At 56.7% G+C, this 135,892-nt stretch overlaps 28 protein-coding genes and 2 pseudogenes across 30 annotated transcripts in view; all 30 read right to left on the bottom strand.

Moving 5' to 3' along the window:
* The window catches only part of LINJ_35_1080 (conserved hypothetical protein), a gene marked incomplete at both ends in the record, with an annotated part of 1,743 nt that extends 837 nt beyond the window's left edge, over positions 1-906 (bottom strand). The window contains one exon of the mRNA XM_001468885.1: positions 1-906. This exon is cut by the window's left edge and continues 837 nt beyond it. Coding sequence (XP_001468922.1) covers positions 1-906 — 906 coding nt within the window.
* Positions 907-3,390: 2,484 nt separating this feature from the next.
* LINJ_35_1070 (putative protein kinase) lies at positions 3,391-4,860 on the bottom strand (the record flags this gene model as incomplete). Its single annotated transcript, XM_001468884.1, has 1 exon — positions 3,391-4,860. The coding sequence occupies one exon, from the start codon at positions 4,858-4,860 to the stop codon at positions 3,391-3,393; it is 1,470 nt and encodes a 489-aa protein (XP_001468921.1).
* Positions 4,861-18,585: 13,725 nt separating this feature from the next.
* Positions 18,586-19,527, bottom strand: LINJ_35_1060 (conserved hypothetical protein; the record flags this gene model as incomplete). Its single annotated transcript, XM_001468883.1, has 1 exon — positions 18,586-19,527. One exon carries the CDS (start codon positions 19,525-19,527, stop codon positions 18,586-18,588), a length of 942 nt encoding a protein of 313 aa, XP_001468920.1.
* A 799-nt stretch (positions 19,528-20,326) lies between these two features.
* LINJ_35_1050 (hypothetical protein, unknown function) lies at positions 20,327-20,980 on the bottom strand (the record flags this gene model as incomplete). The annotated part of the gene is made up of 1 exon (XM_001468882.1): positions 20,327-20,980. The coding sequence occupies one exon, from the start codon at positions 20,978-20,980 to the stop codon at positions 20,327-20,329; it is 654 nt and encodes a 217-aa protein (XP_001468919.1).
* Positions 20,981-35,574: 14,594 nt separating this feature from the next.
* Positions 35,575-36,882, bottom strand: LINJ_35_1040 (hypothetical protein, unknown function; the record flags this gene model as incomplete). The annotated part of the gene is made up of 1 exon (XM_001468881.1): positions 35,575-36,882. The coding sequence occupies one exon, from the start codon at positions 36,880-36,882 to the stop codon at positions 35,575-35,577; it is 1,308 nt and encodes a 435-aa protein (XP_001468918.1).
* Positions 36,883-44,994: 8,112 nt separating this feature from the next.
* On the bottom strand, positions 44,995-46,056 carry LINJ_35_1030 (putative casein kinase; the record flags this gene model as incomplete). The annotated part of the gene is made up of 1 exon (XM_001468880.1): positions 44,995-46,056. One exon carries the CDS (start codon positions 46,054-46,056, stop codon positions 44,995-44,997), a length of 1,062 nt encoding a protein of 353 aa, XP_001468917.1.
* A 2,508-nt stretch (positions 46,057-48,564) lies between these two features.
* On the bottom strand, positions 48,565-49,539 carry LINJ_35_1020 (putative casein kinase I; the record flags this gene model as incomplete). The annotated part of the gene is made up of 1 exon (XM_001468879.1): positions 48,565-49,539. One exon carries the CDS (start codon positions 49,537-49,539, stop codon positions 48,565-48,567), a length of 975 nt encoding a protein of 324 aa, XP_001468916.1.
* Positions 49,540-50,682: 1,143 nt separating this feature from the next.
* On the bottom strand, positions 50,683-53,193 carry LINJ_35_1010 (conserved hypothetical protein; the record flags this gene model as incomplete). Its single annotated transcript, XM_001468878.2, has 1 exon — positions 50,683-53,193. The coding sequence occupies one exon, from the start codon at positions 53,191-53,193 to the stop codon at positions 50,683-50,685; it is 2,511 nt and encodes an 836-aa protein (XP_001468915.1).
* Positions 53,194-55,593: 2,400 nt separating this feature from the next.
* On the bottom strand, positions 55,594-56,728 carry LINJ_35_1000 (annotated as a pseudogene; the record flags this gene model as incomplete). The annotated part of the gene is given in 2 exon segments: positions 55,594-56,291; positions 56,293-56,728. Coding segments are annotated over 2 exon segments (1,134 nt in total), but the record flags the coding sequence as incomplete, so codon positions are not given.
* A 3,270-nt stretch (positions 56,729-59,998) lies between these two features.
* Positions 59,999-61,114, bottom strand: LINJ_35_0990 (putative aldose 1-epimerase; the record flags this gene model as incomplete). The annotated part of the gene is made up of 1 exon (XM_001468876.1): positions 59,999-61,114. The coding sequence occupies one exon, from the start codon at positions 61,112-61,114 to the stop codon at positions 59,999-60,001; it is 1,116 nt and encodes a 371-aa protein (XP_001468913.1).
* A 1,244-nt stretch (positions 61,115-62,358) lies between these two features.
* Positions 62,359-64,737, bottom strand: LINJ_35_0980 (conserved hypothetical protein; the record flags this gene model as incomplete). The annotated part of the gene is made up of 1 exon (XM_001468875.1): positions 62,359-64,737. One exon carries the CDS (start codon positions 64,735-64,737, stop codon positions 62,359-62,361), a length of 2,379 nt encoding a protein of 792 aa, XP_001468912.1.
* A 3,568-nt stretch (positions 64,738-68,305) lies between these two features.
* LINJ_35_0970 (conserved hypothetical protein) lies at positions 68,306-69,547 on the bottom strand (the record flags this gene model as incomplete). The annotated part of the gene is made up of 1 exon (XM_001468874.1): positions 68,306-69,547. The coding sequence occupies one exon, from the start codon at positions 69,545-69,547 to the stop codon at positions 68,306-68,308; it is 1,242 nt and encodes a 413-aa protein (XP_001468911.1).
* Positions 69,548-70,934: 1,387 nt separating this feature from the next.
* LINJ_35_0960 (conserved hypothetical protein) lies at positions 70,935-71,684 on the bottom strand (the record flags this gene model as incomplete). Its single annotated transcript, XM_001468873.1, has 1 exon — positions 70,935-71,684. One exon carries the CDS (start codon positions 71,682-71,684, stop codon positions 70,935-70,937), a length of 750 nt encoding a protein of 249 aa, XP_001468910.1.
* Positions 71,685-72,734: 1,050 nt separating this feature from the next.
* LINJ_35_0950 (conserved hypothetical protein) lies at positions 72,735-73,244 on the bottom strand (the record flags this gene model as incomplete). Its single annotated transcript, XM_001468872.1, has 1 exon — positions 72,735-73,244. The coding sequence occupies one exon, from the start codon at positions 73,242-73,244 to the stop codon at positions 72,735-72,737; it is 510 nt and encodes a 169-aa protein (XP_001468909.1).
* Positions 73,245-76,536: 3,292 nt separating this feature from the next.
* On the bottom strand, positions 76,537-80,586 carry LINJ_35_0940 (conserved hypothetical protein; the record flags this gene model as incomplete). Its single annotated transcript, XM_001468871.2, has 1 exon — positions 76,537-80,586. One exon carries the CDS (start codon positions 80,584-80,586, stop codon positions 76,537-76,539), a length of 4,050 nt encoding a protein of 1,349 aa, XP_001468908.1.
* Positions 80,587-82,091: 1,505 nt separating this feature from the next.
* Positions 82,092-87,728, bottom strand: LINJ_35_0930 (conserved hypothetical protein; the record flags this gene model as incomplete). The annotated part of the gene is made up of 1 exon (XM_001468870.1): positions 82,092-87,728. One exon carries the CDS (start codon positions 87,726-87,728, stop codon positions 82,092-82,094), a length of 5,637 nt encoding a protein of 1,878 aa, XP_001468907.1.
* Positions 87,729-90,014: 2,286 nt separating this feature from the next.
* Positions 90,015-90,722, bottom strand: LINJ_35_0920 (conserved hypothetical protein; the record flags this gene model as incomplete). The annotated part of the gene is made up of 1 exon (XM_001468869.1): positions 90,015-90,722. One exon carries the CDS (start codon positions 90,720-90,722, stop codon positions 90,015-90,017), a length of 708 nt encoding a protein of 235 aa, XP_001468906.1.
* A 1,306-nt stretch (positions 90,723-92,028) lies between these two features.
* LINJ_35_0910 (conserved hypothetical protein) lies at positions 92,029-92,526 on the bottom strand (the record flags this gene model as incomplete). The annotated part of the gene is made up of 1 exon (XM_001468868.1): positions 92,029-92,526. One exon carries the CDS (start codon positions 92,524-92,526, stop codon positions 92,029-92,031), a length of 498 nt encoding a protein of 165 aa, XP_001468905.1.
* A 511-nt stretch (positions 92,527-93,037) lies between these two features.
* On the bottom strand, positions 93,038-94,600 carry LINJ_35_0900 (conserved hypothetical protein; the record flags this gene model as incomplete). The annotated part of the gene is made up of 1 exon (XM_001468867.1): positions 93,038-94,600. One exon carries the CDS (start codon positions 94,598-94,600, stop codon positions 93,038-93,040), a length of 1,563 nt encoding a protein of 520 aa, XP_001468904.1.
* A 695-nt stretch (positions 94,601-95,295) lies between these two features.
* LINJ_35_0890 (conserved hypothetical protein) lies at positions 95,296-98,067 on the bottom strand (the record flags this gene model as incomplete). Its single annotated transcript, XM_001468866.1, has 1 exon — positions 95,296-98,067. One exon carries the CDS (start codon positions 98,065-98,067, stop codon positions 95,296-95,298), a length of 2,772 nt encoding a protein of 923 aa, XP_001468903.1.
* A 743-nt stretch (positions 98,068-98,810) lies between these two features.
* On the bottom strand, positions 98,811-100,097 carry LINJ_35_0880 (conserved hypothetical protein; the record flags this gene model as incomplete). Its single annotated transcript, XM_001468865.1, has 1 exon — positions 98,811-100,097. One exon carries the CDS (start codon positions 100,095-100,097, stop codon positions 98,811-98,813), a length of 1,287 nt encoding a protein of 428 aa, XP_001468902.1.
* Positions 100,098-100,656: 559 nt separating this feature from the next.
* On the bottom strand, positions 100,657-102,249 carry LINJ_35_0870 (conserved hypothetical protein; the record flags this gene model as incomplete). Its single annotated transcript, XM_001468864.1, has 1 exon — positions 100,657-102,249. One exon carries the CDS (start codon positions 102,247-102,249, stop codon positions 100,657-100,659), a length of 1,593 nt encoding a protein of 530 aa, XP_001468901.1.
* A 1,008-nt stretch (positions 102,250-103,257) lies between these two features.
* Positions 103,258-104,535, bottom strand: LINJ_35_0860 (conserved hypothetical protein; the record flags this gene model as incomplete). The annotated part of the gene is made up of 1 exon (XM_001468863.1): positions 103,258-104,535. One exon carries the CDS (start codon positions 104,533-104,535, stop codon positions 103,258-103,260), a length of 1,278 nt encoding a protein of 425 aa, XP_001468900.1.
* Positions 104,536-105,327: 792 nt separating this feature from the next.
* On the bottom strand, positions 105,328-108,912 carry LINJ_35_0850 (NADH-dependent fumarate reductase-like protein; the record flags this gene model as incomplete). Its single annotated transcript, XM_001468862.1, has 1 exon — positions 105,328-108,912. One exon carries the CDS (start codon positions 108,910-108,912, stop codon positions 105,328-105,330), a length of 3,585 nt encoding a protein of 1,194 aa, XP_001468899.1.
* A 4,829-nt stretch (positions 108,913-113,741) lies between these two features.
* Positions 113,742-114,980, bottom strand: LINJ_35_0840 (putative aspartate aminotransferase; the record flags this gene model as incomplete). Its single annotated transcript, XM_001468861.1, has 1 exon — positions 113,742-114,980. The coding sequence occupies one exon, from the start codon at positions 114,978-114,980 to the stop codon at positions 113,742-113,744; it is 1,239 nt and encodes a 412-aa protein (XP_001468898.1).
* A 631-nt stretch (positions 114,981-115,611) lies between these two features.
* LINJ_35_0830 (hypothetical protein, unknown function) lies at positions 115,612-120,594 on the bottom strand (the record flags this gene model as incomplete). The annotated part of the gene is made up of 1 exon (XM_001468860.1): positions 115,612-120,594. One exon carries the CDS (start codon positions 120,592-120,594, stop codon positions 115,612-115,614), a length of 4,983 nt encoding a protein of 1,660 aa, XP_001468897.1.
* A 2,708-nt stretch (positions 120,595-123,302) lies between these two features.
* Positions 123,303-126,299, bottom strand: LINJ_35_0820 (hypothetical protein, unknown function; the record flags this gene model as incomplete). The annotated part of the gene is made up of 1 exon (XM_001468859.1): positions 123,303-126,299. One exon carries the CDS (start codon positions 126,297-126,299, stop codon positions 123,303-123,305), a length of 2,997 nt encoding a protein of 998 aa, XP_001468896.1.
* Positions 126,300-129,092: 2,793 nt separating this feature from the next.
* Positions 129,093-130,652, bottom strand: LINJ_35_0810 (putative actin-like protein; the record flags this gene model as incomplete). The annotated part of the gene is made up of 1 exon (XM_001468858.1): positions 129,093-130,652. One exon carries the CDS (start codon positions 130,650-130,652, stop codon positions 129,093-129,095), a length of 1,560 nt encoding a protein of 519 aa, XP_001468895.1.
* Positions 130,653-131,481: 829 nt separating this feature from the next.
* LINJ_35_0800 lies at positions 131,482-133,065 on the bottom strand (annotated as a pseudogene). Its single transcript has one exon. A coding segment is annotated over exon 1 (1,584 nt).
* Positions 133,066-135,643: 2,578 nt separating this feature from the next.
* Positions 135,644-135,892, bottom strand: part of LINJ_35_0790 (putative rRNA dimethyltransferase) — a gene marked incomplete at both ends in the record, with an annotated part of 1,392 nt that continues 1,143 nt past the window's right edge. The window contains one exon of the mRNA XM_001468857.1: positions 135,644-135,892. This exon is cut by the window's right edge and continues 1,143 nt beyond it. Coding sequence (XP_001468894.1) covers positions 135,644-135,892 — 249 coding nt within the window.

Genomic DNA, 135,892 nt, shown 5'->3' with positions numbered 1-135,892 from the left:
CGGCTGCTGGCAAACACCGCTGCCGTTTCCATCGTTGTTGTCGGTGGCGCCAAACCGGCTGCGATTCTGGCGGCGCACGAGCGTGGGCGGTGGAGGCATCTGCACAAGGCCGTCAGGACCGATTCCGAACTCCATCGCCGCTGCCGCCGCACGGCCGCCTGATGCATCGCGGCGGTCCAGAAAGCCCAGAAAACGCTTCCGCTGGTCCACGTCGTACGCAAGACCCCGCATGCGCTGACGACCGCGACGGGAGCTCCAGTCCACTGTGCTGCTCGCCGTGTAAGTCGAGCTGGCCGCACTGTTGCCCGCCTGGAAGCGATCCCCGTAGGCGCGGCGATCGCTCAAGTTTGCTGCAGCGTTGCCACCCACGCTGCGACTCGCCTCGTCGACGCTCTGTCGACCGTCACGACGACACTTGCGACCTTGCTGACGACCGTCGTCGTCGTCGTCTGCCGCCGCAGTGTCGCGATACCGCTTCCCTTTCTCTCGTCTTCCACGCCGGTCGTCTATGTCATCTTCTTCACTTCGACTGCGCTCCCGACGCTGCTGACCGTCGCGCCGCCGACGCGAGAGACGATTATCGTTGAAGTTGCCGTACTCGTCGTCACTGTCGCTGAGCTCCGGTCTCGGGCGGTGATGAGACCGTAAGACACGCTCCGATCGCGTGACATCACTGCTGTCTTCCCTTCCCTCCGCGCTGTCTCGGCGATGGTGGTGCGAGCTGCGATGTCGGTGGTGATGGTGATGCTGGCGGTCAGCGAGCGAGTCGCTGTCACGGCGCCGACGACGATGCCGGTCGCCGTAGTCGCCTACGTCGTCATCGTCGTCACGCCGGTCGGACCGACGGCTGCGGTGGCGGCGCAACGACGATACATCGCCGCCACCGCTTTCGTTTCGCTTACCCATTACTTGGCACCTGTTTCGACTCCTTGTTGCCTACTAAGATTCCCGCCGTGGCTGGTGCTGGTGCTACTCTGCTGCTGCTGTGCCCCAGCCAGGTTCTGCACCTCCTTTTGAGCACCCACGAGGGCTGCCCCGCGTGTGCTCTGGAAAGTCGACCTCCTCGCACGTGAGGGAGGCTGCTTGTGGACGCGGGGACAGCTGGGTGGATGGGTTAGATAGAAGGGAAAAGGGGGGAGAACACCCAATGTTCGTTTCTTAAAGCAATGTGGAGGTTGCGATTGACAACGACAGGCACACATGTTTGTAGCCGATAGAAAGCACACAGTAAAGCAAGAGAGAGGGAGGGAGAGAGCTCGAGCTGGAGACGGTGGCTTTGGTGTAGAGGCGGCAGAAGGTCCGACCGAGAAGAGACGTGCGAGGGGGTGGGGGCCAGAGAAGAAGCTCGCGTAAAGCGAAGAAAGCGCAAATCCAAGCTCTGTGCTCTCACACGGAGAGGCTCACGTGCGGGTGTGTGTGCAGCACTTGGACTACCCAGTGCCCCTTCTTTTCCCCGGCATTTGTTGAGCTCTGATGACGAGGAACACCTCAGCGTGGCATCACAGGGTCCAGCGCCTGCGACGTAAAGGGGGGGAAGAGGGCAGTGCGATTTATTGCTGCTGTTGCTGCGGCTGGCCAGGTCCTGGACGGCGTTGGGTCGGGGCGACCTGCAGAGCGGTGGGTGGGGGTGTATTTTGATGGTGAGGTCGTGCTCAGGTGACTGGGTCGGCATTTTGCTGCAAGGCGTGTTTACCACTGCTTTGCGCCAAGCGATGGACCCTGTCGCAGGGCTGGGGATAGAATGACGTTGGACTCCTGTAGCACGGGCAGAGGTGACCGTTCGCAAAAAAGAAAAAAAGCGCTTGCTGCGTGCCATAAGTGTTGCAAGCAAAGCCCTTGGCGGTTGCAGCGATGAATGCATCTTTTCCCTTTTTCCTTTCTTTTGCTGCAGGGGAGAGGGAGTCGAAGCACACAGGCCACAGCGCAGAGATACCGACACACGCGCTTCTTTTCCGGTTTACTGGCGTTTGCGCGGCGTGCGTCTGTCTCTGTCTCTTTGCGAATTTCATCTGGTTTTGCGCGAGAGTCACTGACTGACGGACCGGAGTAAATAGTGATGACAACAGTAAAAGGGAGCGTGGAGGGGGTGGTGGCGGTTGAAGGATGCGAGAACACGAGCGAGCGAAACAAAAGAACAAAAAAGACGGCGACGGCGAAAATAAACAAAAGGAAGCAAACAAAGATATGACAACTCCACACAACGAGGAAATCATCGAGACACGGGAAGATGCGCGTGATGAGCTACGCATAGTTTGTACGTGGAAAGTCAGAAACGCAGAGCAAAGGAAGCACGAACCGAAATAATACTTCTATATATATATATATATAGAAGGCAAAGCGCACAGAGAGGATTACCGCTACCGGAGCGGAGCAGGCAGGCAGCGACTTGCACAACGAGCACTCCTACGTAACCGCCCCCCCTCTCCCCAACCACCACCACAGCCACACGCATACGGATATATGGAGGAGGGAAAACGCTGATTGGAAACAGGAGCAGCGCGTCGCTCCCTTGCTGCAGAGCGTTTCATTGATGCGGTGCCACATGGGAGGTTGAGGGGGATGGGAGCCGTAGGAGATGCGAGAAGGATAGAAATATGCGAGACAGGGACCAGGGCGATTCAGCGAAAGGTGTGGACGTGCTGCCCAGCGCACATGCACATCGATGCAACGCAAGCACGTTTGCGTCTGTCGCCACTTTTCACTTCTGTTGCACCGACCCTCTGCCCTCGGCGCCATCGACGATTTGTGTGTAAGGGAAAGATGGTGAGGGCCTTCACGCGTCACCACTCTCACTTCTCGGCACTACAGCACATGTGCGTGCTTTTCCGCGTGTGAGCATACGACAGAAAAACACAGGGAGAGTGAGCGAGGATTCAGGGAGACACGAGAGCCAGTGCAAAACGAAAAAAAAAAGGTGTACAGCGGCATAATGATGGAGGACCGAACACGCACAGGATCCAAAGTACAACAAAGACACACAAAAGACCGGAGGGAGGAAGTGTGGTGGTGGTGGTGGGGTTACGGGTGATGTTGATAACAACAACATGATGTGTGATTTAAATCGCCGCAATTCTACCTTTTTTTCTTCATCGGTGAGTAGCACAGACAAGCCCACGCGCACCGCGACCCCTGCAAGCATCTGTCTGCCTTTTCAAGCTGCGCTGTGTGCGTGCGTGCGTGTGTGTGCGCCAGTTGTGACGGGGTGTAAGGCGGTATAAGTTGATCATTGGGTCTACAACCCTTCTCCTCTGCACAAGCGACAGCATGTAAGCACAGCCGGAGTACTGCGATCCGCTTGCTGAATGGCGGTGAGGGAAAGAGGTCCGAGAGAAACCCGAACAGCGTGACGACGAAAAAGGGACGCAGAGACGGGAAAAAGGGGTCCGGCTATCACTTGCGCAAAGCGTCGGGACCCACCTTTGCCTTCATGTTCATCACGGCTGTGCGCGCGGGCTTCGCCTCCTTCACCGGCATCGAGGGCTTGTAGGAGGTTACATCCCCCTCCTGGTCTTCCTCGGCGATCACGGTTGCCTGCAGCTCTGCCAACTCGGCATGCATGCGCTGCCGCTCCTCTTTCGAGATGTCCGACGTGTGCTTTGAGCGGTGGCCGAAGAAGTCCTTGATGCTCGAAAGGAAGCTCCCCGTGCTGTTGCTGCTGCCCTTGCTGGAGGACCCCCCACCAGACGAGGAGACCTTGATCTGCTGCCCATCCGGGCCGGATAAGGGTGACATGGTCTTGACTTGGGCCTCGGCCGACTGCGCAGCGGGGACTTTGGTCCTCAGAGAGAGCTGCTGCATCTGCATAAAGCGACGGCGTGCGTCTGACGCCGGTACGGGCCTCGAATAGCCGTGGGCAGTGAAGAAGGGATGCCGCAGAACCTCATCAGAGGTGATCCGCTTTGAGGACTCTTGGTCAAGCATCTTCAGAATCAGGTTCTTCGCCTCTGCGGAGATGGAATCCCAGCCGTGATTTGGGTTGAAGAGGACACCGTGGTCAATCCTGCGGAGGAGGTCGCGGCGGTCCTGCCCGGTGCGCACCTGACCATGGAACGGCGGCCGGCCGCAGAGAAGCACGTAGAAGACTACGCCGGCAGACCACACATCCACGCTCTTGACAAGTCGCTGGTTGGTGCAGAGCGGCTTGGCACCTTGCTCTTCAATGCCGCGGATCACCTCAGGCGCAATGTAAAAGGATGTGCCACACGGCGTACTGCAGACGTCCCACTCCATGACAACTTTGGCAAGACCAAAGTCCGCGATTTTCACCTCCACATTCAGCTTCTCCAGCGGGATGCTGTTGATGTCGGACATCACCTGGAGCCCCTCCACCCGCGTCGCCGACTCGGAGTCGTCGTTGGCTGCGTTGTTGGCCTCACTCTTGACGACGACGTTGATGAGGATGTTCTCTGGCTTAATGTCACGGTGCACAATGCTCTGCTCATGCAGGTAGGCAATACCAGACATTAGCTGGTGCATTATGGCGCGCGAGAGGTCCTCGTTGACGGTTTTGTTGCGCACAATAAATTCAAACAAATCTTCGTTCATGAGGTCGAGGGCGAAGTACACCTTGTCAGGGGTCTGCACCGCCTCATGCAGCGTGATGATGGCGGGGTGGCAAGTGCGGCGCAGAATCTCCTTCTCGTGCGCCACCATTTCAGCCTTCTTTCCAACCAGCGACGAGCGCATCATCACCTTCAAGGCGCGTATCTCGCCGCTAGGAATGTGGCGCACCGCCAGCACCTCGGAGAAGCCACCTTTGCCAAGGAGCTTGCCGTGATTGACGTCGTAGAGAGAGTTAATGTCGACTCCGTCCAGCGCCGGCGTCGCCGGGACGTTTATCTTGGGTGGCAGAACGGTCATGGTGCCTCAATCGTGCGCCTGTTAGAGGTTGCGTGGCGATGAGCAAATAAAAAAAAGCCGAGCAAATGTGGTTGAGCACACAAACACACACACACACACACACACCAAGAAAAAAGCGTATGCGTTCGGTGCGGTGGTGGATGGGCGGGATGGCGGCGGAGGAGGGGCGGGAGCGGACCTGAAACAGTACCAAGTGTGCGGAGAAGGTGCAGAGAGCGACAGATAGAGAAAGAGAGAGAAAAAAGATGCTATTGCGCGGTAAGGGCACGTGAGCGTGTGTCTATCCCTGCGTGAACACTCGCTCTCCTTCGATGGCGTGAGAGTGAGATACATAAAGTGCAGAGGAGCGAGAATGGGCCTTGCCACCAGCAGCACACGTATGACCAGATATTCCAAAATACGGAGAGGCATGTGCGACCGTGCCGCTCGACACCGAGCCTCACGACTCAAGGTGCTGCTTCGGTACGGTATGCATACTTTTCCGGTTTGGTGCTATAGAGAGCGCTGCCCCCCTCCCCTTCCCATTCTTTCGGCTTTCCTGTCTCACCTATCCCGTGTCGCTCGTCTAACGCCGGCCGTTGGATAAGCGGGGGCCGCAACTAGGTCCCGTCGGCTGGATTATCAGCGGACTTGATAGAGCTGGCCGATATCACGTAAGGGAGGTTTTCCATGCTGCGTTCCGCCTCGGTGTTGGTAGAACGACACCGAGCACGACCCTTACAAAGTGCGGAGTAGCCAACCACACGTTGGTGGGCCACTGCTCCCGCAAAAAGAGAGAGAGGATAAGGATTCGAAAGCTCATGCGACGGCGCGCAGCTCTGCCGCGTTGATGCTGTCGATAGGGGTAGACGCCCTCCTCCAGCGCGATCCAATCACAGCAGTTTTGTTTGATGCGTTGATTAGCATACGCACTCACACACGGCTTCTCAGTCCTCCAGCCTGGCAGAAGTGTTAGAGGTCGAGCATAGCAACCGAGCTGGGTAACGACTAAATCTTTTGCGGCTTGTTATTTGGGCAGACGAGCGTGCACTCTTCATCCGGGTTCTTTTTTTTTTGCGCACTTGCCGGTCGGTCTGCTTGTGCGTCACCCTCGAGGAGGCCTCGTGAACATTTGGAGAAGAGCCGTCGTACTGCCTTGAGCGACCACCAACACGCATGAGCTGGAATCATCCAGACACGCACAGCAAGCCATAAACCTCTGACGAGGCGTTCGAGCCGCACCATCGTCGTGCTCTGTGACGGGCCGCTTCGCAGTTTTGTAGCCGATACTTCTCCCCGACAAACGGATTTCGCCTTGCGGCCAAAACTGACTGCAGCAGACGTGCATGTGCGTGAGACGTGATCTCCCTCCCCCGCCCCATCGAGGGGTGACGGAGAGCTCTCTGGTGGCATTCGCTACGCTCTTTACCGCTTGAGATGGCCCCGCTGCCTCGATCTGGACGATCCGCACGTCGACCTTTCACCTTCGGGTTGGGGCAAAGACGCGTAGAATGGGGTGCCCAGCAGCCGAGCCTGTAGCCACCTGCCTAATTCCAGACCTCACACTCGAACCCGTCGGTAGGGCACTGGAGCTGCAAGATCCGACCGGTGTCGGCCTGCAAAGAGAAAAGCGGTCTCAACTCCACTGGGATAGGCACCTGGAAAGGAGAAGCCTGTAAGGTTCGTGACCCCCCGTCCTGATCCCATGCGGGGCACGTTCCCATGAGATGGCGTTTAGATCGAGTCCGGCGCCGCCGACCCTCAGACGCCATCCACTTCTTCGTCGGGCCAGAGAAGGAGCTGCCTCGGTAGACACCCATGTTTCTCATCGAGCACCGTGAAGGCGGAGCCCGCCACTCTGAGTTCTGTTGCGGAGGGCTCCGAGACGTCCGCAGGCGTTAACGTGGCGGCGTCTGCAGCGGAAAGGGGCGCGGAGGCATTCGTCGGCGAGGCTCAGAAGCTCCTGCACGCTTTTTTTTTTGTTGTTGGCTTTGCCGGTTCCACTGCTGCAGTTGCACGCAACAGGTTTGGTGCACTCTTCTTGTGTCCCCGGCGACCGTAGGGGCTCACGCCTCGTCCATGAAAGGGGGCGGGCCAACGACTCGATCCCGAGGTGACGCGCCACCAGCAGCTGCTCCCCGGCGTATCGCTCTGCCCGATCCCTCACGCAGCGTAACGTTAGGAGGGTGCGTTTCGAGTAGTGACACGATCGAAAGAAGGGGTTGGGACTTCTGGAGGATTTGCAGCGCATGCATGAGCGCCCGCTTCACTTGATCCTGTGCGCTGAGCCGTCGCATGGGAGAAGGAGCTCCCAGATCCTTGCTGTTGGGGACGGAAAGATGGACTCACCCCGCCTCTTTTCCCGTATCGTCTCTGCGATCCACGCCGGCCAGCGTTGCCGTGCAGGCAACATGGCTGATATCGAAAGAATACCAAAGTCGGGTGATGTGAGGAAAGAAGCCGAACCGGAAGGATATACACCCCAGTTCTAGCTGTGTATGCACCTCCATGAGTACGGAAGCGTTCAGAAGAGAAAAAGGAATGAGGAGAGAGGGAGACAAGAGACCAAAGAGACAACGCACCGACACGCACGCGCACACGCACACGCACAAAACGAGGATGTTCTGCAAGAATCCAGAAGTGAAGGTACGCTGTCGCATAGAGCGTGCGCGTACGTGTGTGTGTGTGTTTGCTCGCTACATCTTTGTTGTGTGCCGCTTGACTCTCTTCTTTTTCTCTTGCTGGCATCTGTGCGAACGCCGCTTACGGCACCGCCATCATCGGAAACCCGCAGGGGAAACAAAGGAAGAACGAAAAAATAGATTGAGGCAAAATGAGAGAGAAAAAAAAAGGATGATGAGAGAGATACAGCAGCATGTATACTACCCGCTCCTCTGCAGGGGGTGGTGGTGTGTGGGGGCAGCGCAGCAAGTGCAACGGGCTGACTCACGCTCTACTGATCGCATCTCTACCACCTGCTTGCTTTGTCTACTTCAGTTCTTCCTCGGTCATCCGCATTCTTCGTCTCTTGTTTCGCACGTCTTCTTGCGCTCCTGCTCCCCGCCGTGGGGTTGTGCAAGAGACACGCCGTTTTGAATTTTTATTTATATCTTGTTCTCTGCGGGAGTTACGACTCAATCACACACAGACAGACGAAGGCATACGCGACTCGCACTTCGCACGCAAGAGGCGCGAGGGAGAAAGAAACGAAAACAAAAAAGAAACTCAAGAAAGGCAGGGCAGCACACACAAGAGCGAAACAAACATGCAAAGCAGCTTAGCTGCCGAAGAAGACAAGTGAGTCCAGAGAGAGGGAGAGTGGGAGCGCGTACGGTGACGCTGCGCACCACCTGCAGAGTTGCTCTACTGACCCCCTCTAACAAGTACGACTGGCGTGGATAATGCAGAGGAGAAACGTGCGACGGGGGCTGGGGGTAGTGACAAGGGCTCTTCCTCACCAGTAACGCAGAAAATACACACGCATACACCGAAGAAAGAAACAGGAAAATACAGCCGTGTGCGTTTGTGTATGTGCGCTTCGAGAGGCGACGGGCGCGGCGGCAAGAAGGGGTTGAGGCACTTCGTTTCGTGAACTCAGGACCAAGCAAAGGAAGCAGTAAAATACGCATGCGAACGGCAGCATGTGCGAAGCCGACTTTTTTGTTCTTTGGTGACCACGGCTCTTTTTTTAATTGCTGTTGTGTTTCGCTTATTCTTGCGTGCTTGTTCAATCCTTCCCAACCGTTTTTATGCCTTTTTTTCCCTCATCCTACTCACTTCTCCTTCTTTTGCATGTTGCCTTTAAAAGTCAAATTTTGCTGTTTTTTTTTTCTGATTCGCTCCTCTCTCCACCAGTTCGAGCCTGCAGTTCAAAACTCAGAAAAGACGTCAACAGACCACTTTACCCACGCACGTACACACAATCGTACGTTGCACACACACACACACACACAGATAAACACAAAGCACGAAGGCAAGGTAGAAGGGGATGGGGCATGTCTCTGGGCATGTGAAGCGGTGTATGTATGTGCACCGCCGCCTGTGTGAGCACATTAAAGTGAGCGAGCAAGAGAAAGTGTATGCGTATGGGGATGTGCTCTGGAACGCTCACGTCAAAAAAAAAAGAAAGCGAAGAGAGAAGCAAAGAAACCAAGGAAGAGGCCCCGTTGACGTCCGTGTACGTCCTGCTGAGAAATCACACCCACACAAAAAGAAAAACACACACCCGCACGCGCATACACTAGAAACAGTCGCAGAACACAACGGAGTTTCTGTTTTCCTTGTTATGTCGTGTGTGCGTGTGTAGCGCATAGCTGACCGCCACCCGACAAAAGGAGAGAACGAAACCCGCAAGCCAATAGATTGATCATGGCCTGTCCCTCACGAAAAGTGTGTTTGAACGTGTTGCGCGATGAAAGGGTGGAGGACTGGAGGCGGGGGAGCAAAGCAAGAAAACAGCACCAACAGAACCGAAAACAACAATAAAACAGAGAGAGAGAGAGGCAATCATAGCATGCGCAGGTAAAACAAAGTCGAGACGCAAATTACAGGGGGAAAAAGCGCTCAAGAGAGAGAGGGTGCAGATGAAGATGATGGCATGTAGGAGATGGTGAGAGAAGGAGGGGTTCAGCCCGGGACGAAGGCAACAAAGACAGGTGTAAAGGCGGTAATGGTTTGAGAGGAGGGGGAGGGGGAGGGAGGAAAATGGACACAGCGTGACTGAGCAGCACGCGCGCACCAACAAAAACGGAAACAAACCCCCAAAATAAAACAGAAATAAAAAGAACAGACGCAAACATACAAACAAACCCCAAAAGATGAACGCTAAAATGGAGAGGAAGAATGTGAAGAGAGAAAGAGAGTGGCACACACACACACACACATGGAGAAGGGAGGATAAGATCGTGGAAGGAAAACAAAGGACGAGAAAGAGAGAGGTGGGTGGGTAGAAGGGCCCTCGAGTGAATGAGGAAAGAAGCGAGGAGGAAGGGCGTATCTGTTCGAACAAGAGAGAAGACAGAGAGAAGGGGTGGTGGTGTGGTTGAGCCACATGAAGGTAGGAAGGACGTGAAAACCCACCAAAGCACACTCGAAAAGGAAAAAAAAAGAAAAAGAAGCGAAAACACAGCAAGGGATAGAAGAAGCAGGGCATCAATATGCTGTCATGCGCGTGCTTGTGCCTGTGCGCGCGCGTGACGGCGATACGTAGGTGGGAGGGAGATAGAAAGCTGTTTCTCGTTTCTTCTTCGTCCTTTCCGTGCTCGAAAACTATATATAAAAAAAAGAAAACGCACACGGTATGCTATCGAGACAGGCAGCCAGAGGGAGAAGAGGGGGGGGAGGAGGTGAGGGTGAAAGGAAGCGAGTGCTGAAAGAAAGAGCAAGCGAAGCGAGAAGAAATTGAAAGAGATCGAGAGATCGAGAGAGAGAAAAGGAGAACAGGTAGCAAAGTGTCAAAAGCAAGCAAACAACGCAAGAGGCGAGAGATGGGGCGAAAAAAAAATGTGGCACAGGACAGAGAAATCAGAAAACACACACACACACACAAACACACAAAAAGCAAACATACAATAAAAAGCGCACAAACACATGAGTGATAGGAGAATAAAACAGCACACACACACACACACACAAACATCGTGCAGAGGGAGGGAGGAGGCATGGAGAACTTATACCGGCGAGAGCACAAGCGCAAAACAAACCAAGACACAAACAAACACGCATACACACAAAAACAAAAACAAAGCAGCAATAACAAACGAAAGGCGAGCTCTGCTGAGCCAGCGCGCAGATGTGAGATGCATAGAAGAGAGAGAGAGAGGTGAAAGTGTGGGGCAGAGGTAAAAAAGAAAGGACGCAAAAAGAAAAGGATCTAGTGAAAACAGCAATAGCAACAAGCGGAGAAGAAGTGCGGAACATCCACTTGCAGAAAGAGAGCAGGCCAGACGGCCAAAGTGGGCTACAGGGAGAAAAGAAGACTTTTTATAAGAAAAGGGATGGAGAAGAAGAGAGCATTTTAAGCAAAGGGCCTTGAGGCAAGAGAAAGACAGGGCGGCACACACACACGCTAAAAAAGAACATTACATGAAGAGCACCTCGACGACGTGTACAATGGAGTGAGAGAAAAAGGGGAGCCAACACACATAAAAGCATCTCTGCCAAGAAACACACGCGCGAAAGCGAAGCTCTGCACAGTGACCTGAGTAACATTCTCTTTCTTTACATTCTTGCTTTCTCCACCTTCTCTCCTTCTCCCCTTTTCTTATTTCTTTTTTTTTGATTTCTTTTCGCTCTTCTCCGCACTCACGCTCCTCTTTGTTCTCGTGTGTGGATTGCCCGACAAGCATTCCCCGCTGTTTCGTTTTTCTTTATTATTATTTTTTTTGTGTGTATTTCTTTTTGCAGCCTCGATGAAAGCAAAATCGTCATCTCTTTCCTGCTGTCGTTGTGCATGTGTGTATGTGTGCTTTTTTTGTCATTGTCGCTGCTGAGCTTATGCCGCGATCCGTCGTGCTGATGTCAATCACTCACAAAAAAAAGTGCCTAACATCTTCCGTTCTCTTGTTGCTTACCCCATGCGTCTCCTATCTCTGCGTGCGCGTGCCTAGTGTGCGCGATGGGTTTCCTTTTCTTTTTTTTTTTGCTGTTTCGCTCTTCTTTTTTTTCCGTGTTTTGTATTCCTGTGTGCGCGTTCATGTGAAGATATCGAGATGAAGGTATAGAAGAGGTGCGCGAAACACCAAAAAAAAACGAAAAAGGGAAAGGAAGGCCCCCTTTTTTCCCCTTCCTCCGGAAACAAAAAAGAAAACATAAAAGACAAAGGGGAGTATACGAAAAGATGCACGGCAGAGCGAGCAGAGGAGAGGAGGAGAGGGACAAGAGAGAGAGAGAACGAGGGAGAGAGGGGGACACACACATACACACATACAAGTAAAACTCCCCCAAAAGTATACGAGATCGGCTAGCAAAAAGAAAAAAAAACAGAGTGCAGGGAGATACCTTGAAACAGAACAAAAACGTCTCCGCGAGGCACACAAACACGTACACACATGCGCAAAGAAAAAGACCCACAGGGGTGGCTCGCGTTATGTATGGGTGAACCGGATTGAAGGGGAAAAGCATGAGGAGGGGCTGCTGACCTTTCAAAGAGAGGGAGAGGAGCGGGTGCAAAGGCCAGAGAGAAAGAGACAACAAAAAAAAACAAACAAACATGCAAACTCACAGCAACAAGAGATGAGAAAGGACAAGGCCATCTTCAGCAAACACAAGCAGTCCACAAGAGGACACTCCAGAGTAGGGAAGCCCACTGAAGCAAGACACATGAGAGTGTGAGCAGCTGCGTAGAATAAGAGCGGGGAGTTGCATGGACGCGCGGCCATTCCATTAATGGGTGGAGATGGCGCTAAATAGAGGTCATGACGGGCGAGAGAGAGGCGGGGGCAGCAGTGGCCTTCACGAAAGAAGAACAACACGCAGCCACAGCACACCCCGCCAACCACACACACACACATACACATACACTCAATCTCCTCCGCTATTCTGTGTAACTCGTGCATCCTACTACTCTTCTCCCCGACTCCCATTGATCTCGCATCGCGCTCTCTCTTAACTCTCGTGCATGCGTCGATGGTGCACCACTGCATTTCTACACGTTTCTTTGGTCACCTAGAGAGCAAGAGACTGCTCTCTGCCAGCCGGTTCAAGTGTCTTTCCTCTTCCCTGCTGACGCTTTACTCTATGGATTCCTCTCTCTCTCTCGCTACTTTCCCTTCTCGCGCTAACAGCCCCCATCCCTCTTCCCAGCGAGACCAGCCTTTTCGTATGACTAGTACCGCACATTGTGTGCACGTGGATGCTTCAGCACGCGACAACAATACCAAGTAAAAAACACCGAAAAGGAGATAGCGCTCATTCACCTTCTCGCGCCGTCAGTCTTCTCCACAGCATGCAGCGTCGAGGGAGAGAAGGAGGGGTGAAGGCAAAAGACACACACACACACACACACACACAGAGGAAGTGGGGGGGGGGGGCAGAAAAAGAAGCGCTTAAGTTGCCTCTTGTCTTCATTTTGGGTCCTCCGTTGCTGCTCGCAGCGTGCGTGTGCTGTGCGGCGTGGTGCTTGACGTCTAAAAAGGAAGAGGTGTAAAAGGCTGAGTGCGGAGAGAGGGTGAGAGGGCAGATTGATAGACTCGCACACACAAACTCAAGGGAACTGATGACAATGGATAAGAGAGAGCAAGGAATGCGAGAGTAGCCGCTGCATCAAGAGCAGCGCGTAGGGGGTCATGAGGACCGCAAACAGTGCTTTCGCTGCCTTCTTCACAGTCTTCTTTTGCTTCTCGACCGCTACGTATCCATGCGCACCCTTCCGTGTGCTGTATGCTGCGCATGCACCCAGTCACCATCGGCTACGTTCACCGTTCCTCCCCCTCTTCCTCCACATCTTACTCTTTTCTTTTTTCGTGCTATCGACTCTACTGTCAGCCACACCGATCATCCGATCTTTCAGAGTCGAATTCTGAGCCACGAGAGAGTGATTGAGAGAGCGCTGAGTAGGAGAAAGACAGATATACGAAGCGTGCTGGGAGAAGGATGAGTTGCCCACAGAATGCATGCCACATACACACATAAACATACACATATACACTTCTTCGTAAAACACAGAGCACGTGTGGAGAAGCCAAGAAGCACCCATCAGCGTGAAGACATGCCGCCACAAGAAAGACGAAAGAAAAAAAAAGATAGGCAGCGCAAAAGAGAACGAAAAAGCAAAACAAAACAGGCAGGACTTCGGTAAGAGATAGAGAGCAACATGTGATCGACAAGCGACGGCAACATGCACTCGCGTACACGGGTGTGTGTCTGCAAATCCAGCGTGTACACGAAGAAGAAAGGAGGGTGAGGAAAAGGAAACAAAAGACACGAGAAGGCGTAGAAATGAGTGAAAGAAAAGGAAACGCCTGATGCGCCTTCCACCTCCACCTCCGCAGACACACACGCACACACACACACTTTCTTTTGCAAGCCCATTGCACGCATACACACATACGCACGCAGAGGGCGAAACAGGAAGCCAGAAAAAAAAAGACACCAACGTCAGAAAGAAACAAGACGAAAACAAAAACAGAAAGCAGGAAGGTGACCCTCCAACGCAAGCAAACAAGAAAAGAAGGTGATATCAGCAACGGCGATAATGGCAAGTGTCATGCATCCGAGTCGAGCATCTGTATGCGGAAAAGAAGGGGTTCAGGAGGGAGAAAGACGACAAACAAGGAGAAGGAAGGGGCTTTGAGAAGCCTGATGGCCACACGACGCTCCGATGTGAAAGCGCAAAGCCGGCGCATGTGCAGGCAAAGGCTGCGCACGACGACAACGGGGAAAATAGGAGCCACACAGCAGCGACGGGGGCGGGGCGGGGGGGGGGCGCGGGAGAAACAACCGCACCAAACAGCACGGGAGGACAAGTGCAGATAGCAAAGACAAAGAGACAGTGAGAAGCGAGGGTGAGAGAGGCCCCGGAAGGAAAGTGTCCCGTTGCGTTTTTGCTTGCGTCTGTGTGCTTATGTCGAGGTATGAGTAATCACCAATCTCATCCGCCCCACACAGACACACAGACGAAGCAAGGCAAGGGGTGATAGCGAGCCTCCTTCTCTGCCCCCCTTCCTCCGTAACCGATGCCTGGGTAGAGGAAAGGAGCGAGCGAGGAGAAGCGCCTCTTCACGAGTTTGGTGTGCGACTCCTACGTACATACCCACGGTAGAACTACTGCTTCCATTCTTTTTGCCATTTCGTGGACGCATACGTTGTTGCTTGCGAGTGTTTCACCAACAACTGCAAGAGAATGATAACACACACACACACATATACACACCGCCATTTGAGAACGTGTGCGTCTGCCAAACCCCCAAATACGCTTCCACCGCCCATGACTTCGTCATTTTACCGTATGCTCCTCTTTTTTTTGTGTTTTCAACAATGTTTTCGCTGTCTTTTCGCTCGCTATGCTCCCCATTCTTTTTTCACGTTCGCTTTTGTGTCTCCCTTTTTCGTGGGCGCCTAATCGCGTGGACCACCCCCAAATCCCACGCCTAAAGCGTACAGCTAACAAGCACAAGTGAAGCAAACAACAACAAACAACAACACAACACAACACAAGGCGTGCGCGAAACAAACAAACAAAAACGGAGAAGCGGCAGCGAACGAGAGCTCAAACAGCAATCATCAAAAAGGGGGAAAGGAGCTTCTTCTTGCAAGCTACGATGACACACGCCCACGGACCATACATGTAAATCTACATCCACGAAGGGCCGCACACGTTCGAATGAGTTCAGACATCCCGAGAGAGAGAGAGGGGGGGGAGCAATGTCTGGTCTCTTGCGCTCTTTGATCTTATCGGTTCGTTTCCGTACAGGGTGCGTTTGTGTCTGAGTGTATACGTTGTATGCGGTGGGGAAGCAGTAGAGAGGGGGAACATCGGCGATGTGGCAGCGTCTGGGCGCTGCAGGCAGGTGATGAGCAAGAAAGGGGAAGATAAACAGCACCAGAAATGGTGAGGAAAGAGAGAACCGAAAAACCCACACGCGCACATGCACACGCACACACCCGAAAACAAAAGGGCAGCAACAGTCAACAGGGTCAAAGCATAACAGGGGGAAAAAGGAAGCAGACCAGCATTAAAAAACCGTTTCACGTGTATCCAAGGGGGTGAAGAGGACGAAGAGGAAAAAAAGGCAGTCGAGCCTACAAGCACACCCACTCACACATACGCATACAAATCCATGACAAATCGAAAGAGCAGTGTATGCGCGATACAGCAAAGAAGGGAACATGCAACGAGTGTTGCTTCCTCGTCATCCCGGTGTATGTGTGTACTCTTTTTTGTGTGTGTGTGTGTGTGCGTGCGTGAGGCTTCGTCTACTGGGGAGGTGTGAAAGAGAGAGAACAGAGTGAGCGGATGCACACCCACATAACTCCTCTACCCTCACATATGCGCGGACCCACACTGGCGCCAAACCCCCTCCCCCAAAAGCGAACAACAGCAACAGAACAGAACACACGAGAAAAACACCATAAAAATGGGAGAGGCACATCATGCAACTCTACCACTGCCGTGTCTCCCTCCCCCCAAAAAAAAACAAAAAAACAAAAACTGAACACACACAAAGACATGAGAATAAAAAAAAACTTTTTGGATCTCGTTATTCTCTGCTTTGAATTTCTTTTTTTTTGTTCTTGCTTATTTAGCTGTATATGTATATATATACATATATGAAATCTTAAGTGTGTGTTCGTGCGCGCGTGAGTGTCTCTGAGTGCCACCAACACGGCGACCATCACTACCACCGCAAAAAAAAGGGGGGGGAGATAGTGAAGCAGCATGCGAGAAACAAAGAGAAACACGAAAAACAGCAACACCGACCATGGGAGACAGGAAGGGACGCGACAAGTTCGAGTGAGTTTGTGTGTGTGTGGGATGTGGGGCGGGAGAGGCTACACATCGAAGCTGAACAAGGGGGCAAAAGCGAAAGGGAATCAAAAAGAAAAAAGCAAGCAATCGCTTGTCAAGAGCTTTATATTCTCTTGCGTGGCAGCTCTAGCTTTTCTCCCCCCGCTTTTTTTAGCCGCATACAAGGACAAGGTGGGAAGGGGGAGGGGCGCACTCCTCTTTCACACACACACACACAAACACACATTGCGCACTGTGTATGTTTGTAACGAAAAGCACAGAGGGGGCCGGACACGACGAGATGAAGACGAGGAAGAGAGAGAGGGTGGTTGTGCCTGTGCGTGTGTGTGTGTGTGTGTGTGTGCAGGTGTGGTGGTGGTGGTTGCGAGTTCTTGATGTTCTTCCACTCACGTATACATGCACACATGCGCATACGGGCGCTTCTCTCTTCTCCCTCTGTCTTTATCCCGCTCGTATCTCCCAAGCCTCTTCGCCCAGCTCCTCACCCCCCAACCTCGCCTAGCCCCCCATTCAAAAAAAAAAGGTTTTCTCTTGTCGTGGCCGGCGACCAGCAGCTCCGTTAGGGTATCATCTGTTTTACCTTTTTTTCGTTGTTGCTTCATCTCCCGTTTTTTCTTTGGTTTCCTTTTATTACTATTGGACTTTGCTTCATATCTCCGTGTGTTGCGCGCACTTCTTTTTTGCCTTTTTATCAAAACAACTCTCTTTTCAAGTCGTTGTCGGTCAGCGTCTGCAAGTTTGAGAGTGCGTTTCTCTCTCGGTATCCATTGGAGAGAAAGAAAAAACACAGTACACCGCACGACATGCGCTTCGTCCTCGCCTTCTACTTTCCTGTCGTCTCTTCCCTGCCGTTAGTCAGTGCACGACCAGATGTAGGCCTTCAGACCGGCAGGAAGGAGAGCAAGGCGCATAAAGGTGGGCGAGAGAGAGTGGTGGTGGTGGAAGGGGACGACACTGTTCTGCGTGGGCGCCTTGTTCATCCGTTGCTGTGCTATGCTGAGGTGCCTCTCGCATATGCATAAATGTATACACCTTGCGGGCACTCGTGCAGCAACACCAACGTACACATGCACACCACACTTACAAGAGCAGTAGACCTTCTCATTGATGAGCGTTGCCGGCTTCTCCGCCATCTGAGCAGTCTCCTTGCCCGCCTGCCTCACTTTGCGTGCATCCCATGGAGGAAGGACGGGGAGGCGGGTGATGGGATGGGCGGAAATATGTACGTCGTCATTCAAATCCGTGCACACACGCACCCCCACCCCTCCCTTCCACTCGTATGCGCACACGCTCGCGATGCAGCGAGAAGACAGAGGTCTGCAGTGAGAAGAGGCGAAACCCACGCCGCGGGTGAGAAGATGGAAGGGATGACAAACCCAACACAAAACAAAAAAGAAAACAAAAGCAAAATACAGGGAAAGAGGAAGGGCAGATAAAAACGCATAGACGCAGACACGCGTTGCGCGGCAGAGAGTGAGAGCAGAACGCAGCCTACGAAAAAGACGAAGGGAAGGAGCAAGAAAAGAGACAACAACAACAACAAAAAAAAAACAGCGGGAGAGCAACGGAAAGAGAGACAGAGAGAAAGAACGAAACAGAAAAGAGCAAATAAATAAAGATACGGACACAAAACACGAGCGAAAACAAAACGAACATACACACGATTCGATCAAGCAACACACACACAAACACAGACACACAGACACACATACACACACTAGTCTTCTTGGTTGTTCTTTGCTTCCCCTCTTATGCTTGATTTGCTTTGGTTCCCATATGCACCCCTCCCTCTCTTGCGTGTGTTTCGCAACTCGTCTTTTTCCACCTTCCCCTGTGGATCGGTTGAACGGAGACGGTGGTGGTATAAGGGAGTGGGAGGGGGCGTTGGCCTGAAGGGAGAGGTGGAGATGGGGGTGTACGATGGTCATGGACATATCTGAATGTCTTTGTGTAGAAGAAGGGGTGTGCCACATACCCACCCACCCACCCACCCACACACACACACACACACACACACACACACACAACACCAATCAACAAAACAAAAGCAAAAAAAAAACAACGAAAAATAAACACACGCACACAAAGACACACGTTCACCTCCCTAGAAGGGAGCGTGGGTGTAACGAGCGACAAATCAATCACGACAGGGGAGAGAGTGAGAGTGAGGGGGAGGGAAGGGATGGGGAAAAATGCGATGCAAACATCGTCTGCTTTCTTTCGCTCTGTTTGTCCTTTGCTTTTTGATGTTCTGCCCTTCTCGTCCAAACAGTGGCGTCTTAGGGCTCCATCACCATCGCCGGAATGTCGGAGTTGCTGGGGAGCTCAGCAGCCGTACAACGCGCCACCGAGCGGTACGCCGAGCTAGCCGAGGACTCACTGTGGCCGTACATGGCCTCCTCACCGCTGTAGGTGCTGGCGGAGGCGACCGTCTCGAACTGCTTGCCGCACTGCTGGTGCGGGTACGGCAGGTATTGCTGCGTCACCAAGCTCGGCACAAGCGGCATCATCATATCCGAAGACGGGAAGTAGTAGTCCTCCTGAGCAGGTACCGGCTCCTCCTCGTACCAGCAGCCCTCCTCGACAACTTCTTGGTAGACTGGGAACAGACGCGCCGCGGCGGGGATCAGGTCGAAGACGTACGGGTTGTGTGTGTAGTACTGCGCCACCGCGCTCTGCAGCTGGAACTGCTGCTCTTGCTGCTGCTGCTGCTGTGGCTGAGGTATAGACACGGGCTCTTGCTGGGGATGCAGACGCAGATTGTGGTGGCGGTGGCGGTTGCGGTACACCTCGTTGCTCTCCACATTCTCCTCCATCTCGTAAACGTTGCGGTGGGGCACGGGGCGTACGTTGTGGCTGTGGCTGTGACTGCGACTGTGGTCATGGTTGTTGTGCTCGCGGGCGGCGGCAAACGCTGCGCGGCGCTTTGCTTGGTTCTGCTGACGCTGGAAGTCCTTAATTGCTTCCTCAGTGACGAGACCGTCGCGGATGTTGTCGTCGCTGGTGCGTAGCTCGTCCTCACCATGTGCGAACATGCAGCGCACATCGTACGGGCACTCGCCCTTCGCCACGTAGTTCTTGCACAGCTTCGTCTTGTAGCGACCAGCAAGAATGTGTTTCTCCTCCTCGTTGTTGTCGCCAGTGGTATGTGAGATGCGCTTGTGTTGCTCCGTGACGGAGCCGGTGTTCTTGAACATGGTCACGTGCGACTGGCTCGTCATCTTGAGTCTGCTCAGCTTTCCCGTCCTTGAAAGAGCAGGCAAAGAGGGAGAGGGGTGGGGTGGGGTGCAGAGCGGGGATGGAGAGGAGGGTGTGTGTGCCTGCTTAATGTCGGAGAGTTGAGCGATGACACGGGTCTGGGAGTGAGGTAGCGAGGGCGGGCGGTGGGGTGACAGTTGGGTTGAAGAGAAGAAGGCTTAAAAGAAAGAAGACTAGTAGTAGTGAGGATGCTTGCGGTGATTCTTTCAACCTGCAGATGTGTGCGTGTGCGTGTGCATTGAGAGGCAAAGATCAGCGTTGGAGTGCGAAGAGGCGATAGCATGTGCTGTGAGAGTGGTCATTTTTGGTCGCTTAGGCGCCATCCCGCGCGCGCAAACGCTTGGCTGCTTCACAAAAAGGGAGGCGCAGGAGGACATACACATCGAGCATAAATCGCTCGTCAGTGGGGCTGCCTTGCCCCATTTCGCGTGTCTTGTCGTCGGCTCGACTTTCCAAGGTTGCTCAAGTCAACGGAGAGCAAGCAAAAAGAAAGATAGCGAAGAGGGCAGAGAGCGAGGGAGAAGGAAGGAGGGAGAGATGCACATGCACACTCATACACACACGTGTACATACAAGAAGAATACAGGTGCACTTGTTTATCACAGGAAAGAACGCAAAGTAGAAGCAGCAGGTGGGGCACCATCGCTGCGTGTTCGCGTGCGTCTGTGTGTGCCATCCACAGCTGTAGACTACATCTCTTACATCTCTCTCGTTACGCCCTTCTCGGTCCACTTTCACGTCTCTGCTGCCTCGCGCGCTGTTCTAGATTCCTGTTGTCTGTAAGCGCGCATGATTCGGTAGCGTCTCGTAGGCCATCTGCTTGATGACCGCCTCGTGCTGCGGGTACAGCTCCATCAGCTGCGCCTGCGTGAAGATCTCGAAATCGCGGTAATCGAATCCGGGACTCACGATGCAGCTCACAAGAGAGTAGCCGGCCTGCCCATCCGTACCGTCTGCGGCCACGGAGCTGCCAAAAATGGCCCCGCCAGGAACGGTGTACTGCAGCAGCTCGCCCCTCTCCACGCGCGCGCCAACCAGGACACGACGGTACACCTGATACTTCGGTCGCGTATCGGCGCCGTCCGTCTCCGCTTGTGGTGCTGCGGGAGGCTGTGCGGCAATGCGGTCCTCGTCCTGCGGATCCTTCAGAATGACGTGCAGCTGCAGCGGGTCGCCGGCGTGGTACATCCACGTCTCGTCCGAGCAGAGGCGGTGCAGGTGGGAGGGACTCTCCGGGGTGCAGAGAAAGTAAATGGTCGTGTAGGCGTGGCGGCGGTTGCCCTCCTCGTTGTCCACCTTGTGCGCGCTGCGCACCACCTCGGAATAGTAGCCGCCCTCCGGGTGCGGCACCAGTTGCAGGCGCTTAATCCAAAACTCCGCCGTATTCTGCGGTGGCGCGGCTGCGGGGGAGGTCATTGATACAGTCAGGGTGTGAGGTGTGAGGGGAAAGTGGTGATGCTGGTGGCCAGGGAGATCTGCAGGCTGCACCGGGCTCCGTGTTTCCTACCATTCAAGTGGCCTGGATTCTACATGAGAAAAAAGTGCGTCGATGAAGCCGATGTAGGTGAGAAGGGCTAGCCATGAGTCGTTCAGTCCAGTGGAAAGATAACGAGGATAGTGACTCGATCATCCGGTGCACGTTTTATAGATGATGAGGAAAGGCATAGCACATGTCGAGCACAGCAATCATGAGAGAGACAGGGGAGGGAGGAAGCGAGGGCGATGGCGACGACGAGTGCAAGAGCCATCGTTGCACGCGCTGCCGACCTCCGTTCTCATGCCGCAATCTCGCTTCATCTCCAACTTCAACTTGGTCTCACGATGATGCTTCTTCACGAGGTGCGCTCGTGCGCTCGCACGTGTGCCACTACTGATGATAAGAAAGCAGAGAAAGCAGAACGGCCACTGCACTCTGCAGTTCTTTCTAAAGTTCTTCTACGGCACGGCTGCGCTCGCGACAACAAAAAAAGTGCCCCGTTTCCACACAGCATAGCTATCGCCTGCACTTCAGTTTTGTTGCGCACTGTATAATCCTTCCCTACTCGCCGCATACTCGGCATCTCCGTGTCGCATCTCTAACCACGCGCCCTTGTGCGACAAATGTTCGCCATCTCCACACAGGGGCGTGTGATTCAACAAGCAGCCGTGGGAAGGAGAGAGAGAAACGCTCAGTCCTTGCACACGTTGAGGTGCTTACAGGTTTTTCCTTCCTCTCCAACGTGTGCCCATTCTCTGCCGTGGAGCAGGAGTCCGACGCCACTCTACTCTGCTGCCCCCGGCCCTGCCACAGGGTCCATTTCACCTGGTGCGAAGCAGCCGGAGACACAAGCCCGTACAGCAGTGCGCCGGCCCAGCCATCGGAGAACGGCCTCTGGCCCAAATGCTGCCCCCTCAGGGTGCCGCTCAGGGCTCCCCGCACCAGCAGGCAGTGTGACGGCCGGGGGTGGGATACGCTCGAGCCACGCTGACGCTTCGCCCATCATGTGGATGGCACAGGCGTGTTCGCTGTGGCAGGTCGCTCCGACGCCACGCCGTCCAGGACCTGACCAGCCGACATCAGCAGCAATGAATCGCACTGGCCTCCCCTCCCCCCCTTTGGGTCGTAGGTGCTTGACCCTGTCACCGCCAGAGGTGCTTCGGCATTGGCAGGGATAAGGGGGAGGGGCCGCTTGGCGTCCCCACACACAGAGTGAGGGCGCTGGACCCTGTGATGTCACGCTGGGGTAGTCCTCGTCATCAGAGTAGTAGCAAAAAAAGAAGGAAAGAAAGTAAGCCAAAAGGAAAAGGTGATGTGAGGCACTGTGCGACGTGGGTGAAAGATGAGCCCCCATGCACAGGCACCGAGATACGAAAACACGCTGGTAGATGGGCGCAAGAGGCGTGGAGGCACCAACGGCTTCGGTGCACACAATGTGCTAGCTGTGACTTGCGAATGTGAGATAGGAGGGGGAAAGAAGGAGTGCGAGCGCCAGTGATGCGAAGACAAGCAGCCTCAAAGCGAGTTGCGCGTCATTTTCGGGTTTGCTGCTGCATTTTTTTTTTTGACTTGCCGGTGCGCTGCATGGAGGACGGCCTCATCACGCAAAACAACGTGCAGGCACAGCAGGAAGAGAAGTGCAAAGTGGAATAGGGGAGGGGGGGGGGCGTGTAAGTGGCAGTGTTGAATGGGATAGAGTTGACGGAGAAGAAGTGACGGCCGCGTCCCGTGCCATTCCTGATGCACTTATCGATGTGGTAGCGGAGAAAGGAACGGCCACGAGGAGGGCTTGAGTCGACATTCGGCATGAAGGTGAAGCTGTGCTTTTTTTTTCTTTCGCCCAGCCTGCGGCTGAAGAGGAAATCCAGTCGTCTTTGGCTGTTCGCGTGCGGGAACAAATATACATATATATATTACACATCGATGCTGCTGCAGTCACCCAAAGAGCCAGAGTTCCGATAGTTTTGACTTCAGATGCACACATAAGTTTTTCTTTTGCTTCCCTTCATGATCTTGGGCCGCTTCAGTTGCGGCGTCCATGAGAGGGAGAGATGATGATGATGAGGGAAGAAAAGACGACGACACGAACACATGCGTGACGTAAACAAAGAAAAAAACTGAAAAAAGAAAATAACAATGTATTTTCCTTTTTTTTTCGGACTGCATTTTTTCTTTTAGTTTGTGCTCCTTTCCCTGTTGCTGCAGTGCTCCGTAAAAGTGGCTGTCTTGTCGTTCTGCCGTCTTGTGTGGATGGTGCGTATTTACGCATCGTTTATGCATGAAGGCTGCACGAGTAGCTTTCCACCTAAACACACGCACACACGTACGCAGAGCTAGGGCTGAGACAGAAAAGCAGCTACCGCAGGCACATCAACGAAAGGAGGAAGAGTACAAGCAAGACAAAAAGCAAAACGAGAGTGCAGCGGGGGAGTGGGAGGGGGAGCAAGCAAGTAAATAATAAGAGAAATAAAACACCGCGTCGTAGAGAAGTGGAGTGCGCGCGTGCTACGGCCCATCAAGAGAGTCGCTCGTAAGAGACTTGTAATGTACAAGATATCGCGCTTTTGAGCTTCTTTTTTTTTGTCTTGAAACCCCCATATCTGCAGGGGCCACTTCACTTTACGAAAAGATGGGGTATGCTAAGGAGCTGCTTTGCCGACGGCTTCACATGCTTGCGACATCTTCGTTTCCCTCGCGACGGTAATGCCGGTGAGCTCCTGAGGAGCTCACCGGCAACGTGCAAGTGCCACGAAACACAACACACACACATACACACAAACAGAGAGGAAAAGGAAAAGAGGAGACGGGCAGAGAGATGAAGGTAGGCGACAAAGCAATGCAGGGCTACGAAAGCGTGGCAGGTGCACTTGAGCAGAAGACAGGAAAACGCACTTGCGCACCAGCACACATCTAGGACAGCGTAGAAAGGAAGACGGAGCGAGGCGTGTGCCAGCCACACACATCAACCCACCGCGCACATGGAAGGAGAAGAGAAATAGCTGCCGTTATGAGGACACGGTGGATCTTGAGTGGAATGGGGGGAGGAGCCAGCGGAGGCCGTGCCGGCAAACATGCTGAATCGAGGATGGGAGCAACAACAACAACAGGCAAGAGGACAACGATGAAGGAAAGAGCATGAAAGATGCACGCGGCGCAAGGTGGGGTGGGGTCGAGGGAGGGGCACTTACACCGACCCACACCCACACACGCACACCCGCGATGTGTAAAAAAGCGAACATACGAGAGAGAGGAGAAAGGAGGCGAAAACTTAAAGAGCCCCCCCAAAAAGTGAAAACATGACAATTACAAAAAATGAGCCGAATCCGTAATACGATATAAGCCGACAGACATGACGAAGTCGAAACCAAATAACCGACGGGGAACATTACTCACCCGCGTACGCACCTTGACAGACATACACCCACCCACGCGTGCGTCTGAAACAAAGAAGGGGTAGGGAGGGGTGGGCAGAGCTGAAGAAAGACACAGACCGACACGCACACAGAGGGGGACGACTGCAGAGTCAGTAAAGTTCTGCTGCTGAATTCGAGGGGAAGAAAAGCGAAACGCGCGAACGGAATACACGGAGAGGCATACATGGCGCAGCCACCGTTACATATATATATATATATTCCTGCAAGAGAAAAATCCGTGTGCTAGCCACTCATCGGGCTGCACACAACCCCCTCGTGCGTACACGAATACCACACCCACGCACGCACACGAAAAAGAAAGGAAGACACAGATTGCAGTCGCATCTTTTGAGACACTGCAGTAGACCCTTGCCTAGCCATCTTGTCAGAGATGGACAGGGTAGGAGAACCGAAAAGGCAGCCGTAGTTGGCATCGTAATAGGGAGAGGCGCAACTGTAGAACACCGCTTCAAACAGAGGGCACCCGAAGCAAATGAGCAAGAAACGAACATACATCACAAAAGCGGAATGCAGACAGCGGCCCGCACGTGAGAGTGTGTAGGCGAGGAGGAGGAGAGGTAGAAGGGGAGAGTGGGCGGGCGAGGGTACAGCCGCCCGACACTGCGAAAAATGTAGGGCAAAGGAAGCGAAAAGAAACAAAGCCAACCAGCAAAAAAAAAACAAGAGACGAAGGTGCACGACGGCTATGGCATTGACGAGGGAAAAAGGGAGCGACGAGATTCGAGAACAGGACGCAAGGCGGTAGAGAACCATTCTTTTCCTTCCCCCACCCTACCCTTACCTATCACTCTATCGCGCGCGCTCAATTTGACACTTTTGGTGCTGCCATTTTGTGGGTCCGTTTTTTTTTCCTTCCGGCCCCCCGATTTACATGCAAAGGGGTGCTTCGCTTTCCTTCGTCCGCGTGAGGGAGAAAGCGTGGGGGCAGGAGGGAGAGGGATGGAGGAAGGGAGACAACGAATACCGAGGACCCACTAGCAAGAGTCCGTCTGTTCGCCTCGAACGATCCCGACTGCTGGTGCGGTGTGCGCGATCGTGCCGCCTACACCAAACTCATACACTGGCAGGAATAGAGTGCGTCTTTCACACACCGGAGCATCGAGGTGCGTACGTGTTGTGCTTGTGTGCACGGACGAGGGTGCGGAGTATGCAGGGCTTGCCAAATAGAATGCGGGCCTCCCTCTGAGGACACGGACAGTGGACATCACAAGAAGAGACCAGGCGGCCACTGCGGCCCTTTATCCAAGCGAATGAAAACTAGAAGGAACACTGGAGTGGAGAATGCGCATCTCGCTTTGGTTGAGCAAGCAATGCCCGATCAGCCCCCGATCTCGTCGCACCGTTACGTCTCGAGGATAGCGTTCAAAGGATGCATACAAAAAAAAATAGTCGATCGAAGGCACACACGCGCACGCATGCACAAGGATAATCATTCCGCAGGGACAGGTACGCACTGACTCGTTAGCGTCGGGGAAGAGAAAAATGCAAGGTGGAGAGAGGGCGAGAGTTGGTTGTCCGCATTCCCTGTCCAAGACACCCCTGCATCCTCTGCGTATATAGATAAAAAGCAAAACGAAAAAAAAAACAATGCCCTAACAGCTTCGTGTACGCGCACCTGCGTAGCGCCAGCGTTTCACAGTATGGTGAGACACTGCCTCGCCCTTGCTCTTTCTCTGTCTTGATTCTCCGTTTTCTTTCGAGCTTCTTTTTATTTGCGGCTCCACTTCACCCGGCTGTGCGCCTAGGCCCATACATGCGCCTCGCGAAGGTATTCGTTTCACGCACATGTGTGCGAGTTGTGTATCTCCGTCTGTGTGTGTTGGTGCATACTGGTGCATGAGCTTGATCGACGCTTCCGCTATCGACGGATACGCACTCCCATAAACGTGTAGGCAGACACCATACACGGCAACGAGATAGAGAGGCAGCATGCATACCGGGCCCGAAGGGAGCGTAGAGGGGAGTTAAAAGGCAAGGAGAAGAGACAGCTGTGACAGTCAACGTGACAACCCCCCAAAAGCCGAAACGAGCAGCATCGCAGAGCTCGCAGCAGAGAGGAAAAAAAAGGAACACACATCGGCGAATAGATGGGCCCTAGACGGCGAGAGGGAGTGAGGAAGACACTTGCGAATACATCGGTGGCTGGCTGAGGTGGTGGTGGTGGTAGAGAATACGGAACGTGCTTGTACAATACGATGGAAAGCAACAAAACACGAGGGCGAACAAAACACACCAGCAACAGTAATGCGGAAAAAGAAGACAAACACACATGAAGAGTTTTATTCTGAAATTGTTGGTGGTGGCACACATACACTTCCTTAGACTGCCACACACGCACACACCATACTTGCCTGCTTTCCTTTTTTTTTCATCCATTACTTGCATAGCGATCCTGCATGCGTTCTGCGTGCAGTGCGGTGATAGTGGCGGTGAGAGCGGTAATAGAAGTCGTCGTCCTTGTGTCTTGATAGCGTCTAGAGGGGAGCGATAACGTTTCGATTTCAAAAAGAAAAGGTCTCAGCAACAACAACACGAAAGAAAAGACCCACAGGGAGACAAAGAAGAGAGGCGACACCAAACCAAAGAGGGAAGAGGGGAAAGAAAGTAAGCCCCAGCGTATGGGCCATCCCACACGTATGTAAGAGAAACGAACCGCAAGGGAGGGGCGCGGTAAAGTAGAAGAGAGCCGGAAAACACAGAACTAATCAAGACGTGGCCACACAAGAGGGACCAACAAGGAGCAAGCAAAACAAAGTAAAGGCAGTGATAACACATGCGCGCGCACACACACACAAAGAAAGGAAACAAAGGAGTATCAACCGTGCGCGGCGTGGGAAGGAGAAGCGACGGGGTTGGGGGTAGGGCGAATGGATGGTAATATAAGCAAGAAAAAGAGACAAGCAAGACGGAGATCAGCTAGCCGGCCTCGAAAGCCGCTCCCCCTCCCGCAGACGGCGTTGCTGTACTTCTAAGCCTCTTTCCGTTGCCCCCCAAAAAAGCGCGCACACACGAAGAAAAAGAAAGTGGCGGTGGTGGTTGGAGGGCAAAAGACGCAGGCACATGTACACATACATACTACTTAGCGCTACCACCCTCCTCCTCTCAAAGAGGGAAAAAATAATGTAACCGTACGCTTACACAGGCACACGCTCTATGTATTTTGCATGCGACACATCTCCCCACCACATAACTCGTGTGGCACAGGAAAAGAGGGGTGGGGAAGGGGGGAAGCCTGACAGTATCTAAAGGGTCTTCTCTCCCCTGACAGACAGACAAAATACCCGCGCTGACAACATGCGTACAGACACAAGACAGTAAAATAGGAGACGGTAGTACGCAAGCTGTCAAGACACACCCACACTCACACACACGTCCTCAATACTTGCAAGGGGAAGACGGGGTGCGCGGGGGTTGGTGAGCGAAAAGAGGAGGAGGAAAACGGAGTCTGAACAGGGAGCGAGAGAAAGCGAGCTTGCTTATCTCGGGAGCACAACGTCGTAGACAACAGCAAAGTGTCGCAGGGGTGAAGACAGAAGAGGGAGGGTGACGGAAATATTTTTTTTTAGTCGGGGAAGACACGTTCGCAAAGACCTGCACACCCGCCATGGCTGTGGAGCGAGAGAGAGAGAGAAAAAAAAAAGGTAGCGGTGATGGGGTAGAGACGTAAGATCAAACATACAGAGGAGAACAAAAGAGAAGTGGACGGAGTCAGAAAGACATTGAGTTAACGCGCAGAGCGGAACAGCTATGTTGAGGCGAGAAACACGAGAGGCAAAGAAGGTGAAAGAGGCGGAAAAAAAAATAGATGCCTCGTCACCACAACCAAGGACATGCACACTCGCAGACAAGCAAATGCACATGCACCCAGTCACGCACAGCAGGATACATTAAAGGGGAGCATCTCACATGGAGGATCGAGTTCAAACACACACACACGCACACATACTAGAGAAGGCTGCTAACAAAGAGACAACAACAAAAAGACGACACACCCAGATGTGCTGAGAACGACTCGCAACAGTACAATCCAGACGACGGCTTCTGCATTATGTGTGTATGTGTGCACGTGAAGTTTTTGCGTTTGAACACTGGAAGCATGCATACGTGCACACACCGGGCGGTCCAGAGGGTCAGATAAGATACCCTGCAAGCAACCAAGCAAGAACACACACACACACAGAAAGGGCCAGATCCATAAAAGGAGGCTAGAACCGCCGCATGAGAGAATCGGGAAAAAACCGAACACGAAAACAAAAAAAGGTAAATAAAGGCAAAATCAACCACAAAAAGCAACAACAGCAAAAAAAAAGCAAGCAAAGTCGAACAGAAATAAACGAAAACAAAAAAAAACAAAAAATAGAGCAAGAAGAGAAAGAAGTACACGCTCACACGCACGTACTCCTGCCCGCTGCACTGCATCCCTCGCACGGTCGAAAGGGACGCAGACGCAGGACTAGCAAGCGTCGAAAAAAAAAGGAAAGACTGGAGCTTATGTATGTTTGTCTGTCTGAGCGTGTCTCAGAGTGAAGACAGGAACAGCTACCTAGTGTGTTATGAGAGAGGGATGGAGGAAAGGCAAGTCACATTCTTCATCCACGCGCACGCATACATAGGCACATAGAGACACAAAGAAGAAAAAAGTAAAGAGAAAAAGACCCAGACAAAGACAAAATCGAGGTACGTATGGATGCTCGAGTGCATGTCCGCGTCACCGTATGTGTTTCTCTATGCTTGTGCACTCAGGAAAGGGGAGCGTTAGCCGCGACAGCCATCGGTGCTCCAAGAGATCAGCAACAAGAGGAAGAAAACATCGTAAGGCTAGCAAACTGCGACCACGCACACGACAAAACGGAGGCGGAGAAGGGCGGGGGGGGGGGGGCGAGGCGCCAACAGGGGAGCTTATGTGAACGCTTAATTGGGAAACGAGGAGAGAAGACGTTCCTTTTCGTGCGTATTTGCGTTTTGTTCTACCTTCTTTTTTTTTCTTGAGAGCTGCGGGAGAAGGAAAACATCAGTGGACACACGCAGAGACACAAACCTGGACACACACAAAAAAGGCATGCGCGAAAGCAGTGACGCATAGAGGGAGGGAGGGGCGATGGACGTAAAAAGGAGACAAACCCTCCTTACGCCATCCGTGCCAAACAAAAAGAAGAGAGACGGAGGGGGAAGGGGAGGGGGTGGAGGTTGCGAAAGTGTGGTAGATACGACGTACACATCACACAGCGAGATCAAAAGCTCACACACACACACACAGAGAAAAAAAGGGGAAAATGAAAAAAAAAGAGGGGAACGTCGAGCGCAGGGTGGAGGAGCAAAAAAGAGAACGGAAGGGAAAGCCACAGAAGCGAAAAAAAGAGAGAGAACGGACAGAGACGCACAGCCTCGTCCGCCCTCAGCCAACCTAAACGAGGGATGGCAGGAGGAGGGAGTCGACCACAGCGCGTGGGTGAACGGGATTGTTAGGTGACAGTGAAAACAAAAGGATCTGTTTCCTTTATTGTTTTTGGCCCGCTGCCATGGCAGGTGCTCATGAGTGTGTGCGTGGAGAGAGATGCGGCGTCGTCGAAGGGAATAGGATGGCACCATTGGAAGTAAGGGTACGTGCATTCCTTGACACTTACATGTCCGAGTAAAGCAAGGGATGCGGATGCCCAGGAAATAACCAGTAGCGCACACCGAAAGCTGTGGAGGGACGCAGTACAGCAAACCGGAGACGACAAGAGGAAGGAGACCCTACAAGGTTGGAGGGAGGGGGTAGGGTAGAGAGATAGGGTTGGAAGATGCAGACGCGCACGCACACAAATCCAGACATACACCCAAACACGTGCCACAGCAGCCGAAAGGAAAAAAAGGGAAGTCGACCCGGAAGATGGAGAGAAGGCGAAAGAAGAAAACACCCACGGAGAGCAACAGAACGAGAGAGAGAAAACACATACACACACATATATATATATATGTATATGTATATATTAAAAAGCAACCGAGCTAAACAAGGCGCGAGAGATGCAGCCATGTGGTGGCTATGAACGGAATCCGAGGGAGGAGTCAAAGAATAAAAAAAATAAGAGAGAGATACAGAGGTTGGAAAAGCTGAGAAACAATATGGGGAGAGAGATGGTAATGGAAGAGGAGGGGAAGGGGGGACCCACTCAGACAGGACATACACAGATAGGTAGAGACAAACACACATATATATATATATCCAGAGAGTCGAGGTACACGAAACCAAAAAAGGAAAGGGAAACCATGTATACGAGAAGAGGCAAACAAGGGAACAAAGAAAAGGAGGGATGATGATGGGTGTGGGTGGGTGGGTGGAAGACGAAGAGAGAGGAAGGAAGCGCCGGAAGAACCATAGAAGACAGCAAACACGCGAACAAAGACAAACCAACATGAAGCAAAACACAGACACAGGCACGCACACACACACACACACACACACACAAACGGAGAAACAAATAAAAGAACCATACAGGTAATTTCTTCACCCTCGACGCTCTACTTTCCTGCTCTCTGTTGTTGCTTTCAACACACACGCGCAGCCGAGATGTTTTTGTGTGTGTGGGGGGGGGAAGGAGGGGAGGGGAGAGAGAAAAAGGACACAGCGATACACAGGTGCGCTCAAAAGAAAAGAACACATATAAATACAGAAAGAGGAAAGCAGACACGTATCTACTTACGAGTGCTATGCGTATCTCTTATTGGCATTTTTGTCTTTGCCGTGTATCCGGCTCGTCGTGAGTGCCGTGCATGTGTGCGTCCTTGTGCGTACGTGAGCGCTAGAAACGAAATAAAACACGTTGTGCAGTCCTCCCACGAGAGATGTGCACGCGCACGTACCTGCCGGACCAGAGAGTAAAAACGAAATCACCAGAAAAGTAAGATGGATATGAAGAACAGATGCCCACTAGCACCGAGCGGGTGGCGGCGTGCTTTCGGTGATTTTCTCTTCGCCTTCTTGCTTTACTTCTCTTCGAGGATTCCGGTAGCACTGAAAATGACTAGGAGAGAAAAGGCATCAGGGCAGAGCGTGCGGGGTGTGGGGAGTAGAAAAACGGTGGGTGTGAGCTTGTAGGGAGGCCTTACCCTACTGCGCTCCAGTGCGACCAGTTGCCTGCGTGCCCCGCTGTTCTTCACGAGTAAGGTGGGCCATGCATGCCGCATACACGTGTGTATAAAGGTGCTAAATGAAGGGGGAGGGGTTGACTGGGATACGCCTACATCCTCAAAAAAGAGATGGGAATGCGCGCCAAAAAATAGTGGAAGAGAGAAGCGAGGAGAAGCCCCGTCGGGAACAGGAAGCGAAAAAAAAAGAAAGCAACAGCGACAGAATCGAATAACTTCCCCCATCTATGCACACATACACGCACACACATATACGCACATACGTACCCGCGCGAAGGGGAAGGGCGAGAGAGGTCTTTACCTTGTTCCTAGAACGGTAGGCAGATACATGTGCGTGTGCATGTGTGTGGGCCTCTGTGTCTGTATGGGTTTTGGGAGAGCCAGAGAGCGAAGAAGCAAGAAACAATCAGAGGACAATAGCAACAACAAAAAAGGTGCTCAGCATTCAGCGCGACACGGCTGAGAAGGTAACAACGAGAGGGAGAGAGCACGATATTTTTCTTAATCGGGGAAAGAAAGACAAGACGAGCACACACACACACACACACACACACACACACACAAATAAAACACACATAAAAGAGAGAAAGCAGCGTCGAAGGGTCGAACAAACAACAGCGGTTTGAATCTGGTTGATGAGTGGAGATGAGGAGGGCAGAGGGACATGTACGGAAGGGCCGACTCGTCGGCAACCCACTTTCGCACAATCAAACATGCACGCCAACGCTTGCGCACATCCACGCACAACAACATGTAGCGTGTACGTGGCTCCGTTTGGTGCACAAGGCGCAAATATCTCGCAAGAACGAGAACGCCAGCAAACAAAAATAATCTGATGGGGGGGGTGGGCAACGCAGCAGCCAGCGCAACAGGGAGGTGGGGAAAGTAAAAGGCGCACGTGCGTCCATGGTGACTGTCAACGGAAATAGAGCAACGTAGTGTATCTGGGGTGAGGGAGGAAGAAACAACGGCTGCGCTTGCCTGGCGGAAGCACAGTGAGTCAGGGAGCAAGAGAGAAAACACGAGATTAGAGCCCCAAAAGGCATACACACACGCTTCGCAGAAAACTCGGGAGAAACAACGTGACGTACATGAGCAGGGGAATGGACAGCATACACCAAAAAGACACAAACACACAGCAACCCCGGCGAAAGGGAGCCAGAGGAGGAAGGCCTCCCTCTGCCCTCCTTTACCTTCTGCCCAATCTAAGCGTGCACGACGACCCACACTTGCGTTTGTCTGTGAGGCACGTCTGAAATGAAAAAGAGCGGAAGGGGTGAGGACAAGAGTAAGGCGAGGAGAACACACGCACAAACACATGCACACACGAGGGAGAAGATCAGAAAGAAGGCGTGGAAATAGAAGAGGCGAGACGGAGAGAGAGCTGAAGACACGGTGCGTTGGGTTGATAGTGAATAAAGAAGGCGGAGAGGAAAGAATAAGGAGAGGGAGAAGGGGGAGGGGGTATGTAGGTGTGTAGGTAGATAGGCGAAGGAGTAAACAAGTAAGTGAGGCCGAGAGGAAGCAGAGGACAGGACACGCTTCTGCACAACCAAAGTCACCATAAAGAAAAAGTGGACTCAGCGTTATAGAGACCGAATACAAGCCAATAATCAAAAAAGAAATGCGTCACATGCAGAACAACGACAACCATCAGGAAGACACACACCCACACCAAAGAAAAGTTCAAAACCAAACGAGGGTGCTAATATCGACACCCACACGAGTGTAAAAAAACCAAGGAGGGAGAAGACACAAAAAACGAAACAACGACCGTGCGGAGAGAGAAAGAAGGAGCGCCAAGAACGAGAAGAACACGGAGTCGTATAGGGTCTGTGAACAAGGGAGAGGGAGGGGAGTGGGGATAGGGAAGTGAGTGGGTGGGGAAGAAGATAGCACATGGAGCCAAACACTCACCACTAAATCCCCACGCGTGTAAAAAAAAACGAAGGAAGACGTGCGCACACACAGGTAAACGGATTTATATACAGACCTGTACAACGGAAGAAGAAAAAGGGACAATATAGTTTTTTTTTCTTTCGTGTAGACAGCGATTGTGAAAAGCGGGTGTGGGGGTGTGAAGAAGGTGGTAAGAGACGAGAAAGATAAATAGGGACAACGTAGGAAACAAGAGCACTAGCGGAAACTACGTAGATACAAAGAGCCAGCAAAAGAAAAAAAAAACGGCTTCAGAGAACTGAGGAGAGCGAGATTGCCCAAGCAAAACGTTCATCTTCCGTGTTGCGTCTTTTGTTCCCTCCTGTCGTTTTCCTTCCTCTTCGTGCGCAGCCACGTGCTTATCCGCGGGCCCTCTCCCTCCGCTCGACACACTCACTGCAGCCAGAGGCGTGCGGGCTTCGGAGAAGGCGGTATGCCCCTCCCCCGCCTACTGACATAGATTCATGGCAGTGGCCTAACCATCGCGGCACATGCGCGCAGGCCGTCCAACCACGCCCCCCGAGGCAGCAACGCCGCCCCCGTAGCAGGCCCCAAGATCCACTAGTGCGATCATTGTGCGCACGCGCTGCCATGCACAGCCAGCATGGTGTTTCGCATCCAAGCAAAGCATCCAGAGGTCAGCGGAGTACGAGCGATGCACGGAAACGGCGCGAGGAGATCCGCGCCGATCAACCCCAAAGTGCATGTGCGCGAAGCATGCGGCATACGCCCTACATCCGACCGGGTAGGCTGATGCGGCACAGATGCCGGAGGCGTGACGAGAACACCCCAGACTGGCACCATCGAGTCCTCCAGACCCGAATGTGACGGGTCTCCGGAGCAGATTATGGGATGCCACGGCTTGAAGCCACTGAAAGGGCGAAGCACGGCATACGGGCAGAGTGTGCAAGGGGTCTCAGTGGGCCCTGGCCTGCGGCTGGCCAACTGTTTCCTTGAGCTCATCCGGCATGCGCCTGGACCGTACCGTGTTACATGCACACCAGAAGCCACCGCTTTCTGCTCTCGAGCAGGCCCCTGGACAAAGGCCGCGAGGATCGAAGCGTGCAGCTCACGCGACTCTCCTTCTGGCGTCGATTACGCAGCACGTACCCAAAAGAAGGAACGAGGAAGGACAAGAACCCGCTAGACGCATGGCCCGATTCAGCGGCAGATGGTTTCGTCCTACAGAACCAGAATGTAGTCGTGGTGCAACAGAGGTAGTTGAAGTGTGGTTCTCGATGCACGCATACTTTTCCTGCCTTCTTTGTGGTGCTGCGATGGCGACGTTGGTAAGAAAAAAAAATGCATATTCTTCCTTCCCATCTTCTTCGTTATTACGTGCTCTCTACATCAATGGCTGTGCGCATGTGTGTGTGTGTGTGTGTGTTGCCTACCTTTCACTGCCAGCCCTCTTAAAAGTTGCCTCTGCCTTCTTTCGTTAACATTGCAGCTGCTTTTTTTTACTCCCTGAGGAGATGGAAGACTTTATATTGCTTATGGCGATGATGTTGCGCGAATTGTGTGAAAGAAGGGGAGGACAGAGGGGCGACAAATTCGTACGTAGAGAGGCGAGGAAGGGGGGGGGGGCGTGTGAGACACAGACGCACAGAGAAAATAGAACGACAAAGGCATAAACATGAGAACAGTAAAGCACCCGAGCGCACAAGGAACAGAAACGGTGTAGGGCAATACAATATAGAATAAGGAAGAAGGAGGCATCCCAAACAAGGAGCACACCGAAATACCCGCATACGCGCACACACGGGGACGCAAACGTGAGGGCTGCGTGCCGAGCAATCAAAGACAGAACGAAAAAAAAAAGAAATGAGGAAATAGACAGACAAAAAGTAAAAATTCATGTGAAAAAAGCTCAGCACGCTTGAGAGAGCAGAGGATGGGAAGGGGCGAAAGATCATCTATCTACTATTCCTTCTCCCGCTCTTGCCACATTCCCTATTTCCCCGTGCCCTTCGATGCATATCTCTTCGTGGCCTTGCTTTTTTTCCTCGCGTGAACGCCGAGGGTTTGCGCAGTCACATGAAGCGAGCCGCCAAAACATCGTTGAAAAGTCCAGCGGGGCCACTTGTGTAGCCAGAGGGGTACGCGGGCACCGCAGCGTTGCCGCCGTTCGCGGCCATGCTATTGTAGGAGGGAGCCTCGATGAAGTAGATCGGTTGCTGCTGGTGCTGCTGTAGCTGGAGGACACCCGGCGCGCCAGCCGGCATCGCGAACAGCATCGACCGCTGCTGATAATGCGAAAGGAGAGCGTGGAGAGACTGCGGGGTGACCGCCAGTGGTGAGCTCGACGGCACCATGGCAAAGGTGGAGCCGGCAAGGACCCCACTCACTGTGGAGATGAGAAGGGGCTGCTGGCCAATGAGGGCAAACTGCTGCTGATGTGTCTGGTGCTGCTGAGAGTTCTGTGGCTGCAAAGCCTGGAACTGCGCCATCGAGTTCGACGCGCCCTTGATCGCCATCACGGCTTGAGGCGCCAGAGAGGTGGCGGTGAGGATATGTACATTCGATGCGTGGTGCTGTGTTGTGGCAGACGAGAGGGGCGAGGGCTGAGTGGGCGACACTTTTCGGGCAACGGGCATCGTTGGCCCCTTGCTGCCGTTGCCCATCTGTGGGCCTCGATGACCGTGGGCGTGGGAAGGGCCACCGGCGCTGTTGCTCCTCGCCGCAGCCTTGGCGCTCGCCTCCGCCACAGCCAGCTCGTATTCTTCCACAAGCTGCTGCACGTTGCGCTCAATGTGCTCTCGCACGAGCTTCGAGGTCGTTGGACCGCCGTCCTCGGAGTTGCCGCCGTTGCCGCCATTCTTTTGTGCCGTGTAAAGAGCAAACTCGCGGTCACCGTGGGCAAATACGCACCGGTGCTGGTACGGGCACCATCCAGACTGATCAAAGTGCCGGCATCGCTTCGTCTTGTAGTGCGAGGCCGCGTTGCTGCTCGGTGCGGAGCTGGCAGCCGGTGCCGCCACTGCCGTTGGTGTGTTCGTACTGGAGTTGCTGGCGCTGCCGTCGCTGCCGTCGCTGCTTTTGAGGGCGCTTTTGTTCGGCGCCGCGCCGGAGGGAGAAGCGTGGGCGGCTTTAAAGGACTCTTGATTCGAGAGCGACTGCCACGACGGCGACGAGTCCATTTCCGGATAGCCGATCGACGCGATGGTAGCGCAGCCAGGCGAGCGTTCGTTGGCGCCAAACTGCGAGTTCTGCTGCCCTGTGAGGGACGTAATGGCGATCCAGGTGGCGTGTGTGAGGCTATCGCGTCGGCTGTCCTCGGAGCTCGTCGCCGCGTGGGCCTGCTCGTGCAGGGATCCATTTGAGAGGGGTGGCGTGTGCATGGAGAGGGACAGCGTCGCGCAGTTGTTGCTGACGGGTGAGTGGGCCAGGTTGCCGACGACACCCCAGAGAATCTTCTCGACCACAGCAAGGCCGTAGGCGCCCGTGACGTTGGCCGAGAAACCTTCGAAGGAGAAGTCTTCACAGGGCTCTTACGGCGCTGAATGCTTGGGGGTAGGGCCACTAGTGGCGTGCTGAGTGCTATGCCCGCTCGTTTTCACGCGGAACGCGTTGAAGGCGGTGGAGGGTGTCGTTGGCGAAGTTGCTTGAGAGTTGGCGGTGCCAGGACGTGCTGTGATCGCTGAGCGGACGCTGTGCTTGTGTAGCTGATGAAAGGAAATCGAGAGGGGGAGAAGAAGGGACCCGACAGGAGCCGTCCGACGCAAACACCCCAAAGTAGGGAGAGAAGAGGCAGCAAGAAATTCGAAAAGGAACCAGCAAAACAAACAAAACTGCACGAGGACAATACGAGAAAGATAGAGGAGAGCAACAACAACAAAAAAATGAAACAGAGAAAGAGGTAGGGGGTGGGGAAGGAGTGTACCTTTCAGCCGTATTGCTTGTGCGTATAGCGAGTTTTCCCTTTTTTCTTAGAATGCTTTTATCTTGTAGTAATCCGTTGTCAGTTATACACTTTTCGTTGCGTATAAGTGCGAGCGTCTGTCCACGTCTGTGAGGGTCAGAAGCAGGAAAAGAGAGAGAGAGACAACGAAAAAAAGAACCAAAACGCAAGGGAGAAGGGGGTGGGAGGAGGTACAAACTCACGACAGACACGCAAACGCGCAAGTAGGAAGAGAAGGGAGGGAGGGCGAAGAAACAACAACGGAGAAAGATGAAAACAGGCCGAACAAACAATATAAACAAAAAAGAGACAAGAGACCTGCAGTTAGGAGAAGGGAGAACACTAAAAGAAATACGGAGAAGCCTTTCACGAGACGGAGTACGAGCAACGCGAGGAAGAAAAAAAGAAAGCGCGCACAAAAGGGTACAAAAGAAATTATGTAGAGTTGAAAGAAAACTAAATAAAACGACGCTGTTTCCACACTCTTTTATTGGTGCTGTACACTGACCGTTTCTTTGTGTGTTTTTTTTTTGCTTTATATCGTTTATTTATCCGTTCTCCGCTTGCACACACACATACACACACACACACACAACTGCGTTGGATGAGGGAGAGTTCCACAGTGAAGATAACAGACAGAGAGACTCACCGAGGCGAAGCAACGACGAAGAAAAAAAGTGTAGAATGCAGAGAAACACCCCAATGTTGTACGTAGGGCGGCGTGCGTGTGGGCAAGGAAAGAAGCGAAAAGAGGTGTATGTGTGTGTGTGTGTGTGTGTGTGGAGGGAGGTGATAGGGAGAAACAGAAAAAAATGCACAAAAAAAGGAAAACAAACTGGAGCGGGCAATTGAGCGAGAGAGAGAGAGGAGCTATGCTTCACTGACTCTGTGAGGAGTATTCCTTTTATTTTCCTTTTATTTGGGGTGGTGGGAAGGCTTCACCAAAGACAGACAGACACGAGCGCACGTGAAGCAGGGGAAAAAATAATAATCGCGAGCGTGGGTGGGTGGGAGGGAAGTTTGAGAGACCACCGCCGCTACACACAAAACGAGACCAGTGCGAAAAGGGCAAACAGAAGGAGAACGAAAAAGAGCAACAAAAAAGATAAGCGCAAAGATGGAATCACACAGGTGCACCAGAGAAAAAAATACTTCTGTTTTCCTTCTACTATATATGCCTGAATTTCACAAGAGCACAACAATGACGGAAAACAGCAAATCAAAAACGAAGGAACAGCCACACACACACACACACACAGAGACTGACAGACACAGGCGTAGACGCACAAAGGAGAATTTCACAGTAAAATGGTAAAAAAAAAACAGAAAAAAGAGGCACAAACAACGACAAGATATCCTTACAGTGCGGATTAGCAAGTGAAAGTGAAAAATAAAGAAGAAACACACACGCTCTCTTTGTGTGCGTGGGGGAGGGGGAGGAGGAGGAGGAGGAGGAGAGGGGTGGACGGGTGGTGAACAGGGAGAGTGGAAAAATAGAGAACGGTCGCACAAAAGAAGAGAGAGTGGGCCAAAGAGAAGAAATTAAAAACAAAGAAAGACAAAAAAAAAAGAAAACGGCCAAACAAAAAAAAAGCAGAACAGGCGTAAAGGAAAGAGAGAAAGATAATGTCAATATGATCGATCAACGGTATGGGGAAGAGGAGGAGGCTCCTGCGAAGAGAAACGAAAAAAAAGGAGAGAGCGACCGTGGAGGAGGGGTGATGGTGAGCTGCCGAAAAGGACGAGGAGATATATATTCAGGTGCACTTCAGAAGCAGTAAACGAGGTCGAGAACGAGCAAAAGGGGGAGGGAGCAAGAGAAGGAAAGTCGAGTAGCCAAAGTGTTGAGGCGCGACGTGTCACGAAAGCAAAAACTTCCTTGTTTTTTTCCCTTTCCAAATATTGTTTTATTGTGCCTTTGCGTGACTGCTTGTTACGCTGCCCTTGACGGGTCTTCGTTCGCCTCTTCGAATTAAACCGGATGCGAACACTTTTTCTTAGGTCCTTTTTTCCAATCTCTGGCTTCCCTTTCGCGCTGTTCGTGGTGCTGCAGTGCGTGTGTGTATGCGTGTATGGCTTGCGTATTTGTGAATTTCTGATTATTAGTTAGCGCGATGATGGTAAAACGTGAACCGAAAACAAAACCAAAATGAGAGATTCCTTCTTTCCTTTGCTGCACGCGTGTCTACCTGCGTATGTAAAGTTTCCCTCTCCGTATTCACCTTGTTGGCTTTGGCTTACTTGACGTCTCGCAACGAGGGGGTGGTGGTGGTGGTGGCAGAAAGACTCGAGCCGTAGGAAAAAAAAAGAAAATGAAACAAAGTAACAGAATCGAACTTATACAGGCCAGAAAAGGGGGAAAAAGTAGAGAGACCACGTCTACTGTCACGTGCGTGGCCGAGGGCGAGAGGGAAAGGCGAAAAACTTTGTAGCCGTGTTCCTTCGCAAGGGTATGGTCGTGCTTCCTTTACCTGTTTTTGATGCTCGTCTAATCCTGCTTTGCAATTTTCCGCTGAAATGCTTCCGCGTTATTTTTTTTTTCTTGTATCTCTCTCTCTTGCCTCGATACTCTGCGCGAGTCCCACAGAGTTCAATGCTGCTGCACACACACACACACACACACAGAGAGAGAGAGACAAAAAGAGCAAAGCAAAGGCGGGCCGAGTGAGTGCGAGAGGAAAGGGCGAAAGGGGTGCTGAGTGGTGAAAAGCGAAGCAGGAGATGGGCGGAATAGAAGGGTGGATGCAAACACGGGAGAGGATGAGAGACGCGTTGCCTGAGAAATTTTATTCACGGATTCGCTCCTTGTTTTTTTTCTGTTTTATTCTTCTTTTCACTCGTCCTCTAGATTTTCCGCCCAATCCCTTTTATATGGCTGTGCTTTCCTTTCCTTTTTTTTCTTGATCGGAGCGGGTCCGCATACGACGCGCGTGCGCTTGTATTTGCCTGTGGGTGTTTTCCCTGCGTCCTTTCCTTTTGTGCTTTTTTTCTTGTTGGTGCGCGATCTGCGCAGAAGAAAAAAAACCCAATAAAGCGAAATCGAGAAAAGTAGAGAGAGGGGAGGGATCGGGGGATGGGGTAAGGCGTGGTGGGGAGGAGGGGCGGTGAAGTGTCGTATGTGAGCGAAGGGGTGGGGTAGCACGTGTGAAGCGCAGTCAGACACTCGAACACAAGACGACAAGCTCCACACACACAAAAAAATACGAGATACGTGTAGGTGGATGCTGTGATGCGTGCAGGCGCGTGCAGCTTTGCGCAGGAGTGCAGGACAAACACAAACCAAGGGAGGAGGGGGCAAAAGCAAACGCCTAGACAAGAACACTGTGGCCGTAAAGACCAAAACAACGACAGCTGCACAAAAAAAAAGAAAAAAAAACGCACACACTCAAGGCGGTACTCAAACGCGCGAGCGCACAGACACAAACACACACACAAAATTATATATATGAATATATAGAAAGAACACACTCAGGCCAAGAGAGAGATTCGAGTGAATACAGCGGAAAACAAAAAATCGAAAAACTAACGTGTGCCTTTTTCCCCTGCTTATTTTCCCCTTATGTTTTTTTTTTCGTATTTTCTCGCTCGAACGGGTGACGCCTGTGCGTGGCGGGGGGTCGGTGTCTCTGTGTGTGTGGGAGAGGGGATAGAGAGAAGGGCCGGAGAGGCGGGGGGGGGGTGCGTGCAAGACTTGAAAGAATTTTGGTTCCCTGCCGTGCGTGGGTGCGTGTGTCGTAACCGCCCTGACTCCAACTAAGAAATGCAAACAAAAAAAGAGAGGAGAAACCAGTCGCTTGACAAATAAGGGGTGGGGAGGGGATAACACGCACACCACACAGCCAAAGGGCATACACACACGCTCTTTTGATGTACCTATGCTTTCATGTGATGTGGTGAGATGAGGCTTGTGGGGGTCTCGAGGAAGACACGAGCGAAGACGAATGGGGCGAGCGTGCAAAAATAATAAGGAAATGGGAGGTGACGTCTCTTATGTGCATCCGCGTGATGGGGAGGGGCACGCAGCCAATGGCCGTGAATGACGTCGTTGATGAGGGTGCGCGAGCGTGTGAATGGGAGCACGGGTGATTGTGAGGGAGATGGAAAAGAGTAGAGAGCAGTGGAGCTCATTGTTCATGTAGTCCTCCACGCATATATATACATGCACATCCTCATCCTCCACCTCGTACAGTATCGACGGTGGGAGGGACAGGGGAAGGTGGGAGGTGGCAAAGCCGCCAGAGGGGTTCCTGCTTGTCCTTTGAGGATGGCCAACACAGTGCCCCCCCTCCCCCGTTCTACAAACAACGTGATCCGCCGCGCAAAGGGCCGAGTCACATTTTCCGCGCGTGCCCTCCGTCCTCAGCATAGTTGCGCAATCGGAGGCAACAGGAAAGGTGCGAGAGGAGAGTTGTTGGAATGATGGCGAGCAGCCCCCCCCCCCAATATATGCACACACATACACAGGTGAGCTAGTTGCTTCATTTGTATCAATGACACGTTTCTTTCGCCTCCCCCCATTTTCTCGCATCTCTGCCTTGTAGGGAGTGGTAGCGTGGATCGGGGTGCGGGAGGGCACCAGCACCGATTTCTTTTTGTTCCCACATTTTTTTTGTCGTGTGCATTGTATTTCAAGACGTGGTGAGATCAATGAGAGACGAGCCGGCACAGACATTGAACGAATGAAAGGGCAAAAAAAAAAGAAAAGCACAGGAGAAAGGAAGATGACAAGATATTAAAAAAACAACAACAACGACAACAACAACGGCAACAACAGAAAAGATGGCGTGTCGCTGAAGTATTCCCTTTTCTCTTTTCGTGTTCCATTCTTCTTGCTACTCTCGTGCGCACCTTTTTATCGCCATTGCGCTTTCCATGCATTCGTGTTTTGGGCTGCTATTCATTTTTTTAGAAGCGGCGAGACACAGAAGGAGAGCAAACGACAAGACGGAAGAATACGCAGAAATACACACACGCACAGACACAGACAGAAAAAAAAGAGAGAACAGAAAACAAAAACCAAACTAACAAACAACAACAAAAAAACAGTGCCGTGAAACACACACACACACACGCACACACACACACACTACACACGCGCGAAGGATCCCGGACGACGCCAAAGCAAAGAGCGATCATGAAACCAAGTGATCCGGCTATGCCACACGCGCTTACACTCTTCTTTTCCGATAGCGTACCTCATTCCAGCGTCTTGCCTGACTCCTAACCTTCTGCTCACGTACTCCCGCCTTGCCTGCTTGCGTGTTTGTCGACTCTCCTCCCTCACCCACCCCCTGCCTGTCTTCGCCCTCTCCCTTCTCTCGAGCCGCGAGCCGTCTTCTCTTCCACATCCTACCCACAAGAGAGAAAAAGACCCACTTCCACACACGCACGCCCACACACTCACACTATAGGTGTAGCAGCTCCGCTACTCAGCTTGTTGCCTTCACGCGTGGATGAGACCAAGAAGCAGCACAACGAAAGAAGCCGGAGAAGTCCCAGTTGATCTGTGCGCACGCTTTCGTCTGTGCCACCGCCTCTTCGCACGCACAAGAGCGTAGAGCGGGAGGGTAGGGGGGGGCGGGGGATGGAGCGAGAGGAGGAGAGAAGACAGGGAGGCACTCAATATCGAAAACGAACAACAAAAAAACAGACAAGAAACATAGCTAAGCGAACAAACACATCAACGGTACGCACAGACTAACAGCGTCTAGGGAAAAAAACGCCAGCAGTGACTATGGCAGCGCTTCCACCCTCTTGACTTCTCCGTTTTTCCTTCGTCTGAGTGACGTGTAAAAAGTGGCGCGAGGCCTGCGTGCACACGCATAGGCCAAACACCGGAGAGAGGGCGAGCGAGCGAGTCAGCGAAGTAGAGCGTGAGAAGACGACGACAAGAGCACAGCAGCACAATAACGAAAACAGCAACGAAAAACAGGCAAAGACACAGGGAGAAGGGGCCCGGGTAGAGGGCCATCAAATCCGAAAGGAAAAGATCACTCCCCCCACACACACAGACAGACAGGGAGAATACGCAAGTCAAGAAACAGGAGAGGGGAGGGGAGGAGGGGGCCGGGAACATATGACAGAAAGGGACTGGGGCGGGGAGAAGAGATGGGCTGGAATGAAAAAAAAAAAAGACATGCTCAGAGAGAGGGAGGAAGGGATAGCAATAGCAAAGAAAAGTTCAACCACACCACCATCACGCAGACATCGCAAGGGAGAAGAGAGATGCAAAGAAGCACATCCGGCCGCTCCACTCACCTGCTCGCGCCTCTCTCCCTCTCTTTTCCCTCCCAAGTGTACAAAGCCTTAAATGAAGGGGTGGGTGGGTGATTGGGTGGTAGCGATGGTGACAGAGCGCGCGCAGGGAATGAAGAGACGGCGCATGGAGAGGCGGCGAGGATGGGGTGAGGTACACCCGAAATACCGACAGCGAAGAGAAAAAAGCGAACAAAGAAGCACCGCACACACGCACAGAAAGACGCATGCATCTAACCCCACAAGAGAAAGACTAGAGAACATGAAGAAGGGGTGTGGGGACGCCAACGGCAACAGTAACGACAAACAAAAAGCGACACACAGGGAGAGAGAGTGCACATCTGAGGAGGAGAGAAGGGGGAGCTCGCACAAAAAAAGAATACGTGTACCCCCAACCACGACGAACACAGACGTTCGCATCCACCACATACACATGCAACAAGAGAGAGAGAAAGCAGGAGAGGACACCCGGAACGGCCGAACCCATCCACTTCCTCGTGAGTTCCCCACTCGAAAGCGAGAGAAATGAGAGGATCCGGAAAGGGGCAAAACGAAGAAGTGACGCCGAGAAGATGGGATGCACACGCGTGTGTATGTGCGCCGCTGATGCTTGGCCATGCGTAATCTATAGAGAGTCAAACAATCGACTCACCGGGCCCCCTTGCCCTTCCGCTGCCACGCGATCTGAAGAGCACACTGGATCTCTCTCGTTTGCTTCTCACTTGCCTCTATGCCGAGGATACGGGGGTAGGAGCGGAAAATGAGACGCATCTCCTCCTGCTTCCACTCGTTGCGGAGGGGTTCCGCTATCTTCTCCATCTCGGCCTTGCCAGCTGCTCACATTCCTCTCCATCTGCGTGCTGTCTCCTCACCGCGCATGAGAGGGAGAGGCGCGGGGGTCTGGAAAGACGCAAACTGCCACGCCAGCGGAGCGAACAAAAAAAAGCTAAGGAGAAGGCTACGCAGAAACCCATACGCGCACTTGCGGAGAGGAAGAGAAGCACACCCGCCGCACGACCCATTCAACATGCACGCGCGTACACAGAGGCAGGGCAGAGGCGATGTTTCGATCGACAACATGGAAAATGGCAAGAAGACGAGAGATGCGTATGGGATTACGGAGGAGAAGGTCATGTGCGACTCGAACGCCAGCAGCTTTCACTCTGTTGCCTCATCCGCATGACACTCCGCATTAGAAGAGCATTTTCCGTTGCGATCTCTTCCACAGTACTCTTCCATCTACTCCTCTTCCCCTTTTCTCTTTTTTTTTTCAAAGACTCGCATCGTGCACGCTTCACTACTGCTGTTCTTGCGCACCCGATTCCTGGTTGTTAGCGCTGTTCGGAGCACCACCGTTGCCGCCCTGTGCGGGGCTTTGGTTCACCGGGGAGCCGTTGCCTGCAGCGCCGCCACCGTTGCTGCCGCCAGGGAACGACTGCTGCTCCTGCAGACTCTCGTGAATGCGCTTCAGCGTCCAGTCGAAGACGTAGTCGACGTGGTAGCCCTCGCGCACAAAGAGGTCGCGGAACATGCGCTTCAGGTACGAGTAGTCAGGCTTGTCCTCGAAGCGCAGCGCACGCACGTAGTTCATGTAGGCGGCGAACTCGCTGGGGAAGCCCTTGCACAGGAGTTCCACCGGCGTCGTCTGCTTTCGCTCGGAAATGCGGTTGTACTTCTCCTGCTTCGTGTGCGCCTTCAAGCCCTGCCATGGCAGCGATCCCCGAAGGAAGTACATGAGGATGTAGCCGATTCCCTCCATGTCGTCACGGCGGCCCTGCTCCACGCCCATGTGTGTGTTGATACTACAGTAGCGGGCCGTGCCTGTCAGGCTCTTGCCCTCCTTGTATGGGATGTGGGCGTGCGTGCGGGGGTCACGATACTTCTTCGCCAGTCCAAAGTCGATGATGTACACGTGGTGGCCCTTCTTTCCGGTGCCCATAAGGAAATTGTCGGGCTTGATGTCGCGGTGCAGAACGCTCTTGCTATGCACAAACTCGATGCGGCTGATCATCTGGTCCGCCAGCATCAGCGTCGTCTTCAGCGAAAGGCGGCGACCGCAAAAGGAAAAGAGGTCTTCCAGCGAGGGGCCGAGCAGCTCAATCACCATCACGTTGAACTCACCCTCGACGCCGTGGTAGAACATCATGGGGATGCCGACGGCGCCGCCGCCGCTGCCGAGAATGCGATAGAAGCGCGACTCATACGTGAGCTGCGGGTGGCGCGTCTTCACCTGCTCGAGCTTGATGGCGACTGGGTCTCCCGTCTGAATGTTCGTGCCGCGGAAGATCTCACCGAAGGAGCCGGAGCCGATCTTCTGACCGATCCGGTAGCGGTTGCCGACGCGCAGTTCCACGTTCATGTTTGAGCTGCAAAGCGCTTGCTCGTGTGTGCGTCGCTGTGCGCTTCTACGCTCAGGTGGGCGCACGGGCAAGAGAGAATAGGAGAGCGAAACGCCCGCTATAGCGTGAGTCAATCTTTTCTTTCCTGCGGTCCTCTCTGCTATGAAACAGCGCGTATCCCTGCGCGCGATGCTCTTGTGGGCGTGTTTCGATGACTGTGCCTCTCTATCTGCGTGTTTGTGCCTCGATAAAGTGCTTGCCAATGCCGAGAGAGAGAGAGAGATGCACCCACAGCTAGAGCGGCACGCACAAAAAAAAGACGAAGGCGAGGTGGAGGGAGCGGGTGTGCCACAGAAACGAAGTCGCTGCTTGCACCGATCCGTTGGTGTTTTTTTGTTTGCTTTTTATTTTTGTTTCCCCTTGTTTGCCTGCTTGCGTATGTGTGCCTGACCACGCCAACACGTAAAAAAGGGAAGATAGTGGAGGGGGAGGGGAGCTCAGCGGGTGACAACAAGCGAGCTGTACCAACAACAAGAACGGCTTTTTATTGTTCTGTGTGCTTTTTCTGAACAGGAGAAGGCTCAGTAAAGAAACTACGTTTGTTGTGAAGGGAGGTAGGGGGTAGCGAGCCGAAAAGCTGGATGATGGGCGACATGAGGAGAAGGTTTGGAGTTGGAGCCGCGAGACACGGGCGGTGGAGTCCGCGATGGAAAGCGATGCCCTCGACGCCACTTAGGGAAGATTCGGTACTATAAACGAGCACGTATCAGACAAGGAAGCAGGAGGGCGCAAGTGCTGGTCGTGGCGACCCTTCCCTCGCTCTTGCTGGATGGCCACATCACGTCCGTTGGAGATTGGGCAGGAGGAGGGGGGAGTGGCGGCATGTTGAGTTTCTGCTACTCCCGTTGTTTTGTTTTCGCTTTGTCCTTTTTTTTTTAGCATAAAGCATCACAACTCCCGACGACGAGGACTACCCCAGCGTGACATCACAGGGTCCAGCGCCCTCGCTCTGTGTGTGGGGACGCCAAGCGGCCCCTCCCCCTTATCCCTGCCAATGCCGAAGCACCTCTGGCGGTGACAGGGTCAAGCACCTACGACCCAAAGGGGGGAGGGGAGGCCAGTGCGATTCATTGCTGCTGATGTCGGCTGGTCAGGTCCTGGACGGCGTGGCGTCGGAGCGACCTGCCACAGCGAACACGCCTGTGCCATTCACATGATGGACGAAGCGTCAGCGTGGCTCGAGCGTATCCCACCCCCGGCCGTCACACTGCCTGCTGGTGCGGGGAGCCCTGAGCGGCACCCTGAGGGGGCAGCATTTGGGCCAGAGGCCGTTCTCCGATGGCTGGGTCGGCGCACTGCTGTACGGGCTTGTGTCTCCGGCTGCTTCGCACCAGGTGAAATGGACCCTGTGGCAGGGCCGGGGGCAGCAGAGTAGAGTGGCGTCGGACTCATGTTTTACAGTAGAGAATGCACGCGAGCAGAAACGAGGCGCGCCGCGGCGCACATGCTGGGCATGTGAGAAGAGAAGAAAACAAGAAGGGGGAACAAAACACCTAAGTGATGAGGAAGAGTGATGGGAAGGAGCGCGTGAGCGCAATGCTACATGCACCTTATGGAGCAGCGGAGCGCATAATGGCGTGAGGTGTGCCAGACACCGGCGCGGGACACGCCGAGGCAGACATACGGATAAAACGAGCAGCGTTTCGAGACCTCCTTCCAACCAAAGCAACTACTGCAAAATAAAGGGAAGGGCGGCAAAAGCAACAAAACAACGAAAAGAAAAAAAAGATAGAGACGCACACAAGCCAGCCACCCTAACACCCCGTCACGCGCACCCGCAGACGTGAGCCTCACGGTGCACACGTGGGAACGAATGGAAAAGAGAACAGGGAAAGAGAAGACGAGGAAGGGAGCAATGCCCCACAACAACAACGTCGCCGCACCGGTTGCGCGCGGCAGAACGCTAACGCTCTCTCTCTCTCTCCATCGTCCGATCGCATTCTCGTACACCTTCCTCGTCTATCTACCCCCACGCTTTCCTTCGACGCCGGAGCTGCGCGCCTTTGTTTTGGAGGCGCTCCGGGGCGCGCCCGAGAAGAGGTGCGAAGCTGCGGGGAGAGAAAAGAGGACGTGCAAGCTTGGGGTATGACGAGGAGGCAAAGAACTAGGCAGGGCGTCAGAGAGAGAGGTTGAGAGTGTTTGTCGGTGTCCACCACGTTATGAATGGTCGGGCGCCCTCGGCAACTCCGTCGAGTGGGATGTGCGTTTGCGTGTACGCACAGGAGCATGTGAGCTATGCATGAGCGAGAGAGAGCAGAGAGGGAACGGAGGTGGTGGCGTATATGATCTACACTGATGATTACGTAGAGCAACACACGCGTGTACACCCATATAAGATACCTCCCTCTTTTTCGCTACAAAAGAAGATATCGATAACGTCGGCATATCACTCTCCCTGGGTCACTTCGCCTATTCACTAACAAGCCTATCCATTAACGAACACAGACATACACGCAGGCACATGCACACTACTTCTGTTTCTTTCCGCGCTTCGCTGCATTCTTGCGCTGCCGCGCCGTGAGCGTCTCATACATGCTGCGCACCGTCCAATCATAGACATAGTCTTCCTGGTAGCCCTCTCGCTCGAAGAGTCGGCGAAACATAGAACGGAGATAGCCGTAGTCAGGGCGGTCCTCGAAGCGCAGCGCACGCGAGTAATTCAGGAATGATGCGAACTCGATGGGAAGCCCTTTGCAGAGCGACTCGACGGAGGTGCTCATCTTCACGTGCGCGATTAAGCCGTACTTCTGTTCCTTCGTTGCCGTCTTCAAGCCCTGCCATGGCAGCGATCCCCGAAGGAAGTAGATGAGGAGGTAGGCGATGCCCTCCATGTCGTCACGGCGACTCTGCTCAGCGCCGAGGTGTGTGTTGATACTACAGTAGCGGGCCGTGCCTGTCAGGCTCTTGCCTTCCTTGTATGGGATGTGCATATTTGTCTGCGAGTCACGATACTTCTTCGCCAGCCCAAAGTCGATGATGTGCACGTGGTGCGCCTTTTTCCCACGCCCCATGATGAAGTTGTCGGGCTTGATGTCGCGGTGCAGAATGCTGTGAGAGTGCACGAGCTCGATGAGCCACAGAATCTGGTCCGCCAGCATCAGCGTCGTCTTGAGCGAAAAGCGGCTGCCGCACTTTTCATGCAGGTCTTCCAGTGAGAAGCCCATCAGCTCCATCGCCATCACGTTGAACTCGCACTCGGAGGAGTATCCGAAGATGGTTGGCATGTAAGCCGCGCCACGGCCTTGGCTCAGAAGGGTGTAGTACCGCGATTCTGAAAACAGCTGCGGGTGGACCGCCTTTGAGCGCTCCACCTTAATGGCCACCGCTTCACCGGTTTGGGTGTCCACTCCCAGGAAGATCTCGCCGAAGGAGCCGCCGCCGATGCGGCGGCCGACGCGGAAGCGGCCGCCCTGCACCAGGCAGTTCTCTAGTGTGCTTGACATCTTGCTCTTCCACTCCATTATGGACACTGCTTGATGGATGTGTATTAGTGATGCGCACTGCACGTTGCAGATGTGCCGCGACACCGCTACTTCTCTCTTGTGTTCTGGCTGACGGCAGGGTTCAGGAAAGAGGCGGAAGGAGGACGCGACGGGAGAAAAGGGGAAGGCGGGGCGGCAGACGGCCCTTGTGCAACACGTCGGAGAGTCGTTGAGCAGCTCCTCCCCCCCTTCACAGAGAGTCGGCAGGGATGACGGTTCTGCGCGGAATAAAACTAGGACACACCGAGCCAGGAGGGAGAGGGGGGCGAGGAAGAAAGTCGAGCAACGATCATGTGAGAGGCAGGCCAACCACGTGCATACACGCACAGCACAGACCCACCAGCCCACATCTGCTCCGCAGGCATTCTGCCTTCGTCGCGTGTGTGGACGTGTGCATGTGTGCTCCTTGTTTCCGTTGGCTGGCTCCGGCTCTCTCTAGCCCTCTCTCGCGAGGAGGCACCAGTTCATTTCCGCTTTAACACCCCTCACTTTCGCTTTCCACCTCTCGCAAGCTGTCATTACGCAGAGGGGCAATAGCGAAGAGAAGAGGGAGGGAGGGCGGCGTGTGCGTCACACACACACGCGCGCATATAAGCACATACACACACACACACACACAGGCAGGGAAGACCTGCTGTGCTGCGTCGTCACGTCTTCCAGAGAGGACGGGTGCGAAGATGAAATGGACACCATGCGATCGGATCTCCATTTTCTTGTTTTTTTTTTCCGCATCAGAGCACAGGGGAGGGAGGGGTGGAGGAACACGTGAAATCTGCGTAGGGGACACGCAACGCCACGCTCGCGACAGAAATGCAAAGCAAAGAGAGAGAGAGAAAAAGAAAAGGCAACGAGATAGGAAGGAGAGAGGTGCTGGAGAGCGGCGGTGTCGCCTTAGCCCCTTTCCCTCGCCTCCCACCAAATGCCGGCCTCGGCAACGCATGAACACACACACACACACACACACACACGAGCATACGCCCACACACATGCATGATAGTTATAACACGCAGAGAAAGACGAACGACCAGTACAAGGTCCCACACTCCACATCCGCTCACTGCACTTCTTCCCTCCCGTCTACTTCTTGGATGCCGGCGCGAGAGCTTAGTCGGATGGCAACAGGGGGTGGGGAGAGGCGGCATTCGAAGAGTCACCGCTCGCAGGCGGTGCATCGCCAGCCAAGCGTCGCCCTTGACCCTGGAAGGCGCCATAACCCTCCACCCTCCTCTGCGCTCTTCCCTCGTCTTCTTCCTCGGCGTCCTCTTCGTTCTCATTGCCTGCTTCTCCGGACTGCCGCCGATGGCGATTCATGAGTTGCCGCAGCTGCTCACTCAGGAAGGCTTCTTGCTGCTCAGGTGTCAAGCCCTCCATTGCGACGCGCTTGCCGTCACTATCCTTGCCGGCTTCGTCGTGACCATCCTCGGCGATGAACTCGGTGGAACCGCCTCCAAAGTAGCGGTTGGACTTCTTGCCCTGTGCCCGCTGCTCGGCGTCCGGCTGATGACGAGACGAGGACGAAGGCCCGAGTCCCTGTTGCTCCTGCTCTTGCCGAAGGCGTTCCATGGCTGTCTGCCGCTCTGCCTCCTCGTTCGCCGCCAGCATTTCGGCCATCGAGTTGAATGTACGTCGTTGCTGCTGCGACTGACGTGTGCCAGGTGATGCAGGGGCTGCTGCTGCTGCTGGTGCCCCACCTTGGTTGCCAAGAGCGCCGGCAAGCATTGCCATCAGAGAAGAGGCAGCGTTGACGAGCATCTGCCTTGTGTGCCCTGGCTGCTGCTGCGGCTGCGACCCTCTGCTCGACGCATCGGGGGACGTAGGACCGTCGAGCGACACGACACGCAGGGCACTGGATCGACCGAGCTCCACGTCCTTCAGCGGCAGCGGTTCATCCGTCTCGATGCTGTACCGCCTCGGTGGGTAGGCACATACAAACACGAAGTTATCGTAGCCGAGAGCGTCTGCCACGGCAGGGCGGACGTCGTCGCGGAGGGTGGCCACGGACGGGTCCAGCTGCGCCAGGTCCAGCGTCTTACCGTTGGGGAGCGAACAGCGGAGCCTCACAGAGGCTGGGGAGAGTGCCGATTCCGCTTTTGGCGCCGGTGGTGCGGCTGCGGCCGCAGCGGCAGCAGGCGCCGGGGTGTCTTCAGGAACTCGCCAACGGCACACGTCTCCCTCGCACATGTATCGGTTAGGCCGCAGTGCGGATGTGGTTGCTGCCGCTGGTGCCGGTACAGCAGGCTGCGGCGATGGCGGCGCAACGCCGTCGAAGTGCACCTGAAACACTGTGTTGCGTGGGTAGTCTTGCAGACGCACCCTGGCAGCCTCCTCCCTCGTCGTTACCGTCACCGCGGCCGCCTCTGCTGGCGTTGCTGACGACTCGATCGTAAAGGTGAACTTTGCCCCAGGCTTTGGCGGTGTGACCCCGTTCCACGTCGACGCCGCCTGCGCCTGTTGCACCTCCCGCTGCGCCCACTCAAGGTGCTTCTCTACCACCCGCCACACTGTCTGAAGCGTCATGCTTGAGGTGGTGAGAATCGTCTTGTGTGCTGCCCTTGCCGTCGCAGAGGTGGTGAAGGACATTGGAAGCCCTGCAACGCGAATCAAATGCGCTGCTTCTAGTGCGTCCGAGCTGCTTGTCCCCTTCGCCCGCTGCGCCGGCACCGCCACGATCGGCGCGGTCGTTGTGGGCTTTTCACCATCTGCCGCCGTCCCCGTCGTGGCGGCGGGGTCGCTGTGGCGCTGCTGAAGCAGCGGGGCGGTGCTCGAGTCGGAGATGGGTGAAGCAGAATTCGCCCGCTGACGCGCGCGCGCGTACTCGCGGTTCATGGCAGCCACAGTGGTCGAGAAGAAGGAGAGAAGCTCATCAGTGCTGCCTGAGGCCGTCGCTGGAGAGGTGTGTACTTTGAGCTTTAACAGGCCCATCTGCACGCAGTTGTACACACTCTGCGGAGTCAGCGAGCTCCCACTCAGCACGACCGGTGCCATGCCTGCACTCGGCGGGAAGAAGATGTGCACACGCGGCAGTGCAGTGCCAGGGATGCCCGGTGCCGCCGGCACAGCAGTCGAGAAGGCGGCGTAGTCCGGGGTCTCTGCCTCGATAAGATGCAACAGCATGACGGAGCCGAGGCGGCTCTCAAGGAAGGTGACGAGCAGCGCCTCACGCTGTGCAGCTCCGCCCTGCACACTGCCTAACGGAAAGTCCGGCACAAGAGCGAGCTCTTCGCCATCTGCAAGTGCCTGCGCCATCAACGACGCGTTCGCCGCGGCGGCTGCCGTCAGGTTTGCTGGCCTCATAAGGTAGCCGAGGGAGGAGTTCGCCACGGCCGCGGCGAGGTCGGGTGCCGTGTGCGACGCTTCGCACGAGTCGGAGCCATCGGCGAAGAAGCTGCTATTGGACTGAATCATGGCCATGCTGCGCGAGGTAGGCAGAAAAGAGAACGTCAGGCCGGCAGCACTGCGTCCACCTGCCACACCACTGGCACCGCTGCCGCGAGTGGCTTCGTCTGCGTTATTCAGAAAGCTGGGCAGCTTGTCGTGCAGAGCGACGATGAGTGGGTACTCGAGGGATACGCACGCTGCCATGGCGTCTTCGATTTTGTCGTACTTGTGCAACATTCTGAGACTTTCTGTCCCCTGAAAAAAAAAGTGGTGCTCGCGCGTTGCGCTGGGTGACCGCGGCGATTCAAGCGACGGCGCTGGTAGACTTCTATGCTCGCGCTCTGACAGGAAGACAGAAGGATACTATGTGATTTATGAAGGAGAAAGCGGAGGTAGGTGCACGCACTGAATAACGCGTCGTGATGCCGGCGGAAGGCAGAAAGAAGGGGCGGTGGGGGAGGGAGCGGGGGGGGCATAAGAGAGGGCTCTCATGAGTGCGTGTGGAGAGGGAGGCGGCGCGTGTGTGTGCGTTTCGAAGCGAATGAGGCGCGAATGTCGAAGAGTCGTGGAGAACATCAGAGAGGTGGGAGGAGAGGTTGGCAACGCGTCAGCAACAGCAACCATAAAGTCTCTGCGAGGAGGCCTACCGACGACCTCTGCTGCGAAGTGACAAGGCAAGTGAAGCCCCTGCCCCGCCGATACAGAACCGTGCTTCTGTCTTTGAAAGCAGCGAACATTTTTTTCTCCTCCGTTTAGCCATCAACAACAGCCAAAGAAAGACTTGCACGCATGTGCCCATCCGCGTCTGTGCACCTTTTGAACCGCACTCCGCTCTCTCCCTCTCTCCGGCCATGCCGACATGACGATCAGGTCACGCGTGCTCCTAGTGGGTGCAACAGGCAAGCTGCAGAGAGTAAGAGTGCGCTCGTGTGTCAGTGTGCATGCGCGCCTTCCGGTTCCTTTTCCCTCTTTTGGTGTAGACATGTACGGATGGCAGAACCCGCGCACCATCACAGCAGCAGAAGCAGCAGAAACAAGGGAGGGACGATACTTGTGAGGCAGGAATGTCCGCTCCGACAGAGAAGCACGCTCATAGGCACGCATACACACTGACACTCAAAAAAAAACGTGTGCAGACGCATCTTTTCCACGATGCAGATAGAAAGACACCAGAGGGGTACCTGTGCTGCTCGCGCACGAATAGCTGTATGTTTTGCATGTGAGTATGCGTGTACGTGCGGCCCTGAAGACGAGAGAGTGCAGAGAAAGGGAGAGGGGGGAGAGGACGATTCACGATACCAAGTCTATCGTGAACGTTTTTGGCCATTTGTAGGGAAGAGGGCGCTTGCAGCAGCGGTTGTAGTCTGTCGCCGTGACTGAGCTGCACGTTGAGCGCCGCCTCTCCGGCCTCCCGCCCTGTAGCTGTTGTTACAGATGCTGACACGTGAGCGCTGGAGGGCATGACAGCACGCACAGTGCATCCGTGCCATTGCGTGCTCTCCTGTTTTGGACTTCGCTTTTGGTGTGCTCTTCTGTGACAGATCTCGGCGGTGCGCCGCGCTTCGACTCCGCCTCCTTTTCTCTTCAGTCGCATTGCCCCCTGTTCCGGTTGTGCTCATGCGTTTCGTGGTCTCGCACATCGAGACCTTCCACCTGCTCCTCCAGTGCACGCGCGCGCGCGCACACACACACACAAGCACGTGTATGTGTCGGCACTTGCTCACTCGGAGGGGGGGGTGGAGGACAGGGAGGCTGCGGAAGCGGACGCGGCGACGCGTGGGGTCAGAGCGAGAGGCAGAGCTGTGAAAGTAGAGAGGGGTGGAGTGGGGCGTGGGAGCGTCGAGAGACGATCACCGGCAGACGCGCACCCACGAGCGCATGGACACCAAATTCAAAGCGGCACAGCCACAAACGAGTGTATGGCGCACGCGACGGGTAGGTGCGCGATGCTTCGCGTAGGGGGAGGGGGGGGCGCATAGAACCTAGAAACGACGAAGGAGGAGGTGGAGCAAAAATCAATAGAAGCACACACAATGCTGAACGTTTTCTGTTTTGAAAGTCTTTTGATAGCGTCTCCGGGCTACTCTCCTCTTTTCACTCGCACGCGTGTGAATGCAGATGCGTATTACCTACGTGGCACTGAATAGGGAACAGTAAAAAAAGCGAAAAGGAAACGATCAAAGTTGTCTGCTCGCGGGCACAAGCGCGCGGGTAGCGGAAGAGAAAACAAAAAAAGAAGCACGCCTGGATGGGTGCTCTGATGGAAAGGCACACGTGAATAGAATTGGTCAAAAGAATAGGCAGACAGCCCAGTGCCTTGTGGGAGTGATGCAGGCGGACAGAAGATGACAGTCACGCAGCACGTAGCAGTACCGACACACACACACACACACACACACACACGCACACACAAACGCGGACGCAGACGGCTGACCAGCTAAACAGACACTGCGCCCTCTTCGTGTACAGGCGCATATGCCTCGCCCTGTTGGCGTGTGCATCGATGCACGTCTCGATGTCGCTGCGCGTGTGCGTCCGTGCTCGCGCTTCCACAGGCCGAGGAGATGTACAAGGATGTGTGGGTGGGGTGGGCTCGGAGAGAGGAGAACATCGAAGCGTCGTCCCGTTGGATTCCAACTTACATCTTGGAACTGCAGTCGACGGTAAACTCGTTGAGCATGGTCTCGGTAAAGCGGCTCTTGCCACGACGAATGATACAAGACGGGTACTTGGGGTAGTGGTTCGCACCATCCGGGAAGTACTGCGGCTCGAGTCCCATACCTGTCCAACGCGCGTAGCGCTGGCCCGGGCCGCCGCTCGCCGGCAGCGGCTTGTTGTTCGCCGTGTACACCCACATGCACGGGAAGGTCGAGTACACCTTCATGCAGATGTTCGTGACCGGGCTCTTCGCCTCGGCGTGCAGCATCAGCTTGCCCTTCTCCCAGCCATCGATGGCGAGGGGGTGGTCGTAGCCGCACGGGTCGCGGTCGAGCAGCGCCACGTCGTCAATGCAGTCGCCAATCACGCGTCCCTGCCGAAAGTCGAGCCCGGTGCCCTCAACTGACAGGAACTCGCCAGTCGGGATGGCCATGCGGTCCGCCTCGGCCACCCGGCTTGCTGGCACGCGGAGCCAGTGGTTGCGCACGCTCTCTGGCTGCTCCCACACGGCGTTGCACTTGCCGTTGCGCTCTGGGATACCGTTGAGGTTCCAGTAGGCGTGATTGAAGATGTTGACCGGGGTGGCATCTGCCGGGCTCGTCTCCGGGATGTAGGAGTCGTAGTGTGTCTTGAGCACGTTCGGCTTCGTCCGCTCAATCGAGTAGGTGACCTTGCTCACCAGCTCAGCGGGGAAGCCGTTCTCCATGTGCGGGCTGGTGTAGTTGAAGGTGACGCCGATTTCTGTCGCTGTCTCCAAGACGGCGAAGCCCCAGTGCTTCTTGTTGAAGGCGTTGTGTCCGCCATGGCACGTGTGTCTGCCAGCCATGTTCTTATCGGTGTGATAAGTAACCCCGTCAAGCTTGAAGGTGGCGTGAGCCACGCGACCGCCACAGCGTCCCGCCGTCACCCCCATGTAGTCGGTATCCGCCTCTGTCTCAGCGGCGCTCTCCGGAAAGGCGCAGTTGACCTCAATCCACTTCTGCCGCTGGGGGTGGAAGACCTGCACTGAGCTGATGGTGGCACCGAAATTGGCGAGCCCGACACGCAAGCGGGCCGTCTTGAGCCAAATCAATTTTCCCGCACCGAACGGGCGCACCTCAACCTGAAAGGTCATGATTGTTTTTTTTTTGTCTTTCTTGGGTGGGAGGTGTGAGGTGGGTATAAGAGAACGAGCACGGCAGCTACTTGTGGTGGTCGTGGCGTCCGTTTGCGGAGAAGGGGGGGGGTGGGCGAAGCAAAGGTCGCGAGAGGCGCAGAAGAGGAGGAGAGGGACTGGAGACAGAAGGGTGCCCGTTCACAGTCCAATCAAGAGACGAGAGTGGCAAAGGCGAGAGAATTGGGTGCGACAGCGTCGAAACGAGGAGGAAGATGGACAAGAGAAGCGAAACAGAGAGAAGATGCAAGCGATGACGCCGGTGGGAGCGGGGTCAAAGCAGCTGTCAAGAGAGGTTATGAAGTCGCGACGAGAAGCTTATCCACATCCTGAAGAGACCACATACTTTTTTCTGCATCTCAGTCCTCGCCGGTTAGAGCGGGGAGAGGGACGAAGGGGGACCACCACAAAGGAGTGCCCAGAATGAGAGTAAGTGATCGAAAACGCAGAGACACGCGTGCGACGCCAGCCACTGCAGAGAAGAACCTCGAAGCGAAAAAGAGCGCTGATCTTGCCACTCAACAACGCACCGAAAGGACGTGCTTGGCCGACTCTCTCTTTCACACGAAGCGCGCTCGTCTCTCGCTTGGAATGAGTAACATGTACGCTTCCTCTGACCCCTGTTGTTGCTCTCATTCATGGACCTTTTCTTTTTTGCTGCCTGAAGGGCTTCTCGCGAGTCACCGTGCGAACTGCGTTGTCAGGAACCGCATCACTGCATCCTTTTTCTTTCGTTTATTTCCGGCGTGTCCTGACGCGTTTGCGATTTTGGCGTGTGTGTGTGTGCGTGCGTGTTGGTGCATAAGCGTGCTTTAGTGTGATGGATTGAGGAGCACGACGCACGAGCACATGCATATATATATATATATGTATACATGCAAGTAGAGGCTGGAACACCTCCTCAGTGATGCACAAGCAGAACGCTCGCACCCACACCCACACACAGACCTATATATTGATGGACAACAACTCAGGAAAAAAAAGGTCAAGTCAGAGGGCAGCCGACGAAAAAGGTTAAGAGAAAACAGAAGGGAGAAACGAAGAGGTTCCCTCCCTTCAACACGACCGCAATAAACCAAGAAGAGCGCGCAATAACACAGAAACCTGCGCTCCAAAGAGAGGAGAGACAACCTCTTCCTCCCTCCTCTCCGCTCCACTGCGTCACCGCAGAGTATCATTCGTTCATCTCTGGATTCATTTTTGTGAGCGTGCTTTTTAAATGCCTAGCCTGAGCGCACATGCACGCGCTCTTCGCGGATGTATGCATGCGCTTCCCCCCCCCCCCCCACACCTCTGCGAGTTCTTCACTGCTCTGAGAGGACTTTTTTAAGGCCCCCCTCGTTCAAGTACACAGCGGAGGCAGCAAGGTAGAAAAGCACTTTGGTGTGGAGGGGAGGGAGGAGAGGGAGGTTGCTCACAGAGACCAGAAAACACACTGCCCGCGGCAACACATCCACTTGTGTACTCGCGTGGCAGAGACACCTGAACTCGCCTCGCTCGTAATCCGCGCTCATTGTCTCTCCACAGAGAGGGGAGAATGGGGCAGGAGGAGAGAGAGACGGTGACTTGGGGTCAAGCGCAGACTTAGAGGTGTTGCCGCGGCGTAGAACAATAAGCGTCAATGCCCCCCTCGCCGACTTCGTGCCGTCAATTTTTTTAAAATCTTTAATATACTCATAGTCTTCGATAAACCGCGAGCACCACTCTACTCTGCTGCCCCCGGCCCTGCCACAGGGTCCATTTCACCTGGTGCGAAGCAGCCGGAGACACAAGCCCGTACAGCAGTGCGCCGGCCCAGCCATCGGAGAACGGCCTCTGGCCCAAATGCTGCCCCCTCAGGGTGCCGCTCAGGGCTCCCCGCACCAGCAGGCAGTGTGACGGCCGGGGGTGGGATACGCTCGAGCCACGCTGACGCTTCGTCCATCATGTGAATGGCACAGGCGTGTTCGCTGTGGCAGGTCGCTCCGACGCCACGCCGTCCAGGACCTGACCAGCCGACATCAGCAGCAATGAATCGCACTGGCCTCCCCTCCCCCCTTTGGGTCGTAGGTGCTTGACCCTGTCACCGCCAGAGGTGCTTCGGCATTGGCAGGGATAAGGGGGAGGGGCCGCATGGCTTCCTTAGCAAGGGATGAAAGGGTGGGGTGGTGAGTGGAGGGGTGGAGTCGGCAGAGAGAACGCTTGTCGATGATACTTTTCGTTGCTTGCGCTGCGCTCGGATGCGCATGCGGTCGCGTCTTTGAGTTTGATGAAGTAGCCGACTTCATGTAAGACACTCGCACACACACAGCAAGAGAGGAAAGCAAAGAAGTACGTCTTCGTGCAGAAATATAAGTGTGCACAGAAAGTTGAGTTCGAACCCTAGTGAACATCGACATCACGGACTCGTCTGCTCTCTGCAGATGAGAAAGGACCTCGCTGGGGGGAGCGAGAGGTGTGGAAAACCGTGAAAATGGGAGGAATGGGGCGGGAAAGAAAGCTAAAAAGAATAGAAAATACACACACACACACACACACACGGGCAAACATAATGAGTGAAACGGCGTGAGGGAGTGCGTATTTATGTATGTGCGTGTGTATGCATACTGTGAGGGGGGGGAGGAGAGCAGAAAGATGCAGAAAGGGCGAACGCGAAGGAAATAAACGCATGAGGCGCTACCATACCGTCCACGGGAGGAGCACTCCAACACGAACACACACACATATATATATATATATATACGGGTTTTCTGCAAAAACACCATGAAAGACATGTAACGAAAAGACACGCGCAATACAGAGAAAACAAAAACGAAAAAATAAAACGCAAAGAAAAAAGCACTTCAGTAGATGTGCAACAACGCGGTTGTCGCATCGCTAGTGATGGCTGCGTGTGGGGGAGGGAATGGTGTGCATGTGCACGTGTGTGCTGGTGTGTGAAGGGAGACGTGGAGGGCCCAACGGAGACAGAAGGAGAGGCAGTGGAGAAGGAGCGAGAGCAAGAGCACAACAAAAAAAAGGCAAGGACGAAATTACGTGTGCGCTAGCTGACGCTGCTCACCGAGGCAAACAGTCAATAGTTGTCTTGTAGTCGCATTGAAGCCACATCTTGCTTCTCGTGGGCCCCTCCTCCCCTCCAACACTCTCATCCCCCTTTCACAGTGAAGAAGCATCGCCACCTCTTCGATCAAACCCCATCTGCACCCCTTCTCCTCCACCCAGCTTATGCATTTCTGGGCTCAACGTTGGCCCCTAATGCTCAATCGTGAACTCGTTGATCGTCGTCTCCGAGTACTGGCGCTCGCCACGACGCACAATGCAGGACGGGTACTTGGGGTAGTAGTTGGCAACGTCAGAGAAGTTCTGGGGGCCGACCAGCAGGCCAGTCCAACGCGCGTAGCGCTGGCCCGGGCCGCCGCTCGCCGGCAGCGGCTTGTTGTTCGCCGTGTACACCCACATGCACGGGAAGGTCGAGTACACCTTCATGCAGATGTTCGTGACCGGGCTCTTCGCCTCGGCGTGCAGCATCAGCTTGCCCTTCTCCCAGCCATCGATGGCGAGGGGGTGGTCGTAGCCGCACGGGTCGCGGTCGAGCAGCGCCACGTCGTCAATGCAGTCGCCAATCACGCGTCCCTGCCGAAAGTCGAGCCCGGTGCCCTCAACTGACAGGAACTCGCCAGTCGGGATGGCCATGCGGTCCGCCTCGGCCACCCGGCTTGCTGGCACGCGGAGCCAGTGGTTGCGCACGCTCTCTGGCTGCACCCAGTTCTTCTCACCGTCCTGCTGGCCGGGGATGCCGTTCAGGTTGAAGGAGGTGTGACTGAAGACGTTGATGGGAGAAGCATCGCACGGGCTGTTGTCGGTGATGTAGGAGTCGTAGATGGTCTTGAGAGCGTTGGGGTTGCTGCGGTCGATGATGAAGGTGCAGTAGTTCTTCACCTCTCCGGGAAAGCCGCTCTCCATGTGCGGGCTGGTGTAGTTGAAGCGGACGCCGATCACATTGGCCGTCTCGATTAGCTTCATGCCCCAGTGCTTCTTGTGGTACGCGTCGTCGCCGCAGTGGCACGTGTTCTCGCCGCGGTTCTTCTGCGTGTAGTACTTGACCCCGTCAAGCGTGAACACGCCTCCGGCGACGCGACCGGCGCAGCGGCCTACAGTGGCGCCCATGTAGTCCGGGTCGGCGTAAGCCTCCTCGGGGTTCTTCGGGTAGCCGCAGTTGACCTCGATCCACTTGTTATCGGCGGGGTGGTACACCTGGATGGAGGCGACGGAGGCGGCATAGTTGGTGAGGCCCACTTTGAGAACGTCTGTCTCCAGCCACACGAGCTTGTCGTAGCCATAGGGCTCTACCCTGATGCCGAACTGCATGTTCAAGAGGAAGACGAGTGAAAAGGTGAAGGAGATAAGAGAGGCGGGAGGAAAAGAGAGGAGCACTTCGTGGGTGGACCCGACTTCAGTTTAGAGGGAGGAGAAAGAAAGGCAACGGGCACAACAAGGCGACCTAGAGTGAGAGAACAAAAACGAAGGAAACGGCAACAGAAGAGTCCGACAGAGTGAAGAATGCACGAGCGGGGAACAAACGTTTTTGTTTTGTTCGTTTCGAAGAAGGCAGTGGGAGTGCGTACGAGAGAGCAAACTAGGGGACGTGCGACATGCACATGTGGGCATAGATGGACAGAGAGAGAGGGGGGGCGGGCAATTCGCATACGTAGACATGGCTGTGAAGGAAAAGAGACGTCGACGCCGCAACGGAAGAGGATGCGATATGCTCGCATAACGAGCGGATAGAGGGGTCGGGGGGGGGGGGAGGTGATGCCGAGGGAGAGCGCATGCGCCACGGGAGGATGGCTACGTGAAGCCAAAGACGCATTCGTATCGCGTTTTTTTCTTTGTCTCCCTCCATTGACAGGGCCACAGAGAGGTCGGCGTGCATACATACATGCAAGTCGCACCCCCTCCGCACCCCTACCTTGTCTTCTGTTCTCTGAGATCATTGCTCTTCTTCCTTTTCTGTGCTTGTCACAACCGAACGCAGGACGACGTGCGGGACACGCTGATGCGGGTGCTTCCTCGGCTGAGAGCAGTGGCAGAAGCTCAGCGGGCTGCCACTGCTGCGCTTCGCGTTTTCATTTTTAGTGCCGTCTCATTGCGTGCGAAGGCGTGAGTGACGGGGAGGAGTGCGAGGCAACAACATCCAAACGAAACAGCGGTGGCTCGGAAAACAGAAAGATTCGAAAGTCGCTGACAACGGTGAAGTACGAGGAGGGGAGAGATGACCAACAACAGCCACAGCCACAGCCATCACCAGCGTAACCCGAGCAGGAAGCGAGGCGTCCATAGGAGGAAAGCATGAGGGAGGCATCTCAGACGCGCAAACCAACATTCCTTGATCTCAAGTCGACAGAGCTGCGCCAGCATGGCAGTCATTGTCAGCCCAAGCTCAAAGACATGAAATCGACGGGGGGGGTTGTGGAGGGGGGGGTGAGGCGTGTTGAGTGGCGATACAGGGAAAGTGGAGGGGGAGAGCGGTCAGATAGGCGTTGCTTCTCAGATAGAAAAGTCCCCGGCAACGCTTCCTCGGTGAGAGCCGCTGTCACAGGGTCGCTCGTTTTTTACTGGTACGAGCGATAGATGCTGTTGCCTCCGCGTTCGTAGAACTCGTCGACGCCGCTGTGCACGTAGTTCGCCGCGACGTAGACGGCCGCCTGCGCCTCTGTAAGCTCAGGGTATGGCTGATAGTTGAGGCACAAGGCGTCCACCTCGACGGAGGTGAGCTGCACCGATGCTGTCGACGCCACATGAGACTCTGTGTCGCTCGGCTCCCTGCTTTTAGACGGCGTTTCTGGCCGGCGACCAGACCACGTCCCTTTGTGCGCTGCAACGGCGCGGTGATCGTAGAAGTCTACCTTATCCGCGTCACGACCTTCTTTTCGACCGCAGCTGCCGTTGCCGATGGTGGCTGTGCCGACAATGCGCTGCACGTCAAAACCCCACCCTCGTGGTATGTACACAACGTCACCTGGAAGCGCGCGCACTTCGTAACTGGTGCAGGACAGAAGCAGTGGCATCGACGGAGACGCTGCGAGGGGCGTTGTAGTCGCTTGCAGCGGCGCGTTTGTGTGATGCACGCCCGTCGCGTTCGCGCTCATCGCATTCGCGTACTGCCCCTCTGCGCGGCGCGAAGATGTGAGCCGTGTCTGCTCCGTTGGCCACGCTGCCGACATCGCTGCACTACTTGCTCGACCTATGCGCACCTGCCGGCGCAGCCGCTCCTGATTTTGCGCGGCGCACATTTCTTCTGTGTGAGTGGGCACGTGCAGCGTCAGTAGCAGCTCACGCTGCGGGAGCACGTACGTCTCTGCGTCCGTTCGGCCAATAACGTACCGGCCTGCTTCTGCGCTGTCCGCGTTTGCTTTCACGTTGGAGGTGCCGTTCTCCGTTAGCGCCTCCAAGCGTCCGTTTGTGTGCGCCGAGGGTTTCGCGGGGTGGCGCTCCGCCACAGTGCGGGCGTGCAGAGTTGTCATGAGGTCCAGCCTAACACCGCCCAAGCGCCACGGCTCCGCAGAGGGAGAGGTGTTGTCGCGGGAGTGGGGCACCGCTTCCTTCATCGGATGCGTAACAGATGACATTTTTGCTGCGGCCACCGCTGGGGACTTTGCCAACGGCGCCGACGTCACGCATATGTTGAGTCGCGTCAGGCACGTCACGTGCGCGAAGGCACGATCCGACGGCGAGGCGGCAGCGCCGTCGGTCGTGACCGGCGTCAGTGGGCGACCCACAGCAAACGACACCACCGGCTCCAGGCCACCAGCAAGCCGACAAACCACATGCTCGCTCGCGTCATCGTGCACGCTGAGGTCACCTGCTGTCTCCTTGCTGTCGTGGACATGATCGCGCACCTGCGCTAACGGGAGTGCTACCGTCGCTGACGGGGGAAGCCGCGTCTGCACATACAAGCACGTACGCACGGCTGCATGGGATTTCATCTCACCGCCATCGTCACCGCCCACACGCATCGTCATTGCTGACACTCTCTCCTGTACGTGCGCCATCAACTCTGTCCAGAAACGCCGTTCTGAGCTGTCAGAGACCCTGCTGGAAGCGTGTTTGCTTTCCTCACACGTACCTGCGGTGTTCGGCAGGGACGCAGAGGCTGGCATCCACAGGAGCCCAGCTGCGGGAGACACAAGGAGCTGCCGAACGCGCTCCGCCATCTCGTTCGTAGTCGAAAGGGAGACGGAGGGCAGCCCACTCGTGGCGTCTTGGCTCGACGAGTTCCTCGTTGCCTTTGGTTCATTCCAGAAGTGCTCCAGAACCCCTCGCAACGGAGCCAACGTCGTGTCCTCCACCACCCTCGCCGACCGCTTCGTGTCTTCTGGAGGCCGATGAGAGCTGCGGCGGTGTTCGTGGCTGCGTGGTGTGCCGGCGGAAAAGTACGGCCGCCTCGCAGGGTCCACTCGCGCCCACGACGCCGCGGCTGGAACGTCCTCTGTGGGGACTGTCGTGCTGGCGGTCATGACGGGCACCTTTGCTGCGGCAGGCGACGAGGATGCGGGACTTGAGGGGCCGAGCTGGGAGGATGGGACGGCGAGAGGGTTTTGCCGGCGCGCTGCCGGGGCAACGACCGCGGTGGGCTGTTGCTGCTGCTCTGCATGGTGCGGCATCCGACTCGTCGCCTTCTTTACCCGCAGCAGATGCGTCTCTGAGGAGCGCACCGCACGTCCTCCGCGCACGACGACTGCTTGATAGGGCAGCCGAGCCCCTCCCGCGGGGTACAGAACGTGGTGAAAGTACAGGCGAGACAGACGCTGCTCCCGCTGCACGTCCACGTAGCGCGGCACGGTAGTAAAGAAGGGTAACTCGGCGGACGCATGCAGGTCGGCGCCAGCGAGATGGTCGATAAGCCTTGTGGGGGTGGGCACGCCCTCCAGGTACTTCACGACGTGGCCCGTGCCGCGTCGGCGCAGCAGTGGCAGCGACCAGGTTAACATGGCGGCGATTTGATTAAGTGAACAAGACAAAGAGGGGGGTAGGTGAGAGGAAATACGCGCGTGCTCCTTCGCCCTCCTGCGCTGACACCACACCACCGACGACGAAGTCTGTTTTCTCAACAGCGGCGGAATACAAAGGGAGGGGGTGGGGCAGACACGAAGGAGATGTTTTTTTTTTTTTTCGAAACGAAGAGGAGGCACTGCGTAGGGCGGAGGCCACACCAGCAAGAGGAGGAGGTGATGAGTGGGTGGAGGAGTGAAGAGGCACGAGAGCACTTGAATTAGCAATGCGAAGGCGGGAGCCGTCCTCAGTAACGCACGTACGTGTCGATGGACACGATAGCACACATTTCCATACGTCTTTGTGCTCTTGCACGTGAGAGCAGGAGTGTGAGAAGGTGCAACCCGGGGCGAAGAGCACACTTAAATAGTCCAGCCCAACCACATTGCTGCACAGCATCCATGGCTCCTTTCTCCCTCTCATCTTTAACAATTCGACTACCGCTTCCTCACAAGTCTGCTGCCATGCCCTAATCCAGTGATCATTTCTTTCTCTCGCTTCTGCAGCTGCTACCAACATGAGCGCCTCGTCTCGTCCTCGAACGCCATTCGTTCTGTCTGTCTGTTTTTTGTCTGACCACCGCGCACGAGGGGCAAACACAACCACATGGTTAGCGGAACAGAGACGACAACCAGAAGAACCCTCTCCCCCCTCACACACACATACAACAGAGACCAAAAAAAAATCACTGCACAGTTAAAAAAAAAAAACGTAGCAAAAACAGAGGAAATCGGAAGAACGCGCACAAGAAGAGTCGAGGGGGGGGGAGGAGGTGAGCACCACTTCACGTAAACACACAGCGACATCAACACGCTGACGCCGGCAGAGAAAACAACAAAAAACAAGAAGCCAAACGAAAAAGGTGCAGACTACTTGCAACGAAAAAAAAACGTGGAAGCTGAGAGCACGAGGAAAGGCAGAGTTTGCATGATCGCCGGGACTGCCACTCTTCATGTTTTCTCGACCCAAGAAGCCGTCTCTGTCTATAGTGTGGCCGGGGCGCTTGCCCGAGCGGGGGTGTGGGTTCCTTCTGTGTTTGACTCGTAATGAGAGGGAGAGGGAGAAAGTGGCCGAGAAGGAAGAGAAGGGGCAGGTGAAAGAGAAATAAAGGAGGGTAGAGATGCAGAAGGTGTCAAGAAACAAAACGACAAGAAAAGAGCGAGGTGCACGAGCCAGGTGTACACGAACACGCAGACACACGCATGCTGCCCTCACAGAGAAAGAAAACAACAACGAAACGGTGCCGAGACGAAGATCATACAAGGGAGGGAGGGAAGGGGGAGGGAGAAGAGAGAGATGGAGGGCGCAAAGGATAAGGCAAATGGGGAAAACAGCAACAATGAACGAGAACGAGAACCGTGCAGGCATTACAGACAAAACGAGAGGAAAAGTCCTTCGCTTCTTCTCCTAACTGGCCCGCCACTGCCTCCACTTTACCTCCATCCTTCCCGCCACCACACCCAACTACCACCGCCGCCCTCTTGCTCATGTGCGCCACTTGTATTCCCCGAGCGAAAAAAAAAACTCGCCTGTGATTTTACCTTGCTCCTCCTTTCTCGCCGTAGTTCGTGTCTGTGTATGTGCGTGCGCGCGACTGTACCTCTCTCTTCCTCCTTGAGGCACGCTGCCACCACCTCAGTGCACTTTTCCAGAAACACACACACACACAGAAACGCGAGCGGGCAGCCCTCTTTCTTGTAACCCCCTTTCCTCGCTTTTTTTCTCTATGGTGGAGACAGGTGAAAATAAATAAACAAGAGAATGGACCGTGCGCACAATACGACAACAAAAAGAGGCGCATGTGCGCAGAAGTACACACACACACCTCGTGAGAGTGATCTGTGACGTTCGCATCTGCACTGTGTATGAGTGCGTCACGAAACATCTTCGAGGCTTCACCATAGCCCCGCTACCCTCATTATCATCCCCCAAACTACCTTACGCGATTGTGCCGGGCACTGCTATGCGACTTTCGCCTTTACTTAAAAGCATAAAAAAAAATGAAAGACGCCTAGCTGTTAGAGAGGAATAAAGTCTCATGACAGCTAGCGGCATGCGACGGTGAGAGCAACAACAAGCTCTCTCTCGCTCTCTCATGTCCATCGAGAGGCAGATTTTTAACTCTCGTTGCCACACACACACACACAAAATCGAAAAGCAGTGGGCGAGTGAGTGCCACCGCCATCACCATCACACACACAGACACACACAATACCAAAAAGAAAGGGCAAAAAGAAAAACAAAACGAGAACATCGAAAAGTGATAATAAAAAAGTGAAGTCATATACGAGAGACACGCACAGAGAACAACAAAAAAGTGAAAGACATCTTACCTATGCACACACTCAGGAAGGAGAGAGGGAGGAGGGAGGCAGACACGCTGGTATGCAGAGAAGGTGAGGATGGCATCAACCACGTTGAACAGTAAAACGCTTCAGAAAAATGAAACACACAGGAGAAATAACAAAGGGGAAAACGACAACAACAAAAAAACAGAAACACTTAAAGGCCTGAAAGTCAGGCAAACGTAGGAGAAACATAAACAAGACTAACCGACACCACCACCATATATATATAAACACACGCACATACACATCTTTTTTTTTTGCTGAGAGGCGGAAGGGGGTTGTTCCCTTTTTGTGTGCGTGTATGTGTGCCGTGCCATGCTCCCCTTTTCCTTCCCATTCTCCACACTCCGCTCCCGTCATAGCGCATGGGGTGTTGGTAAGCAACACGCCCCACGCGAGCGTGCTATCGTTTCTTCCACACATCTGTTTCCTTTTTCGTTTAAATTTGTCCTTTTCCCTTTCCTCTGTCGTTTTTATTTTCGCTTCCTTTTATTGCCTTCCGCATGCGCTTCACTGCGATCGAGGCAGCCCCGACACAATACATGAACAACAGCGGAGAGAAGGGGGAGGGGCATACAGATATGTACATGCAGGACAGGAGCGCAGGGTGGGCATGAAATTACTAGAGACTGAGCACAAGAAAAAAAAACTAATAAACAATGTCGAGCACTTCTTTCCGCGTTTCTCCACCCTTGAATACCAAACAACGCGTGCGTTTTCGAAGCTGAGAAGGGTGGTGATGGTGTTTGGGGAAGCTATGGCTAGAGAGAGACAAAGTCAGGAAGAAAGACGAAGAGAAAGAGGGCAAATCGCGCTCGAGGTTTGGCAACTCAGGTCCTGGTCGCGTTACGCGCTGCGTGCGCGCGTGGGAGTTGAGAGCCCCACTTCTGCAGTATAAGAAACATGAAAGAACGGATTCACGTATGCTTCCCTGTCCTGCATGCGCTCCCTCCCGTATCACTGCCTATTTCTATTCGTGCCACCACTTCCAGTGAGGCTCTGACACACGTTGACGAGGGTGCGGGTGCGCATGTCGTCGCGGGCCGCCATTCTACGAGAGTCTGGCAAAGGAAGAAAAACACCAGCAAACAAATAGATGCGACGTGGCTTGCCAACGGAAACTCGCTCGGCTATCACGTGCATCTCTAGCGTGGCCATTTCAGTAGTCACGCCCGCGCCCGCCGCGGTGGTTATTGCGCCAGCCGCCGCCATTACCGTGGTGACCACCACCGTGACCGCGCTCGTGGCCACTAGCGTCCGGCATAGAGTTCTTGACCTTGGGATTGATGTTCTCCATCCAAATTCGCGCCCCAAAGGTGCGGTAGAGCTCCCGCACGAGGGAGCGGAAGTCGACGCTGTGGTCACAGTCGAAGAAGAAGCTGATCTTCTTCATGTCGAACTGGTACTCCACATCCTGTAGGTCAATGTCGATGCCGAGCTCCAAGCACCGCTGACGGCACGTCTTGAGCGCAACGCTCTCGGCGTTCGCGATGATATTGTGAAGGCGGTCGATGTCTTCCTCTGAGGCCTGGCGCAGAACGCGACCGTTCTCCAGCTTGATTTTGTCGTCGCGGATGTCGCAGCCCTCCATCGACACAACGGCCGTCTCGTTGTTCGGCTTGCGCTCGATCGTCTGCACCAATAGGCCGCAGTCTGTACCACGATCGCCGTCGACGAGGACGTAGTTGCCAGGCTCGATGCGGTGGCCGCACACGTACTTGCGGACGCGGCCGCGCTTGAACTCCACAAACGCCAGCATCTCCGAGCCTTCCGGTAGCTCGTCGCCTTCTTCGTTGTGGTCTGCACCCGCAACGCTCGAGTAGTTTTGCTGCTGCTGTTTCTGCTGCTGACCGTCTTGGCCGGAGAGAAGAAACTCCTCGACGGCGTTGTGCGACACCGCGCTGTGGATCGCGTTGTCCGTGTCGCTACGGCTATGGCTGTTGTTGTCGGGGGACGACTTGGTCGGAGCCCATGACGACACGTCGTCCAAGCCAGCGGGCATGTTCGTGGAGTTGGGACTGGGCACGCGCTGAGCGCTTCCGGTGTCCATGGCCGATGGCGAGCCGCTCCCCATCCCGCTCGGTGACGTGACCGACGAGTTGGATGCCTCGAGGCTGGCGCGCAGCATCTGCATGATTATGTTGGCCGCATCCTCCTCCGGGTTGGCGCCAGAGCCGCGGGGAAAGAAGCCGTTCTGTTGAAGGTGCTGCACAATCGTCTGTGCCTCCGCCATGATGCTCAGGAGGCGGTTCTGCAGGGCAATCATCGTGGCAAATCGGTTGTGGTCCACAGTGTTGTTCGAGACGGTGGCATTGGCGCCGGTCACCGCAGGCGGCGAGCCGCTCCGGGTGTCGAGGAACACGTCGATGGCCTTGTTGACGTGGCTCTCCGTGTATGCCATGTTTCTCTTCGCTTCAGGTTGGATGCCGTTCTTTGTGTGGGTGGGTGTGTCTGTGTGCCTGTGTGGGTGCAGTGGTAGTGGGATATATATATATATATATGTGTATGTATATAGACGTCTGTATTCGACGGCTCCGGCAATGTATCCTGCTTTCGCTGCACACAAAACAACGCAAGACGCACACACACACACACACACCAACAACAAACAGACAAACAAAAGAAGCGGTCAAGATTTCTTCGATGCACAGGTGTGTGCGTGTGTGCGAGTTGTGTGTACGATGGACGTTGATGTGTGAGTTTATGGGTTGTATGAGCAGAAAGCTTACCTCGCAAGTGACTGTTACACGTGTGAGTGTGCCTCTTCTCGAATTGTGCCTTGCTTTCTTATGTATGTAAGCAAAGCATGTGCAGGCGTGTGAGTGTGTGTGTGTGTGTGTGTGTGCGCCTTTCGGCTCGTGCGCCGCGTGGCGACAGCGTTTCTATTTTCGTTTTTCTTTTTGTGTCTCTCTCTCACACCTGCTCTGCTGTGTATGCGTGCGCGCGTTCGCGTGTTGCGTGGCAGAGGCACGAATATGGCTTGCTAGTGTGTGGCGAGGATGGTGGAGTTGTCTATCTCTATGGCTGGTGAAACTTTTCTGTGAGGGGCAGAGATAGAGGGGGCGAGTAGACAGGAGAAAGAAAAAAGGAAGGAAAAAAGTGGGGAGTGCAACACAGCAGATAAGCGTGGCGGGCGTGAGTTTGTGTTTATGCGTGGGTGAGGAGCCAACGAGAGAGTGGGTGCGAGAAAGAGAGAGTGAGCGAAGGGTATGTTTGTGTTGAAGCGAGTTGGTGCGGGGAGGCGCCGAAGAAGACGACCACTTCGTGAACGTGTGCGTGTGCGCGCGGCAACAGTTTTGATGTTGTTTTAGAAGGTTTAGTTGTTCGAGTCGATGGTGATGTCGTGTTGTATTGTGCGTATGCGTGGGGTGTGATGAGGTGGCGCACAAAATCGGCCAACATCATAAACAGAAGTAGAGTAGGACGGGGAGGACAGGAGGCGAACGGGTGTGGACACCAACCGTGGCAACGTGTGCGTGCGTGTGGGTTCCGCAAAGAGGAGAATGAATAGCGACAGCAAACGGGAAAAAACAGAAAAGGGCATCGAGAGAGAGATGGAGGGAGAGGGACTCGGGGGTGACATGGGGAGTGCGGTGAAGCGAGCAGCACGGTCGCCACCGCGATGGCGCCTAGAGACGGTGGCGAAGAAAGAAGACGACAGGTGATATCGACGCGTTCGGGCCGCCAATAACAGCTACCATTTTCCCTCGGTCATTTCCTTCAGGCGCACACAAATCCACACGCGCAAAAACACAGACACGCTTTCGAAGCCAGCGAGTACAGCAGAGCTAACCAGCCGTGCGCATGTGCTCGCATAGATGCCGCAAGCCTGTGAGCGTCATCATTCCAACGGCGCTCCATCCAGCAATCAGCTTCCAACGGTAGCGCCGCTTCTCTTCCAAGGTCACCACCGGGTAGTAGTAGGCAGCCGGCTCCGCCGTCGTTTTCAGAATTTTCTTGTCGTACGCCTGCCTCTGAAGGTTTTGTGCCACCTTCAGCTGTGGCGAGCGGACGTGCATCGCCTCTGGAGAAAGGTCTTCGTCGGAGAAGTAGCTGCGCACCTGCCGTGCCGCCGGCTTCTCCTTCTCGCGTCCATGCAGATCTTCCTGCGCCTCCACCCACATGTCATGCTCACTCCGCTCGCCATACGGCTGCTCGTAGATGTTGCCATGCAGAACGTGGTGCTGACGGAACGGAAGGCGCGACTCGATCTTGTCCGTCAACTTCTCGAAACTCCTCTCAAACTGGCCGCTGGTGGCTTCGTTCGGGTTTGGCTTTATCGTCTGCGGTCGACGCAGGAGTCGGGTGGGTCGCATGCCTCCGACGCTGCTGGTGGACGGGCATGCAACGACAGCACCCGCACCAGCGCTCACGATACAGGCCATGCTGGAGGGTCGCGCACACAGGTGCGACTGCAAGTAACACACACTACTAGTGCTGCTACTACCACTCCTCTTGCTGACCATCAAGATGGCGGTGCTGCTGCTCGCCAGCCCACCTACGGAGACACCTGACCAAGACCGTACCAAGGCAAGCATCTTGCTGACTCCTCCTCGACGCCGCGTGAGCTGCGGCAGAAAGGGCTAATACAAAAGCTAAACCAAACCGTAGTTGCGACTGGGGAGGAGGAGGGATGAGGGTGGGAGAAGGCTGCTTTACCCACGTCCGCCCACGTGGCGTTTCTTGTCCAAAGCAATCAAGAGGTGTGAAGAAAAGGAGCCCATTGGAGAGTGAAGTCGGGGCAGGGGGAGGGGGACAGGCGGGTCTCCATCAACACACCCACACACCACGTCGCTGACGCTTACAAGAAAGAAATAAGCGCTGCCGGCTCGCTCCTAGGAGCATGTGTGTATGCAGCTGCGGCCCGGTCTCCGCAGCAGCAAAGAAGGGGGAGGGGTTAGCAGCGGCTGCGATGGTGGGAGTGCCACCATTGGCTGCCCCATCACATGGAGAGAGGTGCGAGAAGCACCATCGCATGATAAAACCCAAACCGTGCTTCCGTGGCGATCATCTCCCCTCGTTATCTCTTCCCTTCCCTCCGACTTCTCCATTCCGCTGCACTCGGTGCAGATTTGCGCGTACAGAAAGGGGGAGGAGGAGGATAGAGGCGAACGCATCCGTTCTTTGCGCTCCTGTTGTTTTTTCCTCTTTTGTTTGCGTCTTTCTCTCTCTCTGTGAGTTTGCGCATATAAATACTTACACACATATCTATATCTGCATATGTACACATATATACAGATATGTGTGTTTGTGTGTGCATCGACCGTTTCCTGTGACGACAAAGACCACCAAGCAAGGCGACAACAATAACACACGAGAGAGAATAAGATATAGAGACCGCGGGTGCATGAGGCAGAGCACGCGCCTCACACAGCGAACAGCATTCCAGAAGACTACGATGCACTCGCTCCCCTCCCCCACCCTCCCGACCATCACGACAACTACCGCTGCCGACGTTTTCTAAAAGAAGGAATGTGTGAGCCGATGTGCTCAAGAAGCTACCACGAACAGCCAAATGCGAGGCTGCAACAAGCCCAAGATACACAGCGGAGCCCGCAGCACGCAGCCACTCTTCACAGCGCATGCGATTACTTGAAGAAGATAAACAAAGAGAAGAGGAAGGCGATGCTACCAGCTATTGCGACAAGCACCAAAAAGGTCTTGTACCACTCGTACCGGATCGCCTGCCGGCGCTTCTTCTGCCGGTACTGGTGCAACTCAAGTGGGGACATGGCGGCCATCTTCGCCTCCTCTTTCACCGCCGCCTGCTGCTCCTTCTCCAGGCGCGCCATGTACTCGGCAAAGGAGCTTGGTGACAGCGACCGACGCATGAGTTCCACATCATGCGCCAGCGCCTTGTCCGACATCTCTTGCGCCAGCTTCGACTGCTGTGAGTGGTACTGCACGATACGCGCCGCCAGCTCCTCCCGCGTGATGCCAGGGATAGTGCTCGGGAGGCAACGTGGGTCAATACGTACGCCATCGTCGCCGCCGAAATTGTAACTTGAAGAAGAGATACCAGGCGAGGATGCCGATGCGCTGGTGGGGGATGCTGCGGCCTCACCAGCCGCCGTGGTGTGCTGATGACGTACCGCCATCGCGGGAAAGTGCGGGGAGCGTTGCATGCAAGGAAGGACAGCTGCGGTCATCATTTGTGAAGTGGACAGGCGCAGCAGTGGCGAGGAGGACGCTAAAGAGGCGAAACTCAAAGACCCCTGAAAACTGTGGCGTGGCTGTCGTAGCGCTTGCCCCACTGGGCGAGCGCTGACGGCGGGACCAGCCGCTGCAGCAGCCCCTACACGGCTCACCGTGCGCATGATCCCTTCAAAATCGAGACTCAGCGAAGGGGAATGAAAGAAACGGAAGGGGTAAGGAAACGAGTGGGCGACACTCCCTTCCCCTTTTCCGCTACTTCGGCGCGGCCCTTGCTAAACGGGCGCTGTGGCGGGTGCGGAAGATGCCTGTGCTTGTGGGTGCGTATGTGTTGGACGTGTGCGTGGCAATGCGGAGTAGCAGAGATGAGCTACGCCACTGCGCAACAAGACAAGGGGAGAGAGAATGATGTCGACCGATAATCACAATGCATTCCAATACGCGCTACCAAATCGGCTTAACAGGCGAGTATTCGATTTCCGCGGAAGCGCATACCGACTTGGTACCCCTCTGCTCGCGCTCTCGAAACCGCCTCGCGATTCCAAAGCGCTCTGTGCGAATGCAGCTGTTTTCAAGGCATCCTCGGGCACGACTACACCCACGCGTGGGTAGACCTGTGTATCCCCCTCTGCCCTCTTTTCTTGTCCAGTCACTTCAGGAGGGGATTCCCTGTCGTGGCGGGCACGCAAGAAGGCGGGCGGGAGAGGTGAGGAGGTGAAAAGCTTACAACGACTCCACTTCTCGAGATCGGTAATGAACAGAGAAGCGAAATGGGGTGCGGGGTGGGGTAACGAGAGGATACATGGTTGGTGAGGCACGCCCTTGCCAACGTGGAGAGTGCGCTGACTCTCTCCTCATCGTCATATTCTCTTTTCTAATCATCCCTCCCTCGCTCACCCATGTTGCAAGCCCTCACACACGCAACTAAACACACACACACACACACACACACACAAACACAAAGGACGTGAGAGGTAGCGCGGGGCAAAGGGAGGTAGTGGGGATGAGAGGCCGGAGGAGTACAATCAATCGCGAGGGGGTAGTGGAGGAGCGCTGCATGCATGTGCTCTGCACGTCAGAGGAAAGAGGGAGTGACCAACGTAGACGCGTCCGAGAGCGACGGAAGCAACGTAAGCGTAAACACATGAATGAACACACGAGGAAGCTTCACTTTCTGCGCATGTGCGATAGTTGCGCTGCTGCCCGGCCCACGTGCCGCCCGTTGCAGGTTAGTCCTTTCCTGTCCAGTAGAGCTGATTCTCTGCAGCACAACGGCCACTACAACAGCTGCATACGCAGGCAGGCAAAGTGACGAGCGATGAGAGAGGCCCACAGGGGAGCGGTACGTCTCAGTCGAGCGCACGCCCGCAGTTTATTATTATTTTTTTTTGCCTTTTCCTCACTGCGTCGTCTCTCCACCGCCTGCATGGGCCAATGCTGTCATCGAGAGAAGCAACCTCAGCGGCGGGTCGTCCGCCGTGCTTGGGTGCTGGAGGTAACCATGCAAGGTTGCCATGTCATTGGCGCTGCGCACGCCGGTACCACTACTCCCGTCATCATCTGCACCCTTGCAATCTCCGCCAGGCCTCACCGCACCCGATGGCGCGCCAGCGCCGCTCGCTGCGAGACTCCGTGAAGATGGATGCCGTAAGCAACATCGACGACGGGTTGTCCTCTAGCAACTACTGCGTCTCCCGCACGTATGGGTAGTCCAGCAGACCATCTAGGCGGAAGCCTGGCGATGAGAGGGCGCGGTGCTACTGCTGCACGGCCGCCTTTGTCTGCGATTCGCGCAGCAATGCACCCCCCCCGCTCCGCCGCCTTGTTCTCCTGTCGCTAGTAGGCACCCGGCCCTCCGCGTCATGCCAGCTCATTCACTGCGCATGTGCACCACTCAGCATGCGTCCAATAGTGCAGTGGTCGACGCCGACGCGAAGCTCGACGGTACCGGGCTATGCAGCGGTGCTAGATGCGAAGCCCCTTGGCTGTGCCTTTGCGGCGCGACCTGAGCGGCCAGAGGGCCGCTGTCACTGACCCGCACGGTGAGAACCGATCGGCGCTGCCATCGCTTCCATGGCTGTTTCTGTCCAACGTTGTAGTGTCCATCCGATCTTGTGCAGAGTCTTGAACAAGCGCGAGATTTGCATGCTTAGCGTTGAGCCCTCTGGCGCACTCTTCAATGCGCTGGCACTGCAGCTCCTGGTCGTCACTGCCGCCGTGCCTTCGGTTTTGCTCGTCGGGGGAGTGCTACTACAGCGTTGCACTAAGGGCGGTCGCGAGTGTGTCTGCGTGGAGCTTGGTCGCGACGGCGGCACCCCCATTTTCGTGCCCTATATGACAGAGCGAGTGCACAGTGCCGTAAAGCAACGGAGTCTTGCGCGTGCATGCATGTGCGCCAGCAATGACGGCTTCTAGAAGGGAAAGAGCGGGAGATTGCACAGGCAAGGACAATTGCCTTAATCCACTGCCTCTGCCTTCGCCTCGTGAGCTCCTGTGCTTTCTTCTTGTCCTTCTACTCTGCAGGTGGATGTGGCAGACGCAGACATCGAGGAAAGGACGCAGTGCATGTGCGCCGCAGTACCGTCGCCACAGCAAGGGAGGAGTAGTGCAGCGGATGCGCTGATGAGCGGAAGTGCGCGTGAGTTGCACCTCACCGTCTCTCGCCCGCCTAGGTGACTTTCTCGTTTGGATGACTCAATGTGGAGCGGAGAACACACACGCAGAGGGGAGGGGTGGTGGTGGTGGTGATGGTGGGAGATGATGAGGGCCGGTGGATGCGGCCGACCTAGTGGAACTGCTAGCCCAGGAGGCGGCAGTGAAAAGCAGCGGAGTACGACAAAGCGCACATACTGCTGCGCCCTTCGAGGCGCAATAGCAATGAGCCCATCTGCCTGACTCCTTTTTGTTTTCTCTTTTCTCCCCGGCAGCGTCGCTCGCGACTACCCCTCCCCCCCCCAACAAGAAAACAGTGTCGCGCTTGAACAGATAGCGTCCGCTGGGCGATCGCTCCCGCTCAGTGCGGCCACGCCACGAAAAAAAAAACAAGCGACTGATGGCATTCTACTAACGACACGGCTTTTCACGCATGCAACATCCAGTGTGATCACGTCACAGGCAGCTGTGCACGATCGACAAGGAAAGCAGACACCAAAGAGGCGAAGCTTGCGTTCGGCCGCCTTTTCATCCAGTGACCTTCATCAGGCACGGCGGTGGAGGGGCGCCGCGTAGCAAAGAAGATCAGATAGCAGACGTCCGTCGTGCGCTTTCCGCGGTCGTGGAGTCAGCTGTCCCGGGCTCCATGCCATCCGCAGCCGCAGACTTCGCGGCCTTTTCAACTTTACCCCAATCGCCTTCACCGGTGGCTGTGCCTGTAGCGGAGGACTTGGCGCTCGTGCCGGCGACGCGTCGCGAGAGGACGCGTGCTGGCACCAACGGTGATCGGCGAGTTCCACTGTGTTGAGTTGATTGAGTCACTGTGGCGACGGTTGCAGCGCCGACGACGCTGCAACTTCGGCTCTCGACATAAGGCGGTGATGGGACGAGCTGCTTTGGCTTTGAGTGAGGAGGGTCTGCCGCGGATAGTGACTCGGAAGTCGCGGCTCGAGAGACGTCCTGCTCGTGGGGCGGGATGGACCTCACTGCTGCCACCTGCGAGTGCTTTGAGTGCTTTACCACGTCCTGCAGAGCTGCCAGTGCAGCGGCAAAGGAGTAAGGGGCGAAGGTGAAACCTTCAAGAGTCTCGCGCATGGGCAGCGGAGCCGCTGCCGCCTGAGTCTCAGTCGCCACTCCGTGCTGCAGATCCACCTCGCGCTCCAGAAACAGCTGCGCTTGGACCTTTAATGCCGTCACCACGTTCGCAGGGGTGTAAAGAGGAAAGGCATGCTGAAGCAAACAGACAAGCTCCGTCGACGGCGCTGCACTGCGCTGCGGCCCTTGAATCCACGCAGCCATGGGGCGACGCAAACCTATAACGACGTACTCAAGCGCAGACAACAGCAAGGTCGAGGAGGACTTCCTTGGCACGTCCGAATCGATCGTCCGAGGCTGCACAAGAGGCGAGGGTGTAAAGAGAAGACACCATCGAAGCCAGAAGCACAATGGCTCTTTGCTCAGCTGCAGACGCCGCTGAAGCTGTGCTTCCTTGCCCTGATTGTCGCTTGGAGAGGCGGTGGCGCCGGTGACGCTCCCACCGCGGTTGCGGCTGCCTATGCGTGGGCTAGCGATCCCCAACGAATTAAGTGCGCCGGCGGTGCGTTGAGCTGCTTTCGGCTGCGCGCGGCTGCCGAGCTGGTGGGTGCTCTTTGGCGAAGCTTGGCGTGCCTGAATCGACCTCATCTTGTTGGTGGCGACGGCTAAGCTTCTTTTAGTTTCGACCGGCACCGCGCCGCGGTTTGCTGTGGTCGGCACCCCAAACGCCGTCGGCGCCTCCTCCTCTCCGTGCTGCGGCTGCCGCTGAACTCTTTGGCGTAGTGCGACGACGTCGGCGGGCGAGATGCGGAACAACGGAGGACACAGTAGCAGCCACAGGCGAATCCACGGCAAAGGGAGGAAGGCGCCGGGCGTCTGCGGTGACAAGGGCGGCGCCGAAGACGCCGGCAACCGCCAGCGCAGAGGCGCGGCCATCGATGCGTCGGACATTACCGGCGACGGCGACTTCTTCACAAGTGGTGAGGAGGCGGAGGACCAGGCCTGGATGAGGGTGAGCCCAAGAAATTCATTTGCTACATCGCTCGCGCGCACCGCTGCTCGAGAGGCATCCTTGAGCCACTGGGGCCAGTGCTGACGCTGCTGCTTTTGAATCGGCTGCGCGTCACGTTTCAGGTCCTCGTACAATGTGATGTTGACGCCTAAAACATGCAACGCGGAGCCCTCTGTCGAGTGCAACTCCTCTGCCGTGTCCAAGGTGCTGCAGCCCTGCACGTGAGACGGCCCGCTCGTTGCTGCCCACACCCAGTGCCGCACGGTTTCTGCACGCAGTAACCACCACAGGGCGATAAGATGGCGCGCTTGCACACTGCAGTCTCCTCGAATAGAGCTCTGAAGTCGCTGAAGACACGGATAGACATGACAGTCGAGGAGGAGGCTGTTATGATGCAGTGACAGTAGCGGCGAGGACGACAACTGCGAGGAGGGGAAGGCGGGCTTCGATGCGGACAGTAATGCATCGGCAGCTACACTCGCTAACATCTCGCGCGTGTGGACCAGCCTTGCGAAGGATCCGACGAGGGCCGCGACGCAGCACAGAACGCTTATATCCTCCATCAAAACAGTCATGGCTTTGCCGTCGATGACGTCGCCAACGCCACCTGCAGTGGTGTGAGGGACGTCGAGAAGCGCGAATGCCTGGGTGAGCGCTTCATGGGCCGCGTCGATAGGATTAGCGTCCACAGAGGTCGATGATGACGGCAGCTTTTCCGCAGCCACAGCATCAGCGGCCTCCCCTGAGGCTTCCTTGCTGCTTATCATCCCCTGTTCATCGCCCTCAGGGAGGTGAGTGTCCCCATCGCTCCTCTGCGCCAGCGAGAAGGAGCGTGATGAGGACTCGGACGATACGAGGCCCTTCTGGTGCCAGAATGTAAGACGCTGCAGACATGCTAGTAGCTCACCACAGACAGTTGCCAGATTCTCCAGTGCCGCGCGGCTGCCGTCTTCGGTGGTAAGGATCACAAAAATAGTGTGGAAGAGCCCAAAGCGTAGCCTCAGCGCATCGCCCATGATGTCCTCCACTGCCTGTTTCACCGACGCACCTGTGGTCGCGCGCGGCCACAGCTGTGGAGCAGCTGTGCCAATGACGCCTTCCACTACGCAAAGCAGGCCGCCTGCAAGCCCTGCGAGCACACCCTCTTCAGTGGTGCGCCGCTGCTGCTGCTGCTGCTGCTCAGAAAGGCCAGCGGTAGTGGCAGCCTCACCACCGTGGCCACCGCGCAGCACATCCAGTGCGCTTAGCGACTGTGCGCTCACGTCTCCCTGCGGCGAGGATGAACCACCTCTCACCGAGGATGCTGGTAGACCAACAGACGTCGCCATGATAATGCCCGACACGAAGCACCGTTGAGCGCACTGGTACAACAGCAGGAGGGCCTCGGCCGGGTGCATGCGCAGGACATCTGGAGGTGGCAGCGGTAGCGGAGCGGCCATGGAGGGGGCAGCGCTCAACAGCGTCAGTAAGCTCATCTGATATATAGCATGCCACGCGCTCTCGAGCAGCACCTGCGCGCTGCAGAGCGAGCAGCGTCGAACATCTTCGGGCCTGACGTGGGCCAGCATGGGGTGGAGAGTGCGGTGCGCTCGGGTGTCAGCGCCAACGGGCATGGGGCGTGGCCGAAAAAATGAAGCAGCAGAGGAGTCACTGCCTTCGCGGCCACCACGCTGATGGCGTTGTGCGTCTCCATTAGAATTCGCCTGTGGTGCATCGCTGCGGAGTTCAACCAAAGCGGCAGAAGAAGGCGTGGCTGCAGCGACAGGAAGGAGGAGAGGCACCGGCTGGGACGGCGCGACTGACGGGCGCGAGCCGGCGCGCACCTTCCTTCCAAAAGCGGCGACATCTCCACGAGGACTGGAACTGCTTCGGCTGCAACCAAGCGTCACCGTGTGTGCGAGTAGCGCACCTGCCAGCCCGCCACTGCTGCCGGTGTTATCAACGTCGCGTGAGACATCCTTCAACCTGGCCGGTAAATGGGACATAGTTGCACTGAGGTGCACCGCACAATCCTTGCTCTCGTCATCGCTGCCACTGGCACTGCTGATGGTGGCCGCATGCCCCGCGTGGATTTCCTTGTCGTCGTCCTCTTGGCTGCTTCGCCGACTGAGCGAAAGACGACGACTCTCCACCTCTCGCTGCTGCTGCTCAAAGTAGACGCGACACGGGCAGGAGGGGGCCTCGGTGTGCACAATTGGTGGTGAAAAGGCAGCACTCCTGAGACTTGCTGCGCTATACCCGCCCCCGGTCGTTGTTGCTGACGTCGCCCGCATGTTTTCCTGCGGGCGCGCCGACTGTGCCGCGGTGTCTCCGATGAGCAGCGCGCAAACAGCGGCGCACAATCGCGCTTCCGCCAGGGTGGGTGCGACGCCAGTACGCTGACGGAGCGGAAGCACCCCTTGGCAAAGAAGACGGTCGAGTGTGTAGGCATCGTCGCTGACGGCGTCGATGGTGCCGTGGAGCTGCCCGAGCCACCGCAGGTACCGGTGCAGGCAGATGGCGAGTGGAAAACCGCTGCTGCTGCTGCTACTGCGATCCGAACTAGTTTGCCCGATCGGCCAGGCAGCCACATCCACAGTGGTGTTCATGATGGATGGCGTCTCCGGCGACTTCTCGTGCTTGTCCGCCAGACAGGGTGGAGAGAGCAGGGGGAGGGGGAAGGTGTGGAGGACAGGCACGCTGGTGACGAGACGTTAAACGGAAGGAAGAGACGCAGAAAGACCCGAGAAAGCAGACGAGTACGGAGGCATGCATCGAACGCGTCGAGACAGAGGCGAGGACTTGACAGTCGAAACAACAACAAAAGAACACAAGAGGGAGAGAGAGAGGAGGAGAGTGCGGAGAAGCACGTGCGCGCAAGGGGCGGAGAGGCAGAGGAGAGGAAGGGATGGGGGGGGGCAGCGGTGAGTCGGCGATGACGTGCACAGCAGCTTCTAATGGACCTTCAAGTGACAAATCCAGCTACAAGAACACAAATGTGCGTTTGCGTGTGAAGGGGAGTAGTCACAGGCATACCCACAAGAGAGGGAGGGAGGAAGGGCGCTACTCTACAGAGAATAAAAAGGAGATAGACAATAACAACAAAAGCTGCGAGGAGGAGCACGAGAGAGGAGAGTGCGTATGCGTGTGTGTGTATGTGCGCAAAGGGCGACAGATGCTCTGCAGGCTCGCTAGGAGCAACAGCCATACATGCAGGGTCGTGGGGGGGGGGTAGATGGCTGGCAACAACAACAGCGGCAAATGGCGAAACTAAGAATGGGCAGACACATGCGTCAACGGAATAAAAAAAAAAAACAGCCGAACGATGCAGGAGTAGAGTCGTCAATGGGAGAAATGTCAAACGAAAAACAAAGGAGGAACAAAGGACGGTGATCGCCTACTTAGGGAGGGAAGGGAAGCGAGCGCCACATGATGGGGGTAGGGGGTGTATGCGCATGACGTGTGCAGCAGAGGGAAGGCCGGCGAGGAAGATGAGCTGATGACAAGAACCAGGTGAGTAGGCTGGCGGCGGGTGGGGTGACGCCACAGCGGGGGCTTTCCACATTTAAGTGCGCAAGGGGATACATGCACGCACGATGAGTAGGTGCCGCTCAATCAGGGTTGCTGCTGATCAGCAGAAGAAGCAAATTACATTCTGCTATCATTTGTTGATGCGGGTCTGTGCCCTCTTTCTACTTTCCTTCATTCGTGTTTTCAGCGTTCATTACTGAACTCCATGCAACAGCAGAGCAGCCGTCATTCACCCGCTCACCCCAATCCTAAGATCCGCATCCACGAAAAAGCGCGCAACAGCAACTAAATACAACAGAGACGAATCCTAGACACACACACGCACACGCAGATACAGCAGAGACTCACTCCCAACAAATACGAAAGAGAAAAGCAAAGACTGGTCATGTGAAAGCACTATGAAGTGCGGAGGAGGAGGAACAAGGAGTGGCGAATTACATCCATTGGCGCCAGAGTCACGATCAGACGTTGCGTGCCACTCAAACAAATGCGCTCAGCCATTTGACGTCTGCGCACCTGGCCCGGCTACTTCATGCATACTTCCCACCCGTTATCCGCAACCCAAGGACTTACGTGCCCTTGACTACGAATTACCTGTGCGGCGCTCCCCGCCGTGATTACGGCCGATAACCTCTACATCAGCAACCCGCTGCAGCCGCTTCACATACAAGGGTGCGGTGATGTCCAAAGAAAAGATCTTCACGTACTGACTCGTGATCGTCCAGCCCCAATCATTCAACACATCGCCGCCCCCGCCCGGTGCAAAGCACAATTCACGCCGCTGCTGGGCCTCGTACTCGCGCTGCGTCAGTGGGCCGTAGAAAAATCGTCGCGTTTTAGCTCGAGAGGGGGCGGTGTTGCATCCGCGGCGCGTCGTTGCACCTTCCTCTTCACTGGTGTGCTCCTCCTCTGGCCTAACAGGAAGTTGGCCAAGCGCCTCCTTCATGTACGCGGCACAAAACCCCAGTCCTTGCGCAATGACGCGGCGCACATCGTTCGTTGTGGCCGTGGAAGAGACAGCAGCGGCGCCATGCGAGTCGTACGAGGTGCAGTCTCGGCAGCCAAAGCCTCTGCCAGAACCCCTGTTGTGCTCGCCATCGACAGCACAGCCGGCGGCGGCGAAGTCACCCATGACGTCGCCGTATGGCATCGCCTCGAATGTGGCTGCGCCATGTGCGGCAGATGATAGCATGCGCAGTCGCAGCTTGCGCAAGGTCGCTTGCGGCTCTGCAGCAAACCGCCTCTCCGCCATCATTGCTGGCGTCACCGCTGCTGCCGCCGGAGCATTGGCCGAGGAAACTGGTGCCACCGCCGCCAGCGTGCCACCAGCAGCAGCATTCCCCGGCGCTGCACCGTTCCGCCGCATTACTTTCATGGGCGGAAACTGGTGCACCACCAGCTGCGCACCACCTTGCAGAATGTGAAAGGGCAACGGAGGCGCTGCCGAGGTCGCGCTGGTTGCATCCGCCGTTGCGGTGGCGTGACCAGCCTCGCTCGATTCCAGACCGTTCTGTTGCAGTCGCTGCTCTTCCTCTTCTTCTGTTGTGGGGAGGGGTGGATATACGAAGACTTGGTGCTGTCCGACGAAGCGGATTGGGTGAGTTCGGCCGCTGCTACGGAAGCACACCACCCACATCCCCTCTATCAGATCTTGCAGGGTGATCTTCACTCGTTGCGCCTCGCGGCGAGACATGAAGAAGGCGAACTTCCACGAAACGGGGGCGAGCTGCTCCTCGTCGTCGTCGTCGACAGCCTCGTCGTCGTTCGTTGGTTGCAGCGGTGCGCCGCCAGCGCTGGACGGTGCACCTCCCCTGACACCGTTGTCACCGACGGCAACAACTTCTGTGGCGGCCATGCGATGGCGCGCCAAAAGGCCTTGTAGGGGTGCGCGAGGTGCGGTTGCAACGCCGCCGCCGTTGCCCACCGTGTCTGCAGCTAGGCTAGCAGTACTCGTGGAGGGTGGAGAAGAGTGAGGGTTGCCTTGGCAGGGCAACATGCCGCTCAAACCGCCGCCGCGTTCACCGTTTGAGCTGGTCAGGGCGTTAGAGCTGCTGCTGCGAGCGAGCTGGTATAGCGGCGACGCGGGCACGGCCAAGGCCGCTGTTGCGACAGTGGCAAAAGAATTGTCAAGAGAGGAGAGGAGGTGCGATGCTGGCGGGGCAGCTAGCGAGGCGGCCGCCGGCAGCGTTGTCGATGCTCCACAGCCGCTGAAGCCACTGCTGCCGGCCCCGATCAGAATGATGGCACGCGCTGTCGGTGCCGAGGCTACCTCGGAGAAGTCCGGAGCTCCACGATGCAAAGCAACGGTAGGAGACACGAGAGAGGGGTCGGCGTGGTGGGCAGCTGCAGCAGCGGGTAGCGTGTTCATCAACCGATGCTGTCGCTGCGCTGCTGCGAGAAGGCGCGGCAGGTGTGCGTGAGTTTGCCGCGCCAGCGTGTGGATGAGCACGCTCTTGGAGCGCGTAATCACCATCGCCTCCTCAATGCCTTCGTAACGCTTCTCCAAGGCCTTGGCAACACGCCGCTCCGCGCGAATCGCTAATCTGGACGAGGAGGGCACTAAAGCCCCCACGGAGATGCCAAGTGAAGCATAGGGGTGACCGCTGCGGCGCACGCGAGGGAGCACTCGCTTGCCGCTACTGCTCTTGCTGCTGCTATCTGCTATGAGTTTGTTGTCCGCCTGACTTACGACAGACGCAGTCGTGCTGGACGCAGCTGTCGCGCCTTCGTCGGAATCGTACCTGTCGGCGGTACCCTCGGATGTACCGCCACCAGCGCCATCGTCATCGTCATTGCCATTGCCCCTGCTACGGCTGTCGGTGGCATCGCTCGACTTGCACCGTTGATGCGGCAAAGATGCGGCTCCGCGTACGCCTGTGCGCATCCACCGCTCTTTCTCACTGTCGACCCCGCACTCAGAGGCGGTGCTTTCGCCATTGACGAGGGAGGGAGGGGCAGCGTGAAGGCGGCTCGAGCAGCAGGAGGACGAGGAAGTGCTTGACTCACCACCGTGCCGTTGGCGGCACGAGAGGCGGCAAGGCGCCGTCGTCGACGTGGTTTCGTCACTGGTGACTGATCGCCTTGTCGACCTGCTCTGAGTCCGCCACAACTTGCGACTGCGACGACGGCGATGACGATAATCGCTGCTGTCGGTGCTACCTTCCCCTTCGTCCTCGTCTTCGTTGGTGCTGCGCTCGCTCCTCCCCTCGGTATCGTCAGAGATGACGGAAGCGCCGTTTCCATCGCTGTACCCCTCTTCCCTGTCGCCTTCCCGACTCGCGTCTGCATCTTCCTCGTAGATGGTGCCGCTCGACGATCCTAAGGAGGAGGCTTCCAGCTCGTCCCACTCCCGCAGCGCCGCTTCATCTGCCAGCTCATCCCCGTCCCGCAAAGACGGCGTTGTTCGCGTCGTGAGCTCACCGCTGGATGCCGCCAGCTGCTGCTGTAGCTCAAGCTGTTGCATGCGGCGAAGCTGAAGTTGCCGAGCCTCAGGCGTCAACTGCCACCAGTAAAGCCTTTCCTCGTTGGCGCCTGTGCCGAATGCCGTAGCAGCACTGGGCGCAGTGGTTGCTGTTTGGGGTGACGTCACCTGTTGAGAGGCTGAGCCCGTTTTCGGAGATGCCGACACCGTCCTCTGAGCCGCATCGCTGCCGCTGTCCAGTGGGGATGCTGGCTGCGCGAGGGCACCGGCGGCATACGCCTCGCACGCGTGTACTTCGCTACCGCGAGGCTGGTGCGGATTTCGTTGCGCCGTTCCGCGACTTTGAATCACGACAGCCTCTGCGCCGCTCACTGAAGGTGTCTGCCTACCTCCGAGCTTAAAGGGAACCATGGAGGGTGCGATGTGCTGCGCTTCTAGCACCGGGGTGGTGCTCTTGATGGCCTCATATGTTGCTGTCTGGTAAAAGTAGGTGCTGATTCCGCCACCCACCGCGGCATTCTGAGAAGATGCGTAGAAGCTTGCGCTGCCGCCGTCGCGATCAGCCTGTGCAGCGGCAGCCGCAGCTGCGGCGGCGTTGCGCTGACGACGTCGCCGCCGCCGCGAACTCTTCGTTGCTTTGGGATTGTGGTGATGCTGGTGCGATGAGCGGTGCTGGCGGCCTTGACCGCGGTGCAGCTGAGAGCGGTGCCGGCTGCCGCCGCCGCCAGTCGAGCGCGGACCTCGACTGCGGCCACGCTTCCGTCGACGCTGGCGAGCGGGCTTGCGCCGTTTCTCGCGGTGGCTGCGGCGGTACCGGCTGCGTGGCGGCTGCTGTTGCTGCCGTGACGAACCATCGTGTCGGTGATGGTGACGATAGCCGTGAGCCGGGGGCAGCAGACTGCCGGAGAGAGAGCGGCGACTGCGCCTGCGGTGACGAGAACCGCTACGAGAGCGTACGGCGAGCACAGACGTATCTGTCAGGTTCGCGTTGCCTTCGTCATCAGCCTCGGCCTCTGGCAGGCGAATGCGCACCCGCCGCTCTCTTCTGTCCTCTGTCTCGCCGTCCTCAGTACTCAGATACTCGTATGCATTATCTCCTCTGCCGTCTGATGCACTCGTTGAGCGTAGCGCCGCGGAAGAGCCACCGCGCGCCTTCTCACGTGGCTCCGCCGAGGCGTCCGCGTGACTGCTTGAAGGGGGCGGCGGCAGAGGCGAACAACCAGTATCGCTGTATGCTTTCTCGCCTGCGTCAGAGCCGCCTGGGCGCAGTGGGGCTGCAGAGTCATCAGCGCTGTGATGGCTCGGCGGGTGCGTCTGTATGTGGTGTGTGCCGTTGCAAGTTTTTTCCTTCGACGACTCGGACGAGGACAAACTCCGCGATGAGCAGGAGCGAGACAGCGATTCAGACGTATCATCGCTGTCACGCAAGCCGTCACTGCACTTGCGACGGCTTCGTAATGTCCTTGAAGTGGCCGTGGTTGCCGTCGAGCGGGAGTCCAGCCTCTGTGATGATGGTTCTGCCCACCGTGCCGCGTGTGTTGGCCGTTTCGCTGCTGCACCACAGATGTTTCCACTGCGTCGTGGCGTAGATGCTGTGGTGGTGCTGCGCCTGGCTTTCCTGTGACAGCGTCGGCTCTTGCAGCGCCGGCGGCCGCCGGCGCTGCTTATCACGCAGCTACTATCGGTTTGCGTTGTGCTGCTCGCGCTGGCGGTCGCGCTACCCAACTTGCTCGTCAATCTCGAACGGTGGAGCGTTGAGGCCGCGGCACCTGCTGCTGCAGCCGCCATCCACCGAGCGCGTTCGTGCTGCCGGCGACGAATGAGCACTGTTGTGCAGTCGCATGTGGCGGACACATCAGACTCGCCGAAAACAATGCCCTGCTCGCGCAACAGGAGCATGTGCTGCTGCAGCGCCTGAACCTCGAGCTCCTCTTGGCGCGCCAACACCTCTAGCGCTCTTACGTGTTGAATGAATGTCTGAAATCCCTGCTTGTACATCCACGTATTCACGCACATGTGGCGCCATACGATGCTGTCGGCGCTGGTGATGGCGGCGTGCATGCACAGACTTACTTCGAGCAGCGTGCAGCAGTCCGCCTCAGTCAGGAAACCGCAAATGCGTAGATATACGTCGCGCGGCAGCACATCCGTGAAGGCACAGATCGGCTCCACCGATGTAGAGGTGGGGGGCGAAAGGAAGGCGTTTCCTTCGTCATTCTGGCTCGCGCACCTCCGCCGGCTGAGCCAGCTATCGCTGGAGGTTCTCGCTGACTTGGTCGCTGTGCCATCTGGCGATGTTGCCGATGAGGAGCTGATACTGCTTGTGCTGGAGTAGGCTCCCCCCGCGACCACGCGATGCTGCTTTCGCTGTTGTTGTGATGCACGCCACGACTTTTTCGAGCCTTTCGTAGTTGCAGACGACGCAGAAGGATGGGCTGCCGTTGCTGGCATCGCGCCGCGACCCCGGTTTCGCTGAGAATCACGTTGCAGTGACCTGTACACCCCACGAGCGTCCCTGTCGCTTGAGCTGCTGCAGGTTCTCGAGCTGGTGGACTGCATGTCGGATGCGCTGGGAGAGGAGGAGGCGTGAGATGGAGAAGCCGACGCCGAGGCCGCGCGGCACTTTCGCCGCGGTGGCGCCAGGTGCCGCCCAATACGCGATCGTGCGGCTGGAGGTGCGCTCCTGTCACCTGCGCTTTGCTGCCATGTTGGTCCCTTCCGCTGCGCTGTTTCATCACCAGCGCCAGGAGAAACCTCTGCAGGGGTTGAGTTCGGCCGCCTCGAGGTCGGCCTTCGCATGCCATCCTTTGCCTCGGAGTCATCGGCTGCCAGCAGCGTGGGGGAGGAGGTGGCCAACGCAGCCGGCGCGCCACTGGCATTGCCGCCCGTCAAAGTGGCTGCAGCGGCCTGCGCCTTCTGGCTTGGACATGCTGCGGCGAGAGGGGCAGGTGATGAAGGCGACGGGGTGCCATGCGGCGAAGAGGATTGGCGACGCGCATCACGTCCCTTTCGTGGCTGCTCCTTTGAAAAGGTGCGTGTGCGAGTCTTGGAGGTGAAAGGTGGAGGCCTGGCGCCCTGGCGCTGTGCGTGTGGCGAAGGCCGGCATTCACGGAGGCTGCGGCCTTGCACGTTTTTCATCACGGCTACGGAGCCAAGGGCGGAAAGGCGTGGCGAAGCCGCCTTGCGTGCTTGTATGCGGATAAGTGCTGAATGCGGCAACGGTGAGACGTGAAGCTTGAAGCTCTCGAGAGAGCACGTGATACACAGCAACCACAGAACAAACAAAGATACATAAGACAAAATAATGAGGGGGCGATTTATACGTGCACTCACGTACCTTAAGGAAATGCATGTGCTATGCTGGTAAGTAGTTAGTTACATTGTTTCCCTCTCTTGACGTTGTTATGTGGGATGTGCGTGTGAGGAATATGCGTGCTGGCCGTGCCTGCTCGCATGCTACCTGTGCGCGTCTCTGTGTTTGCTGCGTCTGCGTGCCCCGGTCTGTGTGTACCTGCTTCTTTGGCAAAGAGAATCGAGAAGGGCTTTGTGGAGCGTGAAGCACGAGCACCTCGGAAAAGCCAAGGTGGACATTGGCGGAAAAGCGAGGTGATCGTAGAAACGACAAGAGAAGCAGATCTCTTATGACGACCTTTCTTTTTTTTTTTTCACATTTCAGCATGTGCGTCCATTCTCTGCCGTGCAGCAGGAGTCCGACGCCACTCTGCTGCCCCCAGCCCTGCCACAGATCTCATCGCGTGGCGCGAGGCAGTGGCAGACACACACGCGCTACAGCAGTGCGCCGACCCAGCCATCGAAGCGCGGCCCCTGCATGGAGCCCTACCCACCCACCCGCCTCGCAGTGCCGCCTCACAGCCGCTCCCATTGTGCCGGTCGCCACCCCTGGTGCAACCCCCTTGGGGGGTGGCTCAGGCCTCCCGCATCTGGAGGCAGTGCGAGGGCCGGGTGGGATGCATTCGAATCACAATGCGACTCTCCGCATCGCATGGATGGTACAAACGTGCTCACTGTCGCAGGTCTCTCCGACGCCATCCAGAACCGCACCGCCGGCATCAGTAGCGATGAATCGCTCTGGCTTTACCATGTTGTGGGCATTTTGATCCTGCCACCACCCGAAGTGATTCGGCGTCGGCAGGGGATAGGGGGTAGGGGGCTGCTCGACTTCCCCCCTCACAGAGAGCGGGGTATTGGCCCCTGAGACGCCACGCACCGAGGTGTGTGTGCCCCCGTCATCAAGGGGAGTGGAAGAGGAGTGATTCCAAAGCGTCGTAATCAGCGCAGGACAGTGAAGCTCGTTGTCTTCTCTTCCTCCTCGCTTTCAGTCATATATATATACATATATACATATATATATATATATATGTGTATATATACACTTTCTTCTCACGGTTTGCGTTGTAAAGAGAGGGGGTGGGGAGAGAGAGAGACAACACGTCATCATAGTCTCCCGCCCCGTGCTTATCGTGCCACTTGAGAGCAGTCGCAGCCTTCACGCGGATTTGTCTGTATGGGAGGAAGCTAGTGCGCCGATGAAAGGGGAGAGGAGAGTGCCAAGGCGCCATTATTCATCACTCCCCCGACACGACGTAACACTCAAGGAAAGCCGTTTTCCAACAACAAAGAAACAGGACAAAGAAAAAGGGGGAGCGTGGGAGAGAAAAAGTGACTTTGGCCTCTTGAGCATGCGCACTTCACCTCTTTTCTTCGCTTTCATCTGCTGCGCTTCACCCCCATCCTCACCACCCCCCCGTCACCACAGACGTCCTTGCACAGGCGCTAGGAATAGAATTTCGGTCCTTAGATGATAGAGGAGACAAAGCACATTATCAATGAAGGACAGGAGAGAGAGAAAGTAAATTTGAACGACAGAAACAGCTCCCCTCCACTCCCCTTCCCTCCATACGAAACCAAATGCCTACGTAAAGGCACACCGGCACGTGCGCGCGTGTCATTTGTTTACCGCGGTCAACGACAGAGAAGTGGCTCCGGCACCACGACCATACCCACATCTGTGTGTACTGTGGATAATCAAGCTCCTAGAGACATCCACTGCCCGCGCAGCATCTTTCACAGGTACTTCTCATGTAGGTCGAACTCCAGCTCATCGATGACCGACTCTTTTCCCTTCTTTGCGCCCTTGCCCTTAGGCTCTTCGTCATCGCTGGAGAGGAGGTCGTCGGCATTCTCATTGTTCAGGAGGCGCTCCTTGCGGGCCTTACGACGGGCCTCGCGGCGGCGCTCGCGCTCCATACGCTTCTCTTCCGACGCAACGATGTCCTCGATGCGGCGCTTCTCCTTCTCTTTCTCCTCTTCCAAGAAGGCGGCGCGCTGCTCGTCTGACATGCTCTGCAGCCTCGCTTGGTACGCCGCGAGTTCCTCAGCCTGGCGCCGCTTCGCCTCCTCAGCTCGGCGCTGCGCCTCCATCACGGCAACGTGGCGCAAGATCTTCTGCTTTGCCGGCATCAGCTCACAAGACTCCATTTGCGTCCACTCCTGGTCCTCGTTGTAGCGGAGCGTTGCTCGCGTGGTGGTTTCCTCGACCACCATGCTCTCCACCTGCTTCTGGTGATCGCGCTGCTGGCGCAGGCGGGCCTCGGCCTCGCGGCGCTGAGCCTCCTCGCGGGCTTGCTCCGCTTGCTTGTCCTCGCTCGATTTGCCGCGCTCCTCCAGAATGCGCCGGATGTCCTCCGGCGTCATGCCGAGACGAAGCATGTCCTCCTCCGTCAGTTCCTTACGCTTCGTCTCCTTCTTTGTGTTATTCTTCTTTGGCGCCATCTTCACGCTTCCGCGTGACTCGCGATAGGTGACACGGACGCTACGAGCGGGGTGGGCGTTTATGCTTACGCGAACGCAAGGATTCGACTGCAGTAGCGAGTGCCAGCGTACTAAACAATGTGCTCGTGTGTGCAGGTGGGGTGAATGGGCAGCAGTGCGAAACTGTCGACACCGTCGCACGATTTTAAAAGGAGGTAGGAAGCGCAAGAGAAAATAAAAAGGACCCGATGCTCCCGTTGTATGTGCCTGTGAGAAATACGTCGCGTCCGAATAGTCCCGAAAGCAGCTGCTGAGTTGGCGTGAGCTACCTTTTTGCTCTTGTGTGTGCGTGTGTGTGTGCCTGCTGATTAGTTAGATGATGGAATAGCGCAGCTAGACAGAGGTGGGTGGAAAGCAAAGCGCTATTGAGCGGTCGCTGAGCGGAATGAGCCGAGATGCCCCTTCCCCCACCCCTCTACGCGGTGCGCCGTGTCTGTGCGTGCGTGTGTGTGTGTGGGAAAGTGAAAGAGGGAGAGAGTGAGGGTGCCGTGTGCACTGACCAAAGTGACGACCACTTCTGCGATTCTGTGCGCGTGAATCGAAGAGTGACAGAAGAGAGAGAGAGAGTGCGAGGAAAGCGAGATGAAAGAACAAACGATGTCGCCCAAGAGCAAAGAAGGAATGCCTAGCTTTGCGGTGAGCTGAGTGACCGTTCTATTCTCACCCGCGGAGCCTCGTTCGCCTTTCACGGTGGAGACACCCACACACATACGCACATGCGCTGGTGTGAGGGTATGTGAGCAAAGGCTGCATTTCGCCTATGATAGTTGCGACGCCGTGTGCCGCTGCACTCCACGCGGCCGTGGAGTCGATAGTGTGCGGCGTTGGCAAGGACGCGCACTCCACGGCAGATGAAGAGCTTGGGGTGAGGGGAGCAGCGCGTGGACGCACTGGCCATGCGCCTTGCTCCTCAGCAGAGACCCTGCTGCCCCTAAGACTCACGCTCGCTTTGTTTACTTGGAGTGCGGACTTCTCTGAAACACAAACCTCCAATACATTTTTTTCCCCTTCGAGCGTGTGACGATTAGCAACATGAACAATCAAAGGAAGAGAAGGGGTCGCGGGTACAACTCTTCACCTCCCTCTTGCTCCTCCCTCCTCCCTTTCGCCTAGACAACAAAGCAGATCCACTGCGCGCGGAGGCAAAGCAGAAGAGGCGAGTCGAATCGACTGACATACACCCACTGGCTGCTTCCTAGTCTGACAAACACACCTGGCGTGACGCCTGGTAGTTTGAGGCGCACATTTGTCGGTTTCCCTCCCTCATTCATTGTGGCTTATCTTGAGCCTTCATGACTGATTGATGCGCTATCTTCTGCTGGGTGCCACGCTGCTCAAAGACAGCGACGAGGGCTAAGTGCTTTGCTAGCGTGTCCTCCACGCACTGGTGATATGCCAGCGCGGTCTCGTAGCACTGTTGGTATGGAATTGAGAGCCACGCTTCAGCGGGAGCTACGTTGGAGCTCTTGCTGTCGCTGCGTGCTCCCAGCGGCGGCGCGGGCGATGCCGACGATGCTGCCTTGCTAGTCGTGATCGCCGAGGAGCTTTGCAGCTGCTGATAGCACTGCAGCACTGCTGCCCGGCCCGCTTCACACGGCTTCGTTGTTATTTGGAACGGAGATGCGAGTCGTTGGTGTAGCTGATCCACCATAGATTGGTTGGACGCCTCTACCTTTTTGAACTCCGATACCGCAGCGACAAGGTGCTGCTCATCGTCGTATCCGTCACGCTGCGCCATTGCAGGGGTTTTGTGGCTGGAAAACATCTTTCGTTGTTCCTCAGAGCACTAACGACGCACGCGCCCACACACACACACACACACACACAAAAGGAAAAAATGTCGACCAACGATTTCAGTTTTTGTAAGGTGACCGCACCAAGAGGGCACTAGCGCCAATGTTGCAAAGCAGAGGATGAGGGGAGATGAGTGGACAATGGAGAGTGGAGCAAGAAGGCGGCAGAAAAACCACACCGAGCACTGCGTTCTCGGCCCTACAAAGCGGCTCGCATCAAAAGAAGGCGAGGCGAGGCGAACACTCACTTTTCTGGGCAGCTTGCCTCGTCGACCTGGACCCTTCCTCAACTCATCAGCTGTGCAGCGTTTCTGCGGCTTCCGACGAACCATTTTGCAGTAAGAAAGACGAAGAGGCATGCAAGCCTGTGGACACCCAAACAGCAAAACTGTGAACAGGAAGAGGGAAACTCGTGCACATCTCCCAGGTTAGCGACGCAAGAATAGTAGTAGTAACAAAAAAACGTTTCAAGAGAGCAGGTTATCATTTGCTGTAGCGCGTTCCTTTTCGCGCACGGCGCCGACGGCCACGTAGTGCGGCACGCTCGGCCTTCGTCGGCGCTGGGTCCGGCAGGTTAAATGCCCCATGCGGTGGCACTATGCTGCGCATATCATTATAAAAATACGGTATTACTTCTGGCGAGTACGGCGAGCGCGCCATGGGGCCTCGCAGCTGGTGGCTGCGAGCCGCCCGCTTCTCGCGCTTCGATACGGCGCGACGAGTGGCCCGAGGTGGCGCGCCCTTTTCCTCACCGCTGACATCACCGTCATCACCGTTGCTGCTGTCCCAGCCACGAAGATGGGGCGCCACAGATGCTTCCTCCACGGCGTGCGCGAAACGCACCGCCTCTTGAAACTCCGGATCGAGCAGCGTCTCTCGCTTGATTCGCTCCATCCGCTCCAAAGAGCGCCGCAGCGCGGCGTCCTTCTGCGCCACTGCATTCAAAAAGCAATTGGAGGGGAAAAGGGCACGCTCGAGCATTGCAGCGGGAACACAGACATTGAAAGTTTCTGCCTTCACCACACGTGATGCGCCCTTAGAGGGAAACGGCTCCTTTAGAGGAAGGTGCATCGCTGCGGACTCTTCGTACTGCTCGAGCTGACGGAGCTCGTCTTCTGTGACGTCATCGAATCGACGCCGTTTCGTCTTCACAATTGCCGGTGCCAGGTCAATCGGTGGCACATCACCCAGCTCCGTCTCCCGAATAGTATTTGTGATCTCTTGCAGATAGTGTAGCTGCTGCACATACTTGATCTTCTCATTGAAAAGCATGCCAGCCGGCGCATCCTCGTCGGAAGTGTCTTGGCCCCCGTCGTTTCGAGTGCGCTCCGACACAGCACTCCTCTCTGTCGGCGAAGATGTATCTGACAAAGGTTCAGAGAGCAAAGACAACAGCGTCTCTGCATCGAGTATGCCGGCCTCCCAGAGGGCTCGAATATCCTCATCTGGTAGCCCCTCTAGCACCGTCAACCATGCCAGTCGCGATACCGCACTTGAGCTGGCCTCAACTGTAGCGTTGATATTGCTGCTAGAAAAACTTTGTGTGGGGTCAGATGCTCTCGTAAGCTTCTCGCACTCCGCTGCCCATTGTGCCTGCATGCGCTTCAGAACCTCCACTAAATGAGCCCTTTGCTCGGGCGACGACGAAAAGGTTAGCGCCATGTAGCGCCGAGTATCACTAGCATTTCTGCTCTTTCGAAGCACGTCATCGGCGTCCTTGAATCGTTTTTCTTGCAGCAGAAAGGACCGCTGCGCAACCCCGTCAACGACTTCTTTGCCGACGCGAAAGGCATCATTTGGCTTGTTCAGGCGTGAATACTCACTCTGGATTAGCTTTGTGAGAGAGTCGCCTCGCGTTTTCTCGTGAGTCAGGCTGATTCCTACACGAAGCACGTCTTGCTCCTTTTGCTCTTTCACCAGTTTCTCCCACTGCCGCTGCTCAGCTGCTTGTTTTGCTTCCTCTACACTGCGCCTATTCTCATTTCGCAGGGCGACTAATTGAGCACGGATCTTGTCCAGCGACGTTGCGGCAGGCGCAGCCATCATACCACTGCCACGAAGGCTTGAGACATCAGGGCCAGGTCGAGTGGCTTTATGGCCCATGCCTTCCGAGCTGGTTTGAATCAAGCCACCAGTGTCTGACTCATTGGTGTATTCACGCTGCAGCTGGCGCCGGCGGGCATGGCGTTTTGCAGAAACAAAAAAGCTGTGAGCAACTCCATGAATGTTCTTTTCAAGTCGCCTCATTCGCCAAACGTGAAAGAAGCAGGCAAACCACTTATTCGACGTAGACCAACAACAATAAAAGTATTGGGGAACCCAGAATAATCGCTAAAAGCTCTGATATATGGAATAACGCAGGGGAGAAAGATGAGTACAACAAGTACGCCACCATATATTGTTCTTGTGGCAACAGAATAGAGACAATTATGTCGAGAGGGAAGATGCTTGAATTAAATTTGACACAGAATGTCTCCAGGAGAAACATGCGGGAAAGGGGGCACATTTTTGGCGAAAGACCAAGAAGGCCGGTGCCAGCGCGGATGCTGCATTTTCAGAGCAAACACACACACACACACACACACACACACACGCACACACACACACACACACAACAAAAAGCAGCATCGCCCACTTAGTTGAGACAAAAGTCCTTTTCCTTTTTCGTTTTGAAGAAAATGCGGAAACTCTGTGAGACACGGAATACTGGTAACAGTAAGGAGAGAAACGACAGAAACGGTTTACTCTTCTAAAGCGCGCTCTTCTACACGAGCGAGCATAGAGTAAAAATCATCTCTATCACACACCAAATCGCGCAGGCTGGAAACTGCAATCAAAGCTGTGTGTCCACAAGGATCACTCTTCTGCACCATATCCGCGCAAGTATGCTGCAGAATCTCCAGCGCGCTCAGCCATGTTTTGGTGAAGACAAGTGAGCGATAGGTCACCGCGTCCCTGTTGAAGATCCGCTCACCGTCTTTCCGACGAATCCAAAGAGGGGCCACACCACACCAGGTGCGCATCACCTCCACCATGGAAGCCCACGCGGCTTTCCGGACAGAGAGGTTTGGGTGCCGTGTGCAAACGGCAAAAAAGAAGTCGAAGTTCTTCTCAGACAGCTCTGCAGCGACGTGGCGAACATTTGTAATGCCTTGAAAAACACTCGTAAGAGAATCGAGAATTGCACACGGCGTGTAAGGGTCCACTTCTTGAAAAAAGGCAAAATGATCGGCATCAAGTTTATGCAAAAACACCGCCACAAACGCTGCGGCCACGTCCCCAAGCAAGTTGCTGTAGTGCCTTGGGCGCGTACGATTATGGCGTTCAACTACCGCATTTCCCCAACGACGCGTACTCTTACCTTCGCTCACCACAATAGACGGTTTACGACCACTTGACAGCTCGTGCGTCGGAATCGGTGGATAAATACGCTGAAGCTTCTCGGTGACCATGGCTTGCTCGTGTCCAGTCCCTGTGCTTGCAGCAGAAGCCGGCGCCACCTCTACTTGTGACAACACAAAAGCAGCTTCACCAATTGCCTTTATGAGTTCTGTCCGTTGGTAAATTCCATAATTGCTACGATACACCATTCCACCCAGCTGGTTCAGCGCTAAAGGGGGATTCAGCACGATGAGGTCGACGATAATCGTGTAGCGTAGCTGCACTAAATACTGCTTCTGATCTTCGGGAGCATGAATACTTAGTGAAATCAGCGTAGGCAACAAGACGGCGACAAGCGGACCCGTCTCCCTGCTGACTGCGTTGAACAGATCAGAGCCGATCCGCTGCCGGAGCTTACCGAATGCATCAGAAAGTCCTCGCAAGCCACTTTCAGTGGCTTCCTGGACCTCGTGCAATTGCGCGTTGGGGCTTCGTCCCACACCGACCAACGCATTGTAGCACTCACGAATGCTGCTGAGAATGGACACGTGCTCGCCCAATTCATCTTTCGCGTACTTTTGTTGGCTGAATGATGGAAGAGGAGCTTCTGTAGAGTCGAGTTGCACTATTGCCACGGGTGCATCAATAGTCTGTGCTGCGATCGATTTTTCTTCTTTGCTGTGGCTTGGCCTCGCAAAAAAGTGATATTCCTCATCTGGATCCAAGGGAAATACCTCCACCAGTGAAGACACTCGCATCTCCAAACCTACTGCGACTACGGGTTTGTTTTTCATCTGCGTGGCGGCGCTCACGGCTTCGGCGTACTGTGAGGTGCCCGGTTCTTCCTTCATCCACTCATTGAGCGCCGCAGAGAAGTTAGCATCCTGCAGCAATGGAGCGACGCCGTCGGCGCTTGTCACGAAAAGCGTTGCATATGCGGCAGCAACTGTCATCGCGCAGTTTCGCAATTCAGGGCCGCGAGTGCTATCGAGGCGGATTGTCACGCCATTAAGAAGAGCTCCGACAAACGCATCAGGAAACCTGCTTTCGGCAGGCGCTTTCTTGTGCAAATACAAAAGCGCGTACATGACCGGATGCAGAAGCCGCATATTCAGACTCAAATCAGCAGAGGTGACAAACTCCTTGTTTTCCCACTTCTTGAAAAGCGCGCTAAAGCACTCCTGCTCCCTATGAGTAAGCCCGTGATTCGCATCGGCAGCGCCTGCTACTGCAGGGAGAAAATCCTTGACAATGGTGCGTGCGATTGCCCGCGTTGGTCCGGCAATGGAAAGCTGATGGGCACAAACGGTGTCGAACACATTATTGGCCAGCTGAATTGAGTTGCCGCCAGCTGGGGCATTTATCAGAGCACTAAGAGCGCTGAGAACGACATCCTTTATCTCCGCCCGCTTCTCAATCAATTGAAAAAGCAGAGAATTCCAGCGATGCCAAAGGCTAGATACTTCTGCGCGTCTCTGCGATTTGAGAGAAAAATGCAGTTGCTTGCTCGCTTCGAAAGCAGCTTCTATTAGATTGGCAAATCGATCGCAAAAATGCTCCCCATCGAAGAGGTACTTTGGTATCATTCCCAGACGACGGATCATGATGTCACTCTTCCCGCGTCGGAGCAGCAAAACAGCTAGCATTTTCAAAACCTTTAATAAGTGCTTCGTATCGACTTTCACTCCTTCGCCGTTATCGGCCTGCTGCGCTTTTGTGAAATGAAAGAGCAATACAGTGTCACAAAGGCGTTCCCAATAAAGCGTGGCGTCGAAAAGAAACGTAGCGTTTCGGTTTTGGCTAACCACGTTGGCCAGGCGTTCAGGAAAGGAAACCAGCAGCTGACACTGATTTTCAGTGATTTGGTCCTGCACAACTGATCCACTGCAATCAATTCTTGCAGCGAGTTCAAGAATATGCTTACCGACGGGCGTGGTGCACGCATATTTCTGGAATCGGCTGTCATGAACCTGTACAGACACGCACACAGGTTCATTCATTTTCAGCTTTTCAACGAGTTGCGCTAGGGTATCGGCAGTGCGGTCATTTTCTCGATCGGAGGGTATTTTGATGGCCTTGCTTGAATCTCTCAAATCGTGCAGCGCCTGTCGCTCAATCGCTACAAAGTCCATCATGCTCGTGGCGAAAGTGAAAAAAAAATAATAAAAAAACCTACGTCGCTAAGGGTCGGTGCGATTTACTTTCCTGAGAAAAAGGGGGAAAGAAGTTCAAGGAAGATTATGAATTTAAGATGGGTAGTTGGGGCCAATCTGCGCCTTGCTTTCCCTCCGCTTCGATGCCCCGGGTTGGGTGCTTGTTTTTCTTTTGTTTCGCCCTTCCCCGCGTTTGTTTTGCGTCGGTTCCTTGGTGTGGCCGTTCGCCGCCTTGGGCGGGGTGGCCGTCGGCAGCCTTTTGGGAAGGGGGCGTCATGCCTGCCAGGGGCGTGCGGGTGGGCGAGGCGCGCGGGAAGGGCCGGCCGCCGCGGCAGCCCCCTCGCAAAACAGGCGAGCCCCCGCCCGCCCGGGGTGCGCGGACGCGACGCCCCCCCCCCCCTTACACCGGCCCGCGCGGCCGGAAACCGACGCCTGCGCCCGCACGCAGGGCTCTGGGCACGGCCGGCCCAAGCAGTCCGACTCGCGCCGGCAGCGAGGCACGTATCCGAGGAGGGGCGGGGTAGGACAGTGGGAGGCCTGTTGGGCGCAGGGCCCGGTTCGGCGGCAGACGATTCGCCCCAGAAGGCCACGTTATTAGCCTTATCCCTGCGAAGGTGAGTGGGCGCTGTCGTCGTGTATGCATGGGTGTGTGTGATGACTTGTGGTAGAGAGCGCCACGCTGAAAACGGATTATATATATTTTTTACTCGTCGAGATGATGACTACTCATGCTGAAGGGTGCGCTGCTCGGCCTTGGGGGAAACTTGAACTGCGTTGGATAAGACAAATGCGTCCTCGCCGACGGCGTGCAGGTTGAAGCTGTGCCGCTCCGTGACACGGCGCTGAACGCCCATGACGCATGTTGCGTGCGCCACGAAAATGCAGACGGTCGCCTCCACCGTGCACTTCGTCTTGTGCGACGGCTGCGCGACAACAATGAAGCGATTGGCGGGAATCGCGGCCGTGAGCGCGGACGCAATGGCGCCCTTCTTCTGCTCGACGCTCGTGTTGTTCTTGACGGTGAGCTGTAGCGCAATGGTGTGCATCGAGCGGCGCGGCCGGTCCGCACCCCAGGACGGCAGCAGAATGCGCTGCGCAAAGTCCACCCCGTCATCTGCCGCAACAGTGCTGTCGACCGTCTCTGCTGCGAAGTGGAGGGACAGCAGCTTGCGCAGCGCCGTCTGCATCTCCGCTAGTGTGGGACAGCACGTCAGTTCGGCCGGCATTAGCCGGAAGCAGTTGCGGAAGATCGGCCGGGGATTGGCGGCGAGATCTTCGAAAATGCGCTCAGTGATGCGGGAGACAAGAGGGTTCACTACAATCGTGTGCGGCGGCAACGCGTCTGCCTCCGTTGTCGACGGCGCTGCGCCACCGGCCCCGGGCGCTGCCGTTACGCCTTCCGCCTCGGGGAGGTTAGAGGCGGCGTGGCACGTTGGGCAGGTTACGGTGGCATTCACGGTCGGGACGTTGAGGAAGAGATACCCTTTGCAGCCAGTCTCCAGTGGCGCGAACCATTCGCTGCGCCGATGCGGCGTGTCACGGCGGCGGCGGCGGCAGCAGCAGCTACCTGGCTCGCTGTCAGCACCGTCGTCCGCTGGCGAGTCCTCGTCGGCCTCATCGTCCTCCGATCGCGGCCGTTTTGTTGTGTTGAACCTGTTTCCGTTGGTGTCGTGCGCGCTACAGGCCGCTAGCTCTGCCGCCAGAAGGCTGGACAGCGAGGCGGACGGCTGGGGAACGGTGACGTCGGCCTGGTCGTTGCTGCTGCGGCCGGCGGCGTCGTCGTCCGCGCTGCTGGGGGTTGTGCGGCTGCGTTTGACGAACGCCTCATGCGCGGCCTCCAGGTCGGAGGTGAGAGTGGACAGGTAAAGCTGCGCCTCCCGCTGCGCGCGCGGCTCCTGGCGAGGGTTCACCGTGAAGAACAATCCAGCGAGGTGGTTGTGCGGTAGGAGCATTTTGCCCTGCCGATGCTTGTGAAAGCGGGGCTTGTTGTCTCGGTAGCTGCGCTTCATGACAGGCACTTGGATCTTGAGTGCGCGTATGAGCGAATGAGGCCAGTCAGGCTTGACGTAGGGAACGCCCTGATGGATTTCCTCTTGTGTTCTTATGGAGGGGCTGCTAGTGCGGGCGCACGTGGAGAGGGAAGAGGCAAGGCGTATTGGGGAGGCTGAAAAGAAGTGAGGAGCTGTTGCCCAAAGCTGCGGTCTTCATCTGCAAACGTGGGGGTACCACACGTTCTGCGGACACACGGACCTTTCGTGCTGGTGCGTTTTGGCGGGTGATCCGTTCTCTCCTTGTCTATCCGTTTTGTGTTCATCTTGTAAGATGTGTCTACTGCCCCTTGAATGACGTGTGCCTGCCGCCGTCAGTGCGGCAGACGCGGCGCCGCTCCCGGAGCACCTCAGCAAACTCCATTCACTGCTGAGAGAAACACGCTATCCCTTGAGGAAAACGCGACAATAGAAGGGGGACAGTAAATCCCAAGTGCTTACATGCACATGGGGTGGGGGTGGCCACAGAAACATGCAGACATACGGATACCGCTTCTCTCACGGCGGCGCGCGCGCGCTATCACGCCTTCTTTGCTGTTGCTGTATTGGTGGCCTGTGCCATCGACTTGGTGGGCTGTTCCTGCCACCCCGCTTCCATTCTTTTTGACGCCGTCTGCTGCAGCTTCGAGATCCACTTGTGGTTCACGCACGCTGCGTTGTACACGCACAGGAGCGCAAACGCCAGCACCAACATCATCAGCGGCCACGCGCTCAGCATGTAGTGGAAGCAAAAGTGGATGAAGGGGTAGCTGCAGGTGAAGAAGAACATGTGGAGAAGCCACTGCGCCACTTGGAACATGACCGTGGTGGGCAGACGACCCTCACCAAACAGCAGGACAAAGCGTGCGAGAATACCCTTGCGACCACCAGGTGGGTGCGCCATCATCCATTTATACGAGGTCATGCGCTCGGCCGGGCTGCCGCCGCCACCCTCGCTCATCACGGCAGCCGAGTGCAGCGGCTCCGCGCCCGTCTCCGTGGCACTGGTGAGCTGCACGAATTCTCTTTGCTGCCTCTCGAGCTTCGCCAGGCGCTTCTTCCACCACTGCTCGCGCGCGTGCCTGCGCCACTCGTTGAAGGTGTGGTAGAAGACCTGCCAGACACAAAACATGATAAAATGCAGCCGCAGCAGGTTGCCGTAGGTGACGGCGCGCCGCAGGTCGTAGCAGAGGGTGCCGTAGCCGCAGAGGGCCTCAAGCTGGTGCGTGGCAGCGTACTGAGTGAACCGCAGTTGCTGCTGCTTCGCTGTGAGGGTCGAATAGACGGACGAGATCAGCCGCGCCGGGCCGCGATGCGTGCTGCCCACCTTCGTAACATTGTCTGCCGCTGCTGTTGACACGTCACTCATGTTGTACATGAGCGTGTGCACGCCCGGCAGCAGGCTGCCAACGGAGACGTTGAGCTGCTTGGCGATCCCGGTGACGTTCTCGTAGAGCCGCCCGGGATCCAGGCTCTCGATCTCACGCCGCGCCGATGTGAACAGGCGGTGCAGCAGCAGGCTCTGCACGATGCCGGGTGCCAGGTGGAGGTAGCAAGACGACATGCGATCGAAGGAGTGGAACAAGAGCGCATTGCGCCACATGAGGATCGCCCCGAGTATGGGGCCGAAGGTGCCGGCCAATAGCGTGAAGAAGAACATGAAGGATGAGATGACCTCGGCTTCCGTTAGATGGGCCACCACGTAGCCGCACGTGAGGATCTCGAACGAGATCGGCAGGTACACGCCATCAAAGCGGTAATTGCGAGCGGCTGGGGGAACAATGAGGCGAGCCCAGGACTCCCTGCGGATCGGCGTTCCAGTGAGGATTGGGCGCCACCACGTCTCATTATCCACCGCGTGAACGGCGGTGCTCATCGCTAAGTTGGACGCATTGCTGCCGTAGTCGTGCAACCATCGCGACAAAGGCATGTGTGCTGACCACGAGATGATGGGCTGCTCCGACCACTGGATGTCGACGAGCCGCCACAGCAGAAAGCACATCAGCACGGAGTTGTGGAAGTAGCAGTAGTCGAGAAAGAAGTAGTGAAGCCCTTGCAGACGGTACGCGATGTACTTGCACGACATGAAGACGAAAAGACCGACAACGTAGGCCCAGACAATGATGTCCACCATGTGACACGAGAAACCCCCCTCCAAGGCGAGGGAGGCGAAGAGGGAGCGACGAATGCCCGCCGCATCACCGCAGACTTGCTTCGCGCCCGGCAGCCTCAGCGGCGCCAAGGACGCTGGCCGGTCATAGACGTACGGGCATGTCGATATGTCGAAGTAAGACGCCGCAATCAGCCCCACGTAGAGGAGGGTTATGGAGCAACTGATAAAGTATTGGTACTTTGAAAAATTGTGATCCATGATACAGGCGTTGCAGCCGGTTGGTCTAAAAACGACGCCCATACCCACAGAGAAAGAAGGAGGGGTGCGGTGGTGTATAACACCACTGGGTGAGTCAGCGGCGAGGCGAGAAATGTGGAGAGGAGCAATAGGTGGAGACGTAAGTGCGCATCATCATGGATGGCGCCACACATGGGCGCGTGCTTGGCAGATACACTGCACAACGGAGTGTGCCCAATATCTCGCTTCCTCTTCTCGCCGCAGTGTTTTGAGGAGGGAGGGGGGCAAATCAGCCCGCGCCATTGGTGCCCTAGTAAACCCTCCGCCTCTCTGTGTCCACCACCTCTGGGAATTTGTCATCCTGTGATTGCTCTGTGCTGCATTCGGCCATCCCTTCCGACCTCTTTTGGTGTTTTCCGCTTTCATCTACACCTCATCTACGCCCACGTGTGGCGAGCGTTGTGTGGAAGCGTACACCCCATCCAGTTTTCTCTCCGATGCACCTTCGCATGTACCTCCCCCCACTTCCCCGTGCAATGCCGGCTGTGGCACGTGCGTTAGCGGGTGGCGCCGAGGCATGGTCGGAAGTGAGCACACAGTACACGAGACACACACCAAGGAACAGCCAAGATTTCACACACCACACACACACACACACGCATGCCGGGAGCAAGAAGCGGAACACAGATGGGCAGTGCACACCAGCGCGCACAAGAGCTGGTCAGCAGCGCTGAGACTGCAACGCTTTTTTTTTTCCGTACCGCTCAAATTCTTTTTCATAAGAACACATTGCTACACAGCGGCGCGACAAACGCTCATCGCGACGATCGTGAACACAACGAGAAACCCCAGCCCCAGCTTCACCGCCGCCTTCGGCACCAGCGCTGACTCCATCACGAGGAGGAGAAACGACACGAGCGCGACAGACGCGGTGGTGCAGCTCTCGCGCGGCATAAAGCAACTCGTCACGAGTGCGCACGCGGCAGCCACAACGCTTACGTACTCCGCGGCCTTTACCGCGTTAGTAGCCATGGCAATGGCGTCGGCGCGACGGCGAGAGGAGGACAGCGTCGTACTGGTGGCGATCCGAGGCGCCAACTCCCGGGACTGGATGTAGCGCAGACGTGTGGCCAAAAGCTGCGCCAGAGGGGCGGCGGCGACAGCGGCCTCGTCGTCAACGGATGCCAAGGGCGACACCCACTGCATGGCGTTGGTCTGCATGCTGAAACTGTATGCTGGAAGCAGCAACAAGGCCACAAGGAGCACAAAGGCCGTCGCGACGTTGCACCATTTGGCGAATGCCTCGCGAAGTTGCATGTCGCGCAGGAGCTGCTCACGATTTGCCGCATACCACTCCTGGAACGCAGGCCGTACGTAGAGCGCCTCCAAGGAGGCGTCGGTGGTGTTGAGTTTGTCATACTTCTCCTGCAGGCTGTGAGAAAAGTAGTTCTGGCTTGGCAGATGCAGCGAGGAGTGGCGGTGGAGATACAACTCGCCCGACTGCAGGGCTGCGCGCAAGGTGCTGTCGCGACTCTTGAAGAGGGCTGAGCCACGTTGCCGCACGTGCCGGCACAGCGCCGACACGAAGCGCTGTGTCACCGAGCGACACCCCACCTCCTCCAGCGTCAGCGCTGTTCCCGTGACTTCTAGCGAGCACGTTGAACCATGCCCGTTTGGCGTCGAGTCATGGGGCCCGAGAGGAGCCACCTGCGCACCGATGCTGCTGCGACTGCGCGCCTGATAAGACGGTGTCACTGTCGCGGCGGTGGCGACGATAGGCATGAAAGATGCCTGTGTGGCCCCAACAGACGCGGGCGAGAGGAATCCTTTCGATCCGGCCGCGGAGAGCCGCACAGGGGTGCCATGAAGCTTGCTAGCTGCTGGTGGTTGTAAAGCCGTTCTCTCCGCAGAACGTGTTGCGGCCTTCATCGCTGCACACTGTCGGCAGCATCGGACGAGAGGCTTCAGCGCAAACGCATAGAGCGGGGCGAGCAGGATGGCCGCCCACAAGGCATACTGCAAGGCAACCCTGTTGAAAAACACCACAGCGATAATGTGAGTGACCTCCATTTTGATCCGGCACACGCAAGGAGGTCGTCGTGCGCGCGCGTTTTGGTCGTAAAGTGAGGGAGGGAGGGAGGGCAGATGCTACTTGACAGGCGGTGCTGTGGCGTAGTTCTTTGTGACTCCGTGCCGCATGTACCGTACAGCGCGGGGTTGCCTGTCGTGTGTGTGTGTGTGCGCGCGATTTTCGAACTCACTCCATGCTGGGTTGCAAGGAAGAGGGCGTGTGTGTGTGTGTGTGTGAGACGGCGCACAATGACGGTATAGTGGCGGTCAGGGAAGGTGGAAGAGCGGGTGCAACGGGAGGGAGAGTACACAAAGACGGTAAAGGGTTGAGGAGGCAGAGGGTAGCAAAGTCGCTGAAGGTGTTCACTGCGCATGCTTGCTGGCAGGCTGCATACAATTTGGACGACGTCAACGTCGGTTGTGGGCCAGCTGCGTGCGTATGTGTGTGCATGTGCTCGTGCAAATCTTCTTTCGCTTGGGATGCGTGACAGTGGATGGGGAGACAGACAGTAGCATCGCGAGACAAGGGAAACAAATTTCGTCACGAGCGTGCCACACAGAGACCAGAACAAGCTAATAGAACATGCCGGCCAATGAAGATCACAAAGATGTCTGTCACATCCGCAGTCTGGCACGCGTGCACGCACGTCACGGAGAGGGAGAGGCGCCTACCTGGGGGGCATCACAGGCCTCCCAGCCTGCGCTGAGGCAGAGTGTTTACACACACACACACAAATGTGTGCAGGGGGTTGTGTGACCATCGCAGCAACAAGGAGTCATTTGGCCGACTGCCTAGAGCGCGCCATCCTCATCCACCGTGCGCACCATTTCGGCGTTATAGCCTAGTGCCAGCAGGTCCGCCACGACGGAGCGCTGCATCACCGGCGGGCCGCAAATGGCCACGAGCAGGCCCTTCGACGGAGGCGGGAGAAGGCTCTGCAGCGTGGCACGGTCGACGTAGCCCACACCCTCTGTCCAGCCTTCAGGAGGGTTATTCAGCACGAAGCCGCAGTCGAACTTGTCCGGGTTGTCGGCGCGGTATTGCTTCAGCAGCGAGCGGTAGGTCAGCTCATACTCGTCCTCGGCAGCGTACACGAGGCGGATCGTCTCGATGCTGTCCACGTATGGGCGGTTGAGCGCGGCCTTAATAATCTGCAGCATCGGCGCCACACCGGAGCCGCCGGCGATGAGGCCCAGTTTCCGAATGACCGTCTTACGGTACACCATCTGCTTCTGGTGGGGCTTGAGCTCGATACGGAGACCGCCGCAGGCCTTCATTTCGACCGAGTCGCCAGGACGCATGGACGAGATCCACTCCTGCAGGTTGCCCTTGTCACCACGCGCCAGAATCGAGATGCGGCCCTTGTCGTCGGGCATGTTGATGGGGCTGTAGTAGCCAATCAATTGCTGGCCGTCCCAGTCACCGCGGATACCGATGAACTCGCCAACGGTCAATCCGGATGTCTGCGTCGCGCCGGGCAGGTTGAAGCGCAGCACGCGCGAGCCAACACCGAACTGATCACTCGCCCTCGACTCCCGCACCACCACCGGCACCCACTTATCCTTGCGGAGCCCGTGCTTCTCCTTCTGCAGAATTGTGGCCGCGCGGTCGCCAGCGATCTTGCCGAACACGACGCACTCCAGCAGAGAGTTGCCGCCGAGACGGTTGCGGCCGTGCACGCCGCCGGTTACCTCACCTGCACCGAAGAGGCCAAGAATGGGATGCATGTCTTCGAATATGTTGACGGAGTGATCTTCCATGAGCAGCTCCGCCGCCGGAGAGATGAAGCAGCCGCCCATGGTGTAGTGGATCGACGGTGTGACGTACGCCACGTAATAGGGCCCCTTGGTGCCCACCACACTGGGGAACACGAGCTTGCCAGTCCGCGGGCAGGCCTTCTTCCCCGTGCTCTGGCGCTCGTATGTCTCGAGGGTTCGATGCAGGCTTTCAACCGAGCAGCCGATGAGCTCGGCGAGCGCCTTCATGTCATCCACACGGGTGAACAGACCCTGCGACTTCCAGTAGTACGTGAGGGAGTTCTTGCCGAAGAGCGTCGCTGCCTCCTCGCTCAGCACGCAGTATGCGAACTTGCTGCCACCCGAGTTCGGGTACTCGTTGTCCTGCGCGATAATCGCCTGCGACACGACGGAGCGCAGGTCCAGCTCGTTCACGAAGCGCTCGCCGTTCTTGTTCAGCAGGATGCCGCCGGAGCCGCGCAGCGCCTCGGGGCCAAGGTACTTGGTGCGATTCGACGGGTCCTTGGGGTCAATGAGACCGGTCGGGTGCAGCTGCACCTTGTCCATGTCTACCAGCGTGGCGCCCAGCTTGCGCGCCATCTTCACACCGTCGCCGGTGGCGAACGTGCCGTTGGTGGTGGGGGTGCCGTACACGTTTGGCGCGTACTCACGCAGCAGCGAGTTGGGCGTGTGGTCGTTCGAGAAGCCGCCGGTGGCAAGCACGACGGCGTCCGCCGGCAGATCCATAACCGTCCCCGACGCATCGGTCATCGACTTGTAGCGGACACCGTGCACGCGAATCTCGCGGTTTCCGTCCGGCATCGCGCTCACGTCGTGCATGAGGCTCACCACCGCCATCTCGTTCAAGATCGTCACCTTGCCTTGCAGCTTGGTGCGGATGTAGTCCTCGAGGTGACGCATGATCGTGAAGCCAACGGGCACCGGAGTGCCGTCTTTCTGATCCGGCGCGCGATGGCAGCGCCTGCGGCTCGCGCCACCAAGCTGGTAGAGGACGGTTAGCGGGATGCCGAAGGACTCGAGCCAGCTAATCGCTTCAGCGGATTTTACAGAGAGGGTGCGCACGAGTCCAGGGTCGCAGTGGCCACCCTTGCCGGAGAGGAACGTGTCTCGCTCAAAAAACTTGCAGTTATCGAGGACGTGATTCACCGCCTGCGTGCGGGTGCCCCAGCCGTTGATGCCAGAGGTGGCCTTGGCGCTATTGCCACCCAGCCGGGCTTCCTTCTCCAGGAGAATGACGGTAGCGCCGCAGCTGGCTGCCTCAATGGCGGCCGCGCAACCAGCAAGGCCGCCGCCGATCACAACAACACGCGCTGGCAGCGAGCCGGCAATGCGCTCTATCCGACAGGCCGGGCTCTCATGCGCGATCTCGTACATGTGCGCCAGCCGCTCCCCCTCGCGCGTGTAGGCGGCGTAGTCGGTCACGCGGTTGTAATCGTGGCGGTAGTGCTCGAGCATGTACCGCACGCGCACGGGGTCGCGCTTCACGAAGCTCGCGGTGGCGAGTGCGTCGGCGTACAGACACGAGTAGCATTTGATGCTAACCTGGGCCAGTTCGTTCCGGCAGGGCTCAATGAGGCAGCGGCGACGCCAGTCGTATGTGCTCGAGAGAGCGCATCCAAGCGCGTTGGCGAAGAGCACGTTCTCGTAGTCGCCGCTCGTGCAGAGTGCCTCATTGCTGAGCGACATGACGCGCAGGAGCGCCTTGTGCTCAGCCTTGGCCGCCCCGTCGGCGGCCGACGTCGACTGCGCCGGTTCATCCGTGTGATCCCCAAGGCTGTGGGCATTCATTGTCACCGACTTGCCGGACTTGGCAGCCGCGACGACCTCGTCGACCGATGGCGGACGCACAACGCCGACTGCCCACGGCTGGCGCTGCACATTCACACCCGAGGCGCGGCAGTCGCCGCCCCACTCGAACAGCACGTCGGCGAAGTTGGCTGCATTCAGACGATCCACCACGCAGTCGACGGTGTAGCCCTTGTTCAGGCCACCCAGGTCTAGCATCGCATCTTCGTGCTTGCGCGCGATGGTGCCTTCTTTGATGTCGATGGCAAAGCTGTTCGTCAGGGTGAAACGCCCCGCCTCCTCCGCAGAGATGGCGAAGTCCCCCTCGGCGGAGTCCTGCCGGCGAGCGGCATCGCGCAGCTTGTGCACCAGCGGTGCTGCGGCCGGGTCAAAGCAGCTGCCGCTACTGCTGTAGACCTCCTCGCAGCACTTGACCACCTCGAAGAGGTGCTCCGACATGACGTGCTTCTTTCCCACCGGCATCCTGTTGACCTGCGACACCTCGCTGCCCGGGTTGAAGGAGTTGAGGTGCTTGTCCACCATCGCGAAGCAGTCGCTTAGAATTGCCTTGACGACAGGATCCACATCTTGGCGAGCGACATTACCGTCTACAGCGATGGTGAGCGTGTACGGCACCGTGTGCATCACGTCCTTATACCGCAGCACCGAGCGCTGGTTGACGTGCAGCTCGGGAAAGTTGGTGGTGAGCAGGCCGCGAGCAATGCGATCGCGCTCACGAGCGGCCTTTTCGGGGTCCGAAACGACTACGGAAGCGCCTGTATGCGAGTCGGTGGCTGCGCAACGGCGACACAGCGACGTTGCGCAGCCACCCATGCCGAGACAGCTGCTCTGAGCCGTTGCAAGTATCGCCGGTGCTGTGGTGCGGCGCAGTGTATAGGATGCGACATGCTGCCACAAGCGCGACTGCGAGGCTGCGACGCTTGAAAAACGGCGGCAGGGTAACATTCCGTTAAAGCGACAATGTAACGAGAAAAAAAAAACTGTAGCGAAAGAAGTTATACTTTCTTGTTGGTGCAACGGCGGTGGTCAAGAGTTGGCTGTGTGAGTGCCAATGAGCCAGTAAAAAAGGGGGGGAGGAAGCAGGGAGGGGAAAGGGGAAAGCGCTTGAAGGCAAAGCCAACAACGAGTGCAACAACACACGCGCACGCAATCAAACGAGATAGTCAAGAAGCTACTTTTGATGAGCATGGGAGGAGGAAGGCAGGAGAACGCAAACAACAACAAATACATATAAAGATTCATAAAATCAAGAGGCAAGAAAAAACGACACCAGAAACACCAAAAGACACCAAAACAAGGGAATTGCGGAGAGAGGAGCTGTACGCCGTGTTACGATGGGTGGGTGCGAGATGATGGAAGGGAGGGAGGGAGGGAAGCAAGTGGCCCAAACCGAGTAAGCATAGGAACAAGAAGTGAATCGACGTTCTAGTTCAGGAATCAGAAAAAAAGTGAGCTTCGTATCGTTTCCCTCTCTCGCCTCTCACTATGTGTGTATGTGTACCGTAGTACTCTCCACTGTCGTCCGTGAAGAGAAACCCAAAATGAGGGAGAGGTAAGGTGACGTTTTGTGGCGTGAGACGGGGAGAAGGGGTGGGGGTGGGGGCTGTAGTGATGGCAGTGGTGACTTGAAGATGCGCAATGAAGTTCAAAAAGAAATGGAAAGTTGAATACTTGTGTATGCTTGTGTATGTGTGTGGGGGAGGGATCTCTTCAGAGAGGAGGAAGGGTGGAGGGAAAGCGCGACTATTCAAGTGTTCGCGTCCCGAGAAGCGAGTGCACCAGGAGCTCATGGCTTCCGACACGGAAACCGACTTGATCGACACTAGCTGTAAACCGGAGGGCCAGGACACCCAACACATGCTGACACATCGTCTGTTCCCCATGCGCATATTTTCCCTTCTCCAGGCTGTTATACTTGTCTTCTACGATCCACCGTTTCCACTCGACTTGTTTCGACGCACCCCCTTTGCTGTTAGTGGAAGTATTATGGCCTTTTCTTTTTCGATGCCCCCATTCTCTGCGATAAAACGTGAGCTCAAGTCCCATCTACAAGGCCTGTCACACGTACATCTCGTGGTGCGAGACGGCGGTGGAGACACGCGTTACAGCGATGCGCCAAATCAATTATCTGAACACGGCCTCTGCCTGAAACTCTCTCCACCTCCGTTCTGCAGGTTGCTTCACAGCCGCCCCACACCACTGGACAGCGCGAGGGCCGGGTGGGATGCATTCGAATCACAATGCGACTCTCCGCATCGCATGGATGGTACAAACGTGTTCACTGTCGCAGGTCTCTCCGACGCCACCCAGAACCGCACCGCCGGCATCAGTAGCGATGAATCGCTCTGGCTTTACCATGTTGTGGGCATTTGATCCTGCCACCACCCGAAGTGATTCGGCGTCGGCAGGGGATAGGGGGTAGGGGGCTGCGTGGCTTTCCCTCCACACTGAGAGTGGGTGTACTGGAGTCTGGATACCACGCGCTGGGACCTACACTGCCATGCGGGTAGCAAACATGTTCACTTTCTCGTTCACTGTGACGCTCTCTACCACAAGTCATCACACACACCCATGCATACACGACGACAGCGCCCACTCACCTTCGCAGGGATAAGGCTAATAACGTGGCCTTCTGGGGCGAATCGTCTGCCGCCGAACCGGGCCCTGCGCCCAACAGGCCTCCCACTGTCCTACCCCGCCCCTCCTCGGATACGTGCCTCGCTGCCGGCGCGAGTCGGACTGCTTGGGCCGGCCGTGCCCAGAGCCCTGCGTGCGGGCGCAGGCGTCGGTTTCCGGCCGCGCGGGCCGGTGTAAGGGGGGGGGGTGGGGCGTCGCCTCCGCGCACCCCGGACGGGCGCGGGGGGGGGGGCTCGGCTGCCTTGCCAAAGGGGTCTTCCCAGACCTTTTGCACTCGGCCTGCATGCAATATTTCGCCTTGAGTCTCTTCAAGCTGCTGCATTCCATAGGGTGATGTGGAGGCTCTGCACATGGGAGTCAGGAGGACTCAACGGGCTAGTTCGGGGTGTTGGCATCACGCTTCCGGCATCTGTGCCTCATCAGCCGATTCGGCAGGAAGGGGCCAAGCGAAGAGGGCAAACAAAACGACAGCGCGCACAAATGTGCGCCGCCACAAGAAAATCAAACCCCCAAATGCAAGGAGAGCAATGACGTACCTCGCTCGGTTCTCGTTACCTCCCGTCGTTACCCGTGATCGCCACAGCAAACAACGGGAGCAATTGAGACGGGAGAGGGGTGGGGTGGGGGTCGGCGTGTCGGGCACGGGGAAGCCAGGGAGAGGAGAAGAGGCTTGGGAAGACCGAGAGAAGTTTCCAGGATGGGGTACTCGTACAGGGGCACACGCGCAGGGAGATCCGCGCAGGCGGTGAAGAGGGACAAGACAATCGGCAGCGCACTTTTTTTCTTATATTTCAACATGACATTCTATCATGAGCAAGTGAAAAGATATACGCATGCAATCACAGCTCACCTACCTCTGGTGCGCTACGGCTGTGTCAAGGAGCCGGGCCACCCAACACCGTTTGGCGTCGTACGGCCAACTGCAGTTTTACTGCATACAGCGCGGGCTGTGCCCACGATTGCGCTCAACATCTTCGCAGCGCAGCACAAGCAAAAAAAAAACAGGGAGTGGAGACATAAATTTTCTGAATCGCCGACACGATCTGTAGTGAGCTGGTCCAAACGTGGCCATGATCACAAGCCTCTTCCGCACGGCGCCCGCCCAGGCCTGTCCTGCCGGCACCAAGAGCCTGCAGCTGTTACCCGTGGGCAGGCTGTGCAGGCTCTTGGCTTCCCAACAGAGTGTGTAACTAGGTCCTGCTATCACGCACTGAGGTGGTCGGCATCGTCCGGGAATTGGTGGCGCACAAAAATACAGGAATTTACTGGAGATGGCCAAGCCACAAAAAAAAAGAAGGAAAGAAAACGCGTTGGCCATGGAGAGGAGAACATCTGAGAGGGTTATGTGAAGAAGTGTGTGACACACAGGGAGTTGAGGGAAGGAGGGAGGAACGTGAACAACTGACCGCCGTTGCGAAATTCATCTACGGTTGCGCCTCATCTCTTCTCCCCGCCACTGCGTTCTTCCTGCGCACGCTCTCTTTCACCCCCTTCCCCCAATCCTTCGCGCTTTCACCCGATGCTCACTCAGCCATGTCACACCCTCTCTTTACGTGGCGTCATGAAGAGCGTCGGCCCGTCTCGCCGAGGGGCGCATCTACACTTTTGGCCCGCACTGTTTTGTCCTCGCTGCCGACAACGCCCTCCCCCTTCCGAACTGCGATGAGACGAAGATAGATGCACTCGCGAATTGAGCAAAACCGAGACGAAAAAACGAGCGGAAAACAACAGTACCCATCGGAGAAAAAAAAGAGTCGAGATGGCGGCGCTCAGGAGCACGCACAACGCCACTGCTACTACAAAAATAATCACTTCATCTCTGTGCTCTCCTGTGTGTGTGTGTGTGTGCCGCCTGTGCTTACTGAGCGTTCTCCCTTCATCGTCAGTAACATTCTGCTACAGAAGGAGAACCATGCGCCTCCTCTACACGCAGATGATGCAGACGCTGGCACGGACACACACGTTCCCTCTGTGCTACTCTCCCGCGTTTTTTTCTCTTTACACACTTTTCGTATTGTTAGATATACAGCGACTGAGGATGGTAGCAGTGGGTGTGGATGAGGTGGGGCAGTAGCGGCGGACTACCACACATGAAACGAGCTTAAAGAGAGAGAGGCAACAACGACGACAACCGAAACGGGAAGAGAAGAGGACATGGAAAGATTCTTAGCGCTTCTTTAACTTCTTTTATTTTCAAGCGAACAGAGAAAACAATGTGGGAAGGGAGAGGCAGAGAGAGGGAAGGAGGGAAAAATGGAGAGAGAGTGAGGGGGGGGATATAAGGGCTTACACGCACGTGAACAAACAGAACAAGCACAAGCCGCTCATCCCTATCTGGAGAGACCTACACACATGAACGTATACAACTGTCAACATCACCGCAGAATGCATCAAAAAAACGTCGACAAGTACAATTAGGCCAGAGAGGGGAGAGGAGGAGGAGGAGGAGGAGGAGGAGAGAGAGACATGGCCAGAGAAGGAAAGCGCGCTTCATGCGCGAGTGCCTACTGTACACGCTGCGGTGTGAGATAGGGGATGGGTGGATGGAGGGCGGCGCCGAACCTTTCCTCTACACTGCGTCCTCATTGATTGCTTACATACAATTCCCTCCCGCCTCAACGAAACAGCGCCACACGCATCAGCCGCAGCGTCTGGAAGGCAACAACAAAACCGAACAGACATACCTACACACAAACAGAAAGGAAGATGAGAAAGCGAAAAGAAGCAACGCAAAAAACGTATGAGAAGGGGTATTACGAAACATATATACATACATGCAAGAGAGAGAGAGAGAGACAGAAGCTTCGGGGCATGATAGGCAAGACTGCTGACGCTGCGGTGGCTCTTTGGTACATGCGGCGTCCACCTATCCTCGCGCCTTCTAGTTCTATCTTTCCATGCGTCCATTGCCTTCTAAAACCTTCTTTTACCATTAGTATGCTACGAGGCGTTTCGCTTCCGTGTTCGGCACACGATGCCGAGCGCGAGCGCCGTCCGTAACCCCATCACTCGCGATCCACATTGCGCACAGCATCGTTGATCGTCTGTGCCAGCATCAGCGCCGTCTCATGCGTCAGACCTGCCATGTTAGCGCGACCCGACAACGTGATGAAGATGTTGTGATTTTGGCAGTATTCGCACTGCGCCTTCGACAGCCCGAGGAAGGAGAACATGCCAATCTGGTTGATGACGTGCTCCCAGCTCCCGGGCGTCTGCAGGCGCAGCAGCTCGTCGTACACGGTGCGGCGCATCGTACGGATGCGCTCCGCCATGGCCGATAGCTCTGCCTCCCACTCCTTTCGCAGCTCGTTGTTGCTCAGGATGAGGTGGGCTAAGCGGGCACCGTGGGCCGGGGGGCACGTGTACTCCTCACGGATCAGCGAATCCATCACGCTCTTCACATCCGCGCGCTTCGTCTTGTACTTGAGGAGCAGCGACAGCGTGCCTGCACGCTCGCTGTACAAGCCCATGTTCTTGGAGAAGGACTGCGCCAGCAGTACCTCGATGCCGCGGCGGGCAAACAGGCGGGCAGCATACGCGTCCGTGTCGAGGCTGCCGCTCGCGTAGCCCTGGTAGGCGGAGTCGAAGAACACCTGATGGCGCTTGGCCAGCATCAGTGACGCGATCTCGTCCCACTGCTCCTGCGACGGGTCCACGCCGGTGGGGTTGTGCGCGCACTGGTGCAGAATGAACACGGAGCCGTCCGGCGCCGCTAGAATGTCCTTCTTCATGCCCTCGAAATCCAGGCTGACCGTCTTGGGGTCGTAGTAGGCGTAGGTGCAGATGTTCTTCCAGCCAGCAGCCTTCACGATGCCGTAGTGGTTGGGCCACGTGGGGTCGGAAAGGTAGATGGGCGTCTTCTCAGCGTCGAAGACGCGAGTCAGCAGCTTTGCGCCGAGAGAGACAGCACCGGTCCCGCTCAGCGTCTGCACCGCAACCAGGTTCTCCAGCGCGACGGTATCGCCGTAGATCATCTTTACCGCCTCATCGATGAAGGGCTGGTAGCCCGAGATGGGTAGGTACTCGTAGTCGAGATTCATGTCCAAAAGAAGCCGTTCAGCCTTGCGGACCACGCGTAGCGGGTAGGGACGGCCCTGCTCGTCGCGGTAGGCACCAATGACGAGGTTGGCCTTGGGGCCCTTGGCAGCGGCGGCGCGTTTTGCGAGATCGAAGATGACATCGGGAGCTTGTCCCTGAATCTTCTGCCAGCGCTCCGTCGTGGTCATGGCCGCCTGCGTGGACATCTTTGCTTGGTGGATGGAGGAAGAGAGAAGCTTAGAGGGGGGTGCAAGGTGTGTTAGAATTGTTTCGGGGGGTGGGGTGGGGTGGAGTGGAATAGCGTGGCTGTAGGGGAGGGAGCAGTAGAAGGCTATAAAGGATGAGAGAGGGAGCAGAGTGATGACTGCGGAGTTTGCGCAGGCAGGCTCATGCAGCGTCTTAGTGGTGACGATGCAGCGAAGCTTGTGCGACGACCTCCCCCCTTCCACACACACGCCGTCACCGCACCACCGGCGGCGGCGTGAAGGATAAGTGGGAAGTGGAAGGCCGGTGGCGAAAGGGAATGTGTGTGTGTGTGGGGGGGGCGCCTGCCATCCTGCTGGAAGGCTAATAAACAGCAATACACGCACAAGTTCCCCCTGGAATGTAGCCACGTAACGAGAGAGACGAGCTAGATGTTGCTCACGCTAGCTCACCACCCACACACAGTGTTGTCGCTCAAGTGGCGAGGGGAGAGTCACCAGCACGTGCCTTGGTTCCGCTCTTCTGTATGTATTCTTTTATTGCCTTGCCTTACTTGTGGAAGTCATTCAAGGAAAGCAGATGCGCGCTCACGAAAACGACAACCGACAGCGCAACGACGACGCGCTGCGTGCATCACGAGCACGCCGCTCTCAGCACATCTTCCAGACGCTCCGTCTCCGGGACACCGCCATACTCTAGTGCCATACGGCGTTGTTCCTGCAGGACCGCCACGAGGACGTCCCTCTCGGTCCACTGCACTGCGGTGGGAGCGCCTGGGAGCCGTCGAGTTCCCAGAAACGACGCCACGGACAACGCTGCGGTGCCTCCACGGCGAGGGTTCGCGTCGTGCGCGATCAAGGGGAAGAGCCGTTGTCGTGTCAGATGCACACTCGCATCCGCGCCGTCTTTGAAATTGCCTTCCTGCGGTGCCGCCATCTCCGCCGATGCACCTGCGGCGGTGCTGTCCACCGCCTGCACCGGACCCTTGCCGTCTGTCGATGCAGACGCTCCAGTTAGATGTGCGACACCAGCTGCCGCCGCGTGCGTGCGCCATGGTACAACGTATCCGTCATTTAGCACCGCAGTGGCGGTACCAGCGCTGGCAGAAAAGGACTGTCCGCCCGAGTACGGGCCGAAGGACACCGATGCTTCCATTGCACAGCTGCTGGCCAGAGTGGCCCCGGACGCGCGGCTCGTGAGGGAAGTGAAAGACAACGCCTCCAAGACGCGCTCCACGCTGGATAGCGACTCGCCAGAGACCAAGAGATCGACTGGCGACGCGCCATCCGCCGAGATCGGCACCGGTGGCGCAGCTGGTGAAAGAGGTTCGCCGTGCAGCGAATCGGACACGGCAGCTGTGTCACCGAAGATGTCGCGTAGAACATCCAAGACGCGCTCCGTATCAATTGCAAATGACGCGGTCGATTGCGTCACAGGAGCACTTCCTTTCTCAAGGGAAGCAAGAAGCTGTGCGCACGACTCCCTCGTCAGTGGCTGGGAGGCGATTGGTGATGCCGCCGTTTCTGCCGATGGTCGAGCCGGGGCCGCGTGCTTCTGCTGCTGGACCGACCCACCAAAGCCGTCGTCGTCGTCGGCACCCCTGGCAGCGTCTTTGTTGCCATCAGACGTGGGCGGGGATCGCGTCTGAGCCACCTTGCTGTTGTGCCAAGTTGCACCTGAGGTAGACGTGACCGGTGCAGCGAAATCAGGCAGAGCGAGCGAAATGGTGTTGGCGGCAGCAGCCGAGGGGGGATTGAGATGGATGCGGAGCGCGGGGCCGCTGTCGCCGCCACTGCCGCCGATAGCCACCGCATTGGCGTCGTTGGTGCTGCCTGCAGCTTGCACACCAGCACGCCGAGACTGCATCAGCGCTGCACGAGACGCCAACCGCTCCTTTGTGAAGAAGACGCGTTGCGCCCTTTCCGCGGCGGCGTGGTGTGCCTCCCCTTCCTCTCCACTCCCATGGGAGGGCATTGGCACGACGGCTTCCACCTGCTGCCGAGCGTGCGTCGCGCACGACTCCGTACGCGCGTCCTCGCCAGTGCTCACCCCACTCGTCTTGCTCCGCATGCTGTCGCTACCACGTGACCAGGCCTCCCAAACAGGGGCTCGCAGATGCACCGCGACGCCAGACAGCGGCGATGACGCCTGCGCGCGTGCGTTTCTGTGCCGAAAGCGGAAGCGAAGAACGCTTCGCAGCACCTCCGCCTCCTCTTCATCCACTATGGGCACATCGGCGACCTGCTGCTGCTGCTGCTGCTGATCTGACGGGCCTCCCTCCTCGCCGTCTTTGTATTCCATGTGAGCATAGTCGGGCGAGAAGAAGTAGTCGCTGTCTACCCACGGCGACGGAAGCGACTCCACAAAGTGCGTCGTGGCCGGGGAGGCGAAGGTGACGTGGCGCGCTGGTGCCCTCACAGTCGCCTCGACTGGTGACGGCGCTGCGGGTGCCGGCGCAGATGATATCGGCTCGCCCCACATGTCGTCGTCCTCGGCCACCGCTCCGTCCATCACGGCCGGACAGGGCCGCTGCGGCTGCTGCTCTGCGCCGCCGAGAATCGACCAGCTACCATTCGCCACGGTCGTCACGGTGGGGTTCGCCAGCAACCCATCGGAAAACGTGCGAGATGAGGTGGAGCCTGACAAATTGCCGTTTGCGGTGACGGTGTCAGGGCGCCGGGCAAGCCCGGCACGAGCGTCGCCTTTTTTGTGCACATCAGACTCGCTGAGGGGCGGACGGGTGGCGGAGTTGGCGGCGGGTGCCAAAGTCACCGCGTCCCCGTATGTCTGCCGCTGCGCGGAAAGCGGCAACGAGGAGCAAAAGACGCCGCTTCCGCTGCCGTTTCTACTACCGGCACCACCGCCAGCGCCGGCGGCGGCCGTGCTGCCGGAGGTTTCCTTGCGAAGAAGGGAGTCTATGGAGTACGCCTCCATTAGCGGATCGTGAGCCTCGCCGTACTTCATGCTCCGTATTGGCTGAGGTCGCACGGCAGTGACTGTCGCATGAGCGCCGGGTGTATGCGTTGCTGCAGCGGCACCGTGCACAGACTTCCCATTTTCGTCGTTTGAGCCAGTCGCGCTGTAGCCCGGCGACTGTGGGTGGGGGAAGGAGCGAAATCCCGAGTCTTGCTCTGGAGCGGTGTTGAACGACGGCGGCACGGCCAGGGTGCCGGGAGCGGAGGTGCCGGAGAGGCGGTGCGCCGTGAAAGTTTTGTCCTTCAGCACCCCAGCAGCAGGAGAGGGCTGCACATCACTCCGTGCAGCGAGACTGCCGACGCGCCGGCTGTTGACAAGGCCGGCGCCCCTCGAGGCATCGACCCCAGCGTCGTGCCCCGTCGCTGCCGCACTCGCTCGCCTGAAGTCCTTCTCGCCTTTTTCCACGCTTGACTTTTCGAGCAAAGGCAAGAGACCACTGCTGCTGCTGCGAAAGTTGGCGTGGTCGCCCGCGACGGGGTTGAGACGAGCGGTCGGCGACCCCACGCCGCCGGCAGCTCTGTCTCCGTCGGGAGGACCGGTGAGGTTCTCCAAGGCGTTGTGATTCGTTGCGTCGATGAGCTGAAGCGGGAACGGCGTCAGAATCGCGGATTTGCACGGGTCCGGCGCACTGCAGTCCCTGCTGAACTGCATCTGCAACCTGTCTTCGGTTCCGGTGCCGGTAGTCTGCTCAAGTCCCTCGCCACTATTCCCTTTGCCTCCCGCTTCACAGGTATCGCGAGCGGCGGTTGATGCCGGCGGGGGTCGAGCACCCATACTGTTGTTGAGGTCTAGCATGGGCGAATGAGGCCGAGCGACGCCGGAGGACATGGTTGCTGCAGCGCCACTTGACGCTATGGAGAGAGTGGTGGCTGCGTCACTTTCGGCGGCCTGTCGCTTGCTCTGCGTACTCGTGATAGCGCCGCCGCCGCTGCTGTCGCAGGAGCTGAGTCCCAGTGCCTGCAGGAGCGGTTGCTTCATCTGCTGGCCCGCCGGGGCCCGCTGTGCCTCTTGCAGCGACACAGGGCCGACGTCGCCGGGAGTGGCGTTGGCTGTGGAGAGGGTTGTACTCAAGGTGCTGAAAAGGGCTTCAAAGGTGCCCTCGAGGCTTTCGTTATGCTGCCGGCGCGAGGGTGACTCTCTCAGGTTATCGACAGCCGCTGCGCCGGTACTGCTGGTCGTTATTCGAGTCGGTGTGTTGACGGGCTCGGCTGCAGCTCCTGCGGGGGAAGAGGTGCAGTTGAAGAAGGCGCTGCTGCTTTGCCGCGGAGCAGCCCAGCCACTGCGACAGCAGGCCGCGGCAAGTTTGCATTTATCCTCGTCGCCTGCGAGGTGCGGTGGGGAGGTCGAGGGCCCCGTGCCGTGGCCCCTGGGGGCGGAGAAGTGACTGCTGATGCTTCGGTCGAGTGTCATCGAGGCGCCGTTCACGGTGTTGCCGTTGTTGCCACCACCCCCGACACCACTGACGGAAAAGTCGATAGTGTGAGGGTTCGCATTCATGACATCTTTGCCGAGCACCGCGCCGCTGATTGCGTCGTTCAGGCGACCCTCCCTTGTGCCGGGCCCTTGCTGCTCAGTGTGCATCCGCGTGTGGAGCCTGGGCATTTCTGGCGAGTCCTTGACCGCCTCCGCGGTGACGCGAAACGAGCCCATGACATCTCCGCCTTCAGCAGTGGCTGTATCCACCGCCCGCATGCGACTTGCCAAGCCGGAGGTGTAGCTGGCCTCGTGTTCCGTGGCCGACAGCGTAGAAGTGGGGTCTTCCTGTGAGGGTATCTGCGGCTCGTTGTCGCGTGCTGACGAGGAGGGGCGCACTTGCGCGCTCGCCACCTCATGAGCAGGTCTGCACGGGCCTTGGAGAGCGAGGGGGTCGCTATCATGCGGGGGCGTCTGCAGCCGTGCAGCGGAACTGAGTAGCGGCTCACTAACGGCGCTCTGTTTGCCCGCCGCGACGCCAGTGATCTCCTCCGCACCGGTTGGAGCCTCACCCACATGCACCGAAAACCCCGTCGGCAGCAGGCGATGTGGAGACGAGTTGTTTCCTGGACTGAGGCCTGAAGATGGCGAGCTGGTGCTGAGGTAGTCGGTAACCAGGTTCAAGGCGCCGTTCCGCGGCGCAGCCGCGGCCGCGGAAAGGTCGTTGCGTACCGTCGCCACAGCTGTGGGATCGAGATAGAGCTGCAGCGCGGCAGGCACTGCCGTACACGCATTCTTGCCCCAAGTTGTCGGCGACTGCGCCGTAGCTGCTTGCGTCGCGGGTGCCGTCGCAGGACTATGAGCGCCTTCCGCCTCCAATAATGCCGTTGGAGGTGTCACAGGCGCCAACGCAGAAGGAGTGGAGCTAAGAGGCCGAGCGCAGGATGCACTCTGGTTCACTGCTCCACCATGGGTGCTCGGCGGATTATGGGATCCGGCAGTGGTAGCAGCGAGGGCATTCACCGTGCTACTGTGCGCGGATGGCGACGGACTCGCCACACACGGGGCCTCTGATCTCGGAGTCACCATCGGGAGCGGCATCTGCTCCGACTTGAAACTGTTGGCTGTGTGACTTGTCTGGCCATTTGCTCTGATGCATATTACAGGTGTTTGATGAGGGTACGCCGGCTCTGCCGACTCACCTGATGAGCTTGCCGCGTTCGACATTCGATGACGCAGATGGCGCTCTCCCTTGCTGTCGTATGAACCCCTAATGTGTTTCCTTGATTCGCTCGTGTCCCTGGCTTGGCTTATGTGCTGTCGCCCGTCGCTGCTTCTGCGGGCCAATGAGGAGGCGGCTTCTTCCCAATGGAACACGGAGAAGAACACACACACACACACACACACAGATACACACAGGAAAGAAGGCACCGCAAAGGTAAAAAAAAGAAGGGGGCGAAGAATCGAGCAGGCTTAAGGTGGTCGTGCACTAGACTCTCAATGGTAAGGACGCTTGAGGGTATGCGTGGGCGGAGTGAACCGCAGAATGAGGGGGAGCGTTTCGCGTCACGCGCCTTACTGACCGTGCGCGCACGAAAAAAGAGGGCGACAACAAAAAAAGTCGATCAAACGATGCACAGACCTCTGCCGGCGATTGAAGAGGGGGTGTGAAGGTATACACAGATACAGGGAAGCAGACAAATACACGGGTTGAGGATATCCGACGCACCAAGGATGCTTCACGCACACAACGCGGCTGAGGAGTAGAAGTGTGCAAGGGGGTGCTTCGCTTTCCTTCGTCCGCGTGAGGGAGAAAGCGTGGGGGCAGGAGGGAGAGGGATGGAGGAAGGGAGACAACGAATACCGAGGACCCACTAGCAAGAGTCCGTCTGTTCGCCTCGAACGATCCCGACTGCTGGTGCGGTGTGCGCGATCGTGCCGCCTACACCAAACTCATACACTGGCAGGAATAGAGTGCGTCTTTCACACACCGGAGCATCGAGGTGCGTACGTGTTGTGCTTGTGTGCACGGACGAGGGTGCGGAGTATGCAGGGCTTGCCAAATAGAATGCGGGCCTCCCTCTGAGGACACGGACAGTGGACATCACAAGAAGAGACCAGGCGGCCACTGCGGCCCTTTATCCAAGCGAATGAAAACTAGAAGGAACACTGGAGTGGAGAATGCGCATCTCGCTTTGGTTGAGCAAGCAATGCCCGATCAGCCCCCGATCTCGTCGCACCGTTACGTCTCGAGGATAGCGTTCAAAGGATGCATACAAAAAAAAATAGTCGATCGAAGGCACACACGCGCACGCATGCACAAGGATAATCATTCCGCAGGGACAGGTACGCACTGACTCGTTAGCGTCGGGGAAGAGAAAAATGCAAGGTGGAGAGAGGGCGAGAGTTGGTTGTCCGCATTCCCTGTCCAAGACACCCCTGCATCCCACTAGAGGGGGTGGCGGTCGCGGTAGAAGGGGTGTGAGGGAGCGCGCGGCGCCGTCTGAGAGCAGCGCCCGAGACTGCAACGAAAAGAAAAAAGATAAACGCACATAGAGTTGAACGATGTTGAGTTGGTGAACGCCTTGGCTTCGATGCAGTGCGATGCGCTACAGCGGGAGAGGAAGCGATGCGTGCTAAAATGCCGCTGGCTCGTCTGCCTCTTTCATTTTCCTTCTTCACGCGGCGCGCCAAGGAGTGCTGCCGCCATCGACGGCACACCCGTGCCCTTGTGAGCAGCTGTACGTGGAACAGAGCCTTTTTATCCTCTCTCGTCGTGGCCAGGACATAAGACCATAATACACGAGCACTGTTTTGTGTTGGAAAGCGCATACGTGTAGGGGGTGGGGGTCGACTCTCTCTTGTTGCGCAGCCCGTGTAGGCAGTGCCACTATACGCTCAAAACCACCGTAAAGGAGGGACGTGTGTGTGTGTGTGTGTGGAGGGGGGGGAGGGAGTGAGTTGTCGGTGTACCTGCTTCCTCACAAAACTGGAAACTGAGAAGTCGCATGGTGACACGCCTTGACTGCAGCACAGTTCAGAGGAAGCTGCACAAACGGCACTGTGAACAGGAACAAAAAGTACACGGAGTGGTTGCGCAGCAGTGAGAACGTACCGTACAGGATCGAGTACCGAAGAACGAAGAAATTATCACCGCACGTGTGGGCGCCCGCGAGCATCACGTAGAATGCCCGAGTGCAAGTGTCATGTCTGCGAGCAAAGGGAGCAAGCAGAGAAAGTACGCCATGCATTTACGGCGGCGACGGCGCGTCTTCGTTGACGCATCCGATGAAAGGGGAGGGGGGGGGAAACGGTAGAAGAAGGATGGCTCCAACGAAAGCGAGAGAGAAATGTGTAAAAGGCGAGGCGGCTGGAGGGTGGCACATCTTCAGCACCTTCGCCGGACATTTATTGTATGCACAAAGGCATGCACAGAAGGAGGGGGAAGGGTGTGTGAAAAGATAAAGTCCCAGCTCCATTCGCTTTTGCACCCTTATGGCTCCGTACCCTCAATCCCGACTTGTCTCGGCATTGTCGCCCCCCTCCCTCTTCACGTGAACGTATTCATTCGTGTTCCGCATTGTCCGATACTCATTCAGAATTCACTTACAACTTCAGTGGCACGCTCTGAACTCGCACAACTGCGGTGTACACACACACACACACACACACGGACTCCCCTCCCCTCCTACCACACGCCGCTAAACAGGCGCTGTTCGCAACAGCGATATGGCGGAACTAGACAAGAGAAAAAGAAAAAGGAAAGACAGAGAGAGAGGATGTAAAGAAAAAGAAAGACCTTTCCGCGCACGCACGTACGTGGTTCCGCCTGTGTATGTGTGGGTGCATTGCAGTGCAAGAGATGCGTGTGGGATGGTGGTGGCCGCGGCTGGCCTCTTCAGCTGCTGCACGGGCGTTCACCTCTTCGTCAGAGCTTACTCGCCATGACGGCTGAGCACCATGCGCAGCCGCTGCATCAGCTGCTGCTTCTCCGCGTGTGCTGGGGAGAAGTTGGCCGAGAAGGACTGCCTCTGGCGCGCTCGCAGTACCTCCTCAGCTCGGCTGAAGTTGTCCATGCCGCTTTTCGTGAGTCCTGGCCGGTATCCATCGGAAGCCGAGGCGCCCTGCAACGCGATGCCTGGCGGGCTGCGTGCGGGTCGCATCCACGACATGGGAGCGGGCAATGAAGGCCGGTAATTCTGGGCATTGGCGACGAACGATGCCGCTATCATTTCTTCCGCGCATGCACGGAAGGAGGTGTTGTTCGCCGTCGCGTAGCTACTCGTGTCCCACCTGCGACAGGCCCTGAGGCCACCAGATGGCCTTGCTGCGGCCTTGGTAGCGGCTTTGTTGCTGCTGCCGACACATCGGTGAGCGCGGCACCCCTCCTTCGGCGCGTGATCACACCCGGGAGGGCCCATGCTGCCGCTGTCCTCATCGCCGCCGGCGTCTTTGGGACGTACAGTCCCGCGCGACACGCTGTGAGAAGTGGCTGCTTCGCTGAGGAGGTCTTTGCTTGACGTGGTCTGCGGGAACTCTGAGATCGCGGCGGTGGCGAGCCGAAGGAAATCCCACGAGTCGTCCCATGCCACACCGCCAGTCCCATCCCCACGATTGTCGCTGTTCTTGAGCTCAGACGGGATGTCACTACGCTGCGCGTTTGCTGACCCGCCAGGGGCGTCGTCTGTCTTTGTTGCGCTCGGCAACGGAGTAGGATAGCCTAGCATCTGCTGGTTCTGCCGCAGAGACTGGGGCGAAGGCACAAGTGCTGACACGGGCACCCTGGTGCTGCCGGCTACAGAGTGTTTCTCTTGATACTCTCCTACGCCGCACGCAGCGTCATCGGACAAGGATGACCGCCTTCCCGCAGCAACCGCGGATGGCACTGCAGAGGACTGGACCGATGATTTCCCAAAGACGGAGCGTTTCAGCACCTCTCTTAAGCGGCACATCAGCTGCGCCTTCGCCGGATTCCTCGTCGACGCGGTCGCTGCGACCGCGCCGGCTGACGTTCCGGGGTGCGGCGGAACTGAGCCGCGCTGTGCTTGTTGGTGGTGCGCAATCAAATTCATGCCGTCACTGCCACCGCCACCGAGGCGATGACTGGCAAGCGGCTCAGACGTCACGCGCTGCATGGGGGCCACTACAGCTGTAAAATAGGCTGGCCGACCAGGTCCTGAGTGCTGCGGCGGAGAGGGAATGTACTTGAGCTGCGGCACTTCGACGCCCGCTTCTTCCACGCAGCGCTGTCGTGGCACTGGGGCGATTGGAAGAGTGGAGTTCAAGATACCAAACGAAGGTGACAGTGACTTATCAACCTCCGCGTCTGTCATCTCGCTGTTGCCACCCGCTTCCACTGCGACGCCTGCGGCGGCCAACGCACGCACCGCGCTGCTGCCGGCTCCGTGCGCCACCTGTAGTGTCAGAGAAGAGGTGCTGATTTTGGCGCCAATCGAGTGCAGCGGCGACGGCTGCACTTGCCCGTCTGCAGCGGCAGACGAGACAGGCGCGGGAGGGGTCGTCATGGAGGTGGCGGTGCTGGGCAAGTAAGGGAGCTGCAAGCCAACCATGGGGTCGGCACCAGGTGGCGGCGCTACCACGGCAAGCGGGGCCGACACTGCTCCACTGCTGCCGTTTTCCGCATTTCGCATCGCGGCAGGGAGAGGGGCAACCGGAGCGCCGTTGACGCCGTCCGGCAGCGGACATCTCGCAGCGGCTGCGCTCCGGAGAGACGCCAGATTGCTGTTCTGGCGGCTCTCCGTGATTGACTGTACGAAGGCACCGAACTCACCCCAGCGGTCATGAGCGGCAGCGGTGCAAGCGGCACCCGCACCCGCATCGGAAACACAGGATGCAGAGGCAATCGCGTTCGACATCGTAAGGTGGGTGCTGGCGCTGCGGCTGAAGCCGTGGCCTGACGCGTAGAGGCCGCCGCGCGCGGCCTCCTCTGCGTAGTGGTCCGGCAGCTTCGGCGGTGCAGGGGGCGACCTCATTGTCACGCTCTCGCCGTGCCCCCTGCTCCTCGGGCCATCACCGCCCCCGCACCCAGAGTCGATGATGGCCACGATGGGGGCACTGCCACTGTCCACACTGCAGCTGTCCATGCCAGCGGCATCGCCGCTGCACAGAAGAGAGGCGGTGTTGCCTTCCGCGTTGCCGTCAGCCCCAACGTCGACGGCCATGGATGGCGAAGAGGACGAGTACGCAGCATGCGCCGTGGTCGCTTGCTGTGATTTGTATAGGATGCTCGCCTCACTTTCGCTGCTGGCCGTGCGCACGCTCCTATTGTCTGGCGCGATGTTCTGCTGGTAGGCGGCCCCGAGCGGCGAAGAGGAAGAGCCAGACATCGTATTTACCTGATTGCTCTTCATATAAATACCGTGACGAGCCGACGTCGCCGCCGCTACGGGGCAACTGCTCGCGACATGGCACGCGTTCGCCGCGCCGCTGCCGCGCTGCGCTTCGCATGAGGTTGCCAGCTTTCCCCACCCGCCGCGGACTGGCCCACTTGAGGAAGCACTGAGACTGTTGCTTGCCTCCTCGTGCCGGTTCACGGCGTAGCTGTCGCACTTTGCACTGCCGACCGTCACGGACGCGGACGCAGACCCGCTGCCGAGGCGGCGGCCTTGTCTTACGCGCTGAGTTTCCACCAAACGACCGCGTGGTGGTGCCGAAAACGGCATTCGCTCACTTTCCTTCTCACCAGCTGCCGCTGCGGTAGCAGTAATCTCTGCTCCCTCCTGCATTTGAGTGGGGAGCCGCACGCCACACGTTTCGAGGTAGCGCTCCAAGTTGCCCAGCAGTTCTTTTACATGATTGGTGTACTGAGCCTCGGTGGAGCGGTAGTGCTGACTCTCGCCACGCCGCAGCTCATCGTGTGCACGTTGCAGGATGTAGTTGATGGATGTTGGGTCTGTGTACGCGTGCGCCATTACTCATGCGCGCGCGTGAGCGATGTGAGAGGCAACACAAGGGAGAGGGGGCAAGTTAGACCCAGGTGAGCTCGTGAGTACACCACTCAGGGAACGTCAAGGACACAAACACCCGGGCGCGCACACTGCCCGGATGTTTTACGAACACCGTCCACTAAGCCGTTGCTGAGGAGTAGAACAACAAAGCAAAACAAAAAAAAACAGGGATGAGGCGGAAGCGGCCAAAATGGAAAGAGCGCGAGAGAGACTAGAAAGCACACACGCACAAATAACGCCCATAAAAGGAGGGGGCGAAATCTACAAGTCTCTAGAAGCACACCCTACGCACTTTTGTCACGCTGCCCCTCCTCGCCTGTTTCGTTTTTTTTTTCTGTTCTTCACTTTTCGTTTCCGAGGTATTCAAAGAAAGAAAAAAAACGCGAACACCGCTACCACGACAGAAGGAAGGAAATAATACAAACAAAGAAGGAGAGGGAGGCTGGGTGGGAGGGAGAGGCCACCCAAAGACACGCTCCCTTCACAAGAGTGCAAGACCGAGAAGAAGAAAGCGGAACGAAACAAGCAAGCAAGCGAGGGAAACGCTTCAACTGTACACACGCCCACACCCACCACAGCAAGAGGTATAGAGGTGAAGGAGAGAGGGAGGGAGAGACGGGCTATTGAAAAATGAAGGGGAAGGGGGAAGAAAGGAAAAGAGGTTCAATCCGAGTAGCCGGCAGAACACCAGGTTGATTGTTGAGGCGTCTCGTACACGCCTGCAATAAATGATATATATATATATATATTTGATTCACGCTTGGTGGGAAAGGATGGAGCGGGCGAAGCGGAGGCGTGTACGTGTGTGCGGAAGGGAAAGAAAGAGAAGGGACGAGGACAAACAGACACTCACTCATGCAACACCGTAAATACACCTTCAAGCGCACGACGTGCTGTGCGCACCACCACCGCCAACACAGTCACCAAGAGCCAAACAAGCAAGATCAGCAACTAGTCTTCAGAGGGTAGAAGCGAAACCAAGACACGCACACTCACGCGAGGAGGAAGAGAGCAGAAAAAAAAATCAAGCGAGGCAGGATAACCAAGCAGGGAAAGACCAGTTTGGTGATGATGACGAGGAAAGCTAGGGCTTGTTTCCGAGATTATTACGTTGCGTGTGTATGTTGTTGTTTGTTAGTGTTGTTTCTCTGCTTCCCTTCTTTCTTCTTTCAGTCTTCAGGGAGGGAAAGCAAAGACGAAGAGGCACCACAGAAGCGTGGGGCAGGAGGAGGAGGATGGGGGGGGGGGCTGCGGGACAGGAGAAGGCGCTAAATGCATGCGTATGTGTACAAATTTGTACGAATGGGAAGGCATACAGAGGGAGAGCACAGAGGCAACGATAAACGGCACCATGCAACAGATAGATAAAGAGACGAAAAAAAATGCGGGAAGGCGTGGCGCCAGAGGGAAGTGACCGGCTGTTAGCCTAGCACGTAGCGCCTGGCACAGGTATCCCCCTCTCGAAAAGATGAAAAGCACCGGAGCAAGGGGCAAACGCGCGATAGGGACGATCAACAACGGAGAGGGCGAAAAGGATGTGGTGGACCCCTACGAGGAAAGTGGTGCGCAAGAGGCGGAGAGAGAGAGGAGGAGGGGGAGGGGGGCGGTGAAGAGTGATGGGAGGAGGGGAGGGGAAGGGACACAAAAATTTGCTACAGTGCTTCTTTCTAGTGTGTAAGTCACTAGTGCAAATACGTAGTAGAAACGACGCAGAGAAAGAGGGAGGCAATAATGACGAGGCGTCCGATTTTCCACGGGACGGGCGCAGTAGACGCACGCACACACACGCACAGTCACCCACAGGCCTTTATTTTGTTCTCTTTTTGGTTCTTTTGGTGAGCAAACAAACAATAAAAGCAACGAGAACAAGAGAAAAGATAAGGTGAGTGATGAGCGTCCTCCTCTACGCGGGGGAGCGTTGCTGCACCACCGCCTGTGCGAGTCCGAGACGCAAGTGCGAGACTGCACGACCCGGAGGAGGTAGGGATCGGGGCTGAGGGAGAGAGCGTCAAACGCTGCAGCGAGGTGAGAGCGAGAGAGGCAAGCGATCGAGAGGATGGATAGAGCCGGAGGTGCACCCAGCAAGGAAACAGCAACAAAAAAGGGCAGGGAGCAAAGGTGCCAATTCACGAACGACCAGAGGGCTAAGTAGGTGTTCCCGCTTGCTTTCTGGATACGAAGCGCGCAGAGAGAGAGAGCGAAGTGGCTGATAGATGAATGCATTGACTGATGGAGGTGTGCGGTGTGCTTGCGCGGGGAGGGGGGAGGGAGGAGGTCTGTGTATATGTGATGGATGCCTGCGTGCAACGGCGGAGCCACAACCTCCCCGGACGGTATCCAAAAGAAACGACTGTGGGAGTGGGGTGGACGTAAGGGAACAAAGACAGGAACGCCAACAACACGCACAAAAGGGCTGACTCCCTCTTGCTACGAGCCCAGAAGAAGAAAGGCAACAGAGAAATGAGGAAAGGGCGAAAGAAAAAAAAATGCGAATGATTCGGCGGTGAGGGAGCGAACATACGCGATAGGAGAAGTAACATGTGGGCTCACGAGTCGCCTCGGATCAGGGCGCCTGAGAGAGGGGGTGGGGAGAGAGAAGAGGTTAAGAGGCGGGCGCGCACACACGAGCACAGAAGGGAAACACACACGCCAAGCCAGTTCCTCTTTTCTTTTGTACGCATGGACTCGTATGCTTGCATTCATCGTGAGTTGATGCACATGGTCCTCACAAAGAAGCCGTAATTGCCATGACCGTGCCTACGTCAACACTCTCCTTGCCAGAGCTGCCTCACCCTCTTCTTCGTAGGCCGCGCGCGTTACGACCATGCTGCTCGCAAACGACGATATCTGCGCCACGTAGCTGGCCCCCATCCACGCCGCGTAAGCGCGCTGCTCTGGGGCGGACACGCAGATGCGCTGATTCGAGGAGCCGTTGGTGGACAACCCCGCGCTTCCGCGAATACGCTGCTGCATCTCGTTGAAGAAACGGTACCCGAAGCCAGCGCTGCAAGTCGCACCACCCGTCACGACAACGTTTCCAAGCAGCTGCGGCTGCAGTTCCGCAGGAGCGGCGGCCACCGCGTCCAGCACCACGTCAACCACGCCGCGGTCCTCACTCCCCATAAGGACTGGGTAGAAGAGCACCTCCGACGCTTGCGCAGCTTCCGCGGTGCCGACTTCGAGAAAGCTGCCATCAGGGAGCGTGAAGAGGTGGGAGGACGGGGTGCTGGCGTGAGCTGCACCGCTGCCGCCAGGCCCGCTATGCTGTGTGCGCTGAGCAGCGGCAATCAGCGCAGAGTTGAGCTCGGAAAGAGATGGCGTGGCAACGATGCTGGCATCTGCCGCGGCGAGGGAGGATTTGGTTGAGAAGAGCGGCGTGGCAGACACGCTGCAGCACGCCTCCTTGATCGCGTAAACTAGCTCGCGTTCTTGCTGGGTGCCGGCGCCAGCACCGCTACTCAAGCGGTTTGTTGCGGAGCCCAAGAGCGATGACGGCGCTGATCGCCTGAAAGCTGCCGTCGCCGCTGCTGGGCCGAGTACGCCGCTTTGGTACAGCAAGCGCGTCAAGTACGACGTAACGGCTGCCCCCGTTGCACCGTCCGCCTCTCGCTGGAGGCACTGAGGCAGAACATAGCCGTCGGCCGCCGCTGCAGTGCTCACAGCGCCGTCGCCGACGTCGACAACGACACCAGTTGTTTGCCCAGTGGCATACAGGGCTAGCAGCGGGCCTACGCCGCAGAACACACCGGCCGCACGAGGACCCACGCGTTGCTGCTTACCGCTGTCGCTCACGACAGCTTCCTGGTCGGGGTCTTCGAAGAGCAGCTCTGCCAACCTGGCCCGCTGCGGTCGAGACGCATAGGGGCTCTCGACCAGTGAGTAGATGACATCTTCGCCCTCCTCCAATGACTGTCGCGCCCCCAGAGACGACGACGGATGGACCAGAGCGCTCTGAATGCTCTGCCGCAACAGAGGGAGCGCACCGACCCAGTCCATGATGACCCCTCCATGCTGTATGGGCCGACTGAGCCGCAGCACGCCGCGCCGAGAGGCAGCGTCGCTTCCAACCACAAAACAGCTGGTGCTGATGCTGCTACTCTGATTGAACGACGAAGATGCCTGTAGTAGGCAGCGCGGGTATTTTGGGGTGCCGACAAGGGCGGGTGTGAGGTGCGGCGTTGCCGCGGTGTGCAAGCCTGACTTGATGGTGCGGCTGCCCAAGTCGAGAATGAGCGCCGGCGTCGAGGAGACGCCTGCTCGGCTAAGCTCCGGGGACGCTGTGGAGGATGCTGTGTAGTGGCGCTGCTGCGACTGCATCTCCGACTTTCTTCGCGACGGCGGTACACAGAGAGAGAAGGAAGGGATGAAGAGGAGCGGGTGCCAAGCGCATTGTGACTCAGCAGAGCGGCTTCTCAGCTCTCAGGTGGCGTAGAGGAGCCGAACAAAAGAAAAACGGAGTCGGACGTATGCATAGCCAACCAACCGGTACGTGGATACGATGTGGAGAACGAAGAAACACAACCGGTAGAGGAGAGAGGCGTGAGAGAGGGAGAGGCAGCCGCATACAGATTTCGACTAGCGTTTTCTCCACGGGCGCCGACTCGACCACACTGCCGAATGGTTCCTTTGCATGGTGCGCGTCTGCGTGAGGCCACGGAGAGGACGTACACGATCACGCAGGTGATTGCGGCCGCCACTCATGGCCATTGTGTTTCTTTGTGCACACCTGCCGCTGCTCGGCGATGGCTGCGCTCCGATCCCCCCCGCCATTGAAGTACGAGGAGAGACACATGCTTTCACAGGCGCAGACAGTAGAGGACATCACGTCTCGGAGAGAAAAAAGAATAGCAGTGCAAGGAGCACTTGTGCACTCGTGCTCCAAATACACGCACCTCGCGTACTGGCGAATCGCCGTCGCCGCAACACATCAGGGTCGCCTTGTACAAGACCTGAGAATAGCTTCTCGTCGAAGCGGAGAACACACACACACACAGACACACGAAGAAGCAACTTGTCATACGTGTGCGTGCAGTTGACGGCACCTGTCACCTTTTGAAGCGGTGCATCGCGGCAACACTACCATATCTGCCTTGGCCTTGCCCAGATCCACCAGACGCTTGTTCAAGCGATGCTGCCACACAGCTGATCATCCTACCGAAGGGATCGTGTCCTGCAGCGGCGAGGAGAACGAGTGGATCGCCGTTGGGGTTGCAGCCGCAATGACAGCCGCGCGGCCCCGCGCGTTCGAGCCGCTCCTCACCACCGCGACGTGCCCCTCGTCATCGTCATCCTCACCGTCACTGGCACTGTCCACGGCGCAACTCATGACATCCGCAGCTTTTCCAGGCAGAAAGCCCACAAGACGCCGACTCGCGCTGGAGGAGCGGAAATGGAACGAGCGGCAGGTCGAGTCTCTAAGGTGGGAGGTGTCCGGCACTGGAATGCCGAGCTCAAGGCGTTGCTCTTCAGCCGCCGCGTCGACACTAGTGCTGTCTGCGGCGCTCCAAGGACCACCTAGGTAGGCGCGCCGTTGCCGCGCGTTCTGTGCCGCCGCCGGCTCGCTGGACGGCTGCCGTTTCGACCCGTCGGGCACTTGCTTCGCATATTCCTCCTCCTCGTCTTTGTAATCCTCCGCTGCGGCCGCGCCCCCGACGCTCACGACCGTGAAGAGGGTGCGAGCGAGCGTGGACGAGGTCTGCAACATGGTATGCTGCTCCTTATTTTTGTGGTGGATTTCTTCAGCCGCCGAGACACCACCTTCGTGCCGGCCCTCCTCCAGCAAAGTATGCAATTCCATTCGAACTGCTGAGGCGTTCTTGGCGCTACCGCTGCTGTCGTACATAACTCCTCGCGTGCTCTGCACCCGCTGCAGGCGCTCTTCCAGCAGTGCTACATTGCGTGCCGTCTCCTCAGAGGTGGCGCCGTAGACCTCCTCCAAGTGAAGGCGCTGCGCCTGCTCCTGCTTCAGTGCCTGCCGCAGCTGTGCAATGCGGCCCAACAGAAACTGCTGCTGCTGCTACTGCGCCGAGACGGTGGCGACATCGCCGTCTCCCCCGAGCGGTGCCTGGCGAGGGGTGCTGGCGTTGGACGTCCCACTGCCGGAGGTGAGCGGAAGCGGTGGAAGCCGCCGGCGCTCTACTGATGCACCACTGGCTCGCTGCTCCACCGCCTCGACGCGCGCGCGCATCGCCAACAGCATGCGGTCCGCATTCTGCATGAGTTGGCCCATTTGCTCAATGACGCGCCGCTGCGTGATGATCTTCTCTTGCAGCTCAGCGACGGTGTCAGGCACTCGTGTGAAGCTCCCCGCCGTCGCTGCTGCGCCTGCACCGCTGCCGAGGCTTCCACCAGCGGCACCACCTCCGTTGCCGAGGGCATCCTTGAGCCGCTTGCTCGCCTTCTTCAAGGCCTCTACAGTGGCGCCGAGCTCCAGCACCTGCTCCTGCTGCGCCTTAACGGTGCTGTAGAGCTTGTGAACAATGACGTCGCCCTTCTCTTTGAACTGCCGCAGCGCGGCGAAGACCGCGGCGCGCTCGATGAGGACTTGCTCATAGGACGGACGATCCTCCGCGCCCTGCTGCTGCTGCTGCTGCTAAGACGAGAGAACCGAGCAGGTGAGCGTGGTGCCGGGGTGCGGCGACTGCCGCGGGTGCGAGCGGCCTAGCGACTGCTCGTTGATATTCGCAATGGCGCGAATCAGTTCTTCTTCATCTTGCCGCTGCCTTTGCATCAAAAGCTCGATTTACTGCCGCGTCTCGATGATGCTGCGCAGACGCGCGGTGAATGTCGCTGAGGCAGATAACGGCGAGGTGGAAAGTCGCGCCGCAGAGAGCTCACCGGTAGAGGGTGAGTTGCCCTTTGCGTACTGCGCCTCCTGATCACCGGGTCGGCGATTAGCCTCAGCAGAGAGCGGTCGACTTCCACCGAGCTTGATCGCAAGCGAGTCATGCGGCACATCAGGGTGACCTGGCGCACTGGGACGGCTTCGCTTGTCGATTGTCCCCTCTAGCACTTGAGGAGGCGGAGAGAGACGCACTGGCGGCTGTCCCGCCGCCGCCTCCGATGTCTTTACAGACAAATGAGGAGAGGTAAACCGCTTTTGACTAACTTTGAGTCGCGGCGGGGAAGCGGACTTGGGGGTGCGCTGCAGCAGTTAGAAGGCCTGCCGAGGCATCCTTGCACCGCTGACGCTTGGTGTTGTTTCACACCATGCTGCGGCGGCACTCGCGCCAATGATCGAATGCGGGTGCGGATAGCATGCCGTATAGCTGTCATGCGCATCGGACGCGCGGTTGCCACTGCCGCTGCTGCGCTGCAGCGAGGAGTTGCTGAGACGAGGGCAACTGCCACCGCGTGGGAGCGGTTCCTGGTCTTGTGTGCCGATCACCATGTCCTGCAGTCGCACCGGGGCGCGACCGTTATGCACTGCCGCCGATGCAGCATAAAAACCATGAGGTGGCTGCGCCACCTCATGGTAGTGCAGCTCTACACGATTACGGTGCCGCTGAGCATAGGACATGATGGGCAGGAGCTACATACACACACACATACACGCAAGCAGCACTAGACCAGGTTGAAGAGGGAAGTGAGGCACTCGGAAAAGAGAATAAATACAAACCAAAAAAAGTCAAGCACTGCTGAAGTTATCTACATCAGCGACAGTGACGACGCGGATGGCAGCGTGGTGTCGCCTGGAGGCGAGGGGCCCATGCACACAATGAAGGGGATAAGAAGAGGCTATCGCGCTCTATGGTACATGGTGGAAAACAAAACTGCTCTAGCAGAAATGCGAGTCGCAGCGGTGTGTTGAGGAGCAGCTGCACAGAGCGCACAAGCAAGCGACTACGTCTCCTTTTGCGTGTTTACGGGGTGCTGTTGCCGCTCACCTCTACAAGGATACCTCGCTTGTTCTTTTTGCTGTGGAGCCTCTTGTGTGGGCCTTCTTTTCACAGCCTTGGCAGACACGTAGACACACACACACACACACACACACACACACACGTCATGTGCAGGCGTGCACATATATGTATGCGTGTCAGGTGTGGGGGAGAGTAAGGAAAGGGAGAGAGAAAAAGAGGGAGAGAATCGCAGCTGCATCTATTCATACAAGGCCAAAACAACTGGAGGTGCGTGCGCGGGCCCCGTGCCACTGACTCGATTGACACGGTCGAAAAGCCCCTTCCACACCGTCGATGTACTCCTTCAACGCATGTCGCGGGTGCGGTGGCACTCTAGCAGTAGCAGCGTGGCTGCTTGAGTATCAGCGTGCATGCCGTGTGATCGCTGCCTTCTCGCAGGCTATCGGTTTTGCACTGTTACCTGTGAAGAGCTGCACACACACACACACACACACACAAGCGCGAATACATACTTGGCTTATCCCACTGCTGATAAAAGGAATGAAGCAGAGATATGTCAATCTCACACCAGAAGAACTCCAGTGCCTCAGCATCCGTGGGTTGGAGGTGTTGCAGGAGAGCAGAGCATGAGAGATGATATTGACTTTCTAGACCACGTGTCACACGCTTGCTGTGCGATCGTATACTCGAACGACAACCTGGACAGGTCCCTTGCCACCTCTGCTCCGGCAAACAGGAAGAGGCGCGTGCGCAACACGTTCATGTCTGTCCACGAATAAGAAGCTGCGTTCCACATACATTACATGTGTCTGCTTAGCCTGCGCATGGCCGCTTAGGACGTGTGTGTATGCGCGTGCGCGAAGCCTCTCTCTTTCACACCCATTCTTCGGCCTGCCGAGTCTCGCCTGGCCAGGCCTTAGGAGGAAGGGAGGGAGGACAGCCCCTGACCAAGAGGGAACGGGAAACACGTGCACTGCCGGAACATGGATGCACACGTGTGAGTCTCGGGGAAGCGAACATGCCTCTCACGCGCGTGCTGCTCGCCAGCAACCAACAGCGCGACCCTGTCCTTGCCGCTGCTGCAGATGAGAAAACGCAAACAGTTCAGTTGGCCTCCACGCGCATAGGTACCCGTTCCTCGAGAAAGGGCGACATCAACGAGCCTGCCCCTTCCCTTCTCTTCCCGAAACGAAACGAGAACGCGAAGACAATGACAGCAGAATTACAAAAAAAAATTACGATGACGACGACGACGGTGCTGTTGCTCAGCGTTCAACCATCACGCGAGGAGGAGATGAGGGACAGAGTTGCCGGCACCCATTCGTCGATGCGAGCGAGTTCCACGCCTTCGTACACACACCTTCCGTGCCCGTCTCTCTCTCCCCCGCTACTTCGCTCCGTTACCGAGAGCTGGCGGTGGGCAGATCCAGTGGCTCACAAGCCGGACCACTACACGGCGCCATTTGGGGATCTGGCCTTGCGGCTTCCAGCTTCTGCCTCGGCACCGTCGGCCTCCGGCTGTGGTTGCTGTTGCGACATGATCACAAACTGCTGCCACAGGCAAGCCAAGCGGGTGACCTCGACCACAGACAAGTCCAGCACTGTCATCGCGCCGTCCATTCGCAGCTCCTGCAGCATGTAATGCACCAACTCCGCAGGTGCAAATCGGGAGAGCGACTTGTGCACGGTGGCGGCGCG

Source organism: Leishmania infantum, chromosome 35 (assembly GCF_000002875.2).
Source record: "Leishmania infantum JPCM5 genome chromosome 35".
NCBI classification, from domain to species: Eukaryota; Euglenozoa; class Kinetoplastea; order Trypanosomatida; family Trypanosomatidae; genus Leishmania; species Leishmania infantum.
The sequence above is the reverse complement of the archived record's forward strand: the minus strand, read 5'-3'. Positions and strand labels throughout refer to the sequence as shown.